The sequence below is a fragment of the Pelobates fuscus genome, chromosome 1 (assembly GCF_036172605.1).
Source record: "Pelobates fuscus isolate aPelFus1 chromosome 1, aPelFus1.pri, whole genome shotgun sequence".
Classification (NCBI taxonomy): Eukaryota; Metazoa; Chordata; class Amphibia; order Anura; family Pelobatidae; genus Pelobates; species Pelobates fuscus.
In genome coordinates, this window is record NC_086317.1 from 167428899 (window position 1) to 167573077 (window position 144179).

Genomic DNA, 144179 nt, shown 5'->3' on the forward strand with positions numbered 1-144179 from the left:
CCCAGGCTGCCTATCAGAGCTCTACTGTTGTAATCTCTGTATACTGGGTGCTGCCCAGACTGCCTATCAGAGCTCTGCTATTGCAACCTCTGTATACTGGGTGCTGCCCAGACTTAAAACCCAATACTACCCTGCTGGGGTTATATCTGGTACTGCTGGTACCATAACTACCATAGGATACTCTCCTAACGTTGACCCCTGCCTTACTGCCCTCTTACCAGTGCCAAGTCCTTACCAAACATTATGGAAGACTCACAAACTACTCCAGTGGATTTTCAATCCATGGTTAATGCAGCAGTGGCCGCGTCTATGGAAAAGGCCCTATCACACATGATGGCCACTCAACCGGAACGCTCCAAGCCACGCCACACACGCCAAGACACTGAGTCTGAGGACTCTGAAACCCAGTCTAAAGACGACACCCAGGCTAGTAAACGCCATTGGAAAGGGGAAACGGACCCCAAACTGAACAAAGGCAAAGGACCCACCAAGAGGAGCAAAACGATGACAACTGTCGCCCCTGCTCCTACCCAAGTACTATCCTCAGAGGAGGAAGAAGATATCGATGGCACTATGGCCATCTTGGACGAATGGCAAGCTAACGCGTCCCAATCTGACGACGACGCCTGAGACTCAAGATCTAAACCCTTTCATACAAGGGATTCAGACTCTCTCACTGCAGAATGGCAATGGACAGGGGACAACACCCTGCCTCAGGACGAAGCTATTCTGGACCCCATGGGCCAGACACTCTTTGATCCACGTAACATCAGACACCCCCGCTCGACAGACTGGACACCCCCGGAACACCTGGCTAAGTTTATGCACTTATGGATGCGTAAACCTATGGACAAGGTAGTTCGCAACCGACTGAGATCGGAATGCCCCTGCCCTTCCATACCAGATCAAGTAGCCATGACACCTGAATTCGACCAAGTAATCACTACTTTCATGAGTAGAGGCGGTCACAACCCCCGCCGCGGGGTGGAGAGGGGATTCAAAGGAGTCCAAGACAAACTCCTAGATACCTCCAGACCCCTCTCACGCATCATGTATCTGGCAGACGATGCTTTCCAACGGGCAGACCAATTCGATGCCGATATGGTCAGGGAATGTGCTCATGATATCCGCGAATGGGCTCAACGCGGTTTTTGTTTCCTCGGAAACGCAAATGTGGCCCTCTCATCTGAGAGGCGTAAGGCAGCACTTCTCCGCATAGACGGTAAGTTGGTGGATTTGGGCACCAAAGAACTCGGACCTCTGGCACAGGGCAAGTTATTTGGAGACCCTTTCCTAAAGGAATTGAATCGCCACGTCAACGTCTTTACCTCATTAAGTAAAGCCCAAACCTCAATGAGGAGGGTTTTCAGACAATACCCCACTAGGGGTGTTTTTGGACTGGCTGGCCGCCACAGGGGCCGTGCTGCCAGCCGTTTCTGGCCATCAGGCCCCCGATCCTCAAGACCGCAACCCTTCTACCCAGAAACGGGATACCGCCAACCTTTCACCTTCTCAAGAGGTTCGGACAGGGGACGCAGTACCCAAAGACGTGGCAGATCCCGCTTCACTCCAGGTAAGCTATCATCTACCTATGACCACCTTGCATGCAGGCCGTCTCTCTCTTTTCTTTCAGAACTGGACGACCATTTCGTCAGACGCTTGGATACTCCAGACGGTACAGGGATACATCATAGATTTCATCAGCACACCCTACCAAAATTCCCCACCACGACCGATCAACTGTTCGACAGAGGACTCCAAGCTCATCCAAGCCGAACTTCAGGAACTCTACAACCAGGGGGCGATAGAACCCGCCACAGACTCCGGAGGATTCTTCAGCAACATTTTCTTAGTGAAAAAGAAGACAGGAGACCTCCGATAAACCTACGTACACTCAATGCTCACGTGGTCTACCGCCACTTCAAAATGGAGGGAATCCACCTTTTACGGGACCTCCTACAAGACGGCGATTGGTTCACAAGATTGGACCTCAAGGACGCCTACCTTTCAGTACCGGTTCATATCGACAGCAGATGTTTCCTCCGCTTCCTGTGGAACGACCAACCATGGCAATTCACTTGCCTCCCTTTCGGCCTCAGTTGGCCCCATGGTGTTTCACCAAACTGTTGAAGCCGGTAGTTACTCATCTGCGCGCAAGAGGAATTCGCTGCATTATATACCTGGACGACCTCCTAATCTTCTGCTCCGTCAAATCAAGACTCAGATTACACACACGTTTTGCCGTGGAACTCCTAGAATCCCTAGGGTTTATGATAAACCATCAGAAATCAGCTACAACTCCGTCCCAAACCATACAGTTCCTGGGCTTCGAAATCGACTCGGTCTCCAGCACGCTCCGTCTACCGACGACCAAGATCACAGCGATTCGGAAGGAAATCCACAAGACGATCCGATGCCAATCAGTTCCCCTATGCAATCTAGCTCGGATCGTGGGCCTCCTCTTGGCATCCATCCAGGCCATCTTCCCGGGTCCACTCCACTACAGGGCGATGCAACGCCTCAAGGCATCCTTCCTCCGCCGAAACCCCAACCTGTACCAGTGACGGCAGAAGTCCGGGAGGAACTTCAATGGTGGCTGGACAGCATGCAGGCCTGGAACGGCCGAGCTATCTTCGGCGAAACCCCAGATTTCGTGCTGGAATCGGACGCCAGCCTTTGGGGTTGGGGCGCCACGAGCGAGGATGTATCGACATGGGGAACCTGGACTCCACAGGAACTCAACCTACATATCAACTGCCTTGAACTACTGGCAGGCTCCTTCGCCATACGAAGTCTGGCAAAGGACAAATCAAATTGTTGCATTCTCCTCAGGATGGACAACATCTCGGCCGTCCGCTACATCAACCGCTTAGGCGGAGCCCGCTCACGACTCCTATCCGAACTCACGAAAGAGGTGTTCGACTTCTGTCTCCCACGCAACATTTCCCTCAAGGCGGAATATCTCCCAGGGGAGACAAATTTAACAGCCGACTGGTTCTCTCGCCATTGGAGAGACGGCAGCGATTGGATGCTGGATCCAGAGATATTCAATGCCCTCTCGAGAAGGAGAGGACCCTTCCATCTAGACCTCTTCGCATCCCGCAACAACAGACAAACGCCAGACTTCTTCAGCTGGCTGCCGGATCCAGAATGCAGAGCAGTGGACGCTTTCCTCCAGGTCTGGCCCCCTTCGGCGCCTACGCATTTCCCCCATTCGCCATGATAGCGAGGACTCTCCACTATCTGAAGACACACCAGATCTCTCTGCTCCTGATTACTCCCCTATGGCAGAGTCAACCGTGGTTCCCGGACCTTCTAGCACTATCCTACGCAGACCCGCTCTTACTGCCGTCCCATCCGACTCTCCTCAGGGATCCGAAGGGGAACCCCCACCTGCTAATAATGGAAGAGAGACTCTCCCTGGTGGCTTGGACTCTTTCCAGGGCACCTGGCGAGTCAGCCAACTATCGCAGACTGCTAGGGACCTCTTATGGGAGTCGTGGGCACCGAGGACGAGACTATGCTACCTCTCTGCTTGGGCCTCCTGGTCCTCTTGGTGTTTGGAACGGGACCTCAATCCACTTACGGCACCTATTCCCACCGTCCTGAACTTCCTGACGTCGCTTTTTACAACAGGGAAATCTTATAGGACTATTAACGTAGTCCGATCAGCGATCTTAGCGGCCCATATCCCCATCCAAGGGATTCCGGTGGGCAAGGATCCTATGGTATGTAGACTACTGAGGGCCATGCGACTCAAACGTCCTCCGGCCCCCAAATACACTCACCTATGGGATGTGGACCTCGTCCTCAACTTCTTAAGAGAATGGCCGCCTAACAACAGACTCTCACTCCACCAACTGTCAGCCAAAATGACGGTGTTACTCTGCCTAGTTTCCTTTCGTCGGGTATCCGACGTTAGAGCCTTCGAAGCCAATGCCTTTTCAATTGATCCTGAAGGGGTGACATTCCATGTCTCCCGACACACCAAATCTAACTCTACCACTATTTTTTATCCCTTTTTCCTCACGGAGCCTCAATTGTGCGTGGTCGCAACCTTACGCAGCTACATGACGGCTACCGCCTCTCTCGGCCTGACTCCCTCCGGTCAACTTCTGATCTCCTATGTCAAACCTCACAATCCAGTTTCCTCTACCACTCTCGCTAGATGGGTACGCTGGATCTTGTCACTGGCAGGCGTGGACGCCTCTTTCGGGGCTCATTCGGTGAGAGGCGCGGCTGCTTCTTCGGCCTTCACAGCCAGAGCTTCACTATCAGATGTCCTACGCACGGCTGACTGGTCCCGCGAATCCACTTTCCGGACCTTCTACTTTAGACCGAACTTCTGCACGGCTTTTTCCTTATTACATCAGCGTTAAAAATGCAAAATACGAAGCCTCCTGTCATGTAATAAAATTGAAGATTATGCTAGCTTTAGTGTACTAATAATCTTAATTTTAATAAAGACAGGAGGCGAGTATTTTCCCACCCATACCCACCCTTTCGGTCTTCTATTTTTCTATACTTCTCCTATTCTCCTATCTTTCTATAGGGAACTAGTCTCTGCTCTCCCTTCATATTCGACTGTTCTACGTATTCTGTAGATATCTTAGATCATGACTATTATACCCGGTTGTTCTTTAGAGAGAAATGTATGTATTACCGGTATATTACTATTTAATACTATAATCTTACATAAAAATACTGTACGAATGTCTCCCATGCTTTCAAAGTCTTTCGACTAGTACCTAACCTATTCCACACTCTCGTTTCAGCGTAAATCAACGTGGACCTCCAACTATCGCTATGTGGATTATCCCAAGTTTATCCTAACTGGTTTGGATTGATTCTCCCAAGTTTTCCCCTACACTCCACATGGATGGTCCTAAGACACTCGGATTTATTCTTCTGTTACAGACCCAAGACTGGTTTCAACTCAGCATTATTTGAACTTTGCCGTCTGCGATGTCGCTAGTTGAAAGAGGGGGAGGAGCCTGTTCACTGGGAATACTATACCTCCTACTGTTTTTTGATTGGTTCTTATTATCACTTTCTTTACTGCTATGGAGTTTTAGTAAAGAGAGATATGCAAAATACTCGCCTCCTGTCTTTATTAAAATTAAGATTATTAGTACACTAAAGCTAGCATAATCTTCAATTGTCATCCAAGTGATATGATTAATTCTACAGCTACCTCACAGCATCCAGGCCTGTATTTAATCCCTAGACATCCTATCTGATTGGTTAACTGAAAAAAAAAATAGAAAATCAAAGAAAAACAAGAGATATAGTAAAAACATGTATAAGGGGGAAAAAAGTATATTACAACAAAGAAAGACAAACGCACACTTAAGAGTACAACAACAGAAGAAAGAAACAATATTTAGAGATACAAGGGGAAAGAAAGCATACAGATGAGAGTGTGAACAAGAAACAAGACAACCAGACACCGGAATCACTTTAGCTTGCTGAAAAGCTTTATTTGTGAACAGTATGTTCTTTTTTTTAATTTATTTTACAAAGAGTATATTTCAAAAGAAATTTTATACATTAGCATTGTTACATCCCCCCTGGCTGTCAAATGGACAACATATCCTATTACTTCCTGGTTTCGGTAGCTCAGTGGAGCTAAACTCAAGAGGCAGCAATTGCCCAGAGCATCTGCCTTGCAACGACTTCTGATTGAGCTGCATTGGGAAGCCTGTGATTGGAGAGCCACAGAAAGTCTGCGTCGGGTTAGAAGGGGAGGGTTTGCATTGGCAGCAGAAAATTTTAGATAAACCCCTAATGAAAAAAATGCATAATTAAATGCATGCAATAATTCTTTTGGGCTACATTTGTTATTTGGGGTATTATATTACACTAAACAGTGATTTTAATTATTTTCAATTATAGCAGTGCAGTGTCCTTTCAAACAGGATAATGGTAATAGGAGCACAGAGGCTATGGACTATGTGTAAAAAGGATACTTACTGTTCTCTATCCACTCCAATGTCCAGTGCCTCGTTAATTTTGTCATGAGCTTGGGAAAGAAGACATTAATGGGCATTATCACATCCCTATATCTGGCATATATAAAACTGTCTCCTCATTTACTAATTAATCAGTCTCTACATGTTTATATAAACTATTTATTGCATTTACAAAAAGAAACAACTCCTAACATAAGCATTCCTTCTAAAAGTCCCAGGTGAAGAAGTACAATGCCAATGTATCTCTCCCGACAGGTTATTGCTCCAATATCCCACTTCCTATGTTATAGAAAATAGAAGAAACAGAAGAAAGAGAGGGTCTTTTGATGCCCAGGGCTAGTAAACTGGTTGGATTGCATGTAAGCCTAGATTCAGGAAACCATGACATATTTTTTTTTTTTTTTTTTTTAAGTGCGTCGGTTATTATGGATTCCCATACCGTGGGAATTAGGGAGTTATCTACTTATTAATTCCTGTCATTACACTGACTGGCCAAGTAACTTACATTTTATATGAATGTATGTTACTTGATTGTTGTAAGTGTTGCAAATGCTTACAGCTGAATCCTGGCTATGTTTGTATACTTTTTATTTAAAATTGGATATAGTGTAACATTCTTCATTCTTCCACTGGGTAAGTATATTAGTTCTTAGGCAATACTGTGCTTCGGCACTTCAGAACTTCGGCACTTCGGAACTTCGACACTTCGGAAATTCGGTAATTTCAGAATTTCGGGACTTCAACCATTCGGCAATTCGGCAATTCATCTATTCGAACATTCGGAAGTACCCGGATGTCCGAATTGCCTGAAATTCGTCTGAATTCACATTCGGACCGAAACAAATTGCACATGTCTACTCTCAACTTGCCCCATTGCAGTCTATAATGAATGTAGCAGCGAAGCTCATCTTCCTGTCCGCCCGCACCTCCAATGCCTCACCCCTCTGTCAGTCCCTACATTGGCTTCCCTCCCAAAATATAGGGCTCAATATAAAATTCCGGTTCCTGCTTTCAAACCTCTACGTAATGCTACTCCCACCTATCTATCCTCCCTAATACACAAGTATGTCCCGTCTAGGCCCCTACACTCTACCGAAGACCTATGTCTATCCTCTGTTTGTATTCCCATCTCTGATGACTTCTCTAGGGCTGCACCGTTCCTGTTGAACTCCCTTCTCGTTTCCGTTAGACGCTCACCCAGTTTACACTCTTTCAAAACATCATTTAAACATTTCCTAAATAAAAGCGTATCGATTAAACTGTTAATGGCTCCCAACTGATTCATCTCCTGCAACTTTCATTTAAAAAAAACAACAAAAAAACACACACACTAAGTCTTCATTAAATACTATTCTACCAATCTACTTCTGTTTCTGTGCATCAAACTTGTCTGGTTACAATTACATGTTTGTTAGTCCACCCATTGTTTGTTGGTGCTATATAAATATAATAAGAAGAATAAGAATAAGAATATATATATATATAAAGGGTCTGTTTTAAGCTTGTGTATATGAACTTCAGTGTGTGTATGTTTCTAGGGGCTGTAGAGAGTGTTTGTGTGTCAGGAAAATGTAATGTATGTATTTGACTATGGGGTGTAGTGTGTGTCTAGGTGGTGTGTGCGCATCTAGTGTCTGTAGTGTGCATATATTTGTATAGGGGCTGCAGTATGTATGTACATGTATTTAGGGGTTCTCATATGCCTATATATATGGGCTGTAGTATGCATGTTTATAAAGCCACATATACACACACACACACACACACACAAAACAGCCCCTGTACATACACACTAAAACCACATATACACACACACGCACACACACACAAAACAGAAGTAAAGGACATGGTGGCCCATGGTAACGTGGTCTGGCATGACAAGACAAACTGTTTTCCCAGTTTAACATGGACATACACTGATCGATAAATGGAGAGCACATCACCAAGACACCATAGATTATACCTTCTATTCCAATCCACACAATACATATTCTTGCATAGACCTATTCTTAGAACAGCCCAAATGATACATTTGATAACTAAGACTGAAATAGGGAGCATTACATGGTCTGATCATGCTAACATTACTATTCACATTAAAGAGTCTATATCTAAACTACCATGGACATGGCAATCAGATGACTCTCCGCTAAGAGATTAGAGTGTGGTTGAGGTCCTAACACGAAAATTACAGATATACGTCACAGAAAGCAACTCATCAGAGATCTCCTTATCTACTCTACGGTCAGCCCATAAGGTGGTCATCAGAGGACACCTTATTAGTTAAACCTCAAAAAGGAAGAAAACTAATTCACAAACTCTAGTGGAATTACAATCCGCCTTTAAAATACTGGAATACAAACATAAAACTGATCCATCACCACAGATACTAAAGACTACTAAAGATACTAAAGACTATCGTAGTGAGAATTAAAAATTAATGATAGATGATGTGGTACGATCTATGTTGTGGTCTAAACAAATGTTTTTTGAAAAGACTAACAGAATGGATTCTCTATTGGCCAAAAACCTTAAACCAAGACCTAAATGGCCACCGAGAAACACTCATTCTGCATTGAAAACTTTTCAATACCTTTAGACAGGAAGAACACCTCACCCAGGAAACATTGATGGCAGACATAATGCTCATCGCTAAGGAAGGAAAAGATTTTATGCAAGTGGAAAATTACAGACCCATATCTTTAATTAACAATGATTTTAAAATGTTGGCGCATACCATAACAGACAGGATCAAACCCATACTTTAGAAACAGATATATCACGAGCAAGTCTGTTTTATTCCCAATATACAGTTGTTTGAAAATACGAGGAAAACATATGGGTGACAAAAGATAAATTCTATCACAATAACTCCGTATGGAGAGAATATATAAACAAAATACCACTAGGTGCTATTACTCACAGATACCCCCTCAATTACCCAAAACCATAGAATATATCAAATAGAGAATGCACACTAGAATCACTACAAAGAATTATGCAAATACTTTAATAAACCAATAATTGGTACAATAAGCATAAAGCAAAAATATAAAGTGACAATATAAAGGCATAACAAAACAAACAGTTTTAAAACAAACTAGTTTTAAACCTGCAGCTGAAAACATAGCAGTTTTAGAAAAACTGCTATGTTTCACTGAGGGTTAATCCAGCCTCTAGTGGCTGTCTCATTGACAGCCACTAGAGGAGCGTCTGCGATTCTCACTGTGAAAATCACAGTGAGAAGACGCTAAACGTCCAAAGGAAAGCATTGAGAAATGCTTTCCTATGGGCGGTTTGAATGCGTGCGCGGCTCACACGCAGGCTGGCGCGCGCGAGAGGGAGCACTCTTCCCTGAGCGCTTCCTGTTCAGCTCCCTCGCGTGCCACGTACTGATGCCGGAGCCGGAATATGACATCATCTTCCAGCTCCGGTATCAGTGCGGTGCGCGAGGGAGCTGAAGAGGTAGCACTCAGGGGAGAGTGCTCCCTCGTGCGCCCGCCAGCCTGCCTGCCAGGTGACACCAGGGCCAGCCTCGGGGGGCCCTGAGGTGGACAGCTTCTGGGCCCCCCAGGAGAAGAGGCTGGCCACAGTGGGTACATACCGGGTCGCAGGGCGGCCGGGCCCCCTGGTGGGCCTGGCCCGGTCACAGCCGCCACCCCTGCAACCCCGGTATGTACGCCACTGTGTGAGGATGTTGTTTTGTGATTTTAGTTTGGCCTTCAATACTATTACTCCCTTGGAGTTAATAAATAAGCTCACACAGTTGATATTAGTACTTCTGTTTGCAACTGGATGTTGGACTTTCTTGAAGATAGGCCGCAGACTCTAAGGTTTGGCATTATGATTTCTTCCACTTTGACTTTGAGTATTTGTGCTCCACAAGGATGAGTGCTTAGTCCTCTCCTCTATTCTCTGTATACCCATGATTGTGTCTCAGCGTAATGTCTTAACATTAAAAAAAATAAAGAACTTGTAGAATCCCAACGCACTAAGAGGAGATACATATACCCCATTTCATATAAATAGGGAAGAAGTGGAACCCATCACTAATTTTAAGTTTCTTTGAGTGCATATCTGTCTTGGAGCACAAACTCTACTGCTGTAATCAAGAAAGCATCACAGCATCTCTTTCTCTTGATAAAACTAAAGAAAGCTTGTTTATAACCATAGATAATGACAAACTTTTATCAGTGTACAATTGAAAGTATTTTGACAAATTGTGTCTTATCATAGTCCGGTAATTGCTCAGCTGCTGATAGGAAGATTATTCAACAAGTCGTAAGGAATGTTCAATACATCACTAGTGTTTAGCTCTAATCAATCAGGAAATTTACAACAAAACGCTATGCCGTGGAAAGTAAGAGAAATCATCAAGGCATGGGCGTCCGCAGGAATTTTTCCTGAATAATTGTAATGGCATCCATACTTTGCCCCTTTTTGCAGGGCTGAGGTTACAAAGCAGCCCTCGAAAAAAATATGCCAGGTCCATAATTCATTGTGCCATGTAGTGTGCCTGTATGTATATATATATATATGCGTGTGTGTGTGTATGTATATGTATGTATGTATGTATATAAGATGCCAAAATACCAGAGAATTGCAGTATGCAATTATACCTTTTTTATTGGACTAACATAATATTTCAAAGACAAGCTTTTGAGAGTTTTCCTCTATTTCCCAGGTCTGAAGCAATACTGATCAATCTGATAAGTTAAACACTTAAAACAACTGATGTTAGAGAAGGGGAGGAAGGTGGGTTGAGTGGGGTGTCATAAATAGCAGAAGATGTGCCTGGAAGTGAAAGGTGCAGGTTGGCTAAGAATGGTCAGAAAAAGTAAATAAACAGAGGAGAGTCAATAGGCTAGTTAAAAAGGAAAAGAAAAGCAAAAAAAAAAAAAAAAAAACAGCAGAGCAGTTTCACCTACTGCACTTTATATACATGGTCGATGTGTTCACATTTTGCACTTCATGCACATGGTCTATGTGCTCACATTTTCACTTCATGCAAATTGCCCAAGTGCTCACAATTAGCGCCATATGTTAATAGTCAATGGATTTTGGTAAGTACTTTATTTCACATGTCATAGGTGCATTGCTGAGAATGATGCATGTTATTCGCACTAGATTGTATTAATTCTATTTGTAGTTTGATGGACTTATTTGCATGTAATGTACGGGGTTTATTTTGCATAGCGGTTACGTTGGATGGAGGCTATAGGCTATATAGTTGTATTGTAAAATCTTGGAAGCACTATTGTATGATGTCTACATGTATTGCTGGGCAGGGCTGAGGGATTATATTTTTAGATTTTAGATGTATGATGTTAACAGCTATAAGATTAACAGAGTTACATTCTCTATTTTACTGTAGTTTTATCAATCCCTACTGTATTTCTGATCGGAGGCCAAATATGTTTGTCTTTGTATGTACCCTGCACAGTGGTAATGAAGCCGAATCTAAGATAATCTAATTTTATCTAATAAATAGAGATTTTTTTTTTCCCCTGGGGTGCATACACAGAATTTCAAAAGGCATGGAAGAGGCATGAATAAAACTTGTTTATCAATTATGGGAAGGAAATTTACCTATAGATTTCGCAAAAATTACTGAGAAAGTCTGTACGATTAACAGAGATTTCATTGAAAACCTATGCAACCAAGAATGTGCAGGGAAGGTTTATGCCTTATACAGTATATATAATTATGTCTGCTCTAACTCCCAAGTGTGGTGTGACCTAAAAGACACTATGCAGTGAGAGGACCAAATGGGGGCGGTGTTAGAGAGGGAGATGTATGAAGATATTTGGATACTGGAGCACCCATTTCAATTTCGGTTACCATACAGGAACAAATGTATAAAATACTACTCTACCGGTATATAACTCCAGTCAAACTATTCAGAATGGGCAAAACCTCTACCGATACATGCTGTAAAGGGTGTGGACAAAAAGGGACTTATATACATATGTGGTGGCAGTACCCGAAAATACACACTTTCTGCCAACAACATTTGTTAACCACGGTGTTCCGGAGTCCTTTCAACCCAGGTCTGTCATCATACCAATTATCATGACCCATAGAGGAGCTAATTAAACAGGCGCAAAAACGTTATAATAACTTAAAGGGATACTATAGTCACCAGAACAACTACAGCTTATTGGATTTGTTCTGGTAAATAGAATCATTACCTTCAGGCTTTTTGCCGTAAGCACTGTCTTTTCAGAGAAAATGCAGTGTTTACATTACAGCCTAGTGATAACTTCTCGGGCCACTCCTCAGATGGCTGTTAGAGATCCTTCCTGGGTCATGGCTGCCTAAAATGCATCCAAACATTCAGTGTCTCCTCCCTCTGCATGCAGACACTGAGTTTTCCTCATAGAGATTCATTGATTCAATTTATCTCATGAGGAGATGCTGATTGGCCAGGGCTGTGTTTGAATTGTGCTGGCTCTGCCACTGATCTGCCTCTTTGTCAGTCTCAGCCAATCCTATGGGGAAGCATTGTGATTGGATCAGGCTACCACATCTGCTGATGTCAGCAGGCAGTGGGCAGGTCTAATGGAAACAGTGACAAAGCAAGCAGCTGCAGACTTGAATACAAGTAAGATTTTACTAGATTTAGGGAGGCATGAGGGAACTAGGGTGGCTAGATGGTGGTTTTAACCCTATAGGGTCAGGAATACATGTTTGTGTTCCTGATCCTATAGTGATCCTTTAACATTGACTGCTAGACGATCAATAGCGACCAATTGACTGGAATTAGAGAGGTTAAAGCAATGATTGAAGACAACAAAATTACGGACCAACTAACTGCAACAGTTAGAGTTAACCGTTCCTCTTATCACAAAATTTGGTCTAAGTAAAACGAATACATAAACACAAATTAATATAAGAGGATAGAGATAGTTGCTGACCTATCCATCATTGCACCTACCTCTTCCCTTATTCCCTCTCCTGTTCCCCTTGTCACTTTTTTTTATTTTTTTTAGTATTTCTGCATTCTGGTCAGAGTTATGGTAACTTATGAGCTCACAAGATGCAGTTACAAGGACATAGTGTTCACAGAGCTGGTACCAACAGATAATATCTTCTGTACATAACATCTTAGGACTAATGTGTCATGTATCCTTTGTATCCATGTGGCAAAAACGGACATAATTACCTTCCGAAGATCAAGGGGAGTGCCACTCGGCGGTCTTCTGCCATGATGCCTGGCTTGTGCTTATACTGTGGCAAGAAAGGCATATGAGAAATGCTTGTACCATACGTCCGGAAAACTTGCGCATCTAAGAACCATAAGGGGACCGTTTTGTGATGGATATGTCCCCTGGTAATACCCAAAGTAGAGTTCTCCTTAATATTACTGCTCTATGCAACAAGAAAAGTTTTTCATGTAAAGCTCTGCTGGATTTAGGTGCTGCAGGAAACTTTATCGACATGCAATTTGTCAGTAAACACCTCTTACCCATCAAGGAGAGATCATCACCCTTGGCCGTAGAGGCCATTGATGGGAGACCTCTCTCTCAACCTCTATTTACCCACAACACTATGCCTATTACTGTTACTATAGGAGCGTTACATAAATAAATATTTACATTTCAGATAATTGCTTCCCCTTCTTGTCCCATTATACTAGGATTTCCATGGCTTCTTTAGCATAATCCTCATATTGACTGGGCTGAGGGGAAAATACTGGAATGGGGTAAAGAATGTAGTGAGTGATGTATGTTACCCATTACTAAAAGAGTGAGCATAGTTGCTCTACCTACTCCTACGCTTCAGCCTACCAAAATTCCTGTGCAGTACTGGGAGGTTAAAGAAGTGTTTAGTAAAAGTCACACCAATACACTACCTCCTCACAGATATTATGATTGCTCCATAGATTTGATACCCGGCACTATGCCCCCTAAGGGGGCAGTGTATGCCTTATCACCACAGGATTATCAAGGATTACATTAAAGAGTCTCTACAAAAAGATGATAATGTATCTAAGAAAGATGGAGAGTTACAGCCATGCATTGATTATAGGGCATTGAACAAGATGCTTATCCCATTCCCCTTATCTCAGAATTGTTTGACAGACTCCAGGGCGCTAAGGTGTTTACTAAACTCGACCTTAGGAGTGCTTATAATTTGGTAAGGATTAAGGAGAATCATGAATGGAGAACTGCATTTAACACGAGAAGTGGTCACTATGAGTATCTTGTCATGCCCTTTTGGCTTATGCAATGCTCCGGCCGTATTTCAGGATTTCATTAATGATGTTCTCAGAGACTACATTTATTTATTAGTATATCTGGATGATATTCTCATTTTATTCCCCCGATCTCCAGACTCATCATAGGCATGTGAAGCAAGTATTGCAAACTTTGCTTAAAAATTGGCTATATTGTAAACTTGAGAAATGCATATTTGATCAGACGGAGGTACAGTTCTTGGGATACAATATTTCGGCCTCTGGTTTTCAGATGGACCCTTTGCAAACTAGAAGCCGTTCTACACTGGCCATTACCTAATGGGTTAAAAGCCATTCAAAGGTTTGCAAATTACTATAGGAGAGTCATCAAAAGTTTCTCTACTGTGATATGACCCGTAACGGGGTTAACTGTACTATATGGTCTAAAGAAGCTAGAGAAGCTTTTGAGCTTCTTAAGAAATAATTTGCCTCTGCTGACATATTTGTACATCCTGACACTAGCAAACCCTTCATACTAGAGGTAGACACCTCTGCAACAGGGCAGGGGTAGGGGTTGTTCTTTCTCAGAGGGAGAGTGGGGATACCCCTTTGCATCCTTGTGGGTTATTTTCTGGAAACTAGCGGAGCAGAGAATTACTGGCCATTATACTAGCTCTGAAAGAATGGCGACATCTTTTGGAAGGTTCCAAGGATCCCCTCCTGATCATAACTGATCACAAAAACTTGGCATACATTGGAGATGCTAAAAGGCTGTCTTCTAGACAAGCTAGATGGTCATTGTTCTTGACACGCTTTAACTTTATCATCACGTACAGACCAGGTCCTAAGAACGTTAATACTGATGCCCTATCTAGGCAATTTGACATAGAGTCAAAACAAGAAAAAGAGACCTCCCCTATCATTCCACCAGAGTGTATCATTGTCGCTACTATCCTTTCCTTGCCTTCTCCTCTTCTTTGTGCTATCATGGCGGCTCAGTTTCAGGCACTTAGTGATAAACCTTAAGATAGACTGTTTATTCCGTTGCTAGAAAATGAGGAGGTACTAAGAGTGTTCCACGATAATGGGACAGCTGGACATCCGGGTATTAATAAAACTGTATCTGCTGTCTCCAGATCATTGTGGTGGCCTTCTCTTAGAAAATACACCAGAGAGTATGTGGGGGCTTGTACTGTTTGTGCAGTTTCTAAGGTTCCCCATAAACTACCATGTGGGTTATTACAACCACTTCCTATATTCAGTGTTCCATGCAGTGCTGTGGAGTCGGTAGATATATGTTCCGACTCCGACTCCTCAGCTTTTTGTACTTCCGACTCCTCAGCTTTTTGTACTTCCGACTCCGACTTTCCGACTCCGACTCCTCTGTATTAATATGCAAATATATTTTATACATTCCTTGAAGGAAAGAAAGGCCACATACATGTCATTACCACAGGACTACTGGTTGGGAAGCTAACAGTCTACTGTATTGAACAGTTTAAGCAGAAGACAAACACAATGAAAACAACAAAGATTTATAAAAATGTTTTTATTAATCAATCAAGTGGCTGGATAGTAGCAGCAGGCATAAACATCAGGAACAGGAACTTTACCAGTTCAAAAATACAAACCACGTTATTTGGTTGTTTTAGAACAAAAACAAAGCTTATCTATATGAACCAAAAACAAAATCTGTAAAACCTAGAAATGGTTTATATTAATCTTGAAATGTAGTTATAGGCTTAGCAAATGCAAATCAATTCAATGTAGAGTTCTAAGGAAGAGAATTTCCTCTGCCAGATCCTCTTTCATAGAGGCTCTTAAGTCAGACTTTATTATTTTTGGGGCTGAAAATAATCTTTCGACACTGACTTGGGTGGGTGGCATTGCAGTAACTATTCTGGCTACATCACTAACGATCTCTGGATAAACAAGGATGGCTTCTTCAAGAGTAAGTTTTGATGAGCGATCATACTTTTCAACTTCTTTTAGTGCTTCATAAAACTCCTGTTGGAATTTTTTTATTTGGACATTTACTGGTTCTGTAACGCTTATGTGACTTCGCTTTCTTTTAGAACCTTCCATTTTGTCTAAGAAGGAATCAAAATCGAATTCTTCGTTTGAAGATGATCCTGATTTACCACTATTGCTTAAAAGAACTTCATCCAGTGGAGGTATTTCAGGTCGTAATCCCTTCATGTGAACTGCTACATCATACAGGGCCTTTTTCCCAGTAGCTGTCTGTTTACTGTTCAACAAAAGTCGTCTCATTGAGTCGACATAAATAGCCGCTAACAAGATTTCATTTTCCAGCAAAAGACTCTCTCTTTTCATCATTGAAGATGCAATGCCCTCAGCTAATAACCCCCCATTTTTGGCGATATAACAGGCTCTTCCATTCCAAGAGGAATTTACCCGGGGTTAGATTGTCACATTGCAAACTCTTGGTGACAGTGAAGGGGTGAGAAAGAAGGTTCTCCAGCTCTTTTGTTTGTGTCCACTGGCTTTCTGTTAATCCAAAATGGCTCCTTTTCCTGCACGTCTTTTCAAAATTGCATCTGTTTTTGGGGCTCTGGCTGCAACAGTTACTTGCCGTAATTTGCCAATTAGTGTAGCTGTATGGCGATCTTTTAATCCATCTCTTATGGCAAGTTGCAGTGTATGAACAGCACATCGCATATGATGAATAGTAGCAAGCTTCAATGCTTCTTCAACAAAGTTGTCTAAAAAAATGTCAGCATTCTCTTCAGTTTCTAAACTTTCCCCAATACTTGCTGAACTGTCTTCCTCTAACTCTAATATCTGTTTGTTACCTTCTTCATCTGCGTTCATCTTCTCAATTGTGCTCAACATGTTTTTCAAATGGTTTGCAGCTTCAGTCTTGAACTATTGATCCTCCATTCCCTTCACTTATACAAGTGTCTCTAGTCCTGCAAAAAACATATTTACTTAATCCCTTATCAGTGAGAGGCTAGGTTACCCATGGGCACTGCGTTCCCTGTAACATCAGAACACAACACTATGGAAAGTATAAGTATTGCCGCTCCTAATTGTGCGTTGCATGCCATATAGTGAAGCACATGAAAAGCATGCTTCTTCACGGTCACTGAACGTGTTTGTTTTGCGGTTACGTGAGGCACTGCATGCATTGGTCTTTATTCTTACAGTAGAGAAGTCATTAATTATAACTTTTTGTGAATTGGGACATTTAAACTTGCTTTTTTTAATTCCAATCTAAATTTAGTATGAGTAGGAGTCGGAGTCGGCAAACAATGCACTGACTCCGACTCCAGGTACCCAAAATTTACTCCGACGCCGACTCCTCGACTCCGACTCCACAGCCCTGGTTCCATGGTCTCATTTGTCTATGGCCTTATGGTGGTTGATCGCTTTTCAAAAATGGCACACTTTGTTCCGCTCAAAAAGTTACCTTCGTCCAAAGATCTGGTTCATATATTTATACGCGAAATTGTCAGATTACATGGTATTCCACAAAATAGTGTGTCAGACAGGGGTTCCCAATTTGTGTCACGATTTTGGAGAGTATTTAACAAACAGTTGGGTATAGAATTGTCATTTTCATCTTCGTACCGTCCTCAAACTAATGGTGCGGCTGAGAGGGCCAACCAGTCGTTGGAACTATATTTGTAATGTTTTATTAATGGCACTCAGGAAAACTGGTCTGACTTGATACCTTGGGCCGAATTTGCCAAGAATAATGCTACCCATGACTCATCTGGACGTAGTCCATTTTTGTCAACAACGGTCGTCATCCTACTGTTCTTCCTGTGGTGTTCTCCAACACTGCTATTCCTGCTCTGATTGAACATCTCGCATGTATACCTGAGACTTGGACTAAGGTCCACACGGCTCTTGAAACTGCTGCAGCTCATTTCAAATTTCATGTTGATAAGCGGCGTGGTGCCAACCCTGTTTACCAGGTGGGTGATCGGGTATGGCTCTCCTCGCGAAATATCAGACTCAATGTTCCTAGCATGACGTTTGCATCCAGGTTTATTGGTCCCTTTCGAATTGTTTGGAGAATCAATCCTGTTTCATATTCTCTCGCACTTCCTGCCTCCTTTAGTGTACCTAATTCATTTCATGTATCTTTGCTTAAGCCTCTTATCTGCAATAGGTATACTGTCCCTTTTGTCCCTCCTCCTCCTTTGGTTTTCGCTGGATGGGAGGAGTACGAAAATCCGTTCTTTTCACACCAAATTTCTTCTCAAACCTTGTCCGGGGGGCAGTCTTCAAGTGGGGGTTAATGTCACATGTCCTTCGTATCCATGTGGCAAAAACGGAGATAATTACCTTCCGAAGATCGAGTGCCGCTCAACGGTCTTCTGCCATGATGCCTGGCTTGTGCTGCATGTCGATGCACGCTGGCCGCTGCGGACACACGCAGTTATATAGCCCCATGTGCGTCCATGGTAAAGTCTACATCGATGTGCGGGTGACGTCACGTAAAAGACACACACGCTCGTTTCGGGGTCATTTCTGCAAGAGGGTTATTTAAATTCCTTAGCTCATTGCCCTGTTGTGGTTTCCCTTAGATGGTTAAACGAGAGTGTGTTTCTGATCGTGTTTTTCTGTTTTTTGACTTTGGCTTCATTTTGACTTCCCTGATTTCTGGTACCCTTGACTTTTGGCTTTTCCTTATCATTGTGTCTCATTCTGTGTCCCTGGCCTCGGCTAGTTTTCTGACTATTCTTGGGTACGTTTAGTCCGGCCATTCTAAGGTCCGGTAAGACGTTACCCTTAGTTCTAGTGTGTAATTCTATTCTGAGTGCTGATTTAATATAATCCTGACATAATGGTGGAATAATAGGACCCAATATTTGCCTGCTTATTCTTTTCTTCAAATATTGTTTTTATTTTTTCTACTATGGTTCTAAAATATGTGTGATGGCTCAATCTTTTGTTCTCATATGTGCAAATATTTAAATATCTGCCCTTTCTTAAATAGAGAATGAAAAAAAAAGAAAAGAATGCATTGGGGTCAGAATAAAATATTACACATATTGGTTATGGTGGCATAATGAGAGGTATACTGGTATGGGGACATGTAGAGACAAAGGATATGGTGGATGGCATGATGAGAGACAGACAGGATGGGGGTGTCCTAAGGAAAAGTGGCACTGGAAATGAAACTGGGGATCTTTACTGGGAATGTGGATTTAACTGTACTGAGGATGTACAGAATGATGTTATAATTATGCCTGGGGAAGTTAAATGAGGAATATGGATTCGGGCCAGCACCAGGATGTGAAATATGAATGGTACAGATGAAAGATTATTTTTATGTTATTGTAATGAAATTTGTATGGGTGGTACTTTGAGTGGACATGACTTCAGAAAGTGAGGCTTTATGTTAATACTTTTATTCCTAGCAAAATATCAGTTCTGGTGGTAAATCTTCCTGAATTGCAATTTAAATAAAAGTCTACAACAGACACTCCGTACCTAGTAGTTAAGGTACCTTCCTTTCAGATGGTCCATATTTTTTTTCATGCGTCATCATATAAGTGATTTTAATTTACATTAAGCCTAATGCACTCATCTGAACACCGACATATATGTAATTCATGAAATATTAAAAAAGTAATGCAATTTTCCAAACAGCTTAACAGCACTAAAAGATGTACATTAAATGATTAAAATTTTAACTACAGGAAGTACCAAACAACGAACTATGATGAATTAGAGGAATATGATTATATAAATATTTAATTATTTTTTTAATAATAACAATTAAGATTACATTTTTTTCCAAGTCAAACACAAATCTTTGTGGGTGCCAGTACATTTTGCACAAACAAAATATTAAATATATATATATATATATATATATATATATATATATATATATATATATATATATAATATTCCTGTCATATAAAACATACATCATCATGAAGTGTGTTTTAGCAAAAAAATAATGCTATTTATTGGATCAGGATTCAGGACACAAACATGGGCAGGGATACATGTTTGTGTCCTGAATCCTTAAAAACACTATTTAGCCCCTGGCCCTCCTACCCACTTTGATTACAATTAAAACATACCTTTATTACAGCACCGTGCAGGTCTGCTGTCGCTGGCTCCACCCCTGATTTACCTCCTTGGCTGACATCATCAAAATTGATGATCTCACCCAATCCAATACTTTCCAATAGGAAAATTCCCAAAGGGAAATTCTGAGATTTTCAATTCTGATAATGTTAGAAGGCAGGGTGGGAGCAGAGCCAAACGCAATCATAAATTAATGCAAAGTTCAGTGACTTCATGCAGAGGCACGTTGTGCAGCACTGACCCAGGAAGCACCTTTAGTGGCCCTCTGAGTGACTTTCACTGGAGTTGTCCCTAGGCTGTAATGTAAACACTGGCTTTTCACTGAAAATGCCTGTAGGGACTGACTATACTCAACAGAACAACTACGTTACGCTGTAGTTGTTCTGGTGACTATAGTGTCACGTTAACTCCAAAACTGAATACTGAGAGGTTTTAAATGTTTCCTGAAACAATATACACTTTACAGATATGTAACCTACATCTGAAGTGTCACTTTGAACTTTAAATATACTGTCTGGAAACAAAATTTATTTTCTTACTGACAATACTGTGAATTACCGTTACTATGAATCAAAAACAGAGAACATGCAAAAACTCAGAAAACAAACTTGTCTTTTAGTTAATCCCAACTCAGATCTAAAAAAAAAAAGTTATTGGTCGCTTCTGGACATCTAGAACAATGTCCTCTGGACAAATGAGACCAAAGTGGAGATGTTTGCCTATAGTACACAGTGCCACATTTGATAAAAATCAAACACAGTGATGGAGGGGTGATTGGGCTTGTTTTGCAGCCACAGGACCTGGGAACCTTGCAGTCATTGAGTCAACCATTAACTCCTCTGTATTCTAAAGTATTCTAGAGTCAAATATGAGGACAAGAGCCGCGAAGGAGCATTATCAGAGACAGACTTAAAAATGCTCATTTGCGTTCTATTCCAATGAGCTGGCCGGTGCCACAACAGACTATGCGCCTGGTGACAGCTGACCCTTCGTCCCCTGATTTGGCATTAATAGTTATTTATTTTTTTAATCAATTTTACCAGATCAGGCTAGATTTGTTTGATCAGATTTTAGGTCCAACTCAGCCTCCGTGTAGTGGTTATGGTGCCATTTTTAGAATGTTTTGACTTCTTACCTGTGGTCCACAGGGTTAGGCTCCACTCCTCCACTACTCAAACCAGAGAGCTGGAAGCTCCTAATCAAGAGTTACTGGAGTGCAGGGCTAGCTAATTGGCTGAGATCATCAGTGAGCAACTGATGGATTCCATGAAACAAGTCAAACCATTAAAAAATGGTTTGACAGTGAGCTGTATTCATGCTTGGAGTGTTACTTTAAAATCCATAATAAATGCTGCCTTAACGCTTTTTTTAAGCTTGTCCTTATGCTGGTTTCCAATATTTTTAGGTTTCAAATTTAAATTATAGACTTTACTTATAAACCTTTCCATAACAATGTCCTTCATTCTGTCAAATACATTCATTTCTCTTCTGTCAGCACCCTTCATCGACATATTTTATCTAAGACTTCTCATGGACTTCATGGTTATTACAGAATAGCAAAGCGAGGGCATTATACCCAGCGCTGTAACGTTCCATTACTGGACATAGTGAACAATGGGGTGAAGTTTAGGACATGTAGGACAGGTAGTTTAGGTCAAGGCAGGCATAGAGCAATTTTTACTGGATTTTTGCAGCAAAAAATCTGACATTGTGATTGGCTAGTGCTTTTCATGCATGTGCAGCACTGTAGTTCTATATAGGATAGCTGTTTTGGCAGACAAAACCTTTCCTCAGCTTACTGGGACAAGCATCCCACCCTCCCAATTATCTGGCGTAGGCTTTAAGTCAAGGCATAAGGTCGCATCCAATTGTAGGGGTTGACAGAGGTACAATGACCAATAATCTGGCTCTCGGGACCGATCGCACTTGTTTAAGCTTGGTTTTAGGTTGATTTAAGGTTTATTTATTCAATTTTGGTTATGTTTTTTATTGAAATGCAATGCCTCTCAATCCCTTTAAATAAAAGCTACAAAAGCTACATCCATTATATCCAGTCACAGTCTCTTTGTGTTTTATTGTGTTTGTCTTTATTTGTTTTATGTTATTGGTAATTGGCAATGGACATAACCTGCCATGTGCAAATTGAATTTCCACACATTTTTCGTCTTTTAAAAATTCCTTAAAATCCCACTTCTATAGGAAGGCAGATGAAATAACCAATAAACCTTTTTTGCCTCTACATCTCCCCCAGAGTTTTCGCTGATCTCACCATTTCCTTCTCCATCTACATCTCTCAGGGAAAGATTTATCAGGGGACAACTGGTGCTATCTGGGGAAAAATGCTGAATAAAGAGTAATCACCATGGAAACCAATAGAATGTATCCCTATTTAGTTCCATGCACCTAAAATTGTTTGTCTTGTCTTGCTCCCTCTCCCCCATAATGTTTGTGAGCTTTACATCTTTCATGTAATGTTATCTAGCTTCCTTTAGATTATCTTTCATGTAATGTTATCTAGCTTCCTTTAGATTGTAAGCTCAGCTGATCGGCCTCGCTTTTATATTTTTGGTCAAACAATTTTAAATGATTTAATATTTTTGTATGCACTTTTAAAATCATTTCATTTTTTGAAAAATACTCTAATATTTTTATATGTTTAGATACCTTGATATAAAAAAAGGATTTTAAAAAACTGTCCAAAAATATTTAATCATTTGAAAAGCTTAGCCAAAAATATTCAAACAGGGCCTGTGTTATAAGTCAAACTTGTTTTATTGCACTTAGATGTATTTCTTGTTTATCTACTGAACTGCACTGTGGATGCTGTTATGAGAGCACTTTATAAATAAAAAATAATAACTAATAAAAAATAACATAAGACAGACTCATTTGCAGTAAAGCCATAGAAAGTGGGATTCTTTTATTTGTTTGTTTTTTCTTACTGTCTGCTTAAACACTGTCATTTTGTCATGCTGTCAGAATTTTAGAGCAATCTCATCTATGCTCTGAAAATTAGGACATTCTTAAATGTGATACCTGCTGTATCTGTATGTCAATGTCAGGAAAAGCAGTGATGTCTTGGACTTTGATGCTATAAAACCTGGAACAGCCCTGGGGACAATTAGAGATAAAGACCAACAATAGAATGAGCTCTACAGGTTGTCTAAACTGTCTGTAACGATTTATTGCACTACTACACAGACTATTATTATATATAAAAGCTTTACTCATAAAACATTGCCAGTCAGCTCCACCACAAGATTGCATTGATTGATTGTGTAGATGTTGCTTTCTTTGCAAAAAAATAAAATAAAAAATGAGCTGGAGATCCTCCCACCGCCAAGTATAAATAAAATGCTTCAACGGCCAACAGGTCTGAGACTTGTATGAACAGATGGTGGAGAGAAAACATACAGCCTCAGACAGGAAGAGCTGGTGAAAGGGTTACAGAGAGAAGAGCCAGCCCCCTACCTGCTAAATTGTCAACTGAGCATCGCAAGGACAAACACTGTGTGTGAGAGAGTGTGTGTGTGTCTGAGAATGACGCTTCTCCATCAGCTCCCAGCTCAGATTACCTTGAATTGTTGACATTGACACTCAGTCAGGACAACCCAGGAACCAAGGAGATAGCAGAGCCTGTATGTCTACCTAGGAAACCAGAGAGACCCACGAATCAGCATCCAAGCTCTGTTGCTGGGTTATTGGAGGAAAATATCTGCAGATGTCCTAGTCTGATTTTGGAGGGGTTAATGTGATCTGGCTTCCTGATTTCACGAAAACACCTGATGCAAATCCACCAAGACAGAAACAAATAGAAGGATTCTAGAGCACTCCAGACACTCAGAATGTCAGACAATCCAAATACCAGGATTCTAGAACGCCAGATTCTACAAACAGCAGCATTCTAGAATGCTAAATAACAAAGATTTTAAACACCGGGCTCTCCAAATAACAAGATTCTAGAACGCTAGGCTCTCTAATTAACGTGATTCTAGAGTAAAAACTCCAATATTGTCTCTGGTTTTGAGCAAAATAAGTTTTCACTCTAGATTTCGGTTTTGGTGCTCGTAACTAAGAACCATTTGTTGATTCTGCATTAGTGACCAGATAGTAAGGGAGACTCGTTTTTTCGAACAGCAGATGGTTTCATTTTTTTTAAATTTTTGTTTATTTTGGTTGTTGTTGCAATTAGATGTTCATTGTGAATAGAATGGCTATTTAAGCAGGTAAAGCCACAGTTCAGTACCTGAAAAGGAATGATTCAATCTAGATCAGTGTCTGCAACCAGAAAGCACTTTGTTTAGGAGTTACTGCGGTGCATGAGAAAGGTTACACAGCTGAAAAATAGGATTCAGGTACCAGGAAAAGCAGTGACCTAGAGGGAATTTGTATAGTGCCTGTAAAACATCACATTCGGCACCTGCCAAGCATCCTAATTACTCTCCATCCAGAAACCAAGAAAACATCCTACCGTATGAATACCTGGGAAGGATTGCACCCCACCCACTAAAAACATTCTGAAAGGAAGCCAAACTAAGTCCTCCCTGAACAAGTACAAGCCCTTTCTCAGCCCATAGAAAGGAATGTGAGTTGTTCTCCAGAGGGGATGTTTATTTTCCTCTGTGTCCCCTGATTGCCGACTGAATTCTCCAATTGCCTGAGACAATTCTCCTCCATCATTCCAGGCACTCCCCTTCTAAGCGCTGAGCTCTCTGCATCTCTCTCCTCCTCTCCTCCTTCTGTCACCTGTTGGAAGGTCGCCGTGGGGTCCTTGTTGTCTCCCACCCCAGACAGTCTCTCTGGAGGACCCTGAGACTGTCCAGAGGGGTCTCACCCGGAGAGATCTATGATTAGTTCGGTGTGTGTATCCTCCTACCGTGGGCGCAAGTCTGGGAACAAACCCCCCTCCAAAACATGTCTGAAAGAAGAGATGTCCAGAGGGGAAGACTCCGGCAAGATCACCATAAACGTTGGGGGCACGAGGCATGAGACCTACAAAAGCACCTTGAGGACCTTGCCTGGCACCCGCCTGGCATGGCTGGCAGACCCGGAGACATCCAGCACATCAGAGACAGACACTCAACCCAACGAGTTCTTCTTTGACAGGCACCCGGGGATCTTCTCCTACGTCCTCAACTACTACCGGACTGGGAAGCTGCACTGTCCGGCCGATATTTGTGGACCTCTCTTCGAGGAGGAACTGGCTTTTTGGGGGATAGATGAGACGGACGTGGAGCCCTGTTGCTGGATGACCTACCGCCAGCACCGAGACGCCGAGGAGGCTTTGGACATCTTCGAGAACGTGGAACCGGAGGATGGAGATGGGGAGAAAGATTCCACCCCTGAGCTGCTCTGCATGGAGGACAGGCCGGACAGATCCAAGAGCTGCTGGAAGCGGTGTCAGCCTCGCATGTGGGCACTTTTTGAAGACCCGTACTCATCCAGAGCTGCCCGGGTGAGTTTTTACATCTTTACCACCCTTACTTCTTCCATAAAAGGTACTGTAACCTGTAGACCTTGTAACTTGTAACCTCTCCTTACATTGTGCAGTAGCCCCTCCAACTAATGTTTTATACTGCGTGGGCTCCAGTTGCAACTTCATTCGTTGTGTGGAGTGTCTATTTTCTAAATAATGTAAAGTGGGCTGATTTAGTGATGCAAAGGTTATCTAGAATTATATCACTTGTGGTTAGTGAATGTATATTCTCTCCAGAGTACCTTGCTTAACACGAAAGGAAAACCATACTATCATTTATAGTCTCTTCTCCAATTATTAGGTTACAGTGTTATTGTGTAGAGACCTAGTTTTTGGTTGAAAATCAAAACAAAATAAAATGTTCATGACACTGAACACGAATATTTCAGTATCTCAATCTCTGTTTATAATAGCAAATACAGCCTTCAGGCTTGAAAACCTGTCTTAGCCACACAGCCAATGCAAGGGCCTCACCATCACTCCTCCTTTTATTTGCTAACTGACATAGGCAACTTATGGAGGCATTAATGTCCTGTTTGGTTTGGATATTTTGCTCATCGTCACAGAGCAAACTCCACACTCCAGTTTGTTGTGCCTTATAAATAATCTTCATTATTCAGTGTATAGATCACATATGAATGGGTGCCCAGTTATCTAAAAAGTACACCTAAGGCTGAATCGTTTAAAGAGGTCTCATTTTAGCCTACAGAGGTGCGAGTGTAAAGACTTTCAGGAGCTGCCCCACCTCATATTAGCGATGATAGAAACAATATTTTGAATATCTGTTCTAATGTTAAAATTATTGTGTGCCTCTTTTGCAGATGGTGGCCTTTGCATCCTTATTTTTCATTCTTGTTTCGATTACAACTTTCTGCTTGGAGACTCATGAAGCATTTATTGTGGCAAGAAATGTGACAGAAGTGGTAACAGAAGGTAACATTACAGAGATTGTAGTAGTAACAGAGGTTGAAACAGAACCTGTTCTCAACTATATTGAGGGTGTTTGTGTGTTTTGGTTCACCTTGGAGTTCCTTGTCAGGATCATCTGCAGCCCAGATAAAATTGTCTTTGTGAAGAACATGTTGAATATAATAGACTTTGTAGCCATACTCCCATTTTACCTGGAGATGGCCCTTAGTGGGTTGTCCTCAAAAGCAGCAAGGGATGCCTTGGGCTTCCTACGGGTTGTACGCTTTGTTCGGATTTTACGTATCTTCAAACTGACTAGGCATTTTGTGGGTCTGCGGGTTTTGGGACACACTCTTCGGGCCAGCACTAATGAGTTCCTCCTTCTCATCATTTTTTTGGCTTTGGGTGTCCTCATATTTGCCACCATGATTTACTATGCAGAAAGATTAGGTGTAGAAACTACAGACCCCAGTCTGATGAAGAAAATACATTTCAAGAACATTCCAATAGGGTTCTGGTGGGCAGTGGTTACAATGACCACATTGGGTTATGGAGATATGTATCCACAGACATGGTCTGGTATGTTGGTGGGTGCCCTTTGTGCTCTAGCTGGGGTTCTCACTATTGCCATGCCTGTTCCAGTAATTGTGAATAATTTTGGGATGTATTACTCACTGGCTATGGCTAAACAAAAGCTCCCAAAGAAGAAAAAGAAACATGTCCCAAGACCAACTCAGTTAGACTCTCCAACTACTCTTAGGTCGGAGGACAACTCACATCATAACAGCACCCAAAGTGACACCTACCCCCTGGCTGCAGAGGAATTAACAGAGAAGAAGAGATCAGGTAAGAGTCAGAGTGCTCGAAGCCAGAGATATGCAGATGGTGGTAAATTCGAACTTCAGTAATGGTATTTGTTGTTTCTATAGAGAGATATTCCGATGAAAGAAATTTAACTGAGACAACAATATTGTGTGGATTATACTAATATCATGGTCTATAAATGAGCTGGGATATTTCTCTTTGCTAATGGACCAGAAGTAGCATTGTTAGTTGAAAAAAAAATCGATTTCATCTGATTGCAGAGTAATAATTTTCATTTCAATTGAAAAATGTCTTAATTGAACCAAGAGAAAAGCAAACTTGTTGTAATTAGTTTAGCCTTGAAACATGAATCTCTGGGGTTTAATGACTCTGTACTTCACCTCCAAATAACTAACATATTTGGTCCTGTAAATGCTGTCAGATTTAAATGATGACTCTCACTAAAATACCCTTCCTGTGTTGGAACAAGATGCAGTAGATTGCTTTTAATGGGGTTATTCATTAAGCTGCATATTTAAGAGCAGAATAAGAGAGCTAGAGAGCAAGTTCTTGGTGTATGCACTTCATTTTTTTTCTTTTGTAATTAAAGGGACACTTTAGGCACCATAACAACTTTAGCTTAATGAAGCAGTTTTGGAGTATAGATCATGCCCCTGCAGCCTCAGTGCTCAGTTCTCTGCCATTTAGGCGTTAAATCACTTTGTATATTCAGCCCTTATCACACCCTCCTGCATGTGAATTTCTTAAAAACATCCCGTAAAGAGAGATGTAATGTTTAAACTTCCTTTATTGCACATTCTGTCTCATTTAGAATTTCTTATCTCCTGCTCTGTTAATAGCCTTCTGCACCCTGTAGGAGCCTACAGTGTGCAATTAAAGTTCAAGTTACATTGCAATAGGTAAAATGTCTAAAGCAAGTAACCATCTGATTGAAAATAAAAACATTTTTTTAATGTAGACAGGGAAGGTGTGGCTAAGGTTGCATAAACAGAAGCAAGGTGATTTAACTCCTAAATGGCAGAGAATTGAGCAGTGAAATTGCAAGGGATTGATCTATATGCTAAAACTGCTTCATTAAGCTAAAGTTGTTTGATGCCTATAGTGTCTTTTTAAGTTGTATTGAATATTCTAAGGAATACAAAAAGCACATTCAATACATAAGAACAAATAAGAGCACTGTCAATGCATAGGGTTAGAGTTTCCAAATTTTTTGATTGCATTAGAAATACAAAACTGTATTCCTAACCCTATAGTGTCCCTCTGTAATTAACTGAAGGACCCCCCCCTCACTGTCAAATAAACGCTTAAAAATAATTTTATTTACTTTCCTATTTGCAGTGCTAGAGTCCATCGGCACTAGCTCACTCTCTTCCTCGTCCAACGTCATGGCAATGGGAGAAACTAATGCCCATGCGGGGTAAGCACTATCCCATTAGGATTTTGAAGATGCTGGACATCCTCATGCAAAGAGTGAGGACATCCAGGGTTTTTTCACGGAGTTAAACTCTGTGAAAATCCAGAAAGCTTCTCTAGTGTCTAGTTCAGGGATAGGCAACCTTGGGCACGCCAGATGTTGTGGACTACATCCCCCATAATGCTCTGACACCCATAATGCTGGCAAAGCATCATAGATGTAGTCCAAAACAACTGGAGTGCCGAAGGTTTCCTATGCCTGGCCTAGTTTCTGGGAGATAGCCACTAGAGGCTGTCTTATCCCTGCGATATAAACATTGCAGTTTCCCTGAAACTGCAATGTTTGACATTGCAGGACTAAGGGGGACGGGGGCACTGCACAAAGACCACTTCAATGAGATGAAAACAAGAACACTGACCCAGTGCACAAACCGTAAGAAGTAGAAGAGGGGAATAAAGCACATCATGTGTTTTAATCCTTTATGATCCTAAGGGAAAAGCACATTTTTTTTAGTTAAGGTTTCATTTTAGTAATAGAAAGATCCCTCTGATTTTTTTTTTTTATGTCATTTGTTTGCATCAAATGCAAAGCTGTGCTAGGACATCTGAACATAAAAGGAAAGTTCAAAAGTCCCATGACTACCTCTGTGCAACCTGCATGTGCATGTGTGTGAGAGTGTATGTATGGATGCAGGGAATTATGTTAAATTAATGCCTAGTGCACTTGGGAACATGACAATGCCAATCCTTCAGAGGTGCAAGTGTGTGCATATGCACCTCTGCACTTCGCTAACTTCTAATGGCGTGAGTTAACGAAGAAATGCTATTAACGTAAAGCTGACAATCAGTCATTAAACTAAATGTCCTGCCTTTAAAACAAGGGAAACAAATCAAAATTAATGTATACAGCAGGGATAGGCAACTTTCGGCACTCCAGATGTTGTGGACCACATCCCCCATAATGCTTACACCCATAATGCTGGCCAAGCATCATGGTAGGTACAGTTCAAAACATCTGGAGTGTCGAAGGTTGCCTATGCCTGGTCTACAGTAATACACTGTGTAGCACCTTAATATAGTGCTCCTCAACCCTCTCCTCCAGGCACACCTAACAGTCCAGGATTTAGGGATTACCCAAATGTGTCTGAGGTGTTTAGAAAAAGAAAACACTTTAGAGTATAAGTTGTTTTTTTTTTTTTTTTTTTTATTTTTTTAAAAACACCTCAGACACATTTGGGTAATCCCTACATTCTGGACTGTTAGGTGTGTCTGGAGTAGAGGGTTGAGTAGCGCTGCCTTAATACATATTATATCTATTATTTTGACGGATAAAAAACAAAATGCACTTGGGCATGTAGCAATGAATTCTCTTATTCCTTCCCTCCTTAAATAAGTAAAGAAATGCCATAAAAAATGCAGTTTTAGACATAACATTTCTGCATCCAAAATGCTACTCTTTTAATAAGGAAACTGACACAGGTTGTAATGTTTAGGTCAGTGGTTTCCAAACCAGTCCTCAAGGCACATCCAGCAGTCCAGGATTAAGGGATTACCCAGTTGTGTCAAGGTGTTTTTTTTTTCTTTCTCAAAACACCTTAGACACAACTGAGTAATCCCTAGATCCTGGACTGGTAGGCGTACCTTGAGGACTGGTTTGGAAACCACTGACTTAAGGTGATCTACCTCATATGGATTTATAATATTTATAGGTGTAACTTCCTCCTTAATGTTCTAAAACTGTTAAGCTCTCACCTCATGAAAGCATTAAATGGATATTATCTTATAAACAGATATTTGTTTAATAAAACTTAGATAATATCATCTTCTATTCAGAGTAAATCAGGACGTTAGGCTTGGTGCTGCCTACAGGGGGACACAATGTTTGTACTGTCTGGAGTAAGGAAAAAACATAATAGTTATTAGTATTCTTAAAATGACTCTCTAAGCACAAGAATCTCTACAGCTCATTATTTGGTGTTGTAGGTCTTTTTGGAGAGATTTGATAAAAAAAATGGGGCTTTCTTTGTAGGCCTTGCATCCACTCTGATAATGTGAAAGGGTCACTTGCACGTTACCTGTCCAAAGCATCAATCCTTGTCCGTAATGATTGGTTGAGTGAAATTGTCTCAATGAATCTTCTGTATTATCTGGTTGGCTGTGGAAGGGGTGGCTTTTGGCTGCAGGAGAGAGTCCTTTTCCTGCCACACACTCCAATGTTTTGTAATAGATTCATAGCACCACAGACACTACAGTGAGTTGTAGGGATTATAGTGTTTAGAGTGCTCCTTAAATGTCATAAACATACGCAACTATATAATGTTCCACTTTATGTAATGCTACATGTTATACTATATAATGCTATATCTTATACTACATATAGATATATATTTTACAACATAATGCAATGGATGACACTGCCTTGTGATTTTATTGTTTTAAATGCTTAAAATGCATGAGCAAAATTGGTTTAAGGAATGCATAGTGTTAAACCTACCAGTCATCGAAATACTGCACTTACATTAGCAGCTAGAACAATTAAAGACTGTGACATGGAATTAGATGGTTCAGAAACATTGCTTTGTCTGCTACATCCCATTCCTCCAAAGCTGTCAGTGTTGACTGATCCTGATATTTGCTTAAACCCATCCTTGCTGTTGGCAGTTACTATTTATTAGCGCACACTCTTCCACCTTATTCTGCTTTGCCAAATCACTCCTTTGTGCCTGGGTGTTATCCCTTCCCTATACCCGAACAATTTTCCCAGTTAATTCACTGTATTTTTCCATCACATCCTCCCAGCCAGCCTTTTAATGCACGCACGTTTCTATATTTGATCATGCAAATCCTGCAGCCTTTATTTTTCTGTTGCTTGGTCATACAGACAGTCACTTATCTACATGGCTGCAATTTTCTGAATTGAATGCTGTGTGCTCAGAGACATGTCAGCTGTGTGCTGTATCCAACATGTCATCTTATCATTAAATGCCTGTTCTCTTAAATACCCACAGTTCATTGCACACCTACCTGGTATTAAAAGTCTTAAATGAGAGGATATGCAGTACTGATCCTTTGTTAAAATCTATGCAATATAGATTATATATAGATTAAAATCTATGCAATATTTTGTCGAATAATGTTCAGCTGTAAATTAAGGCATGTAATCTAAGTTTGTACTTGAGACACACCATTGGAATGGCAAGTATCATACCGTGCTAAATTGTAACTAGGGAATTGGACAGAATTTAGAAAAGAAAAAGTTAAAATAAATCTAGTGTATCAAAAGCAACAGAATGTATCAAGAATAATAAATGTGATGAAAGCATATAGTTCCTACTAAAACGTATAGAGATTAATGCTGCCTCAATATTTGAAAAAGCAACAACATCTTTTGGTCTAATAACACAAAAAAAAGGCTAAAAAAAAACTTGAAAGGCAAGATGTTCTTGAAGGTTATAATTTTAATGAAATGTGTTTTTTGATGTCTGGCTATATTGTCCATTATTCCGTGGCACTGTATTCCTGTCAACTACAAATATTGGTCCAACCAAGATAGCAACTACCAGAACATCATATTGTTGAACATGTTGATCATATAAGGAATTGCCACTCTGTCTTAAGACCTTACAGGCTATATCCCATAGATGTTTCCTAAGCAGCATCTTTGTAACAAAAATATTTTGTGAGTGTGTCTAATTTTATTATTCTAAAATATTAAATTGATTTTACATTAATTGTGTGTCTTACAGTGTTGGAATATTGCAATGATTCTGATGATTGAAAAAGTTATAGATTACTTGTTAAAGGGACAAGCCTTGCATAAAACAAACCCTTCCGATTATTGTACTGGTTATGCTTTTAGATGGCTGAGTGAAGTCTTACTATTTTAATAAAACGGTTTTCTAGCAGCATGACAAAAATGGGAAGAAGCCCAGACACGCTACACACACACCCTCTGATGAGAACGTCATAATGAGGATGTTTATTTATACACTGTGCATACACTATATTTGTATATGTGGTATGGTGACCTCACGTGGTGCCAAATGGTGATTTCACACGATCCTTTATGGTGACTGTGAGCACTAGGATATAGGAAGATATGCTGCACAAATCACATGTAACCCTTTCAGCACCTCTGAATTGACACAGGGAGGGATTATGGTGCTTACAGTGTGCTTAAATCTTAAACATAGGGCTGATCAGTGCTACAAATTGTAAAGATATATATACCTTGGACATTTTTAGTTCTTGTATTCCTAGCTTGTAAAGCTGCATGGATGCTACAAATGGATTAGTGGCTCCTAATTACCCTATATACACAAGAACAAACTAATTATTACTCTTGCAGTATTTCTAGTGATCTCATCAAGTGAGGCCTTCCTGTGTTTATGTGCTACGTACATTGATAGATAATGAGCAAAACTGTTCAAATAAAAAAAAATAAAAAAAAAAATACAATAGACTGTATTTTTACCGGAAATCTGTCTCTGTCTGTTTGACTATATATATATATATATATATATATATATATATATATATATATATATATATATATATATATTTATCTATAGTCAAACAGACAGAGACAGATATCTGGTCAAACAGACAGATACAGACCAGGGTTTTGGAATATTGCAATGCTTCTAATGACTGAAAAAGTTACAGATTACATGTTAAAGGGATAATTTGTACATAACAAACCCTACGGTTTATTGTAGTGGTTATAGAGATAGATGGCTGAGTGAAGTGCCACTGTTTTGCTAAAACTGTTTTCCAGCAGTACGACAAAAAGCAGTTTTTAAGTAGTAGGACAAAGAATAGGAGGAAGCCCTGTCACCCTAAGCATATCCCTTATGATGAAAACATCATAATATTGTTATAGTTATGACTACACTATATTTGGATATGTAGTATGGGGATCTCACATAGTGTGCTATGGTAAGCTCTGATAATGGGACACGGTGAGTCACAGTCTGATATGGTGAGTATTAGGATGATCCCTTGGAAACTTTTCAAATAGTATTGAATCATTTGGAAAGCTTGTTAAATCAAGAATGTTATTAGTGAAAATTCTGAGTTAAGGGTAATAACCCCGAGGTGCGTGCATGTAGATATGTCTGGTCAAACACAATAAATAACAATAAAAAAACAAAGCAAGGCTTAGAAATCTTTGCATACTGTGCTATAGCTCAGTACGGGTAAAAAGGCAAGACATTTTGTTTATTTTATTTCTTCTTAGTTTTATTGGTTTTACAAAGACAAACTGACACACATTCCTAATGATCAATTACAGTGTAACAATAGACACCATAACACATCAATGTAAGAAGGAAAATGAAAGTGAGAAAGAGAGAGAGAGAGAGAGTAAAGGTAGTGTTAAGGTAGGATGTTCAGCCCCTCTGCTTCTCCATTTATCAAATCGTTTGTACAATATTCATGTGGTTCTGGAGAAGGAATCTTCAAGGTGTTCTAAGGGCTAATTTCATAATCTCTTTGGAGATGTTATTCTAAAAAAAGCAAATTGTGGATCTGGAAAAAATGTTAGTGTCAAGTGGCACTCTAATAAGACTGAAACATGGTTGTCAATATCTTGGATTGTTGGGCACAGCCAGCAAGCATGGATATACAGGAAAATAAAATAACAGGAAAACAAATCACAATTTCACGTGCAGCTGCAAAGGTGAGTCTTGTTTGGTCACTTCGTAGTTCACTGTATTTGTTCACTACAGGAGAGATTTGAAAATTAGCAGTTTGCTATCTTTTCAGAGACACATAAGGCATCTAACAAAGTTCCAGAGAGTCCAAACAGTAAGTTTCTGAATTAATCACAAAATCAAAATTATTTAATATTTCATGCTTAATAGTAGGACAATAACACCAGCATGTGGCACGCATTGGCTAACAGCACTGACGTAGGTGAGCAACAAGCACACATCTACGCCACTCACTAAACGTGAAAGATTAATACTTCAAAGGATAATTGCTAAATTCCACAAATGTAAAGTCTGAAACATTAACACCAAAATATAATCGGCACCTTTGTGACAAGAACAGCTGTGCATTGTGAACGTCATGAAGTTGGAATCTGTGGCATAACTGCCATTCTGAATCCTTCTGCAATCAAGGCTGACAGTTTAATAGACATAACATGGGTTAAAGACCAAAACCTGGATGCCGAGTAATTTAAACAAATATAATATAGGTTAATGAGTTCTGCTATACACTGCTTTCTACATCTAGATCATCTAGATTGGTTCAAGTTTGGAGAAAGTTAAATAACGACTTTACATTATTACAATACCTAGAAACCTATGAGTATCAGTATACCCAATGATAACTCTGCATGGTTACATAAGTATAAGATAACAAAAACAGATACACCTTATTCAGGGCCAGATTAAGAGCCCAGTGGGCCTGGTGCTGACATTTATGAGGGGCCTAAGTACAGGATCCTATCGACCAAAAACACTAAAACAGTCATACCATCAAGCGTTATGTACCTGGTGGAGATGTTGCCGGAGGGAAACTCATAGGATGCAGCTATAATCTCAGATCAGCTCAGATTCTCTTAAAATATGCTAAGCTCTCTCTCTCTCTCTAACTCATGCTTTCATCTATCAAGTAAATCCACACCCCCTAACAGCAGTGTCCAGTGAAGCAGGAAGTCAATGGGCGATGTGAAAGGGTGGGCCACCGACGCGGATCATGTAACCAGAACTTCCAAAAGGGGCGAACGTGCCTAAAAAGGATGTATGTCTGCACAAAGAATTGGAAGGCTAGTCTGGCATGAATGCATGTCAGGCTGCCTGCCAATCATGCATGCTGGCCAAAAGCATCCTGAGCTTGGCATAAATGCGACTAATGATGCGCTCGCTCCATGCTTTCTAAGGACTGTCCCCTAGCACTAACATGTCAACATGTCTCCTTACCTTCTTACTAGCAGGCAGAAGCTCCTGGTATACAGTCTGAGATAGAGAAAAGGTGGATGTAGGGAGTGTAGAAGAAAGGGAACATGCCACAGTGTTAGAGAGACTAAAGTTAGCATTACCTTAACTAATTTCATTTTTGAGCTAGTCCACACAAGTTTTGTTTCCAAATATCCCTCTTAAGTTTCCATACTTAAGCAAGCATATGTGAAGAGTAGTTAGGGTTGTCACCAATCTTGGAAAAAAAATACAGGCCTTGCTAATTTGCATAACTAATTATGTATGTGTAACATCACACGATGTAAATCACAAGGAGTGACATAAGAGAAAAGTCTGTGAAATCACCAAAAACAACTTACAGTTTGATTCTGCTGTATAGATGGATTGCTCCCAGTGTCTCCCTGTCTCCCAGTGTCCCCATGTCTCCCAATGTCTCTATGGGTTGTCAAACTACTTCTACAATAAATTCAGACCTACGCTAACCCCACACATCACCACACCCTTCAACCACGCCAAACAAACAGGAATCATTTCTAAAGAAATGCTGGAAGCATTTATAGTCGCGCTTCCCAAACCGAACAAACCCTCGACCATCAGTGCCAACCTAAGGCCTATTTCCTTATTTAACACCGACATGAAGTAATATGCCAAGCTACTAGCTAATAGGATCAAACCACTCTTTCCCACTCTAATATCTGACGAACAAGCAGGCTTTGTCCCAGGCAAACAGATAGGCGACAACACTAGGCACTTCATCAACCTTATAGAATGGGCACACTCCACATGCCAAGGGGGAATTATGCTAGCGCTGGACACTGAAAAAGCATTTGATTGATCAAATTGGCGGTACATGTAATTGACACTTACCAAAATGGGCATTCCCCTATCGTTCATAACCAGCATTCTGGCCCTCTATCAGAGCCCATCGCCAAAAGTATTTAGCAAAGGCTTCCTCTCATCCTCGCTGGCCATTCGTAATGGTACCCGACAGGGCTGCCCCCTCTCCCCACTCATATTCATTCTCTGCCTAGAGCCTCAAATACGGCACATAAAACAAGATAAGCTCTACCTATCCTATTACCGCACACAATCATGTCACAACTGGAAAGCACATATGCATTCTACTGGAGAAAGAAGTCGCTCTCCTACTTGGGGATAAAATCACCAAATCGATACACACACTACCACAAGAGAATTACATTCCTTTGCTCCACAAACTCAAAACCCAAATGACAACATGGGAAGAAATAGAGGTGTCATGGCTAGGATGCATAAACTCTATAAAAATTATGATACTACCGCATATATTGTACCTGGTTAGAACCATTCCTATAGAGCTGCCGACCCACCTCATCAAGAGATTCCAATTGGTCATAAATGCCCATGTATGGAAAAAGACCCCCACCCGACTATCGAATTAAATTATGGGCCTCCACCACAGACTAGGTGGCCTAGGTCTGCCGGACATTCGGTTCTACTACCGGGCATCCTTGCTGGCACAGGGAATGAGACTGCTAAGAGCAACCACTGGAGAACCGACCCCTATCTGGCTTACCTTTTAGAATGCTTGTCTAAACCCGATACACATAATCCATGCTCTGTGGGTGGGCGCCCTGACTCCCCCAAACAGTGTAGGTGACCTCTATAGTATGGACACTTTGAAAACATTCCCGACCCTGCAAGAGAAATTCTCCCTCCCTTCTAGGGACTTTTTTCTTTATCTGAGGGTCAAGAACATCTTACAGGCCAATAGTCAAGGTGAAGGGACAGCATTACGCCCCAGGGTCTACTCCCCACAGCACTTACTGACCTCCCGCACCGTAAAATGCCTATTACCTCACACAAACTTCCATATATGGCACAGTGGGAAAGGGATATTGGAAGGGAATTTACTATACACCAGGAAAGCCTTCAGAAGCCTCTCCCTGTGGGAGGCATTTAGCAAAATTACGATGCGCTGGTACCTGGTGCCTCACAGACTAGCTAGGATATATGACACAGTCTCCCCTTTCTGCTGGAGGTGCGGGAGCGCACAAGGTACGATGTCACATATATTCTGGAAATGTCCTAGAATTAAGCCCCTCTGGACATGTTTACAGGATGTCAGCCGCACGACTACCAACATTTCCCTTCCACTAACACCTGAGGGGTACCTTCTACATATATTGCCCACTCTGCGCTATAACCCATGTGCCTCACTGATTATTAATCTCCTAATGGTCACTAAAATAGCCATAGCCTCCCATTGGAAAAGCAGGGTGATCCCTTCCCTGGACGAGATTTCAAAGCGATTAGATACTGTCTGCTTATATGAAGAAATGGCCCTCAGGATGAGAGAAAAAGTGCAGCAGCATGAGAAATTGTGGCATAGCTGGCTAAAGCACCGTGAGGCAAACATGACACCCCATGTCAGTAGACATGGAATAACTGGTCTGAATAGTAGAGAGCACATACACCCTATTGGACACCAACAAGCACAGCAGGAACCCTAATCCGCTTCTTTTTTTTCTTTTTTCCTTTATTTCAATCCCTTGTTACTAAGTTCTATGTTGCATACCTTTTCTTTTATGTGCCATCATACGTGACAGGCAAATGTAAAACTGAACTAAAGCCAACGGCAGAGTGTTTATTCATATGAGTCATTGATGGTACATAGGGGCCAAGAGCCAATCTGGGGATAGACTTTTGTGATCACCTCATTCTCTACTCCCATAATTTTGTGTTTTTTGTGTGCTGAATGGCCCACTTTTGACAAATAGACACCCACCCCCCACATTAGATAGATGGCAGTAAACAGTTGAGCGAAAGAGTGAGTGAATGTTCTTGGATGAGAGAATATTCATCCGGCACTAGACCCTCCATAGACTGCTGTACACTGTGGGATGATCCTTGATCTATGTACCAGGCCGCATCAGGGCCTAGCCGACACCCATACCCGCCGTCTGCCTAGACACAGACCACTTGTATTTTAATTTAGATTTTATAGTGCTATAGGTAAAATGAGTGGATGTGTGCGAGGGCCAATTAATGTGCTGAATGGGCCATTTTAGACACAAAGGCATTCTCACAGTTTGGTGAGCGAACGTGTGCGTGAATGTCGCTGGATGAGGGGTTCTTAGCTCCTCAGAGACCAATTCGTACTTATTTTTTATGTTGGGAATTCTTATATCAATACAAAAATAAAGATTGTAAAAAAAAGTAACTCTCAAAGTAAAAGATAATACAACATTTAGCCCAAAGAGTGCCTGTTTCACTAAGGGGGGACATGATGCAGACAGTAGGCGTTTTTTTTTTTTTAACACTAATGCAGCCTGTCATTTCCTTCCATCATCATTCAGAGAGAAGGCGCAGGAGGGAGATGAAGCACATGTAGCATGAGGTGAGAGGAGCATGAAGAGCTCCAGACCCATCCACTCCCCCCAGCAGGACCAGCACTCCAAGCCACCCTCCTGGATACACAAGGTCAGCTAACAGGAGGGTGGCTGGAGATATAAAAAAAAATCACTTGTGAGTGTTTGTTTGAGTTTGAGTGTGTGTGTGTGTGTGTGTCTTGGTGTAAGTGTGTATTTTAGTGTGAGTATGAGTATGTTTATGATTGTGAGTGTATGTATGAGTGTGAGTATGAGTGTGTACAATTGTGTGTTTGTGTTTGAGTGTGTGTGCATGAGTGTGTGTATGTGTGTGAGTGTATGTATGAGTGTGTGTATGTGTATGAGTGTGTGTGTGTGTGTCAGGGTGTGTGTGAGTTTGTGTGTATATATATATATGTCAGTGTGCTTTTGTGTCTGTGTGGACGCACACATCTGTGTATGTGCCTCTGTGTGTCAGGGTGTGTTTTTTTATGTCAGTGTGTATCTGTGTCATGGTGTGGGCATGTATCAATGTTTGTGTGTGTCAGGGTGCATGTGTGTATGTGTGTGTGTATCTAATCTATGTGTGTGTATGTATCGTGTGTATCTAATTTTGTGTGTATGTGTCGGTGTATTTATATGCATCTCTGTGTTAATGTGCATGAATATCTGTGTAAGTATGTATGTGCATATATCCAATCAGTCACCAGCACAACATACAAGCACATTCCTGCAATCTAACACAAATATCACATACAAACAGACCCCTGCATTCAAACTCAAAAAAAATAATACAAACACATCCCTTCACTCAAACACAAATACTTCACACAAATGTAAATCGACATTTAAAGTGAACATTACATTCAGACACACCCCTGCAATCAAATGCAAACATTACATACAAACGCACCCCTGTATTCAAACACAATAAATGTATACAGGCATCGCTTCAAACACCAACAACCTAGAAATTTGACTTGGGGTGCCTTGGAAAAATACTGAAATTTTAAACCTTGAAACTAAAATGTTTGGGAAACACTGATTTAATATGAGATCTATCACGGTTATTAAATTATTTTACAAAATATTCAGTATTATGAATTCTGCTCTTTTGACTGTAAAAACAGGAGAGCAGAAATATCTGAATGTAAAAATGTGGATGCAGATCATTATCTTTTTATATGTAGTTAGCACCTTTTGGGGGCTATTTTTATCAGACGCTGACGTGCTCTGAATTGTGAATGCAATCTGAGGCTAATCTCTGCATTTGGCGTGAACTGTGTTTAGTGAGTACTGTGATTTTGGGTTAGATATTGGGTTTATTTTACTTGAGCTCTGCAATTCAGAGGCCAATACAGAGCTTTATGAATAACCGTGGAGGAATTAAGCATTTTGTAATTATAGTAAATAATGATTACAACTGCCAGCCAGCTGCTACCCTAAGCCTCAGTAATATGCATAGTTACATAGCTGAGAAGAGACATGTGTCCATCAAGTTCAGCCATTTTCACATTTGTTTTTGCTGTTGATCCAAAAGAAGGCAAAAACCCAGTCTGAAGCGCTTACAAACCAGGAACAAATTCCTTCTTGAGCCTAGAACGGCATTCCGATATCTCTTTGGATCAAGAAGCTACTCCACTAATTACAAAAATATCCCTGTACATTATGTTTTTGCAAGTATTTATCCAATTGCTGTTTAAACATCTGTATAGACTCTGATAAAACCACCTCTTCAGGCTGGGAATTCACATCATTATTGTTCATACTATAAAAAAAAACATTTCCTTTCTTCCAGTCTAAATGCGTGACCTTGTGTCCTGTGTATAGTCATTTGTGAATAGATTTCCAGACAATGGTTTGTATTGGCCCCAAATATATTTGTATAATGCGATCATACTTGGACATACGTTACCGATTGGATTCTCTCTACTCTGTATTAAACGCTGTTTAGTAGGCAGAGTAAACCCTTACTCTCCTAAGAGAATCCAATCCTTAATGTGGATTATAATAACTAATATGCCTCTGTAGTCAGTGGTCAATAAAAAGGCGTCCTTGTTAGTTCAAATATTTAACATATGACTGCAACTCATTATATAAAGAATAGAGACACGATTAAGAGGTTTTACTGTTATACAAGCATTAAATTGGTAAATACAAGTGATTAACTCTTGTTATTGTAATGATTGTTAGTGTCAGACCTAGTTGTTCCAGTAACATGGGACTAGCTGATTTACTGGGATTTCAAACACCAAAGGCTATGGAGTTCACTGGGAATAAAGTGAAGAAAAAAAATCAAGTGAGCAGAAATTCTCCCAGCGGAATCAACAGACTCAGTCAAGGTGACATAGAGGTTACAAATATGCAACCACTCTTTGTAATATTGATGTCCAGAAGGGCGTCTCTTAAAAAACATAGCTCTTTGGAACGTAAATGGGAACCATCACTTTTCTGAAAATTTTATAACATGACAGGAGGCTTCGTATTTGCTTAAGTCTCTCTTTACTAGAACTCCACAGCAGCACAGAAAAACAACCAATCAGAAAAAAGTTAGGTACTATAAAACTCCCCTCCCCATGCATCATTCCCTCTTTCTTTGCTGCTCTGCAGACAGTACAGGTCAGAGTACCACTGCCTCCTGCTTCTAGTGGATGGCTTTGGGATTTATTTTGACTTATTTATGATTTATATTTATATTATTCAGTTATCATATTGTGTATTTATTTTTATATATTTTATAGGTATATACTGTATTTAGTTATATACTATATTATTTTCCTTTTATATATTTTATGTTTATTTCTGTATTTAGTTATTTATTATATATTTTTATAATTATTTTCCTTTTATATATTTAAGGTTTTTAGATTTAGTCATATGTTTCTTGTTTATATATGTATATATACTGTATTTTTATTATTTATATATTTTACAGTTTGTTTTTTAGTGGCTTTGGGCTTCTGCCCGTTTTTTTCCTCATTGCTCCCCCTGTTTTTGGGGATGTTTCCTTTAGGGGGGTTTCCTGGGGATCCTTTTGGTTTTGCCCCTCTTCCCTCCCCCCCCCCCCACTCCCTAGCGCCCTCCTATCAGCCCCCGCGGGCCCGGGGAGGCAGGAGACTAGCCGTTTGGCTGCCTTTTCTGTCTCCCCGAGCTCCAGTGTGAGCATACCGGCGCCCGGGGTTACTCGCGGTCAGATGCGAGTACCCGGCGGCCGGGTCAGCTCACACACGTGGCCGCCTCGCCACGGCCGGCTTCTTTGGAGCCACGTGCAGCCGACCGGCGAGAGGGGGGTGCACCTACTCACATCCCCCCCTCCAGCCGGACCGCAGTGTTCTCCTCTCTGGCATTCTGGCTCTGTAACATTATGCATGCAGAGCCAGTCTGCCAGTGAGCTCAAGGATAAGCAGAATTAGTTTTTCTGCTAACCAGTTGGTTTTTGTTTCTATTACAATAGGGGATACCTGCTTATTGCCGAGTAACAAGTGTTATTTGGTGAATAGGCTTATAGTCAGTAGATAAGTGCCTATCCATCTCTGGAGTCAGAGAGGAGACTCCTCTAGCATGCTATGCTCTGTACATGGCATATCTACAAAGCTAAGCAGACCTGGCTATGGCTCAAACTGGTATGGGAGACCAGTCTATGCTGACACTGATTCAATTCCATCAGATTCTGTGACTTGTAGAATTGGACTATTATTTTTGCCCTATTCCTGATGTTATACCATGGGTAATATAACCTTCTGGCAGCATGCTGATGATGCATACTATGGATGTAGAAATCTGACTGGTCTGCATGCCCATGCGCATACCCTATTCCCAGTTACGTATTGCTCACTACGTCACGTTTCTATGGACGCAGTTTTTCACTGGAACATTTTCAGTTTATACCTATTACAATTGTGATACCGCTATTGCCTGCTGGGCATTTAGGGACTACTAGTCCCAGTTATATGTTACTAACACGGTATTATGCTGTCTAAAGGGTTGGAGTCTGGGGGCCCTATGTCACAGGATGCTCTGAGGATCTACGATTTGTTGGGAACTCTACCCAACTCAGAGGTCCCCATTACTCATTCAATACCCATTGTAAAGCGCTGCGGAATTGGATTGCGCTATATAAATAACATATTAATAATAATGTCATAATAATAATACACAACCCAGGATTGGCCTGCTATGTCTGTGCCCCATTGATTGGCCTGCTATGTCTGTGCCCATTAGAACGGCCTGCTATGTCTGTGCCCATTAGAACGGCCTGCTATGTCTGTGCCCATAAGAACGGCCTGCTATGTCTGTGCCCATAAGAACGGCCTGCTATGTCTGTGCCCATAAGAACGGCCTGCTGTGTCTGTGCCCATAAGAACGGCCTGCTGTGTCTGTGCCCATAAGAACGGCCTGCTATGTCTGTGCCCATAAGAACGGCCTGCTATGTCTGTGCCCATAAGAACGGCCTGCTATGTCTGTGCCCATAAGAACGGCCTGCTATGTCTGTGCCCATAAGAACGGCCTGCTATGTCTGTGCCCATAAGAACGGCCTGCTATGTCTGTGCTCATAAGAACGGCCTGCTATGTCTGTGCCCATAAGAACGGCCTGCTATGTCTGTGCCCATTTAAAGGCCTGCTGTGTCTGTGCCCATTTAAACGGCTTGCTATGTCGGTGCCTATCTGCATGGCCTGCTATGTCGGTGCCTATCTGCATGGCCTGCTATGTCGGTGCCTATCTGCATGGCCTGGTATGTCGGTGCCTATCTGCATGGCCTGCTATGTCGGTGCCTATCCGTATGGCCTGCTATGTCGGTGCCTATCTGTATTGCCTGCTTTGTCGGTGCCTATCCGTATGGCCTGCTATGTCGGTGCCTATCCGTATGGCCTGCTATGTCGGTGCCTGTCCGTATGGCCTGCTATGTCGGTGCCTATCTGTATTTCCTGCTATGTCGGTGCTTATCTGTATGGCCTGCTATGTCGGTGCCTATCTGTATGGCCTGCTATGTCCGTGCCAATTTGCTTGGCCAACTATCCCGTGTCCATTCGTTTGGCCTGCTGGGCCTGTGCCCTTCTGACGGGCCTACTCTATTGGTGCCGAACCCCTTTTAGGCCGCAGACCTGGGGGAATGTCACTGAGGAAATGCCAGTGCCCACCAGTGACAGGGATATTGGCAGGTGTCCAGACAAGCACCTTCGCCATACTACCCAAGAGGACACCTGTGTACGGCCATCTGAATATGGTGGGTAGGGTGAAGGCCCTAAACCTCATGCCTGAAGGACAGGGTTTCTTATCAGGACCCGGTCATACATCTCCAAGGAGGACTTCGCACAGGCAAGGATCGATGCTCAGACACCTACAGGAGAACGCAGTGTTTTCCTTGTCTTTTACATCTACCTCCGTATCTGCTTCCCGGTATCCTTAGAGGTATCGGTAGTTTTTTCCTGCGTTAGGTTAGCTCCTGGCTCTGTTCAGTGGGGCTTACCTGTCTTACCTTCCGGCCTGCTATTTGCCTTCTATCTGAGATAGAATTTACGTATTTTTCTCTTATCTACGTTATTTTTTCGTTTTTCGGGACTTCTTTTTCCTTTCGCTCGGGTCGTCGAGAGGCCTGACTTGACCTCTTCCGACCTCCCGGGCGCTTGTGGATTGCGGAGAACGTCTCCAGCTTTCCTCAGGCTACCAACGGTCATCCTGGACCCCGCGCGCGCGCACGGGATCCGGGCTGTCAGTTGGTAGTTTTCTTTCTCATTGTTGTTTTCCCCTAGATTGCCATCAGCCTTATGCTGATATTAGTATTTTGGTGTACCCTACAATTGGTCACCCTGAGTCTCTTGGGACTCTAGTTTGGACCACAGGAGGGTGCGGCCCTCCGTCATCTCGATCCAGGGATACTTTATTTTCAGGTACAGAGAGCGAACCACTCTCAGATACAGGACCGGACACTGATTTGTTATTAGAGGGCGCAGCCCTCCCTCAACCTCGGCCAGATATTGTGCTGGATACAGAGGACATGTTTGGAGGACACATTCTCATAGTGAGAACCGGTCACGGAGGTAGACTGGACCGTTTGGTTATTAATGGGCGCGGCCCGCTCAGGCTATCAGCCGGACGCTATCATGTTAATCGATCACATATGTAGAGAGCGCGGCTCTCTCATACACTCGACACTCTACAGTGCCGACCATTTGCTCATCACACAAGACATCGATGACTACATAGAGGGGCGTCCCTCCTGCATTCAATTAGATCTGACGTAGGTGCTACTGATTTCGTTATGGAGGACGGCCTGGTCATGCAAGATATACATATTTAGACTGGATCCCTCTATTTTATCTCCGGTAATGGATCGACTAGATCCGGACCTCTGTACCACACGCGAGAAATACCCACAGAGGTATACAGGGGGAGACTCCCACTTATTTACACACACTCCTGGAGATGGTATGGCTAATGGATGAGCCTCAGGTAGTACGAGAGTACAGGGTTTGGTATATTCTGTACCACATAAGACTGAGAAGTGCTTTCAGTTTTGGATACCCAGACCATTACGAACAAACTGCGCAGACAGTTTCTCTCATATCAAGATGACAGATACGGACACCTTCATGGAGCAGACGGGCACTGCCTTGCTCGGGTAACAAGACTAGAGAAGGCCTACTACCCGGTCTGAAGGTAAACCGTATGCATGGTTTGCATGGCATGACCGGAAACCCCGGTTGTCTTGAGTTCCCCGGTCATTACGATCTTGGGATAAGATGGCAGTACTGCCCCATCTCCTCGGAGCACATACCTGGTGAACAGGGTTCGCAGATGGTGGGCCTTCCATCTATACTCTATATATTCCTCACGGGAGCCGTCTTGTTTTGGATTCGCACTAACCCACTTTTTCAACTACCGTCAAGGAGACCTACGAGTCTCTATGGAGGTACCTGGTGTGCCCCAACTCCTACACAGACACCAAAGTCGGGTCACGTCCTACCGCTGGAGTACGGCTCAGGATGGTAGCAGACTCAGACAGAGCTGCCGACATTCTCTAACAGGACGACACATGTTTCGGACGGCTGAAGCTGGACCCTTCTTCTTTTTTCACTATATCTGCTCTCTGGAGTCGCCTGTCATGAGCGAAGGGACTTTACGCCTTGCCTGCGCAGTGGAGAACGCGGGAATCCAAGCAAAGAAGGGAGGTACCCCTCTATAGGGAGACTTTGACTTCAATTTCAAACTCACATTCCTTGTCCTAGGGTCTACTCCATCCCTTTGAATATCTCTGGGATTCTCTATTCCCAGAATAGTCGACCACCGTTCATCCACACAAGTTCTGTTCGGAACCCTGAATGGACATCCTTTGGGAGTCTTTTCTCTACCGCAGCCGAGGATTACACAGTCCATTTGGAATATTGGAATCACTTAGGATACGGCTGGTTTGACCACACCCTTGCCTGCATACTAACTTATTCTCGGATGAAACATCTCACCGGGTAGGTCAGGAGGGAACGAAAGATCCTACTCGGTTCTATTGTGATATTGGTGGTGGACTTAGGCGCATTCCTTGAGATTGGAGATCTACCTGCAAGGCCACATTGCCGGATGACCCTGGCACGATCGGAGGAGCCACCTTACAGATCAAGAGTTGAGACGTGGTGGCAGTTTTGCTTCTTGCGACCCTAAGTCCGCAAATGACCTTCGACTTTTTACAACTACAGGAAAATGGCTGATAGGTCAGATTGCCAGCCCTTGGACCGACTGCTAGGAAACAGGTCGCAACACCACTTACAATGGATCTATCGGCGTAGGGTGTTTTTTTCCGCGATTGAGATACTTCGTCGGCTGGCATCTTCATTGATCCGTCTTCTGTCGTTTATCGCAGTTGTTAAGTCCAATTGGGATTGCTCTGATATCTCCTGGAATAGGTACCAGCGACACAAACAGCGTTGGATTGGTGAATTGAGCGTTGAAACAGCAAATACGAAGCCTCCTGTCATGTTATAAAATTGTAGATTATGCTAGCTTTAGTGTACCTATAATCTTAATTTTATTAATGACAGGAGGCGAGTATTTCCCACCCATTCTTATCCCTCCCTTGTTCAATGTTAATAGTTTAGATTATCAGGTACGTATGCAACTCTGCTTGTTGTCTCTGCTACCTGTCACTTGTTTCTTATGTCTGTTTTTCATATGTAGGGTTGGGATATCTCATATTAAGGTAAATTTGGTTGTTACACTGGGTGCCTACATGTTTGGTTCGGAGTACATTTCATTGGCTAACCAACCCTTTCGATTCTGTTTTTCTCTCGTTTCAGTTTACAGTCCATCAACCTGGTTTGACAGCTCTTCTCGGATGGCGGACATTGTCATATTCATTGTATCTAGGACTTCGTTTCTTCCCCATTATTTTTTCTGTTTTTTGTTCTGTTTTATCGCAGCTTGAAAGAGGAAATGATGCATGGGGAGGGGAGTTTTATAGTACCTAACTTTTTTCTGATTGGTTGTTTTTCTGTGCTGCTGTGGAGTTCTAGTAAAGAGAGACTTAAGCAAATACTCGCCTCCTGTCATTAATAAAATTAAGATTATAGGTACACTAAAGCTAGCATAATCTACAATTATATCTTAAAATAAAACATTGAAAATGACCTATAATGGAATTTATTTGGGCTAAACGGAGTATAGAATACTTAATTCTCGAAGTGGTGAGAGAGGTCCAGAGGACTATGGAGCTGAACTTTTTAAGGCATTGCAGACAGACTAATAAAATGTTAAAAGAATGGAGAATGCACAAAATATCATGGTGTGGAAGAGTAAATACTATCAGAAACTATGTTCTGCCAAAATGGTACCTTTTCCAGATGATTCCTTTAAAGGTAAAATATCTATGAATAACAATGATCCAAAGAAGTTTAGGTGGTTTCGTTTGGAAAGGCAGATCCCCGAGAAGAAGTAGAAACAGCTTAGCATTGAAAACTAAAAAAGGCGGAATCAATATGCCTTTAGTAGAGGATCTGTATAAAGCCAATATCTTAACACATATATATACCTGTATAAATAGATCTCAATTACAAAATAATTGAAAAGTTGGGAAATATGTGGGAAACAGCTATATGGAACATTAAAGATCCTAACAACCTAAACGGAGTTGGGAAAACAACCTTAGTGTAAATAATCTAATGGAAGAGGTAAAGAAAAAGCTGAAGTTAGAAAACAGAATTTTTAATTTTTTTTAAATTGAGATAATCGAAGAGAACATAGAAAATATTACGCTAAGAAATTGGATAAGGCATGACATAAAAAAGATAAACCAACTTATGGATGGTATTAATATCAAATCATTCCCCTGACTGCAAACAGAATTTTCTCTCCCAAATAATTAATTATTCTCATACTTGAGAATTACAAACTATATAGATCTCTATAAAATGGATCTCACAGCAGAGTATTCTTCTAGGATATCTAGCCTATTAAGCGGAGATATCATAAATAGACCCCTGTCAAGATCAATGGAATATGGGTCATCTATGTCTCCCTTAGATATATCGGTAATTACCAGATGGGGAAAAATACTGGGCCACCAAATTGATACAACTGAATAGGTGAACGGTTTCCATATGGTAACAAAAAATATACATTGTTTAAACTATGTAGAGACCCATGTTAAGGTTATTTATAAATGGTATTATACCCCAGATAAGTCATATAAGATATCAGCCATAAACCCAAATGTGTGTTGGAGATGCAATCAACATGAGGGCTCATATATCCATATATGGTGGTACTGCCCAAAGATTCTTTGAGTGTGGAATAGAGTGTTTGAATGTCTTGCAAAAACAGATGTCCCCGGAGTTATAAGGTCACCTACAGTTGCTCTTCTCCATTTAAAATGGCCAAATCTAACTGAAATAGATAATTTTTTTGTTACCCACTGTTTTGTATCAGTTAAAATGATTGCACGTTGTTGGAGACAATTAGAACCTCCTACCTGGAGTGAGATAAAAAACAAATAAACCAACAATTGGTAATGGAGCGAAGCCTCACTTATTTAAATAACTTTAGTACAAAAGTAGATAGGGAGGGAATTAGTAAGAGGATAGAGGACATAAAAACATAATCGGAATGACCTTGGCACGTAGATAGCGTTCCATACCTCTGGGCACAATATATAAAGTATGTATTCCTCTCCACTCTCTACTGCCTACTGTCAGTTTTTGGGTGTTATATATGTTTTGTAAATATTATGCATCTCTCTATAGAATTAGGATTGGTACTGGGCTTCTTTAAAAGTACAATGTAATGATATCCATAAATAAGTTTGGATAATGGATTATATTAAGCAAGAGCAAGGTAGAAATCTTATATGTATGTTTGTATCAATGTCTGTTATAAAAAAAAAAGAAAGAAAATTACCTATAATTTGTATTAGCATTTTCTTTAGTATGATAGTCTATTTAATTTTAAATGTTTACTGAAGATTTACCAATAGACAGAACAATCTAGTGCAGTCCAGACCCAGCCAAGTCACAGACTGTTTCTAATCCTCAACTTACTATGATCTCTTCTGGTTGATGATGTTTTTCCATTAAATATGTTTTATTGTCTTTATACACAAAAGCAATGCAAAAATAATACATGGATATTGAAAAGTCCCAAACCAGCTGCCATGATTTTGAGCAGGTCAGATAGGAGACTTTGGTCAGGGTTGTTATTTGAGACTTTATTGGTGCTATTAGACATACTTGAGAAAAAACTGAATTAAGGCAATATGCCACAAAACAGGATATTTGTAAATAATAAAGAAAGTCTGTAATCTCCAGGTAGGGTTGAAACAAAGGCAGATTGGAATGAAAGGTTGGTTACACATGATGGTTACAAAGGTTGGTTATGCAGGTTGGTCACACAGGATACTTGCAAATAATAAAGAAAGTCTGTGATCTCCAGGTAGGGTTGAAACAAAGGCAGGTTGGTATCAAAGACAGGCTGGTTACAGAGGCAGGCTGGTAACAGTGGAAGGCTGATAACAGAGGAAGGCTGATAACACAGGAAGGCTTGTAACACAGGAAGGCTGGTAACAGAGGCAGAGGTCAAAATCATACGTAAGAGTGGAGCAGGTTTGAAGGTAAGTCTGGAGCAGGTTGGTATGGAGCAGGGTTGAAGGTAAGTCTGGAGCAGGTTTGAAGGTAAGTCTGGAGCAGGTTTGAAGGTAAGTCTGGAGCAGGTTGAGGGTAAGTCTGGAGCAGGTTTGAAGGTAAGTCTGGAGCAGGTTTGAAGTTAAGTCTGAAGCAGGTTGGTATGGAGCAGGGTTGAAGGTAAGTCTGGAGCAGGTTTGAAGGTAAGTCTGGAGCAGGTTTGAAGGTAAGTCTGGAGCAGGTTGAGGGTAAGTCTGGAGCAGGTTTGAAGGTAAGTCTGGAGCAGGTTTGAAGTTAAGTCTGGAGCAGGTTGGTATGGAGCAGGGTTGAGGGTAAGTCTGGAGCAGGTTTGAAGGTAAGTCTGGAGCAGGTTTGAAGTTAAGTCTGGAGCAGGTTGGTATGGAGCAGGGTTGAGGGTAAGTCTGGAGCAGGTTTGAAGGTAAGTCTGGAGCAGGTTTGAAGGTAAGTCTGGAGCAGGTTGGTATGGAGCAGGGTTGAGGGTAAGTCTGGAGCAGGTTCACAGGAGCCAGGAACTAAAGTCTTTCAGGCAAATCACCAACTTCAATGTAAATTAATTGAAGTTAGTTGGGTGTAGCCTTTTGTAGCTGAAGCAAGTAATTAAACATGAGCAGGTGAGATTCCAGAACTAGAGGCAAGGGAGGCCACTAGTGGTAAATAATAAAATCGGAGCAGGAACTTGTTTTAAAGGAACAGAAATAAAAGGAACATTAGTCTTGTTTGTCAGGATATTATCCTGACACTAGCTCTAACATGGGTAAATAAGAAGCAATGCTCCATGATCAATTCTCCAGTATTAAGCAAGTAGGGGGTTGGGTAAAAATGGTAAATAAGAAGCAAGGAGATACATATTCGTCATCTACTTAGCAATTATGGTCTTGATTTAATGTTTTTGAATAAACTTTGAGAAATTATTTAAAACAATTAATAATAAATTAATAACCAATTTATATTAAATCATTAAAAAGTCTATCCAGAAATATTAAATCCTTTGAAAAACTTGTCCAACAATATTTAATAGATTGCCTATGTTAGCACATTGTAGAAGAGATAGATAATGGGTAATTATTGCTTGTATCTCTATTGGTATGTTGTGGCCAACCATTTCTTACTTGCTATCCCTATGTGCCATTGAGACTTGTCGTTAGGCCATTCAGCCCACATTTCTGCTGACACTGACACTAGCAATCATTACAATAATAAAAGTTGATCACTTGTATTTACCATTCTAATGCTTGTATAACCTCTTCACTGTGTCTACATTCTTTATATAATGAGTTGCAGTCATATGTTAAATAACATTTAAAGGACCACTCTAGTGCCAGGAAAACATACTTGTTTTCCTGGCACCAGAGTGCCCTGAGGGTGCCCCCACCCTCAGGGTCCCCCTCCCGCCCGGCTCTGGAAAGGGGAAAAGGGGTAAAACTTACCTTTTTCCAGCGCTGGGCGGGGAGATCTCTGCCTCCGATCCTCCTCCGTTCCGCCCCGTCGGCTGAATGCGCACGCGCGGCAAGAGCTGCGCGCGCATTCAGCCGGTCGCATAGGAAAGCATTTACAATGATTTTCACAGTGAGAATCACGCAAGCGCCTCTAGCGGCTGTCAATGAGACAGCCACTAGAGGATTTGGGGGAAGGCTTAACCCATTAATAAACATAGCAGTTTCTCTGAAACTGCTATGTTTATAAAAAAAATGGGTTAACCCTAGCTGGACCTGGCACCCAGACCACTTCATTAAGCTGAAGTGGTCTGGGTGCCTAGAGTGGTCCTTTAAACTAACAAGTATGCCTTCTTAGTGACCACTGACTACACAGGCATATTAGTTATGCCTTGTACAGCGCTACAGTTTTTGCTGGCGCTCTATAAATAAGTAAATAATAATACAGTAATTATAAAACACATTAAGGGTTGGATTCTCTTAGGAGAGTAAGGGTTTACTCTGCCTACTAAACCTCAATTTTCCTGTAGACTTTTGGGGAGAAATTGCTATTCAGTACACAGAGTACAGAGAATCTAATTCGTAACATATGTATAAGTATGATAGCATCATACAAATATTTTCGGGGCCAATACAAACCATTGTCTGGAAATCTATTTATAAACAGGACTGTACATAGGACACAAAGTCACGCATTCAGACTGGAAGAAAGGAGATTTTTTCTAAAGCAAAGGAAATATTTTTTTACAGTCAGAACAATGAGGATGTGGAATTCTCGGCATGAAGAGCTGGTTTTATCAGAGTCTATACAGATGTTTAAGCAGAAATTGGATAAATATTTGCAAAAACATAATATACAGGGATATCAGTTTTAATTGGTGCGGTAGCTTTTTGATCCAAGGAGATATCTGACTGCCATTCTGGGGTCAAAAAGGTGCTTCAGACTGGGTTTTTTGCTTTCTTTTGGATCAACAAGAAAAATAAGTGTGAGAAAGGCTGAACATGATGAACGTGATGCATATTACTGAGGTTTAGGGGGGGAAAGGCTCAATTCCTACATGCTGTATTGGCCTCTGAATTGCAAAGCTCATATAAAACGACCCCACTATCTATTTTATCAATTATTTTCATGAAAGCAGAGATAATCAATGACCTGTAGAAAAACGCCCTATTTTTGGAATCAAATAGAACAATTCTCCCATAAAATATTTAGCAATGATTTAGATATAACGTAGGCAAGGTAGGTGATAATTAGGTGATACATATATATATATATATATATATATATGTGGAAGACATATGCCTGAAATTGTGGGAGAGATTATTGGTACTATTGAAACCCAGTAGCCCCTGCTTACCTGTCGTTGACAATTTCGGATGTTCCACTGTTCTACTTCCGGTTCACAGGACCCTGACGTCATTTTCCCACCCACCGGCAGTCCGTACGAACGACTAGCCCAATTGCTTTCGTGCAGTTTCATGAGTATTGAGAGAAAACTAACACAGCCAACATACGAACAGGCTAACTGTAAGTAGTTTCGGTTATTCAAATGCATTTAATATCGTTTCGTTAGTCGCATTCATTGCGTTTCAAATTTCGTGTTTTCCCCGTTCGGTTAAATAATGTTTCAGTCTGCGTCATTCATGTGCTACGGTTACATTTTTAATTTGTATGGGAAACAGACCAACGGCATGTCGTGGGTCTCATGTACTGATATACAAACACTTTACAAAAAAAGTAGGCTATTGCGTTCGCGCCAAAAATTACAATACCAATTCGTATAAAGGTTCCGTTCGAGTAAATCCTTTCTATCCATTCCCTAAGAGTGAAATTAGTTTCTGTTTCACACATTACAGTATAAGCAATTCTGTTCGACTATTTTAGGTGAATGTTATGTGGTAGAATTTTGCTGGCTGCAATTAAGGTCTGTTCAACTAGTCATAAGTTAATTCCCATTAGAGGGTTACATTTTCTCCTTCCTATTATCAGCCGGCTTAGTGTGTCATTTCAATATGTTCGCATAGTTCATTCATGTACATTTTATCGTTTCATAATATGTAATATGTAACTGTTTCATTCTGTTTCATTCTCTTAAATGGATTACGTTTTTCTTTTCTTTTATCATTATTATTATTTGTTCGGTTAGACGCCTGTTTTAATAAATTAAGAAATAGTTAAGTCAACTCTAATTATGCTAGTTCTAGTTAAATAGATTAAAGTTTATTTTTCTTCTCCCCTCCAAAATACTACAATTACAGATATTGGTTTGCCGTGATCCAGTCATTAAAACTAACGTAAATTATTTAAAGAAGTAGGCCTCTAGGTTGCTATCCCACTATCCCTCCTTTTTTTTCTCTCTCTTTCCTCCTTACAGTCATTTTATCTGTTATAACCAGGACTATTAATAAGACAAGTTCCGGTTTGTTTCCCTCTATAAATAGTTTAAAGTTATCACGTTTCCAAGGACAAGTCCAAGCTCCCCCAAGTCAACCTAAATAGCGAAAGTCGGTTACTATTTAGTTTCTCTTTTCCAGTTATTATTCTTATCATTGCTCTACAACTACTTTGGGGATATAAGGTTATAACCCATTCATTATGACATGTTTTAGGAACAAGTGGGGGGTCATCTTACCAAATACCAAATAACATATATTGAAATCTGCACCACTCATGGTTCTTGCACCAGGAAAGAATTACAGTCACTTCTATTATTCCTCAAGTCTTTCATCTCTAGAATACTCTCTCTTCTACACGGTCTCCATGACGACGACTCTAGAACTAGTTTAGAAGAACCAGCTAGGGCCGACCTAAGAATGTGGCATCTCTTTTTATCCTCTTGGAATGGCAGGTCCTTATTCGTTTCCCCCATCTCTGATGATTCCACTGTAATATGAACTGACGCAGCAGGAGCCATAGGTTATGCTGCTTTTTTTTGGCAATGACTGGGTATATAATACTTGATCACCAAAAACCTCCTCATAAGAGAATTTTAACAAGACCTCAGCACTGTTTGAAATCTACCCAATAGTAGCTGCAGCATACATATGGGTGAAGGAATGGAAAGGTAAAACAGTTGGGTGCTTTTCAGACAACTTAGCGGCATGTAACATTATTAACAAAGGCCGATCTCAATCCCTTACGATAATGAATCTAGTAAGGAAACTTACCTGCTTAGCTGCAAATCTACAGTTCTGTGTATGTTGTATCCACGTACCAGGCATTCTGAACAACACAGCTGACGCTCTGTCATGTTCTAATTTACAGGAGTTTTTTAGAATACATCCTGCAGCGAATGTTCAGCCCAAAGAACCTTCTCAGTTCACAGACCTAATTATTCTTTGAATACGCTGTTAAAACACTGTAGGTCACTCGCACAAGTTGGTTTGTCAATCAATACTAAAAAAGTTTATGCCAGAGCATATGATCTGTTTAAAAAGTTTGCGCGGGACTATAATATAATAAATGTTTTTTTCTATAGAAACCATGGTTGCATTCACAACTTTTAGCCACAGCTCTTTGAGACTGGCATACAATACAATTACACTTTACTTGACAGGCATACAACATTACATGTTAACTATATACCCAAACAAAACTCCAATCTTATCGTCATATCAGGTCAAAAGTATCCTGAGAGGTATTCAGAGACTAAAACATCAGAATTCCCTTAAAAGACTTTCCATAGACCTATTTGGCATTTTACGGTTTCTTGAGACCCAAAGAATTGTCTGTGGAGAAAGCTTCTGACTTTAAGTCATGCCTTAAGCAAAAACACTTAGTAAAAGTGAACAACCATTATGTCCTGTCAATCCCTCATACCAAGTATCATACCCTCATACCCCAGTAGAAATTAAGTATTATCCTACCTTTTCCACATGGTGTCCAATATTAGTACTAGATAACTTAATTAAGAATCAGCTCACAACAAACCCTGATTACGCACTATTATCCCTTCAAGGGAAACCTCTTACCACCAAACAATTCATGCTATACATACGCACACTATTACTCATGCTAGGCCACAATCCACTTTCCTTCTCCGGTCATTCATTCCATATTTGTGCAGCCACTGCAGCATCCAGTAATCACATATCATTAAGAACATAGGACGCTGGAAATCCTCTGCATACAACAGGTACATTCCAAACCCAGAAAAGGAAATCAGACTTGCTTTCCATGAAATGTCTAAATAATGTTTTGCGAAATAAATAAAATCGTTTTCATAATTTTTGCCCTCTTTTTTGCCCTCTTTTTTCGGCAGACCTCAACTGACTTTGTTCTTATCAAATTACATTCAATTACAACCATAAGTTCCACTATTATTCCGTACACAAATCTATATATGTATATATATATAAAAATTTAGAAAACCCCTGCACTCCAACTATAACAAAAAGAAAAAATACCTGGTGCTCTGGTGGCTGAACCATAATAGAAGAAAAATACCAGCACTCTAGGATTTTCATATAGTTAAATCTTCATTTATTGCGAAGAGTAGATCGACGTTTCAGCTCCTCTAGGGAGCTTTCATCAGGACACACTGGTCCTGGCCTCTTCGCAATAAATGAAGATTTAACTATATGAAAATCTTATATATATACACATATAAGTAAACTGGTACAATATTAACAAGTAAAATTACAATATGTAAAACCGTTCATTCAATGTGGTCATAGAGCCACCACCAGGGATGCTAGAATGGGCCAAAAAATGCACTGTTCTTGGCTCATCCTGAAGGCTAATGAGAATCTTCGTAATAGGATATTATAACGATCAAAATATTGAAGGGACAAAGTCATTACAAAGACACAGCTGCCACTGAGAAACCAAACTGCAACCATTTAAGGAACTGTTTGAGAACAGAAAAAAAGCAGGGAACACTTGAATTTATAAAAAAAAATATTGTGGATGGTATGTCAGCTTTAGTTATTGCTTCAAGAGTAAAGTGCAAATACACAACAAGGAAAGAACAAATGCCGAAGAGTTCTAAGAAGAAAAAAGTAATTTTCTCCAAAGTACATTTTCTGCACAGATAAACCACAAACCTAAGTAGCATAATGGATTGTAAGAACAATTGTAATAATTTGTAATAATAAAAAAAAAATGTTCAATGCTAAGAAAATTAAAGGGCATGATAGGGTTTTTATAATCTATGACAGGGAAGCCCAAAAGGTAGATCCTCAGATGTTTCCATGATGCTTTGTCATACAAAAGGCATGCACAGCGTCATGGTAATTGTAGTTCTACATCATCTGAGGATCTACCTTTTAGGCACCCCTGGTCTATGATTTTCAAAGGGGACAGGGTTGTACTAGATCCCAGTAACCGAAGGACAGGCTAATTGAGCAGTTGTCTGTTCTTACCTCTCTTGCTACTTATTTTTCTTTAGATTCCAGTAACATACCAATTTTGTACCTATTAGGACTTTCAGGACATTTGCTGATAAACTGACACCGATGACCAAAGTAGGACAAAATATATTGCTAAAAAATTGTGATATCACAGAAGACCAGAAGGATCAAGGGCTCCTGGGAGATTCAGTGTTAAACTGTTAAAAAAAAGTTTGAGTCCATGCTGTGAGACAACACTAGGAGACTCCTGGCACCATACTACAGTGTGTTTTAGTAGTTATGGTGCTTATACTGCCTCTTTAAAGGGACACTATAGACACCAGAACAACTACAGCTTAATGTAGTTGTTCTGGTGAGTATAATAGCCCCCTTCAGGCATTTTCATGTAAACACTGCCTTTTCAGAGACACCTTAGATGGAGGGGCTTTCTGGCTCATGGCTGCACAGTAAGCAGCCCTGACGTTTAGCGTCCCCACGTTCTGCATGGAGACACTGAATTGTCCTCATACAGATGCATTGATTCAATGCATCTCTATGAGGAGGTCCTGATTGGCCAAAACGACATTTGGCCTCCCCCCGTGCCGATTTTAGCCAATCCAATGCTTTCCCTATAGGAAAGCATTGGATTGGCTAAAAATCTGCCGTTTTGATGATGTCCAGACCTGCACGGCGCTGGAAGTAAAGTGAGTTTTAAACTTTTAAAGGGGGTTTAAGGGGGGGGGGGGGGGGGAGAAAACCACCTAAATGGTGGGCAAAATACTATAGTGTCAGGAATACATGTTTGTGTTCCTGACCCTATAGTGATCCTTTAATGGAATAGTATAATGGCTCTAAACTCCAGAAAGCCAACCAGCCTGGATCATGATTCTGTAAAACACAGTACTCTCACAGAAAGTAAATGCTATTTGCATAGATGGAGACAGTTCAATAGAGGATAGTGTTGCATTTTAGAAAAAAAGAAAAAAAAACTTTGCATAGCAGGCTGGGCTGTGTAATCTTTTGCATTTATTGATTAATTTGATAGATTAACACAAATATACCTCAGCAGTCTATATTGCTTTAGAGACTCATACAGCCAATATTAAGCTGAAATGGAATTATGTAAAAATAAAGAACATGCCTCGTGGTCATATAAATATGCGTGGTAGCTATGGAAAAGGACAATTGACATAACACTAAAGGGGTAAACATGGTAAAAAAAAAAAAAGAAGAAGAAAAATGAGCATCATAATATATAGCAAACAGAAGATTTACAAGGGAATGAGACACCCATAGACAAATCCTTTATTTGTGCCTTACTATGGTTGTGTAAGTTGTGTGTGTGAGGTGGCTGTGTGTATTGAGCCTATGTGTTTGGTCAGGCACTTTGTGTGAGGTAGCTGCATGTGTTGTATATAGGGAGGCTAGGTGTGATTTGTGTGTGATGCAGACCATATGTGTTTTGTATTTAGCATATTTGTGAAAGTAACCTTTGTGCGTCATTTGGGTGAGGAGGTTACGTCTGTGTTTTGCGTGGTAAGGCTGATTATTTACACTGAACAACATTATAAATGCAACACTTTTGGTTTTGCCCCCATTTTTCATGAGTTGAACTCAAAGATCTATGTACACAAAGGGCCCTTTTCTCTCAAATATTGTTCACAATTGAAGGTGCATACTCTAACGATACTTACCCGGTCCTCGCGACAATCCAGAGCCTCCAGGCAGGCCATGGGTGAAAAACTAAATAACCCCAGTAAATGGGCCAGAGGAGTTTAAATACTGTTATGTGTGATTTGATTGGTTGACATTAACCAATAAAGCCAAAAATTATGTGATTCCCCCTGTGCCTCTTTAAGATCATTCTCCGAATCAGCAAAATATTTGACCATTGTACCTACTGTATAATAGGGCCATACATGCCCTTGCGGTTGGTATACTATCAGAAGTATTTTAAGGTATTGGCTACAATATATTGTAAAATCTTTTGCAACCACATAAAATATTTCTGTATTTAAAATATGAAATTAGAGAGTCGTTTAACAGTTAATGGTAAGATGGCACCGGGGAACTTTAGGCATTGTATCAGCTTCATTGTGCCAATCCTCTGCATTGTAAATTATTTAGCCGAAAATTACTTACTTTACTGCCAAATGTAATTTGGAACGGAATAAATGCCATTCTTTTTCCTGAATTTAGAATGACCTAGCTTCTTCTTCTTAAAACAGATTTGTGATCCTGAAAAACAAGTAGCGGAGAGGTGAGAACAGACAACAGCTCAATTAGCCTGCCCTTCAGTGGGTCCCCGCTGAGATCTCAAACTGGTTTTAGCTCATCTTGTGCCATTACAGAGAGAATATATCTGAAGCATTTCATACTGGTCCCATCCGTACGGGCAGTCCAGATCCAAAATGCCAGCAAGTTCCCTCTGCACAAGAGATACAGCAACCCCAGACAATCGTTTCAACCTTGTAAGGTATCAACAGTGAGGAATAGCAAATATCCCTCTAGGAACTGTGAGCAAGGGGTCCACGTCTGCATTGCCCTTTAAACTTAAGGAGAGAAAACAAGTAGCAAGAGAGGTGAGAACGAACAACAGCTCAATTAGCCTGCACTTCGGTGGGTCACCGCTCAGATCTCAGGCTGGTTTTAGCTCATCTTGTGCCATTACAGAGAGAACATATCTGAAGCATATCAGACTGGTCCCACCCGTTCGGGCAGTCCAGATCTGAAATGCCAGCAAGTTCCCTCTGCACGAGAGATATAGCAACCCAAGATGATCGTTTAAACCTTGTAAGGTATCATCAGTGAAGTATAGCCAATATTAGTGATATTGCAGAAGGTCTTGATGGTAAGGTATGTCTTTTTGCTGATGATGCAAAATATGTAACAGGGTTGATGTTCAATGAGGGGTAAGCCAAATGGCAAATGATTTAGGTAAACTAGAAAAATGGTCAGAGTTGTGGCAACTGACATTTAATGTGGATAAGTGCAAGATAATGCATCTTGGATGTAAAAACCTAAGGGCAGAGTACAGAACATTTGATAGAGTCCTAACCTCAACATCTGAGGAAAAGTATTTAGGGGTAATTATTTCTGATGACTTAAAGGTAGGCAGACAATGTAATAGAGCAGCAGAAAATGCTAGCAGAATGCTTGGTTGGATAGGGACAGGTATTAGCAGTTGAAAGAAGGAAGTGCTCATGCCATTGTACACAACACATGGATGAGACCTCACTTGGAGTATTGTACGCAGTACTGGAGACCGTATCTCCAAAAGGATATTGATACTTTAGAGAGAGTTCAGAGAAGGGCTACTAAACTGGTTCATGGGTTGCAGGATAAAACTTACAAGGAAAGGTGAAAGGAACTTAACCCCTTAACGCCATTACGGCGTTCTATGCCGTCCCCATTATAATGGGTTTTAAAGCCGTTGCGGGAGCATAGAATTTACCTCCACCGCAATCCTCTTCGGGAGGACTGCCTGATAGCTCAGGCAGCCCTCCCACGGCAAATCAGGCCCCCAGGGGCCATGTGATCGCTCTCAAAAAGCGATCACATGGCCCCCTGTAGCTGGCTGTTGACCTGCCAGCAGGGGGACTGTCTGGGCTGTCAGACAGTACCCTGCTGGTGGGAAGTATAAAAAAATATTATTAAACATGCTAAAATAACTTAAATGTGTATATATACAAATATATACATATATATACATATATATATACATCTTATATATATGTAACGTCATATGTAGTGTATTTTAATGTTAATATAATTACATATATTAGTATTAAAATACACTTAAAATGAAGTTACATATATATATATATATAAGATAAATTATATATATAATATATATTTTTTATGTTTATACATATATATACGTATAAATACAATAATAAATAAATAAAATAATAAAATTAATTAAATATTTTTAAAAAAAATTAAATACATTATATATGCATATGTAATTTCATTCTAACTGTATTTTGTTATTAATATAACAAAATACACTTAGAATAACACTCTATATATATATATATCTATATATAAAATCAATAACCGCAAATAAATATATATATATATATATATATATATATAAATATATATAATTACATAAATGATTACATAAGTATTCACGTATAATTTAAATACATATATATGTATATATATATTAAAATTCTATATGTATATTTAAGTAATCTTTTAACATAATTATGTGATTTAATTGATTAAAATTTGAATGACGTGTCTGACAACCCAGGCAGAAAGTGCAGAGAATTTAATTTGCAAGCACTATATTTAACCATGTAACTTTCCAAGACACCATAAAACCTGTACATAGAGGGTACTGTTTTATTCGGGAGACTTCGCTGATATTAGTGTTTCAAAATGATAAATTGTATTACAATGATGATATTTTCAGTAAAAGTGAAGTTTTTTGCATTTTTTCATACACGAACTGCACTTTTACTGACAATGTTATTGTTGTAATATGTTTTACTGTTTTGAAACACTTATGTTTGTGATCAGTGAAGTCTCTTAAGTATAACATAACCCCCCTAGTACAGGTTTTATGGTGTTTTGGAAGGTTAGAGAGTCAAATATAAGGCTTGCATTTAATTTTTTTCACATTAAATTTGCTAGTTTGGTAATGTTGCCTTTGGGACCGTATGGTAGCCCTGGAATGAGAATTACCCCCATGATGGCATACCATTTGCAAAAGTAGACAACTCAAGGTATTGCAAATGGGGTATGTTCAGTCATTTTTAGTAGCCACTTAGTCACAAACACTGGCCAAATATTAGTTTTTTGCTTTGTTCACACAAAAACAAATATGAACGCTAAGTTTGGCCAGTGTTTGTGACTAAGTGGCTACTAAAAAAGACTGGACATACCCCACTTGCAATACCTTTGGCTGAGTTATTTTGCAAATGGTATGCCATCATGGGGGTAATTCTCATTCCTGGGTTACCACACTGTCTCAAAGGTAACATTACTAATCTGGCAAATTTTAATGTGAAAAAAATGGAAAATGGAATGTGCTATATTTGTCCCTGTAACTTTCCAAAACACCATAAAATATGTTAATGGGGGTACTGTTGTACTCGTGAGACTTTGCTGAATACAAATATGGGCATTTTATTGCAGTAAACACGAACAGTATTATGACATTTACAGCTAAAATGTCAGCAGTACCTACAAATTTTTGTAAAAATATTAATTTCTCACAGTTTTATTTTATTTTATTCATAATAAATTATGTTTCATATATGAATAGTTATGAGAAAATAAAGCCCTGTTTCTCCTAAACAAAACAATATATAATAAGTGTGGGTGCACTTAATATGAAAGAGGTGAATTACGGTTGAACAGACATATAGCGCAAATTCCAGTTTTTGTTTACATTTTGTTTTGATCAGAACGTGTACTATTGACTGTGTCTTGAAGGGGTTAACATGTATAGCTTGGAGGAAAGACGAGACGGGGGGATATGATAGAAACATTTAAATACATAAAGGGAATCAACACAGTAAAGGAGGAGACTTTATTTAAAAGAAGAAAAACTACCACAACAAGAGGACATAGTCTTAAATTAGAGGGGGCAAAGGTTTAAAAATAATATCAGGATTTATTACTTTACTGAGAGGGTAGTGGATGCATGGAATAGCCTTCCAGCTGAAGTGGTAGATGTTAACACAGTAAAGGAGTTTAAGCATGCGTGGGATAGACATAAGGCTAGGGACTAATGAAAGCAGGGCCGGCCTTAGGTCATTAGACGCCCTGTGCGAACAATCTTCACAGCGTCCCCCCCATCCTCCCCGGTCATACTCCTTCATCCATGTTTGTGTGTGTATAGGGATGTAGTGTTTTCATAGGGGATTTATTAAACTAATAATGATTTAAAAACAAATATTCATTCCCCCTTCTCTGTTACCTTGCAGTGAGGGGGGATGTTGATCTCTGGTGTCCCAGTGTGCTGGGAATCTGGTCTGCACCCTTCACCAGGTGCAGACTATGAGTAACTGTCTTGTTAGCTCAGGCATTTACAGTGTCAAGGCTTCTATCCGCAGCAACGCACTGATTATCCTGAGCTTGGAAGACAGCTACTTATGGTCTGCAGCCAATAGAAGTGCAGGCCAGAGGTATCAGACTGCCTCCCATGCATTACAGAGGGCAGACTAAGTATGTCACATATTACTGTGATACCCAATTACAGGCAGACAGTCACACACACTCAGTTGCAGGCATACTGTCACACACACACACACAAACACAGTTAAAGGCAAACAGTCACACACACTCAGTTAAAGGCAAACAGTCACGCACGCTCAGTTACAGGCAGACAGCTACACACAGTTACAAGCAGACAGTCACACACACTGTTACAGGCATGCAGTCACACACACATAGTTACAAGCAGACAGTCACACACACTTTTACAGGCATGCAGTCACACACACAGGCAGAGACAGACAGTCATACACACTTGCACACAGCCAGAGGCAGACAGGCGCAGACACACGCATACACTGAGTTATAGGCGGACAGCCACACACAGGTACAGACAGACAGTCACACACACAGTTGCAGTCACACATACAGGTACACACAAAGGCACAGTTACAGTCACACGCAGACAGTCACACACACATAGACAGTCACACACACACAAACACAGGCAGACAGTCACACAGAAAGGCACATACACACACAAACACAGGCAGTCATACATACACAGGCAGACAATCACACACACACATACAGTCACACACACATAGACAGTCACACACACACACATGCAGACAGTCAGACAGACACACCCACACTTACCATTATGGGCTGGCGGGGGGGGGGGGGGGAATGGAGGCAGTAAAATTCCTGTATTCTAGTTTTTGGGGAAGCAGGGACTCCTTCCTGCTTCCCCCATCCTGTGCTGCAGTTATTACCAGGGGCTTCTGGTAGGTTTTAGCCCTACCTCCGCTGCCATATTAGTCCCGCCTCTGCCAGCCGGCAAGCTCCGCCCTGCCACTCGGTAAGCTCTGCCCCTGCCACTCGGTAAGCTCCGCCCCCGCTGCCTCGCTATTTTTTTCATACACCCTGGTGGAGAATAGGGAAATCCTGTACAGCTGTCATCCTGCCATGTGTGAGTTGTGTCAGCCGTATGGCGCTCCCTGCTCCATGGCGCCCTGTGCAGCCGTACAGCTCGCACACCCCTAAGGCCGTCCCTGAATGAAAGTATTTAGAAAATTGTGCAGACTAGATGGGCCGAATGGTTCTTATCTGCCGTCACATTCTATGTTTTTATCCCTCAAGGCACCGTGAGATTTCTGCTCCTGGCTACTAGATTTACTGGTTAAGCACCTATTTAAGATGAAGTATTGTTTGTTTCATAATGAACTAAGTCTAGTCTGAAGGCCCTCAGATCAGTGATATATAAAAAAATTTAAAAAAGACATGCAAAATTATCCCTTGTAATTTTTAACTATTCTGCTATTAGTAGGCTTTAGTATCCTTTGTTAAATAAGGCCAAAAGAACTAAATGATGTATCAACTAATTATTACAGTTAATATTTCCATCAAAACTAATTTCAAATCTTAGACCAAATTAGAAACACTTAGAGAATTTTTGCAGTTCAGATGTTTTTACCTTAAATTTGAAATTTATTTTGAATTCACTTTGAAATCCTGCTTTAGTAAATAACCCTGTTGGGCTTTAGATATTTATATTGTTATTTGTGAAGAATCTAACTTTACATTAAGCACAAATAAACATTTTCTTTTTTTATTTACATTTCAAAACATGTTGACCTATCTTTTATATTTTAATAACACATCTGTACTTGTTTTGCCTATGTTTTGTACTTTGAAATTAAACATATTCTGCACAGTAGTATCATTATTATTGCAGCAATATGTTTCTGCTTGTAAAACAGGTCTTAATTTGAATAACCAAATAAAACAGGTGGAATGGAAAATTACTATAGCTGGAAATCTATCTCTTTTTTTTTTTATATATATATATATATATATATGTATGTGATAGTACAGGGAGATGATGATACCATATTAACTAGTAAAATATATATGAATGTTTTTTAATAACAATCATAAAAAGTAATGCAGCAGAGACTCTTTAGTTGATTAGTTTAGAGATTGAAGGTAGTAATTTACTATATTTGTTGAGGCAAGAGGGAGTCAGGAGTGTTAGATGGTGGTTTTAACATTATAGGGTCAGGAGTACATGTTTGTGTTCCTGACACCATAGTGTTCCTTTAAGCAGTCGCGTTTATTGCAAATTTCCAAAATAAGCCAAAAAATGGGAAGGCAAACTAGGGGAGCACACAGCCACACTAAGAGGATAGCCGCCTAATGTGTTTTGTGCCACTAGGATACTTATTCATAGTGAGTAAGTACCCTAGTGTAATGAAGTATGTTAGGTGGATCGCCTCTTGCAGTGCAGTGGTGGGCTTTTGTTGTTTGCTGTACCATTTTTTTTCAGTTTGGAAATTTGTAATAAGCTCTACTGTTTAATGCCTTACTCCTTTTTGGAATACCACACTATTAGAGGAAGTATGAGAGTAGTTCGAATGTGAATTGATATTGTGAATTGATATTGGGATAAGGCTTTGTCAGAAGGATTGACTTCTTCTTTATATGTGTCTCTGTGAGGAAAATTCAAGGTCCCCATGCCGAGCGTGGGGATGCTGAACGGTAGAGCTGCCTACTGTGCAGCACTGAGCCAGGAAGCAATTCCAGTGGCCATCTGAGGAGTGGCCACTTGGAGGCGTCCCTAGGGGCAATGTAAGCACTGCCTTTTCTCTGAAAAATGCAGTGTTTTCATGAAAATGCCTGAAGACAATGATTATACTCACCAAAATAACTACATTAAGCTGTAGTTGTTGTGATGACTATACATCCCTTTAAAGTGTTTTAAAAGTGTTGCCTTATTTGGTTTGTATATTCCAACAATGATATAACTTCCCAATAGAGGGATTTGTATAAATTGAGGGGCAGGGCAGGCAAGTGACAGATGAGATTCATATGGAACCCACAAGCCACTTACACATTAAGTGGAATTGAGTTAGGGATAGCATTACAAAAAAAGGACTTGGCCACAATTATGGATTACAAAGTAGGGAACAGGATGCAATGCCTATCTGACTTTTTAAAAGCTAGTAAGGTGCTTTCATGTATAAAAAGGTGTGTTGATTCATGTGATCAATACGAACAAAATTGCAGAACTAGAAAGAGTGCAGAGGCAAGCTAGAAAATTAGTAAGGGGGATGGAAAACATTAGTTAGGAAAGGCTAGAAAAAATGGATTTGTTTAATAAAAAAAAAAAAAACACATCAGAGTAGACATGATAGCGTTGTACAAATATATACAGGGTCCGTTATGTGCTAACCTGTTCATTGGTAAGAATATACAACAGACAAGAGGTAACCCATTGAGACTGGAAGAAAGGTATTTTTGCTCACAGTAAAGATGTGGAATTCTCTGCCTAAAAAGGTTGTCTTATCAGATTCTATAGATATGTTTAAAAAGTCTTGGATGATTTTTTACAAAAACAGAATATTCAAGGATATAATGGAAATGTATATAAACAAGTTATTGATCCGATGGGAAATCTGATTGGCATTATGGAGTCAAAAAGATTTTTTACCTTTTTGTGGCATAATTTGAAATGTGTTTTTTGCCTTCTTTTGGATCAACATTGTTACGTCCCAGAATACTGGGAGTGAATATTGTGCTGTGTGTGTATAAAAGGGATGTAATAGAATGTCCGAACATGTGTAAAAAGTAGTGGCTAAGACAGAATATTGATCACTCAAGCCATTAAAAAAATCACTTGAAGGCACAGATTATTCACTGACCTTGATAAATCTTCCACTATTTTCTATTCATGCCTCTTCTGTATTAGATAACATGTTTAGGAATATCTTATAGAGTTTTTTTCATAAAAATCATTTCTATTTATTAGATTCCAAACAGAATGGTGATGCCAACGCAGTTATGTCGGATGAAGATCATGGAGACCCACCACAGTTCCTTCCACTCGAAGAAAAGCAAATAATGAGATGTGCAAGTGCCAAAGACAAAACAAAGTCAGCAGCCTCCTGCTTTCTACTAAGTTCTGGAGAGTTTACGTGTGCTGCAGATGGTGGAATACGAAAAGGTATGAGAGATATGGACATAGAGATGGACTCACAGATTCTCTTAGGTTCTTCATAAAATAAATATATCCGAGTGATCACGAGCTAGATGTATACCATGTCTCAAAATATTTCATAGTCTTCCCACAGGAAGCAAATACAACCTACATAGGTGAGGTGTTAACAGTCTGTCTCTATCACCTGTTCGAGTGGTAAAAATGGTCGCGCTTCTTCGTATCTCTTACCTCTGTTAAACTAAAAATGAAAATATATTTCCTCTGTTAAAAACGTAACAGTATGCATTGTATTGCCTGTGAGTAACAATGATTCTTTAATGAAGTTGTAATCTATTTTTGGTAATAAAAAATAAAGTGTCAGTTGCAAAACTGAACTTCAGAATATTAAAAAAACAAGATTCTTGAATCAAAATGCGTTTTGATGTATTTTTATTTAACAGCAGTATTCCATGTTTTTTATTTTCAGAATTTTGTTTCACGTTGTGTGAAAAAGATTTGAGGCAAACACGCAAGGATTCCAAACACATTTGCATGTTTAATAAGTCAAAACATTTTTATTTAAACTTTCCTTTCTTTTTTATGTATACTAGATAAAATACCTCTGGCTAGTGTTTAGAAATAAATACTATAATGTTGCCGCATAAAAACTTCAAGGCCTTGATTTAATATTTTTGGATAAGCCTTCAAAATGATACATTTTTAATGAAAAAATATATCATACATAATAAATTATACAAAAAATAGCGAAATATTGAAAGATTTCTAAAAATATACCTCTAAATGTGAAATAATTAAAAGTCTTATCCGAATTTATTCAATCCATGCATTTGTTAGGAGACTTATTCGAATATATATTCAATCCAGGCAATCAGTTAGGAGACTTATGTCAGACATTTATTGGAGTTACAATCCACACTATTTTGAAGGTATGTACGCATAGCACTACATTCCAATTAGCCCCCAGCCCTAGCCATAAGTACCCCCTAATCCTATACAAACCTTAACTCCAACTGTAAGGCCTCTAACCCTATCAACCCCAAATGCTTCAGACCTCTTATAACCCTTTCCTCAACCAAACCTTATTCTAACCTCCACTTAAAACCTCCTAAACTAAAATTAACTCTTAACAACATCTCTATTAATGTCACCATTATTAATAGTGGTATTAGTCTTTACATACTTATGAACACAGAGACATCACAGCATTTCTATAGCCTGGTGTATATACTAGCTTTTTTCCAGATAGAGACCATCACTCAACTTGGCATGCAGTATGTACTGTTATAATACACAATACCAGTTATCATGAATAAGACAGAAGATCTTTCCCTGTAGGGACTGTAAATTCATTAAGTTATTGCACATCACAGACATGTCCGAGTGAGCCTGGAGACAATAATGTAAGTGCTGCACACTGTGCAGTACTGACCCAGGAAGCACCTATAGTGGCCGTCCAAGTGACTGACACTAGAGGTGTTACTAGACAGTCATGTAAACACTGCCTTGCCTACATTAAAATACTGCAGGGACATACTATACACACCAGAACAGCTACATTAAAGGAGAACTATAGGGTCAAGAACAGCCATGACCCAGGAAGGATCTCTAACAGCTATCTGAGGAGTGGCCAGTGAAGTTGTCACTAGGCTGTAATGTAAACACTGCTTTTACTCTGAAAATACAGTGTTTACAGCAAAAAGCCTGAAGGGTATGATTATACTCACCAGAACAAATTCAATAAGCAAATTCAATAAGTTGTTCTGGTGACCATAGTGTCCCTTTAATACTTTCCATTTCTAAAAAACCCACACAGATTATCAGTTATTTTAAGCAATGAAAGAGTAAACTGTAGGAAGAGTCACACCTGCAGAGAATTACTAAGAACAACTATACATCCCAGACATGAGAGCAGACCATTGTGTTGAAAGCTGTCATGAACAACAAACATGTGCTACGGGGCTCATGTTATAAAGTGAATACAGACGGTAATGGTTTTTCCGTTACCGTTTTATTCCCCATAATATGATGTTGTGCATGCTTTATGTGCTGCTCATGCTTTATAATGCAGTTTGTCAGAAGTTTGCTTCATGCTGACAATTCCTATTAAGGATGAAACTGTCAGTACATGAGTGGATTCTTCAGCACACCATCCTCTTAACATAGGATATGTTTCCAAAGCTCTCAAGAAGCATACATGAGAGTATCTTAAACATAAGTTTTTGTATATAAATTATATTCTGCTTAATATATACAAATACACAGTACATGTAAATATTAATATGATGCACATTTACTAATAAACGTGCCTATATATGTACACATGATTGATACTCTCAATTTTAAAGTTTTTAATGAAAACGGTCTTTGTGAAGACCCATGCACACTCACACACTGACCCATGCAGACAGACACTGACCCATACAGGCTCACACACTAATCCATGTAGACTCACACACTGACCCATGCAGACACACACTGAAACATGCAGACTCACACTGACCCATGCAGACACACACACACTGACAAATGCAGACACACTCTCACTGACCCATGTTTGCTTAGATAGGTGATTTTAAATATCCTTGTAAGTTTTAAAACTCTTTTCTTTTAATGTGTTCATACTGTTGCTTAATCTGTATTTTGTATATATTTTGGGTATCACCACAGTGGAGAAATGCATGGGGGAATAGTAAGATTAAAGGGACACGCTAAGAACCAAAACAACCTTAGCTTAATGAAACAGTTTTGGTGTATGGATTATTAAATTAAATCACCCTCTTTAGCTACACCCCCCGTAGAGCTTAGCGTGTCCCTTTAAGCTCTGCAAAGGGTTGTTCAGTGTCAGCTGGAGCAGAATGAAGAAGGTGTGACTAATACTGAACAAAAGGTGGTATAAAAATATCAGCGCAATTTTTTTTAAAAGAGACTTTCAAATATTTTATAGAGAACTTACACAGCTTCTCTACTCAAGTCCTGAAAAAGAGACTACATGTTTTATCTTATCTTATCTGAGCAGTGTGTCATTTTAACCCTGCAATGTAAAACATTACTGGTGTGTAGAAACGCCAATGTTTTAATTGCAGGGTTAAACACCAAGTGACACTAAGCTGCATGGGGAGCTGTGACTAGGGTTACATAAACAAAGGGATTTAACTCCTAAATGGCAGAGAATTGAGCATTGAGACTGCAGGGGCATTATCTATACACGGAAATCACTAAGTTAAGCTAAAGTTGTTTTGGTGCTTAGAGTGTCCTTTTAGATTCACAGCACAATTCATATGCACATTTAGTGAATTAATCTCTGTATCCTCCGATTTGAGCAACTCAAACAGCTTTATCCATTTTACCTATCTGCTTCATTTGACTTGAAGACGTTGTCAGTACTATTTCTAATAAAAAAAAAAGAAATATCCCGATTTCAGAATGTATTCTTACCACATACGTAAAATTGGTCTCTCTCTCTCTCTCACAACATTTTGTAATTTTACACCAGGGAATCTTAGAGTTTTTATTTTTAAAAATACACAGATCAAAGAGAATCGTGTGAACGATATGAGAGATGGTGCCTATATGTAATGCTCAAAATATCTTCTTCAAATGGACATCAGCTCAGGATAACTGGGTCACCATGTCTGAACTTGTGTTCTACTGAAAGGCTGATAGAAGGCTCATGTTGCAGTATGCCTACTTCATACACTTCTGGGGAGCTATGTGTTCTGCATCAGACTGAACCCTAGAACAACTGCTATTCATGTACAAAATGTCACGTGAATCTATTGAAAATATCTTCACAATTCCCACCTACATGGCATACCAAAGTCTGGGATTCACAGCAAAACATTCAAATTACGAAGCTTCTATCGCAATCAATTTATTACACTGGTTATATAGCAATATTTTGTTTCTAAGTCAACCGTAAAGGAATACTATAGTGTTAGGAATACAAAGTGGACCACCCCCATCTGAGTGCATAAAAAGGTAGTTCACTTACCTTTTCTCGCACAATGTGGGGCTCTCTCCACGGCTGGTCCAGCCTCCTTGGCCGAGATCAACGATTTCATACAATCCAATGCTTTCCCATAGGAAAGCATTGAGAGGCAAGTGTGCATGCACAGCAAAACATTGTGATTCTCCAATTATATGGCATCTATGAGAGCATCTGATTGAAATAGCTGAGTTTCACTTTGCTATTTAGGTCGAAAGCACGTCTAGTGGCTGTTAGTGTGAGAGCCACTAAAGGCATTTAAACCCTGTAATGTAAACACTGCCGTTCCTGGAGCAATGATTTCAGTTGAACAGTTAAAACTACAGAGACATGGCATCGAGACCACTTACTTGAGATGAACTGATCTGGGTGCCTTTGGTATCTCTTTCATTGAGTTTCTGTGTTACAGACAGACAATCTAAAAGCATCAAAAACATATCATTATCTTTTTATGCTATTGCAATTTATATTTTAATGTCGGATTTTTTTGGATCATGTAACATAAGGGATATACATATTATGTGTGTGTTCTATTTGACATTGTTCCCTTCCAATATTTGATCTCTTGATAGACATACGTGACTGTTCTCTGTTATACACCTTTACATGTTATGTTCAAAATCCGTGAATGTCTAAAGTTGGTATCAAAAATTGCCTTTGTATCTTCTGTATGATCTTAGCATGCTTAGTGATCTTTCCAAAGTTTTGTTCGCATTAACATTTTGCAACCTACAGGGTTATTTATTAAAGTGAGAATTCACAATGACTCCACAGTGAATTCCACATTTAAGTCCAGAGTAGGTGACGTGAGAGCTTAGCTGACTCAGAATTTTTCCAGTTCAGCTATTTTGACCTTAAATTTGAAAGTCACTTTGAATTCTCACTTTAGCGAATGACTCTGCCAGAGTAATTTATTCTGTATTTATCTTTAATCTTCATATTATTTGTTTAATGTACATGTTTGGTTCAAATGTAGTTTATTTCAATTCCTTTTAAGCACCATTATAGCGAGGCATGTATTCCTCTATTTGTCCACTAGACACAAGGGCTCAGTGCTGCAGACAACAATACGTTTACTTAACCCCTTAAGGACACATGACATGTGTGACATGTCATGAGTCCCTTTTATTCCAGAAGTTTGGTCCTTAAGGGGTTAAAGGAAGAGTATAGTATCAGGAATACAAATGTGTTTTCCTGACAGTATAGGTATGAAAACATATTTTAGGTGACAGATCCCCTTGTTATTTTACTCACCCTTATTCCAGCTTCGCACAGGTCTCATCGCGGCTGACTCTACCACGTTCCACCTCTTAGGGTGAGATCATCAAAATTGACAATAGAGCCAATCCAAAGCTTTCCCACAGGAAAGCATTGGGAGGCTACAGCACATGCGAGGCAAAACGCCATGCTGCGCCAATCAGCATCTCCTCCTAGAGATGCATTGAATCAATGCATATCTATTAAACAAAATGTTCTCCATGCAATTAGTGGAGATGCTCAACATCAGTGCAATGATCCAGGAAGCACCTCTAGAGAGAGGCCCTCTGAGTGACAACCACTAGAGGCGTTCCAAGGCTGTAATGTCAAATTCATTAAATGTAAAATTACGTTAAAAAGCCTGCAAAGACTGACTATACTCACCAGAAATACTACATAAAGCTGTAGTTGTTCTGGTTACTATAGTGCCGCTTTAAGAACAATATATGTGTGTTACTAATTAGGTGCTATGTATAAGTTGTTTGATATGTATGTGTGTAAGGGGCTTACTGTGTGCACGACTTCCATCAGTGGGGAACAGGTCATGGGCTGTTGAATATTCCCAAGCAAGTATTGAAGTTCACTGCGTTTTACTGTAGGTATTGCCATGACTCTCGCTTGCAGGGAAGTTAGTGTGTCCTGTTACAAAGCGTTATAAAGTGCTCTTTTATTTGAATATGTATTAAGTGTACGCGTGTTGGAGAGGAGCTGCCAATGGCTTTGTACAAGGTCCTTAGACTTCTGATGGTGACTCTGGAGGTATGTGTGAGGTTAATTAGGTATTTTAAAGAGTATGAATAATTAAACAATAATTACTTGTTAATAACATGTTCCCTGGCTCCCAATCTATGGATCTGATTCATAGATTCCAAAGAAAAATGTATGGTGGTCTGATTCTGCATGAGTCCTGCCACTTGCAGACCTTTTACTAGTCTGCTAAGCTATTGCCTTCAGCACTCTAAGACTTGGGTCAAAGGAATTGATATCCCTTAAGAAATGATCACCCTCCTCATGTACATTGAGGAAATGCATATAGTAGGTTTCTATTTTGGTTCTCTGCCCAGCAAGCCATTGAGTTTTTATATAGTTTAGCTGCTGGTAGTTTGAAACAGTGATTTCATTTTATTATAGCCAACATGTGTCATTTGAAACACACAGGAGTCTTGTGATTAGGTCTTCTAGGTCCCTTTATCTTTCTAGCGTAGTGGATAATTCATTCTAAAGTAAATGCTCTCCTACCATAAACTGTACAAAAGTACAAAAAAAGAGTGCATTAATAAAGTATTAAACTAGGACAAGAAATGGATGATGAAAACCATGCTGAAAAAAAAAGCAACTGACTCCTATAGCCTTGTCTTGATCTAAAACGTGTAGGTGACCCATTTTCTCACTCATCGATTTGAACCTATTTAAATCCTAACCTTGCTGCCAAGATAGAAATCAGAGAGATGCTGCAAATTGAATCTCTGTGAGGTAGGGATAAACGGTTTGTTTTAAAGCATGCTATAAGAAGCTTAGAATCTTGTAAATAAATATTAAAGGATTTTTCCAGTACAAGTGTGATACTGGCTGCATCGACTGACTTTTCTGCAGATATGGCAATGACAAATACAACTGCACACAAGCATAAGGATGCCATAAATAGAACTTGCTTTATGTTTTAAATAGCCCAGTCAATCGGTTGCTACCTGCCCTTAGTTTCTGTTTTTCTAAATATGGTTAGTAGATGTTCTATTGCACTTATAGCTATGAGATGAGCACCAGATATCAATGTACTTCCTCCCATGTACAGCCTATAGCAAAAACAAAAATTTGGGATAGTTGTACGCATATGAAGAGCAAGGTGATGAAAAAGTGATTATATATACCAGTGTTCCCAAACCAGTCCTCAAAACCTACCAACAGTCCAGGTTTTGTCAGTATTTCAATTGTTATAAAACAGGGAAATACAGAAATCTTCGATTGTTGGTGGGTCATGAGGACTGGTTTGGGAACCACTGATATATGCCAATTATCCAGAGCAGCTTATTATAACAAAATATGCAATATATTAGTGAAAAAGAGCGCATCGCCCAGTCATACTCGTGCTCAAAGTACCTATAAGACGTCCCATGACTATTTCAAAAGGAATAAACCTTGGTGAGCCATCTACTTCTTTAAATAAGGTATTTGGGTTTAATCCAAGTAGTCCTATGTCCATCTGGTGGACAGTACACAGGGGAACAATCTGGCCATACCATCTAGACACTGGAGGATAAGAAAAAGTAAACATTCCCACTACAATACATTACTATTTGCAATCTCTGATTTAGTTAATCCATTAGTATTCTTCACTTTGTTTTCTAAGTTTTTCCTGTGCTTTCCTCGCCATCTTCAGCCCATATTATATCATATCCTTTATATATTAACAAAGTTTATGCCTATAAATGTACATACTCTGATTTTGGCAACAAGCAGATAGTTTATCTATAATCTCTTTTTATAAAATTCACTAAATGTACTTGGATTTGCCTCAGCGGGTTGAAGCAGACACCTACGCATCCTACTACCTCCATGTTGCACATTTAAAATTCAGGACTGTACATAGTTCATCATATATCAACTCACTTTACTCCATAATTTCAATGGAGTTGGCCTTATGACTAAATCCCCCTTTGCTCTATGATGCTTCCTCACGTCATTGAGTTTGAGTAAAAAATAAAGAATTTACGTGTAGTTGGATTTGTTGCTTTTATTTTTTATTTTATGTTTGTAGATAAGGTGATTTGAAGTCCTAGTCATGCAAAAACTCTTTAGGAGGGCTTAGCGCATGTAGGCCCTAGAAGTACATTGTACCAACATGCTCACTTTGAGTGGGCCTGATTGTCACATGTGATGACAGAACATTCCCTCTCTAGCTCCCCGTTGACATTTAAAAAATGCCCGGGACTAATCTTTCTCTGAGTTCGGCACAGGTCAAAATGTTTAAAAATTGTTTGACTCTTACACAAGAACTCCAGACACTATAACTACTAATGCGCGCTGTAGTGTTTATATTGGTAAGACTACCCTTTGAAGAATGAGTATTTCCAACACATTTTCATCCAAACCTAGGTGTACCTCTCAAGTTTTTTTAATTTTTAAAGAAGAGGGATAAAAAGGAAGAATAATATGCCCTGTAAAGCATCCTTATGTGAAATTATTGGTGAGCTACTTTAATGTCTATTTCTTACAAAGAAGTCAGATATCACTGGTTAAGATTGCAGGGGATCAATTATCACTAATATCATACATGGCATGAGTTTCCATATCAGTAATAAGGAGGATTTGAAGAAGGGTTTAAACGAAACATTAAAACATTATATTTTTGGAAAATTACATGCTCAGGTTAAGATTAAAAGTGTTATCTGAGCAAATGTATTGCCATCCTGATAAATATTTGAATGTCCTTAATTTGAAAACACTCTAACACCTGGTCCATTGGCCTTTTTAAAAATTCTTTATTTTACACATAGTATCAGTTTCAGTTTTTCATTAAAAACAATTACCATAACATTTGAAATACAGTAGTATGTGCAATAAAATAATGGCAATCCACAGGCCTGGTGAGTTCGGCTATGCTCAAATATAATGGTCGGTGTACAATGGTGCTTTTCAATGCCCCTCCCCTTTTTTTTGGCATTACTGTTGTGCCGCTTGTAGTGTCTAGTGCAGTGGCGGATCCGGGGGGGGGGGGGGGGGGGGGGCAACAGGGCAATTGGGATCTGGGATTAACCCTAGTGTAAACATAACAGTTTCTCTGAAACTGCTATGTTTTCAGCTGCAGTGTTAAAACTAGAGGGACCTGGCACCCAGACCACTTCATTGAGCTGAGGGGTCTGGGTGCCTATAGTGGCCCTTTAATCAATTGTCTTATTGGTTTATCCACTTCAATATTATATTTGTGAGTTGTGAGTTAGAGTTCCTGGCTGGGCTTCTTTTCTTTGTGTCAAGCAATAGGCATCTGGCCAGTTTATTCACGTCTAAACGACTTTTTTTTTTTTTAAGGAACACTCCAAACACGTAGCCTACTTTAGCTTATTGAAGTACTTTATGTGTAGAGAGTGTGCCCCCTTTCTTTCATTTTTTAAATATTGCAGATTTGAGTCAAAATAGTCACTTTTATAAGTTAACCTTGTTACACCCCCCCGGCTGTCAATAAGACAACTGGACCTGTTACTTCCTGGTTTGGTTCAGTTAATCGAAATTCAAGAGGCAGGCAGTTGCCTAGAGCACCTGCTTTGCAAAGACATCGAGCTACGTTGGTACAATAGGAAGGATTGATTAGACAAGAGACTTGCAGATTTTGCAAGCTGTTTTTACAGCAAACACATTATACAGTGCGGGCATGTTTTCATTATGGCTATACTTACTAAATAGTGTTGTATTATTTCTTATTTTTTTTATTTGGGCAGTGGAATATCCCTTTAACTGTTTGATCAGTTCTTTATACTGCTTATGCTGACAGAGAATGATGTAAATTATGGAAGTGATGGAGTATGCCTAATCCTGAGGGATTATGGGAACATTCTAATGTTGAAGTTCTACTCTGTATAAAGTATGTACATCCTATGATATAACATTGTTACTGCTAATGAGATGTATCCAGGCAAGAACTCAAGTGGCCTCTTAGCTGCTGTTTGTACATTATTTTGAATGCATGGATATGCTTTAGTCCTGTTAGAGAGGGTTACACATTATCCCTTTTGTTAACATGATCCATGCTATGGTGAAGGAAAACAAAACAGGGAAAATAGGGAGGAGGAGAGGAATAATTCTCCATCTGAATTGTGCTAAAGGCTTTCTTTGTCTCTAGTACACATTCGTTTAACCTATGAATCAATTTCCTCTGCTGAGGCTTGTTAAAAAACAATGGCAAATCCAGAGAAAATGCATTTTCTCCTCAGATGCAGCCACATAAGAGAGAACATGCTGCTGAAGAACTGCAGAGATATTTTTAAATGAATCTCAATATATGGCTTTGTATGTGCAAGTCATTTGTGAGTATTTGTCTGTCTGGGAGCATAGATATAGGCATAGGTTGAGTCACAGTATGTGGGATACGTTGATAAGCTATCACTTTACCTTTTGAGCTAATTGTTTTAGAATATTATTAAATACTAACTAGTGGGTGGCTAACAGTGTACCCCGTCCTTAGTTCCTTTTATAGGTCTACATCCTCCGTTCAAAGTAATGTTATTACCTGTCTCTAGTTTTCTTTACTTCTGTTTTATTTAGTACAATACAAATGTTGAGTGGATATTTGGTATGGGTGTGTGTCTTGTGTAGGTGCAGGGTGACTGTAAGTGTTGTGGCTGTGTGTAAGGTGTGTGTTGTGTTTTTCTGTGTGTGACTGCGTGTAAAGCTATGAGCGGTATGTGTAGCTGTGTGAGTAGCTGTGAGTGATAAGTTTGTGGGCCGCCGTGAGTGTCGTGTGTGGCAATGTGTGATATGGAGGAAATACATGTGAGAAGTACTGGAATATCCATTTAGTACAAGATGGGAAAGGAGATTCAAGTTAGCTTCCCCGCAGCCCAATATATCTAGAGGGGGGTGGTTAGGTGCTGTAGTGAGGGGTTAAAGGAAGGAAAGAAGGGATTGGTTCTGTAGTGGTGGATAGGGGCAGTAGTGGGGGCTGGGTGCTGTAGAGTTGTTAGTAGCAGTAGGTGGGGGTAGTGGCAGTAGTGGGAGATAGAACCCATAGTGGGGGATAGAGGCCTAAAGTGAGGTTATGTACTGTTGTGGGGATAGAAGCTGTAATATGAGGATAGGGGAGTTAGTGGGGGGATAGGGATCTTTTCTTTTCTTTTTTTTACATGATTAATTTTTGTAGTGCATAGCTTAACAAACACGAGTACTGAGACATTATGCAAAATATATGAAAGACTGTTAAAGGTATAGACATAGCATGAGAAGTTGAGAAAACTGCACTTTTTCTGTAGTAAATGAGAAACACGTGTCTATTTAGGTGAAGCAGAGAGAGAAGGTTATAATATATAATTTTCTCATTATTTAATTTTCAAAACTCTTTTTTAAACTTCTCTGTAATAATGCGAAAAATAACACCTCCTGTCACATGATCTGTGACTGTGCCACTTTAATGCAGCTTATTTGGTGTTCATTATACTGCACAGAGTATGGGCTTTGCTTTGAATGCAGGGTTTTAGTGCAGTGGTGTGATGGGTTAATTCAACATGGCTCGGAGTTAATTCTGCAAGTGTGGAGATTATATATACAGTTTCATGCAGTTCTCAAATTTCAAGCAAACAATTTGATTTATAGAACATATTGAAATTTACGTTTGGGTTTAGGCTTGTTTTGTGTGCTGCTTAACTCAAAATACGTGGGAGGACCCATAAGAGTTACTCTTGGATTGAGGCCCTGTTTGTTTGGTTTTTGCCACTTAGCAAAAAGTGCTCTCTTGGTGTCTAAATTACTAAGCCTAGACAGGTTTACCTTGACTTTGACTAAACCACAAATTTGGCTTAGTCAACACCAAAAATTTTGAAAAATTTAGAGCCTGCTAAAGTATATATTTCAAAGTGTGTGAATTCATCCCTTAGAATGCACAAATTTATGTTACTCACATGTGCTTGCATCACAAATAATGAATGATACAAGAATAATGTTGAATTGTCTCAGCGTTACGTATACGTTGATATTACTAGGCCTCCTACATACCATTAATTGTAATATAATCATTTATTTAATATTTATTTTATAGTTCTCTTATGTAGCCCCATGTAGCTAGAGCGCAGCTAAGCGGAAAAAGGCCTTGACAGGGGTTAGGAGGCGGGCTTAGGAGGAAGTAAGCGAGGGTTGGAATTATGGGTAAGTGGGATTGGCTATTTAAATGAGCAGCCATTTTAGGTGAGTCATTCTAACTTCCTACCTGGTCGAGTTTGTGTTCGCCTCGGTGTGCGCGGACTTTGCTTGGTCGGATTTCTTTTGTCTCCTCTGCAGGAACAATGGACGACGTGGAGCGTTTGCTGGAAGGGATCAGGTCGGCAGCACGGCATCAAGGTGTGGACTGGCTACGGGCACAGCTTGGCCCTGCCCTGGCGGAGGCGGCGGATCGGGACGGCGATGGCGGGAGACCGGTCCGGGCCCGGAGGCCCCCGAGGAGGCTAAGCCCGGGCGCGGGGCCCGGTGAAGTGGTACCCGGTAGCAGTGGAGTTCCAGTTACGACCGGCAGCAGGCCCGGGAGCCGCGTGGTCGAGGCCTTGCCTCCCCGTGTGCGGACGGAGCCTCGGATGTGCACTAGGCGGCAAAGGGATATCGTGGACGGGGGCGCGGCTGCTAGCAGGTCGGAGGCGGCCGGGCGGCCCCCTGGTGCTTCGAGACCCACGGAGGGGAGGCCCAGGAGGGCTTCCCCCCCTTCGGACAGCGGAGACGATGAGGAGGCTGGATCCGGGAGACCGCATGGCAGGCATCAGGCAAGTGCAGAGGGCTCAGGTCGGGGCCCTCTTGGCGGGAAGGTTGTTCGGGGGAGCTCTGCCACTGGGGGGGGCGGGAGTAAGCCGGTTGGGGGTACACAGGCCTTAGTGGGAAAGGGGGAGGGCCCTGGGGCCCCGAAGAGAAAATGTGGCTCTAAAGGAGTAAGTTCTACGGGTGGTAGGGGTTCCCGGGAGGGGGCCAGGTCAGACAGAGGGTCTCCCGTAGGGGTGGTGGGTAGTTCGGGGCCATCGGGGTCTGGCAAGCAAGGGGTCAGAGGTAAGGGGGTGGGGGAGGGGGTTTCGGAGGTAGCTAGGCAAGGGCGTAGGGTAGGCCGGGAGTCGGGTCTTTCCGTAGTGGAGGGGCGCAGGGGGGGCCCAGGTTCCAGGAGTAGTAGTGACAGTCCCTCGCCCGTTAGATCTCTGGGGTCCCGGGATGCTCGGGGGCGGTCGGGTCGGCACTGCTCCCCCTCGGATAGCTCAGCAGGGGAAGGTGCGGCAGCCCCTCGGTATGGACAGCAGGGGCGGCTTGCTGGTAGAGACGGGAGGAGTCGTAGCCCCAGGGGTTCCCGGGTGCCACGTGGTGGTAGAGGTCAGCGGGAGGCTTCGGTGCAGAGCAGGCGCTCCCGGGGTCGGGACGGGAGGGGAGTGGATGTTCGTTACCCCCTACCCAGGACTTCTTCTCCTTGTCCTAGATTTCGGAGCCGTTCTGCTTCCTCACAGGCTGGGCACCGGGTGGGCTCCCCGGTCGGCGAGATGGCGGCGGAAGTTCCTCTTCCCGGACGTCAGGCGATCTGTACTGCAGCCCCCACCGCTCCGGTGTCGGGGGGCTTGGCCGGTGAGTCCAGTGGGTCACTACACTCTAGCGCACTAGTTACCACACTTCAGGCACTACTCCACTCATTGGGGGCGGGGGGTGACACTAGCGGCGTTGGTCAGGTGTGGGCTCCGGGTGCAGTGGCTTCAGGTTCTCGGATCCGGGATTCCGCGGGGCCTAGTTCGGGCGGGGATTTGGTGGTGCCGCAGGACGTAGGGGAGGTTGGGAGCGAAAGGGCTGAGTTGTCCGGGGGTATCCCCGACGCGGCTAGGCAGCACGCGTACGTATCTTTTGCGGGCCCACTGGGGGTCCATTTGAAACAGGACGTGAAGGATAAGATTTCGAAGGGCGAGTTCTGTGAGATTTTCTCCCTCCTCCCGTTAGAGGACTTCATTGACCTCAAGGAGGAGGATAAGAAGGATGAGAAAAAAGAGGAGGAGGAGAAGAGGAAGCGGTACCGCAAGATACCGAAGTCCTTCGGTAATTGGTTGCGGGCTTTTTGTGTGCTGGCTAGCGTGCTCGGCGAGAAATCGCCGGGGTTGTGCTCGTCTTTGTTCTGCTATTTGGATGGCATTTGGGAGGCGTACCGGACTTACGGGGGGTTGGCATGGTGGAGGTACGACGAGCAGTTTCGGCAGCGGCTGGCGGCTAACCCGGGTATGCGGTGGGACCAAATGGACCTGCCGCTCTGGATGAAGCTAATGATGGCGCAAAAAGCGCAGCCCTTTCAGAGCTCGGCCGGCGCCAGGGGGCAGTCCGCCTCGTCGGCCACCTTACAAAAGGGCTTATGCTGGCTCTATAACGAGGGCCAATGCAAATGGGGAGCCTCCTGTCGTTTCAAGCATGAGTGCTCCGGCTGCGGGGGAGCTCATGGGCTCAACCGCTGCTTTAAGAAGGGTAAGTCCGGAGGCGCCGGCGCGGCTGTCGCGCCGGGGGGAGGGGGTGCATCCGCTTCCCCTGGGCCTAACCCCAGTGAAGCTAAGCGCGATGGAGCCGTGGCTAGGCCGCTACGGTAACAGGGCGGACGCTGCGGTGCTCCTGGCGGGGTTTGCGGTGGGGTTCTTTATTCCGTTTCAGGAGCGACGAGGGGGTCAAGGGAGGCTGCGCAACCTGAAGTCTGTGGCGGACTTCCCGGATGTGGTTAGGGAAAAGCTGGGCAAAGAAGTCGGACTGGGCCGCATGGCAGGCCCATTTGTAGTGCCTCCGCTGGAGGGCCTGCGGGTTTCCCCACTTGGGGTGGTCCCCAAGAAGGAGCCGGGTAAATTTAGACTCATTCACCATCTCTCATACCCGAAAGGGGAGTCGGTGAATGACGGTATTCATAAGGAATTGTGCTCGGTGTCATATGCATCTTTTGACCGGGCGGTCGATTTGGTCCGGCGGGCCGGGCATGGGGCCCTGATGGCTAAGGTGGACATCGAGGCCGCGTTCCGGCTGCTACCGGTCCACCGGGACTGTCATCACCTGCTGGGGTGTTTCTTTGAAGGGGCCTACTTCGTGGACTTGTGTCTGCCCATGGGCTGTTCCATTTCGTGCTCCTATTTTGAGAAATTCAGCACTTTTCTCGAATGGGTGATACGGGTGGAAGCGGGGAGTCGTCTTATTGTACATTATCTAGATGATTTTCTGTGTGTGGGACCGGCCGGTTCCCTGGATTGCCTGCGCCTGCTGCGGACGGTTGAGTGGGTGGCGGGCCAATTCGGGGTTCCGCTGGCGGCGGATAAGACCGAGGGCCCGACCACGTGTCTGAGTTTTCTAGGTCTGGAGATTGACTCTGGGAGGGGAGAATGTCGGCTGCCCCAGGATAAGCTGGCAAGGCTTCGGGGGGCGGTGGCTGCCGTTGCTGGGGCACGCAAGGTGACTCTGGTGCAGCTACAGTCTTTGATTGGGTTGCTCAATTTTGCGTGTCGGGTCATCCCGATGGGAAGGGTGTTTAGTCGCAGCTTGTCGGCCGCTACAGCGGGGGTTAGATCCCCGCACCATTTCGTACGGGTGTCGGCGGCCATGCGAGCGGACTTGGGCATCTGGGATGCCTTCTTGCGGGATTTTAATGGGACGGTGTTGTTCCGGCAGGAGGGCCAGTCGTCGGCCGAGCTGGAGCTTTTTACGGATGCTTCGGGCAGTATAGGCTTTGGGGCATATTTCGGGGGCTCCTGGTGTGCGGAGCGGTGGCCGGACTCTTGGGGTTCGAGCCCTCTTATGCGCAACTTGGCTTTCTTGGAGTTGTTCCCGTTGGTCGTTGCAGTAGCGTTATGGGGTGACAGGCTGCGTGATCGGAAAGTGGTATTTTTCTCGGATAACATGGTGGTGGTTCACGCGGTGAATCGCCAGTCGGCGGCCTCAAAGCCGGTGGTTCAGCTGCTTAGGCGACTGGTATTGCTGTGTATGTCCCGAAATGTTGTTTTTCGCGCGCGCCATGTTCCCGGCTATTTGAATGAGGTGGCTGATGCTCTATCTCGTTTTCAGTGGTCCCGTTTCTGGCTGGCGGCGCCGGGGGCATCGAAGGAAGGGCTGGCTTGCCCGGACGAGATTTGGCAGCTGGGGGCGTCCTGCTTGGAGGACTCGTGAAGGCTTCTCTGGCACCGGCCACTTGGGCCTCGTACAGTAAGGTTTGGGGCTTGTGGGAACGGTCACTGGAGGGGTTGGCCATGGACAGCGGGGAGGCCCTGCGGGACGCTTTCTTGTGGTACACCTGTCAGTTGCTGACAAAAGGGCCGTCCCCTGCCGTGGTGGACAGATCCATGGCGGCTATGGCGTTTTGGTTTCGGTGGCATGGGAAGGAGGACTTTACCAAGACCTTCGTCATCAGGCAAGCCCTGAAGGGTTATCGCAAGGGGCGCAGGGCGCCGGATACCAGGCGCCCGGTGTCGGTGCGGCTGCTGGGGGACTTGGTGGGTATATTGCATGAGGTTTGTTTTGATGGGTTTGAGGCTTTACTGTTCAAAGTAGCGTTTGTTTTGGCGTTTTTTGGGGCATTCCGAGTAGGGGAATTGGTGAGTGCTAGTAAACTGGCGCAGGGGGGCCTGCAATTGTCGGGGGTCCGTATCCTGGATAGGAAGGTGGTGGTGCACCTTGGCAGGTCCAAAACGGACGTCCGCGGCGTGGGCCGGGACGTGACACTGGGGGCCTTGCCAGGCTCGGCTTTGTGCCCGGTGGCTGCTACGGTGGAGTATCTGGCGCGGAGGCCAGCGGTGGGGGGCTCCTTATTGGTGCATGCTGACGGATCGTCCCTTTCTCGGTTCCAGTTCACGAAAGTTTTTCGGTTGGGCTTGGGCAGGTTGGGGCTTCAAGCTGCACGATTTGGGACGCACTCGTTCCGTATTGGGGCGGCCACGGAGGCCGCACGGTTGGGATTGGGGGACGAGGTGGTGAAGAGGATCGGGAGGTGGGAATCGGTAAGATTCCGCTCCTATGTCCGGTTGGGTCTATTGGATTAATGGCAGGGGACTGTTTCGTATTTCAAAAAAAAAAAAAAAAAATGTGTAGAACCATCAAATTCGAAAGGTTTTGTGTTATGATGTGAGGGGTAATGGCTATGTTGGGATGTTTCGCTGTGTTGGTTGGGGATGGGGTAGGGGTCTCTGTTGGACTTCCCTCATCATTTGTTTTCTCCCCCCAGGGCTTGTGGCATGGATCGTGGGCCATTCGTTTGTCTTCTGGGCCGAGAGGAGGGCCGCAGCTCGAGCGCAAGGCCAGCAGCTGGGTTTTCCGAGAGGCCAGTTGGCAGTTCGTTGGTTTGGGTATCGGGGTTTTTGCTGGGGGGATGTTTGTGGGAAACTGTTTGGGATGCTGGCAGCAGGGTACTCGCCAGACGTGCTGGTATTACATGTGGGGGGAAATGACCTGGGCCTTACGCCGCAGCGCCGGCTGGTGAAGTGGATGAAGCAGGACATTAATAAGTTAAGGGGCCTGCTTCCGGGGGTAATGTTGGTCTGGTCTGAGATTGTCCCGCGGCGCCGGTGGCGGCACGCTCGGGACCCGGGGGCTATGGAGAGGTGCAGGAAGAAGGTGAATAGCTTGATGGCAAGCTTTGTGCGGAAAGTAGGGGGTGTAGTGGTACGGCACCTGGAGTTGGAGGAAGGGTTGCCAGGATACTACCGCTCGGATGGTGTTCACCTCTCGGATGTGGGTTTGGACCTGCTCAACTTGGGTTGGCAGGATGGTATAAGGATGGCTCTGTTTCTTCGGGGTGGCGGAGCTCAGACAGCTTAAGGGGTCAAGGTCTGAGCTTGTGGCGGGACGGGGAGCTGAAGGAGAGGAAATAGGCTCCCCTGGATGAACGTGAGGTGGAATAAACAGATTGTGGTCATCGGTGGTTGAGAGGTTTCGAGTCCTGGAGGTGGCTCAGAACCTGGTGGGGCAGGGGTATCCGGGTATACCCCTGCCGTGGTTAATGGTGGTTGGCACTTTGATATAAAGTTGGTGTATGTTATAATTATGTATATATGTGTTATTATATGGGGGTCATTGCCTTTTGTATGGTAGCCGAAGGAACAGGATGCGAGGGGGCGGAGTATGGGGGGCAATGACCCATGTTTACCTGTTAATTTATTATCGATATTATTATTATTATTATTATTATTATTATTATTATAATTATTGGTTAATAAAGCTGTGGACAAATTTCCCCATACTACTTAGTGTCTGTGTATTATTGGGTTAGGTTATGGGGGTGGTTTGTCCTGGATTCCGACTGCCCAAATGGCGACTATAGACCTGTCATGTAGCCCCATGTAGCTAGAGCGCAGCTAAGCGGAAAAAGGCCTTGACAGGGGTTAGGAGGCGGGCTTAGGAGGAAGTAAGCGAGGGTTGGAATTATGGGTAAGTGGGATTGGCTATTTAAATGAGCAGCCATTTTAGGTGAGTCATTCTAACTTCCTACCTGGTCGAGTTTGTCCCACCCACCCTCCCTTTGTTTGTTTTGTGTTTATTTAACCCGTTTCTTTCACAGCGGCGGGACGGGGAGCTGAAGGAGAGGAAATAGGCTCCCCTGGATGAACGTGAGGTGGAATAAACAGATTGTGGTCATCGGTGGTTGAGAGGTTTCGAGTCCTGGAGGTGGCTCAGAACCTGGTGGGGCAGGGGTATCCGGGTATACCCCTGCCGTGGTTAATGGTGGTTGGCACTTTGATATAAAGTTGGTGTATGTTATAATTATGTATATATGTGTTATTATATGGGGGTCATTGCCTTTTGTATGGTAGCCGAAGGAACAGGATGCGAGGGGGCGGAGTATGGGGGGCAATGACCCATGTTTACCTGTTAATTTATTATCGATATTATTATTATTATTATTATTATTATTATTATTATTATAATTATTGGTTAATAAAGCTGTGGACAAATTTCCCCATACTACTTAGTGTCTGTGTATTATTGGGTTAGGTTATGGGGGTGGTTTGTCCTGGATTCCGACTGCCCAAATGGCGACTATAGACCTGTCATGTAGGGTGCTTTGCAAAATATAACTTCTGCTTTCATTAGTAAATTGCTGGCTACATCCTGCTTACCCAGCGTCTCAACTGAAACACTTGCCTCAAGCAATACAGCACATAACACAATAAGCTGTCATATGAAATTCAATAATCCAACCCGATTACCCTTACATGTCTTAAAACAACATGACTCATGCAAAAGCCCTATTGAGCCCATAATATAATGGCTATAATGTGTATATGTGTTCTTTCTTCATTGTCTATCTCTCACTAAAATCTCCAGAGTATGAAGAATAAAATATGAAAAATGGGATTTTTTTTCAAATCAATGCAAAATGAAACAAGTGAATTAACAAATGACATTTTCCCTGTAGTCTAGCATTGGTCTTCTTGAATAGAAACACATTTCTTTGCAGGTGATATATATAGTCTGTCTGAATTGAGTAGAGGAACCCATTAGTGCAGTGGAGAGACGTCTATAGGAGATGATGTGTAAGCTATAAAAATAAATAAATAAATAAATAATTTAAAAAATGAAACTATATATTTTTTTCTTTTGGTGTTTTTAATGTTTTTTGGTGTAAACTTACATCTTTAAGATGTCTCTGATTGATCAAAAATGTTTTGGTTGTGTTTATAATTACCAATATGGATACCGCACTCTCCTGGATCCCAGGGTGCAACCGGGCCTGAGGTTGGGCAATCCTTTGCAAAAGAGTAAATCAAAACAAAGGCCCTGTTGTGGGCTAAAACGTTATTTCAATTTTGCTCCAATAAATTTGCCCACTGGATTGAACTTGAGTGCCTGGACCATCATTGCTTTTTGGTTTTGTTTAAGTCCTTTTAATCAGTAGTACTGCAGGTTCTCTCCCTATTATGGAGAGTAAAAAAAAAAAAAAGCATAACCAGATTTATGGTTGTTTGCCTATAAATCTGAATAAATCCTATGAGAAGTTGCATGAATCACTCTCATTGACTGTCTAAAAGCAGGGCCGGCGCGTCCATAAGGCAGCACAGGTGGCCACCTTAGGGTGCACCAGCTCTGGGGGCACAAGATTTCAGGGACCGGCAGGAGGGAAATGCTCCCTCCTGCCAGGCAACCTTCTGGACCCCCCAGCGCGGCTGTGATATAATCAGAGGCGGTGAAAGAGCTCTAATTTCTCTGCTCGCTTGCGCGCCGCTTGCTGATGCCGCTTGCTGATGCCGTGGGAGCCTGAATATGATGTCATATTCCGGCTCCCGGCATCAGTAGACAGCCCGCGAGGGAGCAGAGCAGGGAGACTAGAGCTCCCTTGCCACCTCTGGTTATACCACAGCCGCATCCTTCCCAGCAGCCACACTGGACCCCAGGGACAGATCCACGCCAGCTCTCCAGGTAGGGAGGCGGGGTGGAAAATGTTTAATTATAAAAATTATAATATTGTGTGCATGTGAGTGTATGAGTGTGTTTGTCAGTGTATGAGTGTGTGTCTGTCACTGTGTGTTTGTGAATGTCTGTCAAATCAGTGAGAGTATGTTTGTCATTGAGTCTGTGTGTGACTATCAGTGTGTCTGTCAATGAGTGTCAATCAGTGTGTGTCACTGAGAGAGCACTTCCTGTCAGTCTGGCCGGGTACGGAAAACTGAAGCACCTGTAGGAAATCTGCTCCGCTCGGCAATGCTACAAGAGAGGTAGGAGGCACACCAGGAAGGGGAGTGTGACCACTAAGGGGGTGGGGGATGCACCAAGGGACGGGGAGGGGAGAGAAACACCAAGGCACAGGGAAAAGAGGTGGGAGGGGAGAGGAACACTAAGGGACAGGGAATGGAGGGGACTTCTAATGGATGGGGATGGGAGAGAGGCTGGTTAAGAGGCACATAGGTGAAGTTGTTATTTTGGGGGGGGGGGGAGAGGGACAGAAAAATGCATCTTTGCCTATGTACCCAAAAATCCTTGCACCGGCCCTGTCTAAAAGCCACCCGTTCTTCCCAATGTATCCTTTTCTGGCATCAAATATGTTGCCCTAAAAGAAAGCCCTGTCTCCTGGGCTGTCCTAAATTGTGAAAAGTGAAGAAACAGTGTCTCACCTAGCCATATATTTTGAATAACTCCCTGCACTTTCTCACCTGCAGTCTCTGGTAATCCACCTCTGACTCCATGCTTTGAATCCCTCCCGTACTCTCTCCATTGTTGAAAGCTTTCCACTGCAGTTTCATCCAGGCAGAAACTAAGCATTGAAGTAAACTGGTTAGTAATGACATCAAATACTACTGTCTTACCTTTAACACCGCAGTTTCTTGCTGACTACATTTCCCATTAGACTCAAGCAGCTATTCAGCTTGCTACGTGTCTTGAGATAGAATGTAATTGGATCGTTAATGGTAAGACATAGGGGTCATAAAGCATTAAAATAATTAATTAAATAATTAAAAAGAATATAAAAAATTGGCAATAAGATGACATTGTAAGTAATAACCTTAATATATTATTGATAATATATGGTATTATTAGCACATTGAAGGGACACTATAGGAACCCAAAACAACTTTAGATTAAAGGATCACTATATTGTCAGGAAAACAAAGTGGTTTTCCTGACACTATAGTGCCCTCAGGGTCCCCCTCCCGCTGGGCTGAAAGGGGTTACCTTTTTCCGGCGCTGGTGACCTCTTCTCCCCCACAGATGTCACCTCCCTCTGCCGACGTCAGTGGAGCCGAATGCTTTCCTATGGACGCTCTGCGTGATGGAGGGATAATATGCCTCCAGCATCGCAGATGCGCCTCTAGTGGCTGTCCGGAAGACAGCCACTTGCGGCTGGCTTAACCCTGCAATGTAAACATAGCAGTTTCTCTGAAACTGCTATGTTTGCATCTGCAGGGTTAAAACCTGAGAGACCTGGCAGCCAGACCACTTCATTGAGCTGAAGTGGTCTGGGTGACTATAGTGTCCCTTTAACCCCTTAAGGACACATGACATGTGTGACATGTCATGATTCCATTTTATTCCATAAGTTTGGTCCTTAAGGGGTTAATGATGCAGTTTTGGTGTATATGTCCTTGCAGTGTTACTGCTCAATTTCCTGCCATTTAGGACTTAAATCACTGTGTTTATGCAGCTCATGCTTTTTGAGTTATACAGACTTTCTAAACACAGAAAATTAGAGATATGGTGTTTAAATTTCCTTTATTGCACAGTAGGTGGAATTATGTGTCCAAAGAAACTAGAAATGTAAATTAACCTGTAAATAGGGATATATGACTTACTTAAAATTTATTCATTAAAGGCAGTTAATTAACGCCAAGCATTGTTACACATTATGCTTTCTGTGTCAGGATTATTTTTAGTTCCAATTGTTTGTACATTCTTTTAACTTTAAATATTTAAATGTAAAAAAAACAAAAAAAAACCTAAATAACCATTTACAACCTTTTTTGTAATGTAATTTCTTGAAATCTCATTTTCTGACAGCACATATTAACCATAGCATTTCTATTCATCGTGAAAAACAAATAGAGAATACCAGGGAAAATTAACTCTGTACCCCACTAGCATAATTCACCACTTAATTGTCAATTTGTCATGTTGTGAGAATGCCAATAAGGAAACCCTGGTGCCAATGAGCTCCTGAACAGGTTACCTCTGCATACAGCATTTAATATTTACAAGAATTCATTTTCTTCTTTTTTTTTGCAGGTTATATGATTGCCTCATTAATACCACCAAATTGTCAATTTGTTGCTTGCTCGTTATATTTACTTATTTAAAAAAAATATATATATATATATCCAACTAATGTCTAATAGCTTAAAACATTTTTTTAGAACATTTGTATAACTCACACTCTTAAACATAAAATAGGACATTCTGAGTGTGTTGTAAAAGGGTTTATTTGTTTGCCCTAATCGTATTCCCCAAATATCCAATATTACCCTCTCAATGTTATATTTAGGACAAAGGGCTAAATCTCTCTATTCATCATTTTATCCATGCCCTCTTTGAGCAGAGCTGAGGTTGTTTGCTGTCTGCTAGAAACATTATTGTGTATACATTTTGCTGGGTGTACAGAGAACAGTGGAAGGAGGGGTAGCTGTGTGGGCCCAGCTGTCAATTCAGTGTGTTAGTAGAATAGAGAAAAGGTGACCGGGAAAGAAGATCTGGCCTATGTAGAGATAAAGGGAATGTTATCTCTGTCACCAAGGAGGGGACATGGTAATCTGGACAGTGCAGATAGTGGTCTCGGGTGTTCACTAGAATCCACATAGAAAATAAATTGGAAATCCTTTCCTGTCCAGTGGTTCGATTACTCCATTAAATATCTGGGAATTTGGCTGGCTGCTGACCCTAGCCTTCGGTATTCCAAAAACATTTAACCTATGCTAAACTAGATATCAGTAAATTAGAACATGGAGTGGGCTCTATCACACATTTCATGGTTGGGTAGGATAGGGGTTGATAAAAGAATCCCCTGCCATGACCATTCTACTTTTTCTGAGAAGCTTCTCGTTACTTTGCTCAATGTATTTTTTTAAGTCCCTTGTTATTCCTTATGTATAGAGAAAAAAAATATCCCAAATCAGAGGGTGGCTCAGCAGTTGCTGATTTTAAGTTATACTACCAGGCCACACACCTGCTCCGTGTGGTAGACTGGGCTAGGGAGGAAGTTCACAACGTATGAAAATATATTAAGAGGACACAAGTAGGAAAACATTTACCAGCACTCTTATGGATAGGGCCAGAGCTGTGTAGGGAATCAGTGCCCCTTGCCTATTCGTTAAAACCTATATAAATGTATAACAAGAGATAGCTCAAATCTTGGAACTTTCTTCCTTTCCCCTTCTCTGGTTGACCTAAACCCAGTGTCCCTCCATGCCAAGATCATAAGACTTAATAATAGACTTGAGCATTTGCATTTGTATGAATGGATTTTCGTCAGAAAATCTGCGTTTTCGTTCATTCGTACAAATATCGAATAACGAATGGCTAGACAAACAAATGAACGAACAAACGAATGGTTGTCCAACAAAATTCTTCCATGAGCCTTTCATTTGTTCGGCTTTTTGTATTACACTGTCTGTGTAATTCAAAAAGCCAAACTAGTAATCAAATGAACAAATGGCAATATTTAATTCCTTCATTCGTTAGTTCTGTTCACTCCCATCAAATCTGATGGGATTGAGCTGAACTAACGAACACGTATGAATGAAAGTGCCTTTCATTCATTCGTATCACTAGTTTGGCTTTTTGAATTATAGACAGTCAGTAAACTGTGAAGTATATGTGTAATACATATTGCAATGCAAACTGCTGAATGAGCAATACGAATGCACAGATGAAATAATAATGGGAGTGAGCTGAACAACATTCGCGCACTGAACGAACAAATCATTTGTGCATTCGTATCAACTGTTCATGCTTTTTTAATGCATTGCTTTACCATGTGGGGATGGTAGAAACAAATGAATGAATGAACTAATATGCCTCAATTCGTGTATTCGTTCATTCGGATGCCTTGTATGAAACATAGAGGAGGGGTATGGGAGTGAGGTGATTTTCATTTATCCAATCAGCTCACTCCTGTGACATGATGCTGAAGGGGCTTATTCAATGGTACGTGCTGTAACGTAGATGAGTTTGGGAGTGAGCTGATTTTCATTTGTCCAATCAGCTCACTCCTATGAAATGATAATGTAGGGACTTATCCAATGGTATGTGCTGTATCGTAGATGGATTTGGGAGTCAGCTGATTTTTATTTGCCTAATAAGCTCACTGCAAGATGCAGTAGGGGCTTATCGAATGGTGAGTGCTTTAGTGGGAATTTTAAAAATAACCAAACAGCAGTATAAAAGTAGGCAAGGGATCTTTCTCCACCCTTCTTTGACTGAGTGTTGATGGTGAAACACTGTGCTTCTGTGCTGTGCTAGCCTAATTGCTTGTCTTAGAGATTTTCTATGAGTCTTGGTGTGCCTGCCTGAGACATTCCCTGAGACATTTTTTAAAATGTTAGTGCTTTCTAAGAGCTGTACACTGCTGTGCTGCTGACTGGGTCAGTTTGCCATTCGGTGCCTGGCTGGCACTGCCAGTGCGTGCCTTACCTGCTTGCTTCCTGCCTACAGCAACCAAGTTTTACTTTTTATAACAATTCAGCTTTTTTATTTAATCAAAACTAATTAGCTTGAATTGATTTAGATTTAGAGTAAAGGTAGAATCAATCAAGTACTTTAGATTAGTGGGATTAGCTTAGTGGGCCTAAAGGCTTCTGCCCTAGGGGTAGACTAGTTGGTTAGTCTAGAAGAAAATCAATATAGTTTAGCTGTTAAGTGTTTTTAGCAGCAAAGCCACATTAGTTGATTTTATTAAAGACACGGAGGCTCCTATTATGCATATCTCTTTCTTTATTTCCTCAGCAGCAAAGATAGAGGAATATAAATATTATCAAAAATGAAAGAAAAAACTGTACAGGCATAACGAGTAGCCAATCACATAACAGAGGAAGTAGCTATATAAGTCCTGTGTCTCCCACAATCCCCCTCTTTCTTTGCTGCTTCCTCAGACAGCTAAGTATTTTACTTGAGCTCTCCTACTCATTGCATTTTGTTTACTTGTGATTCATGTTTTTGCTTATGCTTTGTTTCATTATTGTCATTTTATTTATTGTTAATTACTATCTAGTACCTACATCGTTGGTGTATTTGGGGGTTCCCCTAGGGGCTTTGCCCGCCGCCGCGGGCTGTTTTCCCCTCCTACCGCCCCTGTTGCCGCTTCTCGGCGCTATCTCAGCCGCGTGGCCCTTCTCTGTGAACGCGACTGAGTGTGCTCGTTTTCCCCTCTCGCGGGCTGCCCACGCGGGTAGGTGCACGCGCCCCTTCCCCCGCCTGGAGCCGGTCCACGGGCACACCCTGACACGTGCGGCGGCCATTTTGGGCGATCATTCGTTTCACCCTGCTGTGCCGTGCGGTCGGTCCCTTTGCTACGGGTCCCCTTGCTACACCAACGATCAGGTTTAGCCTTTTTTCTGTTTCTGCTGGGTTAATCAACCCATTTCTAGTATTCAGTTTTGCTTCTCTTGTACCTCATTATGCAGGATAGCAAGGATGGGCCTACTGTCCCCTCTGGGGATTTTCCGATAGATAATCCTGAGGGCGCTATGGCCTCTCAGGAACTCCAGGCCTTATTAGAAGCTACTATGGCTTCCTCCCTTGAAAAGGCTATTGCCTCCGCTATGGGGACTGTCTCATCCTCATTTGCCCAGTCACTTCAGTCTGTGCTCTTGCCTTCTATGGCTGCCCCTAACCCCCTGGGTGTAGGGTCCCCTTCCCCTGCCCTAACTGTGCCGGGTGCCCGTAAGGCGAAGGCAAAGTCTAGACATATCGGATCCCACTCCTCGATGCAGGCTTTGCCTGTCATGATTGACACGCCTCTGGCGGTCGCAGATAGCGCGCATCCCACGCGCACAAGAGCCCCTGGCCGGGCTAAAAAGGCTAGATTGTGGAAACGGGCTAGAGCCCTGGATGATGGGTCGGATACCGACCGGAGTGTGGACAATGATTCCGATGTTATGGAATATGACTCCTATGGGGAGGACGAGTCTGGCGAGGATCAACCCCTTACGGGTGTAACCCCTTCTGGGTCCTCTGCCGTTCCCCGTAGACAAGTGCCTGACCCCGCTGGGGATAATGAAAAAGGGCTTTTAGACCCACAGGGGAACCCCCTGTTTGACCCGGACGACCTGCGTCACCCGCGGTCTGCCGAATGGGTCCCTCCGGACCATATCGCCCAGTATGTGGCCAAGAGGATTCGCACGCCTCTGTCAAAGGAAGGCCGCAATAAATTGCGTGCCGAATGCCCACGACCTTCCCTCCCTGGCGCTGCCTGTAAGACCCCAGACGTGGACCCTCAAATTGCCCAATTTCTTAATAAGTCTGGGTGGAAGCCTAAAAAGGGTCTTGATCACTCCCTGAAAGGGTGCCAGGATAAAATTCTGGATACGCTGGGCCCCCTGTCTAAGCTGTACGAGCTCCTTGAGGCAGCCCGTAATGGCGACTCAGTCCTAGATATGGATGTGGCCATCGGGTGGGTCCAGCGAGCTATATGCCTTGTGGGGAATGCCAACACGGCTATGTCGTCTGAGAGACGCAAGGCTATTCTTTTGAAAATAGACCCTAAGCTGGCTGCTATGACCGTAGCTGAACCTGACTCAGCCGATGAGGGGATGTTGTTCGGCACATCCTTTGTGAAGGACATGGGGTCCTATGTAAAAACCTTTACGGCTATCGACAAGGCGCAAGCTAATATGAAGCGCGTCTTCGCGTCCAAGGTTTTCGGTGGGGCCGGGCGTAGCAGGAACCGTCCTCCCGGCCATGGTTTCCGAGGCTCATTCCGTGCCAACAGAGGTTCCTTTTTCCCCTCTCGAGGGTTCCAGGACCCGAAAACGCCTCCTTTCTTCCCGGCTAGAGGGAGATCGTGGGGCTCTAGATACCCCCGTGGTGGGTCGTCGGGCAGACGCCCTTATGGTGAGTACCCCTTCTTCCCTTCTCGATCAGGTTCGGGTGGCGGGGAGGCTAGCCTTATTTTACCCAAGGTGGGCAGTTATTACCTCAGATGCTTGGGTTCTGCAATGCGTAAAGGGTTACCAACTAGATTTTGTTTCCCTGCCTGTCCAAACGTATACCCCCAGGGAATTGTCCCTCCCACAGGAGCAGGACGCGATGATCTCCGCGGAAGTCGCGGAGATGTTCTCAAAGGGCGCCATCGAGGAATTGCCGTTCGCCACTCCAGGCTTTACGAGCAATCTCTTCCTTGTACCCAAGAAAGGGGGCGGTGTCCGCCCAGTGATAAACCTTCGCCCTCTCAACGCCTTCCTACGCTACCAACATTTCCAGATGGAAGGCATCCATTGTCTCAGAGACCTTCTGAGACAGTCGGATTGGATGGCCAAATTGGACCTGAAGGATGCGTACTTCACGGTTCCAATAGCGATAGGGTCCAGGGACTACTTGCACTTCACCTGGCACGGACGGCGTTGGCGTTTTACATGCCTTCCGTTCGGCCTCTCCTCGGCTCCTTGGTGTTTCACCAAGGTTATGAAGCCGGTGGTGTCGTTCCTCCGTACCCGAGGAGTTCGACTAATTATTTACCTGGACGACATCCTAATCATGTCCCAGTCGTTGGAATGCCTGAAGTTGCATTTAGATTGGACGATCAACCTCTTACAGAACCTAGGTTTTCTGGTAAACTGGGACAAGTCGGTCCTGACACCCGCCCAGTCTATGGAGTTTTTGGGGTTCCAGGTGGATTCCGTACGGCAGTTCCTGTACTTGCCAGAATCCAAGATAAAAGCCATCCAGAAGGAGCTCCGTCGAGCTCTTCGCGCTTCGGACTTGTCAGTCCGGCAGTTGGCGAGGATCATCGGCCTGCTGGCCTCCTCCATTCAGGCGATATTCCCAGGCCCCTTACATTACCGGGCTCTCCAGCGGCTCAAGGGGTCTCACCTACGGTCGGGTCGATCGTACGAATCCCGACTTTGTCTGGACGAGGAGTCCAGAGACGAGCTGGTATGGTGGTTGGCACACATGGAAGCCTGGAACGGAAAAGCAATTTTCGGTTCCGTTCCGGACGTGGTCATAGAATCAGATGCCAGCTTGCACGGCTGGGGGGCTCGTTGTGGCGACATTTCCACGGGGGGCAGATGGTCCGACGCAGAGAAGTCGTTACACATCAACTGCCTAGAACTTCTGGCGGGGGCCTTTGCGATTCGCAGCCTTACCCCTGGAAGGGCGAACTGTTGTGTTCTCCTCAAATTGGACAACGTATCGGCAGTCCGATACATAAATCACTTGGGCGGAACCAAGTCCAAAATGTTGGCTCTGCTGGCGAAGGACTTTTGGCAATTCTGCCTTCTAAACAACGTTTCGGTGACGGCGGAACATATTCCGGGTCTGGACAATTCAGGTGCGGATTGGAACTCCAGACATTTGAGAGACTCGGGAGACTGGCATTTGCACGCCTCGGTCTTCCAAAGCTTAAACAGGCTGTGGGGTCGGTTCGAGATGGACCTGTTCGCATCTCGACTGAACACTCAGTTGCCGAAGTTCTACAGTTGGAGACCGGACCCGGCGGCAGTGGCGACGGATGCCTTTCTTCAAGAATGGCCTCCAGGCCACCTGTATGCCTTTCCCCCATTCAACATGATCGCTCGTACGATCTCGAAGCTGGTTCGTCACGACTGTTGTCTGGCTCTGATCACCCCTCTGTGGAGATCACGTCCGTGGTTCCCTCGTTTGATGGAGTTGTCCATAGACTTCCCTCGTCTGTTGCCGAACTTCCAGGACCTCCTTCTGGATCCGGATGGGAACTCGCACGAATTGGTGCTCCAGCACCAGTTGCCCCTAGTAGCATGGTTCCTTTCAGGGGACGCTGGCTTATCCCTGACGTTCCACAGTCGACTCTCTTGCTCCTCGATAACGCCTGGGCTCCGGGCACGCGATCAGCTTACCGAGCTGCATGGAAGTCTTGGTCTGATTGGTGCATGGCACGGGCAGTGGATCCCATATCTGCCCCTCTCCATATGATCCTGGGGTTTCTTACAGCCCTGTTCGACTCAGGCAAGGCGTACAGGACTATCAATGTTTTTCGATCGGCCATATCGGCCGGTCATGGTGGTTTGGAGGGTGTACCCATCGGCAAACATCCTTTTGTATGCCGTCTGCTCAAGGGTATTCGCTTCGTCCGTCCGCCTAGGTCGCGGTTTTCGACATTTTGGGACGTCAACATTGTGTTGCGGTTCCTGTCGGAATGGTACCCTAACCAGGACTTGACTCTTAAACAACTATCCTCCAAGATGGTTATGCTGTTTTGCCTGGTCTCTTGTAAGAGAGTCTCCGATGTTAGGGCTCTTGACTGGGGTGCCTTTGTGTTTACGCCAGATGGCGTTACTTTCACCATATCTAGGAGAACTAAGTCGGCGTCCAAATCCTTCGTATATCCTAGATTCCCGTTGTGTCCGGCGCTCTGCCCGGTGGATTGTTTGAAGGCCTATCTAGAGGCTACACGTACGGTGCGCTCATCTGAACGCCATCCCCTATTCATTTCGTTTAAGGCTCCTCATCGCCCAGTATCGACTCCGACGCTGGCGCGTTGGATTCGTTGGCTTTTATCCCTAGCGGGTATAGACACGTCTGTCTTTACGCCTCATTCTGTAAGGGGTGCTATGGCTTCGAAGGCATCCACAGTTGGTTGCCGCCTGGAGGACATCATGCGCGCAGCGGACTGGTCCAGAGAGTCGACCTTCAGAGACTTCTATTTCAGACCAATTGAACACGTCGCATCTCAGGTGATAGCACAGCTTTGAACTTGCATAATAGGAGCCTCCGTGTCTTTAATAAAATTCCCAGATTTTACTAGTAACATGACGTAAAGTCATGATTTTATTAAAGACACGGAGGCGAGTATTATTCCCTCCCACCCTCCCGGTGTGGATTTGGGATTGGAGATGCTTCGATGCAATTCAAGTACGTTGGCAATTGGGTCTGTATTGAGTTCATGTTTTTGTACTGTGTAGTTTTATCATGCTTAGATGATTTGACAGTTTTATATTGATTTCTAATCTTATATATTTTCTATTTCAGAATCATGTTTCATGTAGATCCCTCACGTTTATGTTTGGTAAGTCTACAGTTTTGAGTTTGGAAATTACCATATTTTTCTATCTTTTTTAGCTTGAAGTTCTCGTTTTGTTTCCCGTTTCCTGTTTGGATCAAGTGGGACATCGTTTATCTTACCTGGTCTTCGGTTGCGCAAGAAAGAGGGGGATTGTGGGAGACACAGGACTTATATAGCTACTTCCTCTGTTATGTGATTGGCTACTCGTTATGCCTGTACAGTTTTTTCTTTCATTTTTGATAATATTTATATTCCTCTATCTTTGCTGCTGAGGAAATAAAGAAAGAGATATGCATAATACTCGCCTCCGTGTCTTTAATAAAATCATGACTTTACGTCATGTTACTAGTAAAATCTGGGAATTTTTGTTAGACATTGATCTCACAGAGGTGCTACTGTTGCTGTAGTGCTGTTTTTTATTCTGAATGATGATAGAGAAAATGGGTTTTAATTTTTTTTTTAAGTGAATCTATCCTCCAGTCCACAGAAAGTTAGTTTAATCTGTGCTAGTAAAATTACAACTACTAGCAGACAGTCACAGTGACTGAATGAGTTTTGTGTCACTCACTGACTGTGTATTCTTGCTTTGCAGACAGTCAGTGTAAAAGTTAAGTAATATTTTTTATTAAGTTAATAGAGTTATCTTCAGTTTAAAATATATATTATTTGATGTAGTACAGTTTATTTGTGCTTTGTTAGAATAGAACACACTAGTCAGTCAAACAGTCCATTTTTTGTTTTAAATTTTTTACACTTTGTGTCTTTATTTTTTTTTGTTCTCGCATCAGCAGTGAAGTAAACTGTTCTGACTGCTGTTGTGAAGAAATTACTTTTCTTTTACTGATTAGAGGTTCAGTTAGTGTGTTTGTTTAACAGCAATCAGTGAAGCTAACTGGTTGCTGTTTTTATTTGGTTTATTTTAGTTCCTGATTGACTGTGTGACTGTCCTAAGCATTAAGGTAGTTGTAGTACATGCTTTTTTATTTTTAGTATTAGCAGAAGTTGGTTCTAATTTAAATAATAGTAATCTAAATTCTAGTTAACCCATTTTTAAAAACACTTTAACATTTTCTAATAATAAGGTATTTTTTCATATTTTCTCATATTTTTCATATGTTTGCAGTAGTCGAGCAGGGAGCCCTTGTTGGCAGACTGCTCACAGCAGACAGTGCAGTTTTGCATAGTTTCTCAGAAAGCACTGAAGTGAAGAAATCTGCCTCAGTAATAGTCTCTCTTTTTTAAATATATATATTTTTTGAATTGTGTAGAATTATATATCAGCGTAGTTTAAAACTTCAAATAATAAGTTTTCATAAAAATATAAACTTCAGTTTCAAAGCACTACATGCATTATATCCTTATTTTCTTCAACTTCTTTTCTTTTCTTACTATTTTAAAATTCTAAATGGATCCTCCTAAATGTTCATCCACTAGTAAAGTGAGAGAGGGTCAGTCAGCCACCACCACCAATACCACCACCGCCACCACCACAAGTAGTGGTAGCTTGAGTACGCAGCCTATGCGTCAGCTTAAGCGGTCAAGTAGTGCCACTATGTCAGACTCACCGCCCAGGAGGCCAAAGTATTTGTCTCGCATTTCAGGCCCGTTGGTGCAAGATCCTGGTCAAGGAAAGGCACCGATAGCAGGCATTAGTGCAGCAAGGCCCAGAACCGCAAGTCTTTTCTATGGTAAAGGGAAACCAGCAGGGCTTTTTCGGGTGAGCACTATGGCTAGTACTACTACTAAAAACACAACTAGTAGTAGGAGTAGCCCAAAAAGTAAGAGGAAGCGTGTTTTGCTCCCAGCGTCTTCCTCTACCACAAGCAGGTCTGTGAGTCGTGCTGCTAAGAAGCTTCCTTCTTGTACACGGAGGCTGTTTTCTAACCCCCCCCCCTCCAAGACCACCACTTCCACCTCCACCAGTGTTGCGCCTGCTTCTACCACTGACAGTGGCACATTAGCACAGGAGTTGTTGCCATTGCCAATGCTACCCCCTGCTCCTAGTCCTATTATCCCAGCCTTGAAGGGATTGCATTTGTCTGGCTGATGAAGAGCTTGATTATGAGCCTAAGTGAGGAGGAGATAGTACAGGAGAGTCAGAATTCTTCAGGGAGCAGTCCGCCTTTTTCTCCTGCTACTAGTGCACATTTCCCCCCTTCCTCTCCACTTTCTCCAATAGTAGCACCTGCTAGTGCTACTTCAACCATTAGTAGACCACCACCACAATCGATTACCACTACTATTTTCAGGTCCACTGTTCCTCCTTGCAGTGGCACAGTTACCACCACCAGTGTAACTGTGCCAACAATCACTACCACTGTTACTACTAACCACAGTACCAGTTCCGAGGCTACTGTGCCAGCTCCCAGTAGTCGCACTCCTGCTGCTGCTCATCAACCTGCACCATTAGCAGCAGAATACCAAAGGACAGACGCCAATGTGTTGCACCACCGTAAAGTTTGGGATCACTTTGAAAGTGCTGGAGATGGGCGCTTTGCAAAGTGCAAATTTTGTGGGAAGGAAGTTAGCAGGGGGAGAGTGTTGGGTCATCTCACCAGTGCCGGAATGAACCATCATCTTCGCTGCTATCACACTATGGCTGTGTTATTAAGGGAAGAGGCAGAAAGTACTATGGCAGGCAGCATAGCTGCTACTGTTACAATGTCCAGTACCATGGTAGCTAGGAGTGACGGGGGATGTCACTCAACCAAGACTGGTTGGAGCATCACAATGCATCCAGTCCACCCTGGAACAATTTGGGGAATTTCACTCCAGGGCTATGTCTAAAAAGCAGGCCAATAAAATCACGCAACTTATTGGCCAGTTAATTGCTGTTGGGGGTGCTTCCTTTTCAATGATAGAAGGGGAGCCTTTCAAACAGTTGATGGAGGCTGTGACTCCACAATACCATCTTTCCTCATGCTCCACTTTCAGTCCTTTGCTCTATCAGTCCTGTGTTGGAGTAGTAAAAAGGGAGCTTTCGAAGGCCGGTGGACAGTCTGTGCATTTTACTACAGATTTGTGACAGCACACTGGTGGGAGCCTGGTGTGTCTCAGGAAGCTGCTTCTGCAACTTCAACAGCAGCAGCAGGGTCTAGCAGAAAGGGAGGAAGTGTATTTGTAGATCAGCTGGGCAATAGATCTTTCCTTTTCCATGCTGAAGTGATGGATGAAAAATACACTTCAGATAACATTCTGCAGGTGGTAAGGAAGAGGGTGTCTCTTTGGGTAGGAGCTGAGGCAGGCACCAATGTAGAAGTGGGGTTTGTGGTTACTGATGGAGCTTCAAATATGGTTAAAGATCTGCTGTACATTATCCATCTAGTAGTCAAGTCAGCAATCCCAGAAGGAAATAACAGCATTTCCAGGATTGCTGAGCACCGCAGTGTGAAGGCTAGCCAACTGTTGAAGCAGGAGCAAGAGAAGGCAGGTCTTCCCACAAACTGTCTACGACAAGATGTCAGTACACGGTGGAACTCTACTGTGGAGATGCTGGAGAGGATTTTAGAGCAGCAGAGGGCAATCCATAGTCTGGCATCGGACCAGTATGTTGGTATTGGTTCTCCACTAGGTAGAGACGATTGGACAGTGATCGCTTATCTAGTGGCAGTCCTGAAACCATTCAGGGATGCCACTGAAAATGTAAGCTTGAACTCTGCCAACCTGGGACAGGTAATCCCTGTTTTCAACCATCTAGGGAGCAAGATTGGTTACTTTCTTGAACACCAAGAGGTTGTTCAACGTGACCCTGTACATCCTGATGTAGTAACTCTAGTCAGGAGACTGAAGGATCAACTTAAAGTTCACCTACGTGAACAAATTGATAATTCTCCTGAACTGATGCTAGCTTGCCTGTGTGATCCAAGGATTAAGGGAAAGCGTACACTCAGATCCAATAGCCTAACAACTTGGAGGGAGAAACTGATCCTGATGGTGTGTGACTGGCAGCAAAAGAGGGGAATGCTGTCTGAGGGAGTAGCTCAGGAGGAGGCTGAGATGTTTGCTACTTCTAGCAGAAGCGTTGGCAGTGGCACTACCACCACCACACAACTGAGTGGAGCAGTTGCATTTTGGGAAGAATTGCTTGAGGATATAGTTGGACCCGCTGAGAGTGCTAGCAACAGAAAGGAGTACTACCTCAGAAATGGTCAGAGCGTACCTCTCTGAACCTCCTTTGCCCCCTAATGTCGACCCTCTTAGCTATTGGGATTGGAAGAAAAGTGTGTGGCCTGCACTCTCATTGGTTGCGCAGGAGCTGCTATCATGTCCGCCAAACACTGTCCCAAGTGAGCGTGTGTTTTCGGTAACCGGTAATATACTAAATCCACAGCGCTCATAAAAGTCACCTCATCTCATGGAGCAGATTGCCTTTCTTAAATTCAATCTGCCCAATTTGGGATACCCTGCTCTTCACTTTGACTGTAATTGAGCTTTGGGTTTCTCAACTTTCTAATTATTCTTTCAGGTGATATGCTGGATATCATGTAGTAGTTTTAGAGAGAAATGAGAACCGTTATTTTATTTTCTCTCTCTATCTATTCTCCACGCCCCCAACAAAAATTACAAAGAATATTCCCTTCCTTTTCTCCCCTAATGACCAAAAATCTCCCTTAAAGTGCTACTGGTTTCTCCCATCTGGCTGTGTCTGACAGTGGTGTGGCAACGCCTGCTACCTCTGCCAGCGCAGTCAGCTAACACTAGGGCATTGTGTTTGAGCTCTGGAGGTCCGCTCCCCAAGCCAAGGACCGAAGGAGTTTGGATGCTCTGCCCTGGGGATGAAGCAGATGAGCGGGTCGCCAATTGCCAACTCACTCCTCTTTACCATTTGTTGTTACACTTCCATTTACTATTTATTTGCTAATCTAACTTTTTCCTTTTTCTTTCTTTTTCACTTTTTTTCTTATGAATCAAATTAAAAACAAACACACACGCACACATAAACAATAGAACACTAAAATTCTTTAACTCACAAAAGTTGGTATAACAAACCACATCCATTTCAGATCTATATTTCAACGACACTACCTCAATTACTCAACTTCTAAGGCCGGTAGTGTGAGACCAGCTACTTGCATCCCCGCCAAACAATACATTTTAAAAGACTCAATTATCTCTCAGGCACAGGGGAGGAGTTTACTGTATGTATAAATTCTGTGACTGTGCCTGCATTAAACAGTTGACTCCCAGAACTATGTGTCGTCTAGTTACTGGGAGGGGAATTGGCTAATAATCACTGTTCCAGCTTGTTCCAACTCTTGGAGGATTCGGTGGGGACAGCTCCCAGGACTGTGTGTCGTCCAGTCCCTGGGAGGGAATAGAGTGAATCCCCTATCCTGTTCCAGCTATGAAGCGGTCTTTTGGCGTAGGTACCCAGCCGGGGTACACGAAACTCTATCACAACCGGGCTTGAAGGAGACTTTTGGTCGCCTAACTGACGCTGGATGTCTTCATGCTATGCATGAGGACCTCCAGTGTCAACTGAATCCCCATAGGAAAGCATTGAATAATGCTTTCCTGTGAGTAAATCTTAATGCAAGCATGGCCATTGCCACGCATGCGCATTAGTTCTCCCCCTCCGACCGAGAGGGAGGAGCCTGTGCGCAGCTGAGCCAGTGCCAAGGGACATTGGCGCTCTACCCAGGTAAGTGACAGAAGGGGTTATTAACCCCTTCTGCATCACTGGGGAGTGAGGGTTGACAAAGGGGGAACCTATAGTGCCAGGAAAACAAGATGGTTTTCTACTAAAATTCCTCTTGAGTACACAGCGTCAATGTACTATACTTTGTACTAATAAAATATATTCCTGTGAAATCTGATGTCCTGTATCCTACTTCTGAAAGTGGATCCTGTGGCCAATATCCTGTGGCCTTTCACACAGGGTGGCTCTGGGACATGTGAGTTATAGTCCAAACCCTATCCTATTGTTTTACAACTTTTACAGGTCACACCATACTTGCTGTTTTCTTTTTTATTTAGATCTTTGATACCATTTTGTATCATCTGCATATATCTGAATCTACAGACGTTTGTATGAGATATATGTCATACACCTTTTTTGCACTGGATTTTTATTTTCACTGTATTTTATTCTACTGATATATATTGTTTTTTATTGTTACTGTGGTATTTATTAATTGGCAGACTTACTTTGATATTAATAAACAACACCACAGTAAGTTTGTCCATTAATAAATACCTTAGTAAGTAATAAATACCGTAGTAAGTATGCCCGTTAATAATATATACCACAGTAACTTTGCCTGTTAATACGTATCACATTACGTTTGCTCCTTAATAAACGAGCATACTTACTGTGGTATTTGTTAACGGGAAAACATACTGTGGTATTTATTAAATGGAAAACCTACTGAATTTATTATTGGGCACCTGACTTGACAGGTTAAATGGGCCAACTGACTGTGGCATGTTCTGTGGGGCAACATGGCACTGTTCTGTGTATGCATTTTATGACAGCACTGGCATGTTTTATATATATATATATATATATATATATATATATGTGTGTATATATATATATATATATATATATATATACACATATATATATATATATATATCATTAAAGAAGAGTCAGAAGTGGTAATAGTGGTAATAAAATAATTTGTTTAATTAAAAAAGCAAGTGGGAGAAGCAAGAAGCAGAGGTAGCCCAGGTTGTTAGGAGCAGTCCTGGGAGGATATAGTGCAGAGGAGAATAAACCAATGTATTTTCGGTGAAGGATAGGGAAAACCAGAAGAAAATTATTAGAATGTAACAACCTATGCTGAACAGCGTAATTTGTGTTCACATTGTTTATGATAATGAGGAATAAACATCTGAGTGCATTCTACCCGCAGATACCTATTCATCATCATCGTTCACGAATTAGGTTATCTACATCAGCAATGGTTATGCCCAAATTATAGGCAGCTTGGGCGCACATTAGAATGCACTCTTCCACCCTCATTTCCATAAAGCGCTGCATATTTTGATCCAAGAAATCCATTGCTGTTGTAAATTGCCTAACGCCCTCATTCAAAATGTTTGACATGAAGCATACCTCAGTTATTACATTCTCAAGAGTTCTTGCTGATTCTCACTATCCTGGTGTATGGACATCTCCAGTTGAGCTTGGTGAGCCTGGATCGTCTCTATGGAGGAAGTTGTGACAACGTCATTTTTTCGGCCACTGATGTCACTGAACCAGGATCCACTGCTGTAAGGGTAATGGTGCCCTCCTCTGGCAGTTGGAGAGCACTATCAGAACCTATAGGGAAGGACAGAGAAAGAACATTGTTAACGTGTGTCATATGTTGCAATGCTAACTATTATCTGTACAACAATATTATTAAACCTTGGAAATATGATATATGCAGTCATGCTAGTAATTTATTATTATGTCTAAGTATATTTATGCATCTTTGCCCCGCCCCCCCATCCTTTCTCTGTCTCTTTGTGACCCACCTCCCTTTCCTCCCATCTCTTTGTACCCACCTCCCTTTCCTTCTAATCTCACTACATGTATCATGGCCGAACGTCCCCAGGTAGAGAATCTCCTGTTTTTTCTGCATGACAGGAAGCTGATCGTTGCACTCTGCTTCCTGTCGGACCAAGTAGAGGGTACAGAAGATCCTACACCCGCGGTCCACTCATCCACAGTACATCAAGTGAACAGAAGGAGTGGAGCGATATGCACTTCCCCCCACCCCTGCTGGTCACCCAGAAATTGAGCCCTCTGGCCAGTGCGCCCTAGGCAGACGTCTAGTTTACCTAGCGGTTGACTCAGCTCTACCTTTTACATAAACTAGTATGCCTGCAAAGAAAATATGTACAGTTAGATGACATAAAGCATATTGTACTTGTGCTTAGTCAGACGTGGTGAAGAACGTTCGACAATTTGCGAATGGTCTGAAATACATGAATGTGATAAATTAAGTTTATATACGGTACAATCACATACGTGTGTCTATATGTTTACATGCACACACACACACACACACACACATATATATAAATGTAACAAAAATAGAAGACTTGCCGGCACTCCTGGATTTTCAGTGATGTATATTATTGTCATAAATGGTCGACATTTCAGTTCCTAGTTGGAACTTTCATCAGAACACAAAGAAAACATCAACCTTTCATTGTGTCCTGATGAAAGTTCCAACTAGGAACTGAAACGTCGACCATTTATGACAGTAAATTACTTCACTGAAAATCCAGGAGTGCTGGCAAGTCTTCTATTTTTGTCTAATAATGTCATTTGGCTGGAGGTATGAGTGCAAAGGCTAGGATTATTTTATATATTTATCATATATACCCTTCAGATTAAAGTCCCAGCTAATCGAGTGTCATCATTGGCGGCGCACATGCACGCGGTATCTCCACCATAATTCTATACCCCGAGGCCTGCTAGCGCGGATGCGCGCAGCTGATCTCGCATCACGCCCGGTGACATGGGGGCACCGGAAGTGACGTAGGTATAGAAATCTGATAGAACAGCGGCATTTTGCAACATGATAGCCTCCCAATGCTTTCCTATAGGAAAGCATTGGATTGGCTGATTTTGTCAATTATGAACATCTCAGCCAAGTAGGCAGTGTGGGCAGAGCCAGCTGTGATGGACCCGCGCAGATCTGCTATAAGGATGAGTAAGTGTTCTTGCATAGCAAGACCACTTAATGTTATCTCACATATATATATAATTCTTATTATTATAGCCAAATTTACCACCCTAACTCCTCCCACAGTTTTTACACTACATAGACAGTAATATACCGAAACGTGCGGATTGTTCCCGATTGGTTTGCTATTACTTTGTGGAACGTTTCGCCGAATGGTTCACGGAATATCGTCGGCGAAATTTTCAAAATGTTCAAAAGTAGAGTGGGAGCTGACAAAAGCTGAAAAATCAGGACATGATTTCTAAACTGCCACCACTCCCTCATTTTCAAGCCCACCTACACAAATCTTATATCAAAACGTTCAGATATACCTGCTGCTAAACATGTCCACGGCTAAGCCATAGTCCTGATAGTTTTCACAATATGACCATTTGTTTGCAATTCACGCTGTCCATTGACATTCATTGAAACTCCACTCTAGCCAGCTCAAATTTGAAGGGCAATTTCTAAACTGCGACTGTGCCTTCAATTTTAATATTTCAGAAACAAATGTAGGTCTGGGTCTTGTGAATCTCACAATATAAAGCTCTTCGCTGTAGGATTTATAGTTTTTAAAATACGACCGTTTGAAGATGGCAACCGCCAGTGAAGTGAGCAATTTGGGGCAGTTTTTTCTTAACCGCTCTTCTCTGCCCTATTTGAAATCTATTAGTTCCTGTTGTCAGCTGGTGGAATGTTCGAGGGATTTGAAAGATTTGAAAGCTCTTCTCTGCCCTTGCTATAGAGTGAGTGAACCACACTCCAACCTTTCCACAGTTACTTCAGCCACTCCAACCACACAAGTTACTCAAGCCACTCCACCCAGTTACTCTGCCCACTCCAGTTGTAGACTACTGGTGGATGCAAGAACACTTCACACAATTTCACCAGAAATTTTAGCTTTTCTAGTTACAGTTACATTGCTAACAGGGAGGCTAACTGTGTTTTCACATGTTTGTATTCCTGTCACTAAAGTGTTCCTTTAAAGCTGAGATGCTCATGGTGTTTTTTTCCCTCTTAAGTGACCCAACCCTCACTTTTAAAAGACTTTAAAAGCATAGCTGCCAATGGTGGGGGTGTAGCAAACACACATGGAGGAAAAAAAATAAGTTTTAAAGAACATGGAATAAAGAAAATTATTTTTTAGGAATATAAGTGCACTTACCATTGCTTCACCAACAGCGTTCACCTCTGCCACAATCTTCCTCCAAAGATGATTCTTCCTTGAACGAGAAGTGTTTCTGGCTGCTCCCCCCAAAATACATTGGTAGTACTGGCACTTGGTGACCAGTACTGCATTCTCCTCTGTACCAAAGTTCTCTACGTACTTTTTATTCTCCCAGGATCTGCAGCCTTTAAGATCCTGGGCTGCCTCTGCTTTCCCTTGCTTCTCCCACTTGCTTCTCCTTGCTCCTGGCCAGAGTGGCCAAAGCCCCCCACCACTATATCCATTGCTTGACCAATTGAGGAGCTGGAGGAAGACATGGCCACTTCTGGCAGGTTCAGGCTGTAAGTGTCAGTGCCTAAGATGGCTTACGGGGTGGTGGGCTGGCTGAGCTCTAAAATGGCTGGCCTATTGTGTTGATACTTTTTTTTTGTTTTGTTTACAGTTTTGTCTGGCAGTTCCTACCTTTCAGTGAAGCATGATGATTTATAAGCCCAAGAGACTAAGCAAAATTTGCAATGCATTTCAGCATACGAATGCCTATAGTAAGTTTACTAATAGTGCCAATACATTTTCATGAGATTGGTAGTGTTCGGGCATTTGGTGGTTCAGGAGTTTTTTCGGCAGTTTTAGGCGTAAATTCAGGGAAATAGAACATTGTTCAACGCCATGTTGTGAGATTAATGTACGAAATTTGAAACAAATGGTTTTACTTCGTTGACTTCAGGCTATTCGGTATTTAGGGATTAGGGAAACTGATTTTTATGTTATATTCAATTCATTTGGTTCAATTAAATCGCGCTGTATGAACGAATGGGTTTATCCAAAACGAAAAAAACTAACGAATTTCGCACGAAAACGAATGGAAGAATGGATGCGTTTCGGTTCTGACAAAACTACATTTCTAAAAATATTACAAGAAGTGGAGCGACATTTAGGTGATCAACCCCTTCCCACATGCAACAAAGATTTAGGAAATGAAGGAATGGGTATACTTATACTCTTCTATGGATAGTAGTCACACGTTCAGATTCATATGTTGCATATATAAAATAAAAAATAAAAAATAGTGATAGTGCAGATCTGTATAAATGGTGTATAAATTGCACCTTTCATACAGTACTACTCAACACATTTATGCACTTAATAATTTTAATCATAAAACAAATAAATCTACACATAAATCATTAAAAGATGTAAGGTGCACAACAGTCAAATAAAACAAAATTGGTAAACAGATGACTGCTTACTAGATATGATGGTGAGTGCAACGGTATATATTCCCGTGACTCACAAACACGCTTTCCCACACTGGGAGATGTCTCATACGAGTTTAGTCAGGCGAGGTATGAAATGTAGTCCATATTGCCAGCTGATCCGCTCTACTGCAATCGCCGTTGAAATTTTTCGGCTTCCGCTTGGCTCCTCCCACCTTCTGTGCCTGTTGACGTCATCTACGCGTTTCGCCGTTCACAGACGGCTTCGTCAGGACGTAATGAGGCTTCTTCCTTACGTGCTCCCAAAGTACTTTTATAGGGCAAAGTGTCTCTCCAATTGGTTCAGTTCGTATTAATTATGTGCCGCCCAAACACTGCACTGGAAATTAGCCTTTAAATTGAGCAGACTCTTCATATTATTAATGAAGGCGGCTTTCTCATAAGGTCATCTCTAAACATTTATAGCACCATAATAAAGCATATGATAGAGCTTATAAAAACAGTTATAACCAATTAATACAATATAAAAATCATTATTAAAACAACAGTGTGTGTATACATAGTTTTAAATAACATGATAAAAATGCAAATTTCAAATACAAATGGAACATGATGAGTATACAAATTGTCAGTACCTATTTTTTATAGAGATCGGAGAATCTCTATAAAAATTAGGGAAGACACATTGGGGATGACATTCATTGCACCACATTGACAAAATACTTGTGATGTGATGCATCACCGTTCCTTTTCTATTAAAACAAGAAATCTGCATTTAAATTTCAAACTTTTTGGTGCAGAACATGGCAAAAGATGGCAGGCTATTGAGCCATCTTCCTCTGGATTCTGCTGGAGATGTTACTTGGCTGACGGCTCGACCCTGCAAATTTGGTGTGTGTGCCCTCTGATACAGACGTTTTGTGAAAAATTCACACTATACGAACAGATTTTTAAGTTCTTACTGCCACATCACATGACCTCAGCATATAAGAAATCAATGACAGTCCATATTTAAAATGTGGCTAATAGTTTAATTACACTATTTTGGAGATAACCTGCCTCACCTCCTCTGGACCTATTGTACATCTGCATGGAGGAACTGTGCTCCATGGAAGAATTCATATTTAGTGACTTCAGAAGAGTGCAGACATACACAGCAATGGGGGTGCAATGCCTGGAACCTTCTATTTGTGGGAATTTTCAATCTATGTTGCTTTACATCACCTGAACCCAACGGCTCCATTCTCTTAACTGCTGTTATGCTTCTTGTGACTGGTATTTAAGGTTGTCTGCTCCAAACTGTGGGGTTCTATGATATTCGTAATGCTTTCTCTGCCTTCCACCCTGGCCTTTATCTCTTTCTATCTATGCTTCCTATATACTTATTCTTTTCCTTCTCTGTCCACCGCATTTCACATCTCTGAGATTTACACATATATTTTATAGATATGCAATGTTATCCTTTTGATGGTACTGTTAGTCTGTAGTACTAGCTGAATAATTGTAGTGCTTTGTTTCGTTTGGTAACAAATCTTAATAAACTATGAATGGGAATGAATCCCCTGTAACTAAAAGAAATCTAGTTTTTGAAATGGTTCCAGAGGAGCTTTGAAGATGTGTCTGATCATTTTTTGTTGAAGCTATTTTTGTTTTAAGACTGATATTAAGGAAAACTCTGGCTGGTTTAGGAAATCCAATATTCACAGGGTTATTAACTAAAGGGAGGATTCAGAGTGAATTTCAAACTTAAGGCTAGAGTAGGCTAGAGTAGGCTAGAGTAGGCTAGAGTAGCTGAACTGAAAGTGTAACGGACTTTTCCATCTCAGCTATTTTGACCCTTAAATTTTAATTTACTTTCAATTCACTTTGAATTCTCACTTTAGTAAATAACCCTGTTAGCAGATTCTTGTTACCAGTCATTAAATTAGCTATTACATTTTATCATATTCTTCGCTAATTGACTTAGAAATATTTCAGGAATATTTTCAATGACTATTGGCAAATCCAAAAAATCAAATCAACTAAGCAGGCTGCTCACGTCACCTGCAAGCATTGTGTTAATTACAAATGTAATAAATGAATAAATAATATATGTGGACCATATGACCGGATAAATGCAGGAAATTTGATCACTGCTAAAAAGAAAGAACTGATAAATTCATCTCCTGTTTCTGAACTTGGAAATAAAAGATTGCGATTCATTGGCAAAGTCCAGCCTTTGGTAATGATGTAGGGGCAATAACTGCTTTTTTGAGGGATTTAGTTACATTTTATTGGCACAGATGCTTAGCTAGTTATGGTCTAAAACCTTCCGTGTCTGTATGTAAGTTTTGGTAATTTTATTAAGGCACTCTGCTAAGGTGAGTACCCATGGATGAATGAAAGGATGGATGGATAGGCAGAAACAAAAAGGAAATGTGATGTGTAGATTTAAATGGAGGACCATCATCCATTCATATTATGGGTAACTTGCAAACCACCAAATTCCTTTAAATGCTAACTGGTATGTCACATGCATAAGTCTAACCATGAGGATCAATGTAACTCTTGATTTCCTCATTCTGCATACTTTCAGTTCTGAAATATTAAGCATTTAAGATTCAGGTTTAAGAACAGTCCCTTAAGAATCCTCCCAAAAGGATCAGTGGACTGAAAACACTAATGCTTAGTGATAAAGCTTAATAACATTCAAAACAATATTTACTAAGTGCTGCTATTTTAGAAAACACTTTAAAGTCAATCCCAGTTAATGGCCTATGAGTTGTTTTCCGGTGTTAGATGGTGTCTAATCGAATAGCAGTGCAAAGAGTACTATAAAGTAGGCATGGGCTTGATCCCAATGCAAGAGGGACTGAAAGCATCATAAAGTATGCTTAACTCAGATTAGATGCACATTGCAATACTTTACAAAACTTCCAGGCACCTGTGTGGACCACAGGAAACCAACAGGCATACAAATGGCCACACCAGACCTATATTGGATATTTACTGACAAGTGCAGCAGAACCACATAAGTATATGTGAAAAGAGGAAAAGGACACAAATATAATGTGACACTATTTTAAAATCTCTTGCAAAAATATTTAGAAATATACTCACATGATATTTTTAAAAGAAAGTGCCTTAAATGGAATAAATCCATGGAAAAACTTGGGATGACTTTCTTCTTTTTTTTCTGAATTCTTTGCTCTTAGATATAAAGAAGAAGAGTCAATATGGAACAGGTTGTTTAACCTAAGGACCAAACTTCTGGAATAAAAAGGAACCATGGCATGTCACACATGTCATGTGTCCTTGAGGGGTTAAAGGAAAACAATAAAATAAACTTTATCACGCACATTTTTAAAACCATCAATAGGCAAATTAAGTACTAGAGGTCATACAGGACCTCTGGTCTACAACATTAAGGTGCTCCACCTGTCCAATCCAACCATGAGATGGAGCACCTGCCTTATGCATCTCATCTTTCTTGGGTTAATTGAGAATAAAAAATATTTATTTTTGTAACAATATCATGAGAATCAGTCTGCTATGATGTCCGTGCTTTAATAGTGAAGTTTAATAGTGAACTTTAGCTTAATGAAGCAGTTTTGCAGTAGATCATGCCTCTAATGCCTCTAAAATCTAACTGCTCAATTCTCTGGCATTTAGAAGTTAAATCATGTTTGTTTAGGGGGCGTGGCTCGGACGTCGGCCGGGATGGATGCTTGAACTGTGAGCTCCGCTCCACCGGTCCTCGAATAGCCCTACTAATCAGCCCTTATTAGCACTAATGGGACGGAATCGTAGAGGCGACCCTCCCAGGACCCCCAGGGGATCTCAACCTAGCCACTCACTTGGCCCGATGGATAGTTATCTGCAGGCGCCGGAGGATAACCACGCCGAGGTCAAAGGCCCCAAGATGGCGGCTGCCTCCTCCACACCCGGAGCGGCCCCTGCTTCCACCTTAGAAGGCATCGGGGCAGAAATACGCACAATGGCGGCGGCCATGGCCACGAAAGCGGACCTCCTGGTTCTCACAACTATCCAGGGCGCATTGCGAGCTGAAATAGCCGGGCTCCGGACGGAAGTCACAGCGCAAGGAGCTGGAACACACCCAGGAGGCCCAAATGGCCAGACTAGCGGCAACCGATACAGCCCTGGCGAGACAAGGCGACCTGCTCCTACAGTTAAGAAGGTCAGTTGAGGATCTTGACAACCGGGGCCGCCGGTGCAACATACGGGTACGCGGCATGCCGGAGGCGGACGGAGATGAGGATTTAGAAGAGGCCCTAACAGCCCTATTCCGCTTGATTCTACCTAATGACACACCCTTAGAACTCCGATATGACAGAGCACACCGGGCCCTACGACCCCGCTCTCTCGAGGAAGGCCCAAGGGACATTATCTGCTGCATCCACTCATTTGCTACAAAAGATGCCAGCATGAAAGCGGCCAGATCACGGCCCACTTGGGAATACCGCGGAGCGCTTATTTTGCTATTTAATGACCTGTCCCCGGTTACCCTGGAGGCCAGCAGAGCATTGCGGCCTATCACATCACTACTCAGGGACCGCAATATCCCATACAAGTGGGGCTTCCCGTTCGCTCTGTCAGCTAGACACCGCAATGGCTGGATATCGATCAGATGGCCTGAGGAAGTCCCCAGATTCCTAGAGGAGATGGGACTCCCGCCTACGCATATTCCAGACTGGATTTTGGGCCCGCTGGGAGCAGGTCAAAGGCAACAACGTGCACCCCGCCGCCGCGGAGGACGGTCGCCACCAGGCCCAGCACCCCGCCAACGTGAAGCATGAAGGGACCGGCAACGACGACCGCTCCCCTGATGTAGCCAACCCGCTTAAAAGGTACTGTCCCCATCACCCTGTAACAGCTCAGGCCTAGTCATTGGCCCGTTGCCCCCTTCTCTCCTCTTCCTGGACCGTCCCCCCCACTTTGCCGCATAGATATATGCCAACCTACAAGATAACAAGAACGGGTGGGCTCCCACACTCTTACATTTTGGGTGGGACACAAGGAGCACTGCGGCACCCCCTGCCTACCACCGGGACTGCACATTTGGGCACCTTGCCCACATGGGGTACACATATGGTCTGTGAACAGACAGAGATGCCCATCACTTTGCCCGAGCACCCTAATTGCTAACACCCGCATCTTCCTCTTATATTTTTGGGACTTTGGCAGTGGAACTACTCATGCCGACATGGGGCCCCTGGCTGGAATTTTGGGAGGGGGGAGACAGGGGCTAGGGTTGAAATGATCTCACCTCACTAACTGTACGACCACGGCCGGCTACTTATGATCCCGTAAGCTACGTGTCCATGGACCACAACCACTCTAACAACCGAAAAGAACTTTCGATATTTGAAGCCGAACCCACCCTAGAGCTCCTCTCATCCTGATAAGTAACACCACCTATGTAGTCTATGATTTATGTAGTCTATGATGTAGTCTATGTTTATAGGAGCTAATGATGTGCTATGTATGTGGTGGGGGATTGCTGGGTGATATGCTGGGAACTATACTTGTATATTGTGGGCTCCTTTCACGACAAGGCAGGGATGGGGAATGGAGCGGTATGAGAGAGGAGAGCGGGCATAGTAGAAGGTTGATATACGCTTCATTCATTGCATCGGGGCCACAGCCCATACCCATGCTATCTATATGTGTGGCAATAGATGTGATCTCCCCATACTCAGCACCACACTACAGAGAATGGGGGGCGATAAGGCAAAAACACTGATCCCATACGGTTTGAATGGCCAGCCCACCCACAATACACCAGGCCCGCAAACCCCGGGGACAACATGGAGGGGGGAGGGAGGATATAATAGCCACACTGGACCTGCGCTGAGGGGTGGGGGAGAGAGGGACATGAAGACGGGAGGCACAGACGGGAGGGCGGGAGCTGAGCAACTGTTGGTCACCCTTATTGTTGTTTTAAGTTTATGTTCTGATCTTCCTGTTTGATATGACACTGTATTGCTTCTAGATGGACACTACCTCCCTAGTCTACACGCACTTGGGCTAGGACTCGGTCGGAGCGGAACAGACCGGAATTTATCTCACACACACATTCGTTATACCACCCCTGGCCTAGGCCCCAACCACGACTCTACACGTTTACTCGCGCGAGATCCTCGGCGGAGCCTCAGGACAGTCCATCCATCAACCTGGTTGTTGACAGGACACCTGGCCACTCCTGCTGAAGCGCAAGTACTCCTCCTTTTCGAAGGAGATCCCGTGGCGATACCACTCTCTGACCCCGCGGGGACAACACCCAAAGGGGGGCTCACACCGCCCACCCTTGTTTTAACCACACTGACTACACTATTTGTTCAACACTAACTCGGCTCACTTGAACCCACAGATACATACATCCATTCATACACCACCCATCTCCACTACAGTACACACTTAGGCTTGGCACAGATATCGAGGGACGACATCACCTTAGGCACCTGCGCATAGACGACAACAGACGGGACATTCGGACGCCGACTCCGAATAACCTGACTTAGAACCCACGTGTAACTGCACGCCACAGACGGACGTACACCTTCATTGGGCTGCGCTGTCATCCCGGCCCCTCGCTCTGCGCGGCGCACCCCCTGCGGACAGGCGCTGTTACCAGCGGGTCTGATAATGGCATACCACCACGCTCCCATGTCCATCATGACACTCAATTGCAGAGGCTTAAATATACCAGAAAGACGCACCCACTTACTGAGGGTATTACGACAGAAGCATACCTCCATAGCATTGTTGCAGGAAACTCATTTTAAAGAGGGCGCAGCCCCCAAACTCCGAAGCACTTCCTACCCCATAAGTTACTGCAACAACCACCCGTCCTCACGCCGGGCGGGAGTTGCGATCCTGATCGCCGCTGACTTGGGATTTCAGGAACTAGACAGAATGGCTGATGACCAGGGACACTTCCTCTTCCTAAAAGGGGTTATGGCAGATAGAGTGTATACTCTGGCTACCATCTACGTACCCAACTCCAAACAAGCACAATTTCTTAGGACCGCCCTAAATAAACTACAAGGATTCTCCGAGGGAGCACTGATTGTCGGAAGAGACTTTAACGTTACATTGGACCCGCTTTTGGACTCGTCCACCGGCCATTGCTGCCTCCGGCAGTCCCACATCCGATCTATACGCAAATCGATGGGGGAGTTGGCACTGGTTGATTGCTGGAGGGTAACACACCCCACCAGCAGAGATTACACTCACTACTCGGTGATTCATAATCGCTACTCCCGCATTGACTATATACTGATTAGACAAGAGGGACTCTCGAGATTACGAGCAGCTTCTATAGAGCCAGCCACATGGTCGGATCATGGCGCGGTCCATATAGAACTGGAATCCCCGCTCTTTAAACCAGCAATTCGGACGTGGCGCCTGAATGAAGCTCTACTCCAGGATCCCGCGGTGAGAGATGAAGTTTCACAGGCGCTAGAGACTTACTTCGTTGAAAATGGGACAGAAGAGATGTCCCCGGTCTCCGTGTGGGAGGCACACAAAAGTGTAATCCGCGGTACTCTCATCGGTATCGCAACCCGCAAAAGGAAAGAGGCAACCCACGCGATGACTGAACTCTATCGCACCATAACACGCTTAGAACTCCAGCATAAACGCTTGGCGGAAGTTTATGGTGATTTAATGGAAGCCAGGCGACAGCTGAAAGCCCTACTCACACAAAGGTACCTGCGCTCGATCCAAAGATCGAAAAACGTTTTCTACTCACACGCAAACAAAGGGGGGAAGTACCTCGCACACCTTTTGCGAGGAGATATGGTGCGCACTCAGGTACGTAAGATCCGATTGCCCTCGGGCCGGGTGTCTCCATATCCGGAGGAGATAGCGGGTGAATTCCGAAATTATTACAACTCTCTCTACAACCTTCGCCCACTGGAGAATCAGGAGCAGAGTCGGGACTCCTCCCTACACATTCGGACATACTTGCAGGACACTGTGCAGACGCGGATGTCTCCGGAAGCAGCTCTCATGCTTGATGAACCGGCCGCACTAAAACATACGAAAACGGGTAAGGCCCCTGGACCAGATGGGTTCTCCACTGGCTACTACAAACACTTTGCCCCAATATTACTACCGTGGCTGGCGAAGGCGGTTAACAGAGTGGCAGAGGGAGAGGCCTTTGGCATGGAGTCCCTGATGGCAACTATAACTGTCTTGCTCAAACCCGGTAAAGACCCAGAACAGTGCAGCAGCTACCGCCCGATCTCCCTGCTGAATGCAGACACGAAGCTACTGATCTCCTGTGCATGCCCAGACACAGGGGAGGTTTGGCGTTACCGGACTTCAAGAAATATCACCAGGCGACAACACTACAGCGTATTCTGGAATGGCATGCAACAGACGCACCCAAGCAATGGGTAACCCTGGATCAAGATGGGGATGCGGCCAAATTGAAGGCTATGGTATGGAAGAGAAGAGCAACCAGGAACAGCAGGAGCCCCGACGAGGGCCCTGTATCACAGACGCTACTCACATGGGAGACCCTCAGGGAGACACCTCAAGTTTCCCCGACACCATGCCCCTTACTACCGATATCACACAATCCCAATATAGGAGGCGGATTACCTGCAGAAGCCTGGACATTTATAGGTGACGGGGACTACATCCCAATATATAAAGCTACTCGAGCCGACAACCTGAAGACACTAGGAGAGCTAATGGGAAACCTGCCGCGGTCCCCAATGTCGGTACTGCGGTATATGCAACTACGTCATTACTATAACTCACTCCCACATAAAGAAAAACTACAAAGAAACATGACGTGGTTTGAAGATATCTGCTCCCGGGGTACGTCTCCTGGACGATCTGTCTCGACCCTCTACCAATACTTGTTGACTGACCCTACCTCGGAAAACGACGCCTTCCAACGACGCTGGGAGAGAACTGTAGGCACAACATTCACACAGATGCAATAGGAGAAGACCTTGACATGGCAGCACAAAAGCTCCTCTAGCTCACGTTATCAGGAGGTGAATTACAAGCTACTCTCCATGTGGTATAGGACTCCGGTGTTGCTACATAGGATCTTCCCCGCTACTCCACCGACGTGCTGGAGATGCCTAGAGGGACGGGGAACCCTCCTACACATCTGGTGGGAATGCAGAAACATCACCCCATACTGGGTACAGATTCAGGCCGACATACAACTGATCCTCGGTGACGATATCGACTGGTCGGTGGAACTAGCCCTGCTGCACATCTCCTCACACCCACTGTCCACATACAAGAAATCCATTCTGCGACATCTCTTGAACGCAGCTAAATCGCTCATACCCGTATATTGGAAAAAAACTGAGATTCCCATGCGGGAGGAATGGATTCATAGGGTGGAGGACATCAGGGCAGCGGAGGCACTTCAGGCGGAACTGACGGGCAGGGTAGCGAAATACATGGACTCCTGGACGCCATGGTTTGTCTTTCGCGCAGGGCCGTAGGGGAGGGGTGTCGGCGGGGAGACTTGGGGCCGGGAGCCAGTGCGGCCCATGCGACACACCATACGACACGCCAACATAACATACTGTGACATGCCACCACCCTACGGACCTACCAGGACCGGACACCACACCTCGGATAACAAACGCACCCCCCCTGACCACAGCCCCCCCCCCCCTCCATCACCGCGATGGTCACGGTCGGACAAATACGGGATAACCAACGACGCGACCTAGCCTTCACCGACCCGGACAATACTATACAAGTTAACGGCTGATAACTAGGACCCTACGACAATACGAACCACAGGACCGTGGGGGTGCCCCTAGATGACCTGACAGACTTCTACCGTGACCCCACACTCCTACGCCACTTCTCTAGATACTGCCACTACCACTTCTCTCCCTGGGACTTATAAGACACACTCATCCCTACCACCCGCTAGTTTGCACTGACTACCTGACTACTTCCCTCACACACCATTCCCAACCCGGGACAGCATGCTACCACCTGGAACACATAGGGACATGATGTAATAATCTACCAGACCATCTGACTCTGAGATAATTGCGTAGACGTACACATGGGGAGATCCCCCCAGGGTTCTACGAAACGCGTCCCCCATTGGTTTAGATGTGCCCAGGAGCGACGATCACGATATAGACAGGAGAGGGATACTTATGGAGGCCTACACGACTGATAGGGAAGCTCGATACAATGTGATGGGGCATACCTGGGCCCGATCTGCCCCCTGATGCTCTGTGCCAGGCCTCTTCTCTACTACCACTTATCCACGGACCCCCTTGGGTCTTACCGCAACACAACACTGTATGACACGCCTACACACCTCTCAACCAAAACCAACGATACGGATTGATTGCAACCGCATCATACCAAGGGAACTCTGCACAACGCTATAACTACATTAATTAAATCTCTAAGGGACTGACTTAACTGACCAAGGCTCCCACACTACGTAGCATTGCAGTTTTAGTTGAGAAACATGATAACAACCACACCAAGTTATCCGCACTACCTGTATCACTGTTTCCTACACCTGCATTGAGCACACATACCATGCGGTTGATGCTGGTCAGGGAAACCTACATACACCCTATCCACGATTTGATCTTCAATACCAGACATACACGACACCACTGTCTATGGTCAGACCCACTTGGGCCTTACCACGCTCCGACACAACACAACACAACACACTTTCACACTTATTAGTGAAAACTGGCGATGTCAACCACATATAGCCATGTAACCCCAAAGAAACTCCACGCATCCACACGGCTACACGGACATGGCTATTACAGAACTAGTATGTCCAACCACGATTTTCTACGCAATGTAACACTAACATCACGGTTGGAAGAGTACAATCACAAACCCACTATGTTTGGATACATGTTGATACTGCAAATGATGCTAACTGTTACTATGAATATTTGATATGTATGATTATTGACAGCTATCATATTGTACCTGTACACTGCAATATTTCTGCGGGCCTGCGTGCCCATAATTTACCTTGTTCACACTTCAATAAAAACTGATTAACCAAAAAAAAAAAAAAAATCATGTTTGTTTATGCAGCCCTACTACACACACCTGTGTGACTCATACAGCCTGCATGAAAAACAAATAATATCATTTTCAGATGTCAACTTACTTTGGAAGTTGTTATCCCCTGCTCTGTAAATTGAACTTTAATCACAAGGTCTAAAAAGCTTCTAACAATGCTAATACATTTTAAATTAAACAGAATTTGCGTTAAAGAAAGTGTAATCATTTGGGATTATTCTAACTTTTAGTGACCGAATAATCTAAATTTTATTAAAGACAGGAGGCAAATATTTGCTTATCTTTCTTTACTGTAACTCCCAGCAGCAAGGAAACAGTTAACAATCAGTGTAAAAAAGTTTAACAAATCCGCATGCATCACAGTAATATAAACTGCCATCAGGCTCCTCCCAATTCCTCTTTCTTGATGTAGCCGAACAGCCGTAGAGTCAACCATGTAAACGTAGAACCATTAGAACGATGAATAGGTAACGTTGTAAGTATCCGATAGGATGAAGACAATGCTCAACCCATGGGGGAGACTTTAGACAGAGAGGACGAGTGATCTTCACACTAGGAGGAAAGAGAGACATCGTGAAAGTATGGTCTCTTTGGCAAGAGAAAAATCAAATTAATGAAAACTAACGTCCAATTTAAGTGCAAGTTTTAACATATAATAATTAACAGTCTGGTGTCTAGGGCAAGTGAAAACCAAATTAAAATGTAATGAAACTAACGTCCAATTTGAATGCAAGCTTAACATATAGTAATGAACTAACGAGTATAGGCTAGAAAAGCTGAGAGAATGTTAGTCACCTAGTTAGAGATGGAGGTAGTAAGAGATACTTACCTATTAGGGTGGGTAAAGATATTCCAGGGTGGGAAAATATTCGCCTCCTGTCTTTAATAAAATTTAGATTATTCGGTCACTAAAAGTTAGAATAATCCCGCATTTTATGGCAAGACAGGAGGCTTCATATTTGCTATTTTAACGCGTAGATAGCATGGACAAAGAAACGTGTGGAGAATGTCTAAAATAAAAGGTACGGAAAGTGGATTCTCTAGACCAGTAAGCGGAGGATAAAATCTCTGCCAGGGAACCTCCAGCTATGAATACAGAGGAGGCGGCCGCGCCTCTAACCGAGTGAGCCACGAAAGACGCACCAATGCCGGCCAGGGCTAGTAGCCATTTAATCCATCGAGCGATGGTAGGGCATGAGACTGGTTTGTGTGGTCGCACATAAGACACCAGGAGGGGCCCAGTAGGTGCCCTGAGAGGGGTAGTGCGAGAGATATAGTGTCTTATGCAACGGGCTACGCAGAGAAGGGGTTTCTCTGAAAAATAGGGGTAGCTCACTGTAGATGAATTGGTCTTGGTGCGTTTAGTGATGTGAAAGTGCACCCCTTCCGGTGTGAAACCGAGGGCATGAAAGTCGAAAGCCCTGATGTCGGAGACTCTTCGGAAGGAGACCAAGCAAAGGAGGAGAGCTAATTTGGCTGACAATTGGCGTAGAGAAAGCGCCTCGTTGTCCGGCCAAGCTTCTAAGAACGTGAGCATGATGGCCACATCCCAGAATTGATTATATTTGGGAGCCGGGGGTCTAGCGATGCGGATGCCCCGTAAGAGTCTACACACAGAAGGGTGTTTGCCTACTGAAGAACTTTTGATAAGAACGTGCGCCTCAGAGATAGCAGATCGAAACACGTTAATAGTTTGGTAGGATTTACCCTGGTCGAACAGAGACGACAGGAAATTGATAATATTAATTGTAGATGTTGAAAAGAGATCAAAGTTCCTTTCCAAACACCAGCAACTCCAGAGACGCCATGCAGAGATGTAAGAGCGTCTGGTTCCTGGGGCCCATGAATCCCAAAGGCGTCCCTGAGCAGTTGTCGAAAGGCTTGAGACATTCCAAGATCCCCTGAAACGGTCCAAGCCACTAGTCAGAGATGATCCTGGATTGCCAACGGGTGAAAGTTGCCTGCCGGGTCCCTGAGGAGGTCGCAGGAGGTGGGTAGAAGCAGGGGAAAGTCCACTGACAGTTCCAGGAGGTAAGGGTACCATGGTTGGGCCCGCCATAGGGGTTCACCAGTGTTATCTTGACACCTTGAATTTTGAGGTGCTGTAGTGTGCGTGGAATCATGGAGAATGGAGGGAACGCATATGCACCGGACATCGGCCACGTCTGTAAGAAGGCATCGACTGCAAGGCACGCTGGATCTGGCAACCAGCTGAAAAATGAGTCCGTCTGACTGTTGATGCGAGACGCAAAGAGGTCCAGGTTGAATGGTACCCGCCAAATCTGGAGACGGTGGAATATCTGTGGATTCAGTTGCCAATCGCTGGAATCCCTCCAATGTCGGGAGAACCAGTCTGCAACGAGGTTGTCTGATCCCGGTTGATATTCTGCTCGCAGGGAGATATTTCTGTCTAGGCAGAACTGATACAATTCTTTGGTCAGGTCCGAAAGCATCTTCGATTTGGAACCTCCTAGATGATTCACGTAGCGAACTGCTGACACATTGTCCATCTTCAGCACCACGGAACAATTGTAGACATCCTTGGCGAAACTGCGGATTGCGAAGGAGCCTGCAATTAGTTTGAGGCAATTGATATGAAGTGCTCATTCCGAATGGGACCAGAGTCCTCCTGTAGAATTTTTCGAGCAAGTTGCGCCCCATCCGAGCAGGCTTGCATCCGATTCTAGAATGAAATCGGGTTGGGATCCGAAAATGTCTCTTCCATTCCAAGCGTCCATATGGTGTAGCCACCAATGGAGTTCCAGCCGGACTTCGTCTGTGAGTGTGATCTGTTGTTCGTAGGATGTCGACTGATGTAAATATTGCGTCTTCTTATTGCGTTGCAATGCTCGGTAGTGCAATGGGGCAGGAAATATGGTCTGTATTGAGGCGGAGAGCAAGCCGATGATGCGAGCTAGACCTCGCAGGCAGAGGTATGGTGATATCAGCAACCTCCGAATGTCCTTTTTTATGGATTTGATTTTGGTTGCCGGAAGTTGAAGGATTGCCTGAACAGAATCTATCTGGAATCCCAGGAATTGTACAGTCTGGGACGGTGTGAGAGATGACTTCTGGCGATTGATCACGAAGCCAAGGTTCTGCAACAAAGCGGAGGTCATGGCTGTATGAAGGTGAAGAGTCTCTTGGTCCTGTGCCATGAGGAGGATATCGTCCAGATAAATGATGGACTGGATTCCCTGGGAATGCAGTAATGCCATTACTGGTTTCATTAGTTTGGTAAAGCACCAGGGTGCGGAAGATAGGCCGAAGGGGAGGCAGGTGAATTGCCATAGTTCCTGTTCCCAACGAAACTGAAGGAGGCAGCGGTGGGCTGGTGTTACCGGCACTGAGAGGTATGCATCCTTTAGAACGAAGCGGGAGAACCAATCTCCCTGGAAGAGTAGGTCTCTCAATAAATGGATTACCTCCATTTTGAAGTGACGGTATGTGATGAACCTGTTCAGATCTCTCAGATTGATAACAGGTCGCAGGTCTCCTGATTTTTTCTTGACTAGAAACATGTTGCTTATGAAGACCTGAGGGCCAACAACTCTTTTGATCGCACCTTTGGTGAATAGATTGTTGAGTTCGCTCTGTAGAGTCGACTCGTCTAACAATGACATCTTGATCGGGATAGGAGGAGATTTTTGTATCGGTTCGTCTGAAAAGTCCAGGTGGAACCCGGACACAGTCTGAAGGATCCAAGGATCCCGAGTGAGTTGAGACCACTGTTGGGAAAAAAGGGTTAACCGGCCTGCAATAGGAATATGAGAATAAGGAAGGTCCATTACCTGTAGCAGTGCGACCGCGGAGGGAAGCGTATCCACGTCCTCGGATAGCTCCGCGCGAGGGGAAAAATTGCCTGTGGTGGAATCGGGTATTGCCCGAGTTCCAGGTGTCCGAAGGTCGAGGCCTGTAGCCCGTGAAGGCGGCTCTGCGACCAGCTCTCCCGGAAAAACGCTGTGTGCGAAACACCTTGCGAATGGAGGATTGCGCTTTTGTCAGCGTAGTAAATACAGAGACGTGTTTACTTAGTTCTTTTATGAACTTGTCTCTGAACAACATGCCTTGAGCCTCTGGACCAAGTTCTTTAATGCCCAATTCGGCAAGCTTGGATCGATTTTATAAAGGACGGCTTTCCGCCATTCTGTCGAGATTGCCACATTGGCATTGCCTAAAAGGCATAAAGCCCTTTGTGCCCACTCTCGCACCATATGTGCGTCAATCGTGGCACCTGATAAAGCCTCGTCTGCTATAATGAAAATTTGTATAAGCGGGCCTGCCACATCCATCAACTTATCTTGAGTGGCTTTCAGACCCTGTTCTATACCCTTACGGGGGTCTTTCCCTGACTTGGTCAGAAAGGAAACAAGGAAGGGGTCGAATTCAGGTGTACTGGCCACCTTGTCCGGGATAATGGGACGTGGGCATTCTGCCCTCAACTTGGCTCTCACCTCTTTTTCTAAAGGCCGACGGAGCCACATTCTGCAGTATTTGGCAATGCGGTCCGGGGTTGTCCATTCGGCAGACCTAGGGTGCCTGATGCATCTGGGGTCAAATAAAGGGCAGCCAGAGGTGTCAAATAAGGTATCATCTTTTAAGTTAGGGTTTTCGGATGTTAAGTCAGATTCCAAATGGAATTCCTCTTGAGGTATAAGGGAGGGGTCATTATTTGCAAAATCAGAAGGGTAAAGGTCTTGGGATGTCTTATGAGGTGGAGCATCATTATCCGAATGTTCTGCATAGTATTCATCTACCACCTGAAGATTATAATTAGAGGTTGAACCCTCAAGTGGGTCAAAATTGTGTTGGGAGACAACCTCCCTGGGATTAGAATAGGATACTCTAGGGTGTTTGGCAGGCTCTTTGCCTTTACCGGCGGTAGCGCTATCGCCCTTCCAAGGGCGTTTGCGAGGACCTTCATCACGTTCTGAACCGTGAGAATCCTCGGAGTCTGACAGCTGGGTAATCGTCGCTGTAGGGGCTGGGACTGTCTGTTCGCGGAAAGCTGCTAGAGCTTTGGGTATGGATTGGGTAATGGCATTGAATAGCCAAGCCTTAAGTTCAGCAGAGACTGCTGGTTCTGGCAAATCCAACATAATGTCAGTAACAGTGGCGTCACCACTATAGTATTTAACTTATTTGTATTTTATATATATATATATATATATATATATATATATTTATTTTATTGTATTTATTGTTATATGCAGACAAACTATTTACAATGAGGCGGTGGACTTAGACAGTATGTAAACTTCTGGTAAACAATTATCCTGTAAAAAGTGGGGTTAATCCACAGCTTATCAGTGGGGTTCACCCAGAGAGAAAAGGACAATATAATGTCCAAAATCAATAACAGGTATGTACCTGTGTAATTATATAGGGGTTTACCCTGTATAGAGGCAAAGAGGGGGTCACCCTTAGAAAAGAGGCTAGAGGGGGTCACCTTCAGAATATAGGCTAGAGAGGGTCACCCTCAAAATCAAGCAAGGGTTTTGAAACACTTTGTTGTAATTGGGAATTTGTAAACAGAAAAACAGATATTTTGAGTATGGGAGTGTATATCTTTAAGTATAACTAACGGACTGGGGCTTTAAGAAGTGAAAATATACTTACCGAACAGCTGGGTCGCGTTTGCAGTGAAGAGCCGAAACGAAACTAAACCGCCGCACAGAAACCTTCCACAAGATGGCGCTGAGCCAAAAAGCCCGGGAAAAGGTAAGAGAAATGGCCGCGTCATAAGAAGAAGGGCGGGACGCGTCTCTATGGAGACTCCAGGGCGACACAAATTGTGTACAAAGAACTGAGCGGCTGAACGGCCGGCAAAATGCCGGGAGCCGCGGCGAAAGTGTCAGTTTGCACTTTAGATTTAAACTGACAGCACAATAATGAAATTGAAAGAATTATGAAGTAATCTGAAGTTGTGGGCTGACTAGAGTGTCAGCCCACTTAACAGTTGTTAATAAGAGGAGCATATATTGCACATAATAGAGTTAAAGAAACAGAAAATATATGTAATATATTTAAATGGTATTAAAGTGATAATAGTCAGTTAAATTGAGCATTAATAGGGATATAATTAGAATAGACTCACCTGGGAGGCTAAGCAGCAAAGAAAGAGAAATTGGGAGTAGCCTGATGGCAATTTATATTACTGTGATGAATGCTGATTGGTTAAACTTTTTACACTGATTGTTAACTGTTTCTTTGCTGCTGGGAGTTACAGTAAAGAAAGATAAGCAAATATGAAGCCTCCTGTCTTGCCATAAAATTAGATCTCACTATACAGGAAATGCTTAGGAAGGGTGTGTAAGTCAAATGTAGGTAAGTTTGACTATGGCTGCATAAACTAAGTAATTTAAGTTCTAAATGGCAAAGCATTGAGCAGTGAGACTGCAGGACCATGACCTATACACCAAACTGCTTCATTAAGCTAAAGTTGTTTTGGTAGCTATAGTGTCCCTTTAAACTAAAGTTGTTTTGCTGCTTTTCATGTCCCTTTAATATGACATTAAAAAAGGGCCCTCCTTTTGGATAACAGGAAAAAAGAGATGGAAGCGTACAGTGCTGTGTGAATATTCTTAAATCAAAAATAGTAGCCTATGACTTGAGCCATGCATCTTGATGACATTATAGACAAACATAAACACCTACATACTCACAAATATATGTAAGAATATATACACACAGAATTATTTTACAACAATATGAATACAGATAAATGCACCAGTGTGAAAATTCAGGAAGTTTAAATGTTTTTGAACATCTTTGATAACACCTTTAGAAACACACCTTATGTTATATGTTAAACTGAATCATGAATTTTATCTTTCAATAATTACAAACATGCACAGAGAAGGAGCTAAGGGGAAAAGGTCTGTGCAAGGAGGCCCAGACCTCACACTCTCTTGAATAGACCACCAGCAGAAGACATCATCACAGGAGGTGGCATTAATTTAGCTCTTTGGGACTCCTGTGCTATATTTGTAAAATATAACTGCTTACATGCAAACTGTACAGTCAAATTCCTCTATCAGTGGGTAAGATTATTTTCTTTTCTTTCCTTGTTTTTTTCCCCCCAATGTTGAAGAGTTTTGAAAAGAGAAGTTGTACATTTACATATGGTATATTACCAGAATATCAAAATTAGGGATGTGCATGGGCAAAAAATTTGGTTTGGTTCGGCACTTCTGAAATTCGGGACTTCGGCAATTCAGCACTTTGGTTCGGCACTTCCGAAATTCGGGACTTCAGCAATTCGGTTTGATTCAGCATTTCCGAAATTCGGGACTTCGACAATTCGGATCAGTTCGGCACTTCCGTAATTCAGCACTTCGGGAATTCAGGAATTCAGCAAATCGGGACTTCGGGAATTCCCTAACCCTACCACTAACCATACCTCTAACCCTAGTAGGGTTAGGGGTAAGGTTAGGAGTAAGGTTAGAGGAAGGTTGGGATAATGTTTAGGGGTAGGGTTAGAGGAAGGTTGGGGTAAGGGTCAGGGGTAGGGTTAGGGCTAGGGTTAGGAGTAGGGTTAGGGTTAGATTCCTGTCATCATTCCCTTAATTTTTCCTCCCTCTCCTGTTTTGACACTTTTCAGAAATCTGAAGCACTTTGGCACTTCCGAAATTCAGCACTAGGGCAATTCGGGACTTCGGCAATTCAGTTCGGTTTGGTTCGGCACTTCCGAAATTCAGCCATTCGGAAGCATCCGAATGTCCGAATTGCCAAAATTTGTCTGAATTTAAATACGATCCGAAACGAATTGCACATGTCTAATGAAAATGAATTTAGCAGACATTTATATAGCATAGATTTTAGCACATTGAAAATGCTCAATTCATCAAAGGATTTTCCAAGCTATAACATAAGAGCGTATATACTGTTGCAATGAACCAACGTAAACTACAGTTGTAGTTGTTTTGAACTATGCACGGGAGAGAGAAGAGGAAAACATAGTAAAACTAAAAAAATAATTGGAGAGAAAGAGAAAATGAAGGAGAAAAATAGAGGCGGTCCATGAGGACCGACTGAGATGACTCATGAGCTAGTCTAGTAGAATTTATCTTGGGGTTCACAAATATATGAAATTTGGAGAGGGTGTCTGGTAACTTTAACCAGTTCATCACATATGCAAGTCTTTTGGAATGAGGTGAGAATTAGTTGTGTTGGAGGAGTGGAAATTGTCTTCCAATATATACGTGCAAAATGAAAAAGACGCAAATATTTTGTTAAGGTTGGCAAATATTGTAAAAACTGTCCTGAATTTGAGATGATTTTTAAATTAGCTCATGAACTCATAAAAAGCTTAGCAGTTAATGTATCCTTTTGCTTATGCATGCTATAACTTCTGTGTGTTCTTAATATGCTTTATATCAAATTAGTTTTATTGATAACATTAGTTAACAACATGTAGTCAGCTACCCGGTTAATGGACTTTGCTGGTTTTGACCTATAGACCTGTTTGACCCTAAAAACCTGTTACGTTTAGATTCCACTATTTCATATCTTTATTAATCAATAGCATGTGAATTTCTAAGCCATGACATCCTGGCTAGGCTCCAGCTTCTGAGGACTTAACTGGAAAGAGAAGACTTAACATGCATTTGTCAACCTACCTTGGGGGCATGACTTATGGTCAGATGCGTGCCATATAGATTGATTTCTATTGTTGTCAGATAAAATAGACAAAGCCTTACAGGGATGTCCTTCACTAAGTTAAATGCAAGATATTGATAACAAAGCCACACTCTCGATGAAATAAGGATTTAGACAGAGCTAAATTGACATCAAAGAAACAACTGGGGACTATGGAGTCATTCACTTCAATACATCCCATTTCTTTTAATAAAATGCTTTATGATTAGGCATAGATAGAAATTAGAACAGGGAAGAATGGGGTCAAACTGAAAGACATAAAACAAAAGAGATGTCATAGAACATTTACACTCCTGATTTATTTACTTTATAACCTTATCTCATTGTGAAGCGCACATACTTCTCAATTCCACCTTAACTCTGGCTTTCAAGGGAATCTTCTACTTCTGAAAAATATGTAAAGCCCCCTAAAGGTGACATCTCCAATTGGGGTCTGGTGGGCGCAGTGTGCAGTGAAACATAGGTATACTTACCTGAGGCTGTCACTCTCAGCGGCTGTTATGTTCATCCTGAGGACTGTCTTCTGCTCCTGGCACGTCATTTGCCAGGAAGCACTTCATGCTACATTCTTGTGCAGTGAATGACTCTAAAATGGTTTGACAATTTACATTGGAGGAGCCCCACATCACTGCAGGCACCATAACAATTACAGCCGGATGTAGTGGTTATGGTGTATAGAGTGTTTTTTAATATAAAAAGTGGTACTAGAAATGAAGAGTTGACATGATAATGTTAGCAATCCAGAAAATAAAAAGGCTCTTAAGGGCTCTGATCTTTTCATAAATTAATGTGTTTGCCAATAAGTGGTGTAAATTACCACTTTACCATTGTACAGTAACTGCTATAAATTATAATACAGTTATTTATGTATTTATTTATTAAATCTTTATTTTCTATGTGCATAGAAACATCATGGGCACATCACATTTGCAAGACTCTGTAGTAAGGAAAGTAATGTCCAGGTTATAACACTTACTATAAACTGCACATTTTTGAAAATAAAATATAGTCAAGATATCTCAAAGGCACAAGGCAAAAGGATGTAAAACAGTTGCTGCAATGTTTAATGCAAAAGAGTTTAAAGACGCATGGTAAAATAACAGGCATATAGTGGAATCAGCTTGGCTATCTATGAGCGTATAACAAGCAAAACGTGAAAGCTGAGTTAAATAACACTATAGCAGGCGACCAATGTAGGCAGAGCAATAAGATGAGTAAACACAAAGAAATAAATCAAAGAAAAATATTAATGCAGTATGAGGGGCCCACAGCCCATTTACCCAATTCCTGCGATGGAAACTGGAGTCCAACCAGTCTTAGGATGTCACTGCTCCTGCTCCAAACTCCACATAATGCTCCCATGCAGCCAGCTGCATCCGTCTTCTGGGCCTGGGCCTCAAATAGTAACCCTCTGATAAGACAAGCTGTACAAAGGGGTCTTGTCCGACTTGGCTTGCAGCTTAAGTGAGTGTAGACGAGGTCAGTATTTGGGCCGTATGTAGTATTGCGCCGATTGAGGCGTCCACTTGAGACCCTTCCTCAGGGTAGCCATGCAAGAAATGCCCGGGACCAGTTCTGCAACGTGTCGTTCTGAAGACTGTCTGGGAGGTCTTGACACATAGGTGGAGTATTGATTCCTCGATTATGCAATGTAGCTCACAACTGTTCGCACAGTCTGATCAAAGGCTTGGAGAAGTGGGACAACAGGGGAGGGCAGTGGTGTGTTGGCATGTTGAGCAGCAGGCCCCAAGAAAACCACCATTTGGAGAAGTAGACTTTGACTTTTTGATCCGCTGAGGATTACTGTCTCACAGGGTAGACCAGGAGAGTGTGCCAGTGGGGACCGGGATAACCCGCACTGATCCAAAGAGAGAAGAACAGGGCCCAGTCACAATCAAACAACCAAACCAGAACAGAGGATCAGCTACCTCCCTTGCCATTAGTATGTCTGCAGGCAGCAGAGAAGCCTAGTCAAATCCAAGTTAAACACTCGCAAATATGATTCTTGCATGAATGGTCTGGATTTTTGCCATGCTCTGCAGCTCTACCTGCGTCAGTCCGGGACAGCAACCATCTCAACCCGCATCAGTGCCTGCTAGGCCTTGTAAGCCTTCAGCCACTTACCTTATCGCTCCGCCGATCTGCCGACATCGGGATCAGTCGGACCGCCGCTCCCACGCTGGGAAAGGATGCATTAAGCATCAGGGATGCCATCCGCTATGCGCCCGCCCCTTTTAGAGAGGCGGCTCATGCGTACCGACGTCCTGATGTCAGAAGAGCTCTAAACAAGAGAGCTCAATGCACACGTACCTTTTGTGGGCGTGGTTATGATAATTACGCCCCCAGTCATATAAAAGCCCAGTCTGCCCCCAAACCAGTGCCCTGTTGTGGTTCCTGGTGTGCCTTGTGTTCCTAGTGTCCCCTCAGCGCGTTCCTGTATTCTTTTGATCGTTCTTTGGTTTTTGACCAGACTTGCTCTTGACTTTTATGTTATTTCTGGTTTCCCTGACTCGGCTATGTTCCTCGCTATTGTGTATTTCTGGCTTCCCTTGACGTTGTCTTCAGTGGCGTACACACAACCCATGGGGCCCCGGTGCGAAAACTGATCTGTGGGCCCCCCCCCCCCCGCTTACTCTGCGCGGGCTGGGGCCGCAACACATGGCGCCAGTGCATGCATAAACACATACACTTAAAGGACCACTACAGACACCCAGATCAAATCAGCTCAATGAAGTGGTCTGGGTGCCAGGTCTCTCTAGTTTTAACCCTGCAGCTGAAAACAGCAGTTTCAGAGAAACTGCTATGTTTCACTGAGGGTTAATCCATCTCTAGTGGCTGTCTCATTGACAGCCGCTAGAGGATTTTCTGCGATTCTCACTGTGAAAATCACAGTGAGAAGACGCTGAACGTCCATAGGAAAGCATTGAGTAATGCTTTCCTATATGGGCGGTTTGAATGCGCGCGTGGCTCTTGCCACGCATGTGCATTCGGAGCTGAGAGGCGGATCGGGACGGAGAGATCCCCAGCGCCAAGGGAGCCCGGCGCTGGAGAAAGGTAAGTGCTTTAGACACACACACACACACTCTCATGAACAGACGCACACATTTACTGACAGACACACACTCAGTGACAGACGCACACAAACATACTCAGTAACAGACACACACACTAACACTAACACACTCTAAAACTAACACACTCACTAACACTAACACACTCACTAACACACTCACTAACACACACTCACTAACACACACTCACTAACACACACTCACTAACACACACTCACTCACTCACACTCACTCACTAACACACTCACTCACTAACACACACACAAACTAACACTAACACACTCACTAACACTCACTAACACACTCACTAACACTAACACACTCACTAACACACTCACTAACACTAACACACTCACTAACACTAACACACTCACTAACACACTCACTCACACTCTCACTAACACACTCACTAACACACTCACTAACACACTCACTAACACTAACACACTCACTAACACTAACACACTCACTAACACACTCACTCACTACCACTCTCACTAACACACTCACTAACACACACACACACACACACTCACTAACACACTCACTAACACTAACACACTCACTAAGACACACTCACACACACTCACTAAACACACACTCACACACACACTAAACACACACACACGTTTTTTCTGTTTTTTTTTTTAATTTAATCCCCCCAGCCTCCTTACCTGTGTGAGAGCTGGGGGGATTCCCTGGGGTCCAGTGGTGTTGCTGGTCACCCGGCTGGCGGGCGCGCGAGGGAGCACTGTCCCCTGGGTGCTCCCTCTTCAGCTCCCTCGCGCGCCGCGTACTGATACCGGAGCCGGAAGATGACGTCATCTTCCGGCTCCGGTTTCAGTGCGGTGCGCGAGGGAGCTGAAGAGGGAGGACAGTGCTCCCTCGCGCGCCCGCCAGCCGGGTGACAGCAGGGCCAGCCTCGGGCCCTGTGGGTACATACCGGGTCGCAGGGGCGGCCGGGCCCCCTGGTGGGCCGGGCCCGGTCGCAGCCGCACCCCTGCGACCCTGGTATGTACGCCACTGGTTGTCTTGTTTCTGGCATTTCTTGTACTTTCTATTTTTATCCAGCCATACTAAGGACCGGTTTAGGGACTTTCTATTTGTCTCTCTTGTTCTGGAGGTTTTCACTCTGTGTATTGGGTATTAACGTTACAGGCCTCACTGGATGTCAGCGTCTGGGGAGATCTAGGAGACCCTGGGATACGCTCCCAAGGTGGTCAGTCAGTAGGCATATTGAATAAGATATTGTACAAAATCGATTGAAACAGTTTGAAAAGAGACTTTTTGTTAAGTTTTTCACAAGGAGCTCACAGGAAACACATCCCGTCTCCATGCTAGTCAGACCCTGCCCCCATATTTTTTTTTTTATTTCTTGCTTGCATTGCTATATAGTACTAATTTGCATTTTTATCTCCCTTTTTTTCTATTTTTCTTTTTAGTTTCCTTTTATTTTAGTTGAAGTAAAATGTTACTTATGGTTACCTTTTTTTTTTTTTCTCTCTCTTCTCTCCTTCTCCCTCTCCCCTCCCTCTCTCTTCTCTCTAACGTCAAAATACATGGTTTTTCAGAGAATATAAGGGAGAGGGAGAAAAGAGGAAGTAGTTTTTCCCCTCGGGCCAGGGTTCCTCACCCCGGCCATGTGTCCATGTTGAGACACTAATACCGTTAGGAGGGTTTTTTATTTTTTTCGTCTCTAACCCACTTTCGAGAGAATGGCTCCACCCACCAAGGTTCCTGGGCGGGTTGAGAGGCCAATCATTTTTTTCTGGTACATTACCAGAACAGAAGAGTATGACTGTATAATTATTGTTAGTGTAAATGATGTGAAGTATGTAAGCATGCCGATGAGAGCACCGGGAGATTCTGGTAAAGAATATGGTTAAAATGATTTCAGTAAACACTCAGGGCTTAAACTTACGAGTGAAAAAAACTTTGGTATATGATTTTTTTAAGAATCAAAACGTAGAGGTTGGGTTCTTACAAGAGACACACTGGAGGCTGATAGACAAGGTAAAATGGGGAGGGACTAAATTTCCATATGTATTCCAAGCTTCCCTTAACGACAGGAAGAAAAGGGGGGTGGCCATAATAGTGGCAAGCTCCGTGAAATTTGAATTAATTTATCAATATGTTGACATCGAAGCTAGATTTTTGATTCTTGTCTGTAAGCTAAACAAAATTAAATATACATTAGTCAATATATACCTGCCTAATGCCCTTCCAGTTACCACACTAAGAGATATATTAGAACAAGTTGAATCTATAAAAACTGGGGTGTGTATTATCGCAGGAGACTTTAATTGCGTTTTGGACCCAAGCTTGGATAAGAAGCTTGCTAAGGATTTAAAAGTGAATGGTTCCGTAACAAAAATGGCCAAATCTTTAAACAAAGTAATGAATGAATTTGATTATTTTGATCTATGGAGATCTACTTTTCCAGAGAGACAAGATTATACTTTTTTTTCTAGAGTACACTATTCATATTCGCGGATCGATATGGTATGGGGTAATGCAATAGCCTTAGAAAATCTAGAGAAGATTGAAATTAGGGATAATACCTGGTCCGATCACAGCATTAATATCTGGACAATGAGAGACCAGTGGAATAAAACCAATAAAGCTACATGGAGATTAAAAGAACATTTACTTTATAACAAATTAAATCTAGACTTGCTTAGAACACAGATGGAATGCTTTTTTGAAACTAATAGGCCTAATGAAACCTCACAAGCTAACAACTGGTGCTCTTTTAAAGCTACAATGAGGGGTAATTTAATAAGTTTAGAAGCACATTTAAATAGAAACAAAAGTATGGACTTAATTCCTCTCTACAATAATCTGGCTGAACAAGTGAAAAAAATCAAGACAAATCCCTCTAGACTTAAATCAGAGGGGATCAAGGTGATTAAAGACCAAATCAATCAAATTAATATAGAAAAGAATGCAAAAATCCTGGCAAAGCTAAAGCTTAAAGAATATAGCACAGGGAATAGAGCCGATAAACTATTAACTAAGAAACTTAGAGACAAAAGGGCATCAAGTAAAATAACTAAGATAAATATGAATGATAAGATTCATATTACCCCTACGTCCATAGGGCAATGCTTTAACACATATTATAGTAACTTATATTCTCTCTCAACAAAAGAAAAAGACATAGACAAATACCTAGAGGACATGGATCTTCCAATAATATCAGATCCTCAAAGAACATCTCTTAACGTTCAGATTACGACCCAAGAGGTTGAGGAGGCCATTAGAAAATTGATGAACAATAAAACCCCAGGTCCTGATGGATTCTCAAATATATTCTATAAGTCCTTTTGTGATCTTCTCAAACAACCATTAGCATTTTTATTTAACAATATAGTAGAAACAGGGCAATTCCCCAAAGAAATGCTAAGAGCTAATATAACACCAATATTGAAGCAGAATAAAGATCCAACTCTGGTGGACAACTACAGACCTATTTCCCTCATAAATACTGACGTTAAGATCTTTGCCACAATATTAGCAAATAGGATGAAAACCATATTACCTGATATAATAGATCCAGATCAAATAGGCTTTGTACCAGATAGAGTCTCTTCTGATAACACAAGATGTATTATTGACATTATAGACCTGGCTAATAGAACAGGCAAAAATCTTGCTATAATAACGGTGGACGCTGAGAAAGCGTTTGATAGAATGGAATGGGTTTTTATGAGTAAAGCATTGGAAAAATTTGGAATCCAAGGTTGGATACACCGAGCCATAATGTCCCTATATAGTGGTCCTTCTGCGAGGACAGTGGGCTCTAATATCTGCGCGGACTGGTTCAATTTGTATAATGGAACGAGACAAGGCTGCCCACTATCCCCCATTCTTTATATAATCACTATGGAAATTTTGGCCAATAAAATAAGATCTAATAAACATATAAGTGGGATAACTATAAAACAAAGAGAATGGAAACTGAAACTCTATGCGGATGACCTAATTTTGACCTTGACCAATCCTATTAATTCTATCAGGACCTTTATGGAGATAGTAAAGGATTATAGCGAAATTTCAAATTATAAACTAAACGAAGACAAAACTATTATATTAGATATTAATTTAAATATAGCCACCAGGAACCACCTACAAGATTCATACAACTTCAAATGGGCTAAAAATAATATCCCATACTTAGGGATACTTTTGACAAGAGATCTTATAGATTTAATGCAGATTAATTTCTTGAGTAATTTTAGAGATATGACTAAAGCCCTAAATAGATGGAAAAAATAGAAATTTCTTGGTGGGGTAGAATGAACTTAATAAAGGCATATCTTTTCCCTAAATGGGCATATATGTTTCGAATGCTTCCCATAAAGATACCTAGACCATGGCTTGAACTGGTTCAGAATTCGGTCACCAATTTTATATGGAAAAATAAGAGACCCAGACTAAACAAGTTACTCCTGGCACAAAAAATTAAAGAAGGAGGCCTGGGCTTCCCAACCATTAATGATATATATCTGGCAAACGGGTTTTTTCATGTATATCGAACCCAGTTGGAAAGTGTTAAGAATGAGGGTTGGTATATTCTAGAAAGAGAGATCTGCCAGGTCCGTGATCTAAGTTCTTTGTTATGGTATAGCTCTGCTGATCCCAAAGTACGATCTATAAGAACATTAAATACATGTATAGACTCAATATTAGAAATTTGGCATATTATAAAAAGGAAATGCAATTTGGAAATCAAAATTCCCATAACTCTTAAAATTGAATTAATTCCATATTATGTAACAGATCTGAATTTAAAGTGCTGGGTTATGAGTGGTATTGTCCAGACAGATCAGTTGTTTGTAAATGATAAAATTAAACCTTTCCCACAATTGAAGCAGGAATTCAAGCTGCCTAATAAAGAACTATTTACATACTTGAGATTAAAAATTTTTTTAAATCAAAGAATTGACCATAATTTACAAGCTGGGGCTAAGATGATATGTCTATTTTTAAACAACAAAGGAGTTAATAGAGTCTCTGCTTTAGCAATGAAAGCTATTCTAAAACTTGATGCACCTCCTGTTATTACCTCCGTGCAAAAATGGGAGAAAGAAAAATAAGAATTAAAAGGGAAGATTGGTGTACGATTATATCTAAAACAGCCAAAAATATTAATTGCTTGAATTTACTGGAAACATTATATAAAGTAATAAACAGATGGTATTTTGATTGATTTTTAAGCCTATACCCAAACGTCCAGAAAATGCTATTCTACATTTAAATATTGATTCTCTATCTCAGAAAGATTCTACTGTCTATATTCATTTTATGATAGCTGTAAAAATTATAATAGCTAGGAATTGGAAAAACTCACTTCCCTTTTCTGTAGATAAACTTCTATCTCAAGTAAAGTTCCAACTGGGGATGGAATCCCAACTAGATAAGTTTCATGGCAAAGACTTGAAAGCCAAAGGTTATAGCACTTTTTGGAGAGAAAAACTACAAAATGATAGCGGTAATTAGGTTTGTCCCTGAGTGATACCCAGGTCACACTTGCTGAACATAGGGGTTGATAACCTGCAAAGGACCCCGGTGTGACTCTGAGACTATGTGATGAACCAGCAGATCTCCCTCTGCTCTCTATTCGGCATGCAAGTTGATGTAATGTATGTATATGTATTTATTGTACTTTTTGTGACAAAATCTCGAAGACTAAGTTTTATGTAATCAAGCACAATGAATGTTCTTGTTTTTGTATGTAAAGAAAGAAACTAATTATAACGACAATAAAAATTATATAAAAAAAAAAAAAAGAAAAGAAAGAAAAATTCATATATGTATACATATTTTATTTATTTTTGCCACATTTAATCATATTTCTATGGAATCTATTGGTACCGCCATTTGCTGATATATAATTTTTTGTAATTTTATTTTTTTATATATTTTTCATATGTATATTTTGTATAAAATTTGTATTTATGGTTCATTTTATGTATGGTATTTCTTATATAATAAAAGCATATCTGCTAGATACACTATAGCAGGAGTGCCCAAACGGTAGATCCCCAGATGTTTTAAAACTACAGCTTCCAAAGCCATGAAAAGTACCACGGAAGTTGTAGTTCCCTATCTGGGGATCTACCTTTTGGGCACCCCTGCACTATAGCAATCTATTTTTGCATATTTTACTCATTTATGGAAGGTCATGTTTGCACACATTGAAAATATCTGCCCAATACAAATGTATTTTTTTTTACCTTTCTGTGTATTTACATATTGCAGGTTTATTTATTTTTATTAGAGGGACCATTATTTATATAGTTTATACATCAATAGTTATGCCAAGAAAGGTTGTGCTCAGGACTTTCCTGTATATAGTTTTGTACCATGTTGTATTTCGATGCCTGTTTCTTTAATTTGGTTAAAAGTATTAATGCCATATGGTCAGGCATTTTCAAGTACAGTATACCGTTTATACTGGAAAAGTTGTGTCCCGTTGCATTTCGATGCCTGTCTCATTAAAATACATAAAGTCCTGTTTGAAGTAATTGCTGATTTATGTTCTGCATGTTCAATTGTCTTATTTTTGGTTAAAAATATTGTTGCTATATACCTAGACATTATACAGTATGTTTTATATTCAGGTGTAAAGAACACTTTTACCATGTTGTGTTAATGGGCATGAATTATGCAAATTAAGAGTTGTAAAAATGGCCAATGTGAAGATTTTACAGCCCTGTATATTCAGACCAGGAAAATAGAGAGTATTCCTTTTAATTTGAGAAATCACACACTGGGCGAAATGCATCATCAAGTGACATATTTGGAGAAAGTGGGACTATACTAAGTAGTCACCAGTTTGGTCTCTGACTTCCTACAAGCTCCTATCGATATATCCGCCACCAATCCTCCACCTGCTTTTTATTTTATTCTGTTTTATTGATTTAACTTTTTTTTGTTCTTATTTGCAGTATTAGCAGAATAAAATATTTTTTCTCCATGATACCCAGTTTCCCTGTCTGGATATCACAGTATCTTCCTTCTCCATCCAAAATAAGCTGCACACAGCGGTGGGAAATCCCTTATACTTGCAAGCTGTCTCGTGTACTGGACACTCCAATTTGAGCCGAGATAGGGCTCTTCGTCTAGAAAGTCATTTGCACTGTAAGGGTTGGGAAAAGATCAATTCCAAGAATGGATACATTCTTCATATATGTTTTTGTTTGTTTCATTATTTGCTACACATTTTGTTTAATTGTTATACATCTCCGGCTACATCCTCAATGTACATCCTTAACATAATTTTTATACTACATTGCTCTTACTTAATTTTGTACACATTTTGCATGTATGTATTTCTGGTAAATTTCAGACTATTTGCACTACAATTACCTTATTTTTTCTTTTACATGTATGTTATTACACCATTAGAATCTGGTTACAGATAAGTATTACTCACAAGCACATGTCTTTTTTGCTATGTTTTCTGTTTATATTTTGACTGGTGAAAGAGGTAACAATCACTTACAATTTCGTGTCTTTGCTGGTCAATGGTTTTTGCACATATTTTATTGTCAAAGTGACTTTTTCTCTATCACCTTTGATATTGTTGAGTTGTGTAATTTTATTCCCCTATCGTCCTTCATCACCTTCTGTCTCTGTCTCCAACTCCTAAACACACATTTTGTCTCTCTCTCTTCAGCTCCCATAAAATCAATTTGTCTCTTTACTCATCAACATAAGCCCCATTTTGTCATTCTATCTACCCAATAACCCTACCACTCATTACTCTTAAAGTGGGACCAACAAATATGTGCTGAAGGTGTGCTGAGCCGGATTTATTAGCTGCTGGAGAAAATTATAAAACACTAGTAACCTGCTACCTGAAGAACCCCACATATTGGGCTTTAGCCCCTAAACCCAGCCCCAAACAACACCTAGACAGCGATAAAAATAGTGAATAAAAATATATAAAGTAAATATAACTTGCACACAATAACATGTTTAATGAACACATCACCATGTATTTTGAATGTGTGGTAGTCAACATACAAAAATAGTTCTGACTAGTTGTGACTATATTTGCACAGTATTAAACTGGCTGATTAGCATAAAACATTTTGTGATAAATGCAAAAAACAATATTTGTCAAAATCTAGTTTGTTTTTTAACTTCATTATTATATGTCTTACTGTATGTCAAATACACTAGTAGTAGACTCTTAGTGGTGATGCCACAAAATAATATTTCAATAAACAATGTAGTGATGTACACCTATACTTGTTTATGCATTCATGTGCATGTCTGAAACATTTGTTTAAAGAGTCTGTGCAAGTGATTTAAAGGTAGAAAAATACAAAGTTAAAGGAGCAATATAGGGTCAGGAACACAAACATGTATTCCTAACCCTAGAGGTTTAAAACCACCATCTAGCCCCCCTGGCTCCCACATGCCTCCATAAAAATAGTAAAACTTACTTGTATTCAAGTCTGCAGCTGCATATTTTGTCCCTGTTTCCTTTAGACCTGCCCACTGCCTGATGACATCAGCTGAAGTGGTAGTAGCCTGATCCAATCACAATGTTTCCCCATAGGATTCCCTGAGACTGACAAAGAGGCAGATCAGGGGCAGAGCCAGCATGACTCAAACACAGACCTGGCCAATCTCTGAGTAAAGTTCAGTGTTTGCTGGCAGAGGGAGGAGATACTGAATGTTTGGATGCATTTTAGGCAGCCATGGCCCAGGAAGGGTCTCTAACAGCTATCTGAGGAGCGGCCAGTGAAGTTGTCACCAGGCTGTAATGTAAACACTGCATTTTCTCTGAAAAGACAGTGTTTACAGCAAAAAGCCTGAAGGTAACGATTCTACTCACCAGAACAAATGCAATAAGCTGTAGTTGTTCTGGTGATTATAGTGTCCTTTTAATAGTAAGAAAAATTTAAAACACTAACAATTAAAATAAGGATTTAAAAGAACTAAATAGGCATCTTAACCACTTCACCTTATTGATAGGCTGAGAGAGTCAGCTGTGCACTTTTATCCCATCACCACTATGAGGTGGTATGTTTTAAATTAAATGTAACCTCTGTCTTAGCCATAGCTTCCAGTGTGGGTGGAGCTACAAGTGGCCGGGGACTCTGAAACAGTGTCAAACTGATGGAAAAAAGTTCTTAAACACTTAAAGGGACACTATAGTCACCAGAACAACTACAACTTAATGTAGTTGTTCTGGTGAGTATAATAGCTCCCTTCAGGCATTTTCATGTAAACACTGCTTTTTCAGAGAAAAGACAGTGTTTACATTGCTCCTAGGAGACGCTCCACGCTCTGCATGGAGACGCTGAATTTTCCTCATAGAGATGCATTGATTCAATGCATCTCTATGAGGAGGTCCTGATTGTCAAAAATGGCATTTGGCCCCGCCCCGTGCCAATTTTAGCCAATCTAATGGTTTCCCCATGGGAAAGCATTGGTTTGGCTAAAAATCGGACAATTTGATGATGTCACAAAGGGGCTGAGCCAGCGTCGGAGGACCCGCGCGGTGCTGGAAATAAGGTGAGTTTTAAACTTTTATAGGGGGATAAGCGGGGCATGCCACCTAAATGGTGGGTTTAGCACTATAGGGTCAGGAATACATGTTTGTTTTCCTGGCCCTATAGTGATCCTTTAACAGTGGGATGGTTCCAGGAGACTCCAGGCACCATAAACACTTAAATGAGATTAAGTGGTTATGGTGTCTAGAGTGATAATAAAATTAAGCGATTCAGATATAGATAAATGTTCAGTTTCATTTTTGTTTCAGTGTTCTACAATTGTCTGAAAACATCTTATGTTTTCAAACCATGTAAATGAAAATTAAGTATCAAAGAATATATAAAATAATTTTAGCTACTGTACTGAACAAAGCCTGATCTGCACCTAAATTACAGTTATTACAATTCAAAGTGCATTTCCTGATATATTCTTTATTCAGTGCTTTTACAACCTCCCCACCGTGTGATAGCACTGTTTACTAATGTGTGCAGAATATTTCTGCTGTCAGATATAAGTGTATATTCACAGGGTCCTTCACTAACATGAGAATCCAAAGTGAATTTTAAATTGAAGGCCAGAGTAGCCCAACTGAAGACATAACTGACTTGGAGAGCTTTTCCAGTTTGGCTATTTTGACCTTAAATTTTAATTCACTCTAAATTATCACTTAATAACCCTGTCAATGTTTCATCCCATATTTTTCTGTTTACATCAATCAATTTTTTTTCTCTTTCGCATTTAGCTGTCTTCGCTTAAGCTCAACCCCTCTTAAAGGACCACTTTAGTGCCAAGAAAACATACTCGTTTTCCTGGCACTATAGTGCCCTGAGGGTGCCCCCACCCTCTGGGTCCCCTTCCCGCCAGGCTGGATGGAGAGGAAAGGGTTAAACTTACCTCTTTCTCCAGCGCCGGGCGGGGAGCTCTCCTCCTCCTCTCCGCCTCCTCTCCTCCTCTTCTGCTAAATGCACATGCGCGGCAAGAGCGCAGTGATTTTCACAGTGAGAAGCGTGGAAGCCCTCTAACGGCTGTCAATGAGACAGCCACTAGAGGCTGGATTAACCCATTTATGAACATAGCAGTTTCTCTGAAACTGCTATGTTTATACAAAAAAAGGGTTAATCCTAGCTGGACCAGGCACCCAGACCACTTCATTAAGCTGAAGTGGTCTGGGTGCCTATAGTGGTCCTTTAACCTTCTTACTTTTTGGATTCTTTTGTAAACCATAGCAAGTCAACATCACATTACTACAAAAATCTTTGCTTTATCCTCCTACTTGATCATATTTATGACAATTTTGAGAAAATGTTGCCATATGCAGAGCAGAACTAACCATAATGCAACCCTAGGTTTAGACAAGGGTGCCAGGAACATGAATTTGCTTGGGTAAATTAAAGGGACACTATAGTCACCAGAACAACTACAGCTTATTGAATTTGTTCTGGTGAGTAGAATCATTACCTTCAGGCTTTTTGCTGTAAACACTGTCTTTTCAGAGAAAATGCAGTGTTTACATTACAGCCTAGTGATAACTTCACTGGCCACTCCTCAGATGGCTGTTAGAGATCCTTCCTGGGTCATGGCTGCCTAAAATGCATCCAAACATTTAGTGTCTCCTCCCACTACATGCAGACACTGAACTTTCCTTATAGAGATTCATTGATTCAATTCATCTCTATGAGGAGATGCTGATTGGCCAGGGCTGTGTCTGGCTCTGCCTCTGATCAGCCTCTTTGTCAGTCTCAGCCAATCCTATAGGGAGGCACTATGATTGGATCAGGCAACCACTTCTGATGATGTCAGCAGACTGCTTGTTTTTTCTGAGGCAAACAGCATGCAGATCCACAGATTCAGGCTTTAATACAGTAAGATTTTGCTATATTTATGGAGGAGTGAGGGGCCCATGGGGCTAGATGGTGGTTTTAACACTATAGGGTCAGGAATACATGTTTGTGTTCCTGACCCTATAGTGATCCTTTAACCATCCCTGTGTGAAGAATGGGGGGGAGGGGGGAGGGCAAACAATTAATCTGCCTAGGTCCCAGTAATCTTTTTCTGGCCATGTTGCTAAGGATCCTCAGATTTATTGTCTAGTTGTACATATCCACAAAACTAAAATGTGCAGTTGACAATTCTAAAAAGCTAGAATAATGTTATGTAATGTGTTTGTAATAGAGTTACCGTATATACTCGAGTATAAGCCGAGTTTTTCAGCACATTTTTTGTGCTGAAAAACCCCAACTCGGCTTATACTCGAGTCAATAGTCAGTATTATGGCAATTTGCATTGCCATAATACAGACTGGGGGAGAGGGGGGCTGGCAGAGCTGTAACTTACCTGTCCTGCAGCTCCTGTCAGCTCTTTCCTCCTCCGCGCCATCCGGTCAGCTCTTCTGTCAGCTCCCACTGTAAGTCTCGCGAGAGCCGCGGCTCTCGCGAGACTTACACTGGGAGCTGACCGAGGTGCTGAACGGACGGCGCGGAGGAGGAGAGAGCTGACAGGAGCTGCAGGACAGGTAAGTTACAGCTCTGCCAGCTCCCCTCTCCCCCCTACTGAACTACCAATCCCACTGGACCACCAGGGAAGGAGAGCCCCCCTCCCTGCCATGTAGCAAGCAGGGAGGGGGGACAAAAAATATATATATTATAATAATAAAATTAAAAAATTATAATTAAAATAAATAATATAACAAAAAAAAGATTAAAATAATAAAATAACAATAATCAAAATGCCCACGACCAACACATACACAAACACACACTGCATCACACACACTCACACTGCATTCATACACACACTGCACTCATACACACACTGCACTCATACACACACACTGCATTCATACACACACTGCACTCATACACACACTGCACTCATACACACAATGCACTCATACATACACACTGCACTCATACACACACTGCACTCATACACACACTGCATTCATACACACACTGCATTCATACACACACACACTGCATTCATACACACACTGCACTCATACACACACGCACTGCACTCATACACACACGCACTGCACTCATACGCACGCACTGC

At 42.2% G+C, this 144179-nt stretch overlaps 1 protein-coding gene across 1 annotated transcript; it reads left to right on the forward strand.

Moving 5' to 3' along the window:
• The first annotated feature begins 23712 nt into the window (after window positions 1-23712).
• On the forward strand, window positions 23713-67476 carry KCNC4 (potassium voltage-gated channel subfamily C member 4). The gene is made up of 3 exons (XM_063452041.1): window positions 23713-25681; window positions 26524-27457; window positions 66993-67476. The coding sequence occupies exons 1-3, from the start codon at window positions 25073-25075 to the stop codon at window positions 67241-67243; spliced, it is 1794 nt and encodes a 597-aa protein (XP_063308111.1). The 5' UTR covers window positions 23713-25072; the 3' UTR covers window positions 67244-67476.
• Window positions 67477-144179: the final 76703 nt, after the last annotated feature.

Bases quoted from the DNA above. Each gene is read 5' to 3' on its own strand.
- KCNC4 (XM_063452041.1), top strand. From the start codon at position 25,073: ATGATTAGTTCGGTGTGTGTATCCTCCTACCGTGGGCGCAAGTCTGGG. The intron at 25,682-26,523 runs GTGAGTTTTTAC...CCTCTTTTGCAG, and splicing joins ACTCATCCAGAGCTGCCCGG to ATGGTGGCCTTTGCATCCTT. The intron at 27,458-66,992 runs GTAAGAGTCAGA...TCTATTTATTAG, and splicing joins AACAGAGAAGAAGAGATCAG to ATTCCAAACAGAATGGTGAT.